This window comes from Epinephelus fuscoguttatus, linkage group LG4, assembly GCF_011397635.1.
Source record: "Epinephelus fuscoguttatus linkage group LG4, E.fuscoguttatus.final_Chr_v1".
In the NCBI taxonomy this organism is placed as follows: Eukaryota; Metazoa; Chordata; class Actinopteri; order Perciformes; family Serranidae; genus Epinephelus; species Epinephelus fuscoguttatus.
In genome coordinates this window covers 46,529,533-46,669,636 of record NC_064755.1, presented here as the reverse complement: position 1 = coordinate 46,669,636, position 140,104 = coordinate 46,529,533, and the positions used below count along the sequence as shown (strand labels likewise).

Genomic DNA, 140,104 nt, shown 5'->3' with positions numbered 1-140,104 from the left:
TGTCTCCAGGTGGAACAGTTTGAGCAGTGGAGGACTGAGGACAGAAATAAACCAGATCTCTTAATAAAGTAAAGATCTCAGAAAAGTTAAATATGACCTGATTAATAAAGTGTGATAGAACACACACACACACACACTGAAACACTGAGACTTAAATATAAAATAAACCAGTCCATAGCCATTGGTAGCTGTGTCCCCTTCTACCTATGCCAGTCCTCAATGCCTATGTGCAGTTTCACATAGATTGACCACGTCAGTGAGTAGAAAAACGTGGGACAGACAGAATGACTGACTGACAGAATGACACACTGACAGTTTCCGTGATTATGTACAGCATACCATACCATGACTTAGTCATACCAAACATTAGAAACAACACCAACATTGGTCCACAGGGGGAGCCACAGCGATCGGTCGCATTTTAGCCATTTTGAAGCATTTTTCTGTTGTTATAGCGCCACCCAGTTGCCAATTAGAGTTAAATTTCTCCAGTCACCTTGAGGCGTCCTGTTCTACATATCTACCAAGTTTAGTAAAAATCCATATGGCGGTTAGGCCTAGATAAGAAATGAGCTCTCTAGCGCCCCCATTTTGTTTGATGGGCTCAATAATGGAGGGGTCCCCTCAGATTATGTGTGCTCATATGCCTACAAAGTTGCGTGGTGATGGGTGAAACCCTTGAGATGTTCTACACCTTTATGTGATGAGCCACGCCCTCCGCAATATTCATTGCCTTATAGAAGCTCAGTTTTAGGAAGTTTTCCAACTTTTGCCAAGAGGGAACTTTAGATATTGCTCCCTAGATTATGTTCACCCAGTTTCATGCAGATCGCTCAAACTTCCTAGGAAGAGATCCATTTGAAGTGTTTTTCAAAAAATTCAAAATGGTGGAAAATCTATATAAGCGGAAGTTATGGGTTCTTGAGGCAAATGTGTTCCTCATGAGGAGAGGCATCTCTGTGCAAAGTTTCATGTCTCTACCACATACGGGGCATGAGATATGCCCATTCAAAGTTTGACATTTCAATGGGTTGCTATAGCGCCCCCCTTTGGCCAATTGATGTAATATTGCTTCATTGGCATCCTCCCATGACCCTCTACCACTGTGCCAAATTTCACATGGATTGACCAAGTCAGTGAGGAGAAAAACGTGGAACACACACGTCACTGTGGGTGTGTGGGTTGTGTCTGAGGGGGCGTGGCTTAACAGGCAGGACTTCCTGTGCTGACAGTTGAAAACAGCTCGAGCTCAGCTGAGCTTCACGAGCTTCAACACAAAGTGAGGACACATGGATGACAACACACCTGTGACTCTGAGGACTTTATTAACGTGTGTCTGTCGGTGACACGCCCACCTGCCCACCTGTCCGCGCGCTCAGCAGGTAAACTCGTTATTAATCCGTCCGGTCAGATTTGTTGACGCAGCGCGCGGAGAGCTGTGGAACAGAAAGTGACGTCAGCAGCGGAAGCCGGACCTGTTGGGTGTTTGAGTGTCCGACAGGAGATGAAGGTTCACTGAGAGAGAAGGAAGGTAATTTCATAGATACATATATAATCACATGTATGTGACATCTATGGGTAAATTACCATAATCCTCACGCATGCGCTGTTAGCTGTTGTCAGTGCTGCGTTCACTTGCACTGGTTGTTTTGTGTGTAACGTGTTTGTAATATTTGATTGTTGAATCAGTCAGATGATGTGATCAGGTTTGTTTAAACACCTGAATGTGGAGGAGTCACATATTCATGTTCTACTGAGCTCTGAGCTTTACATGTCTCAACTTTACATGTCTCAACTTTACATGTCTCCATGTTTAACAAGACGCAACTATTCATTTATCATCAGTCAGGGACTGTTCATTATTTATGAGGCCGGGGGGGGGGCGCGTATATAGCGCGCAAACGGCGTCGTCAAGCATCTTGTTATCCGGAGCGAGGACTACAGTGTTTTCTTCTGGTAAACGTAAACATGTAACATCCGCCCCGCCCCCTATCCAATCAGAAACCTTCCCTGCCCCAAACCTTGTGCAGACCTGAATAAAGACAATTAAACTGATCTCTGTGTAAACCCTCAGCTGTTTTTATTTTGGCTGCACTGGTATGTCTCCTTTCTAGTCTTCTGACCACTCATAGTCACACACAGTCACACTCTCAAGCTCCTCCTACACTGCCAGATTTTCAGCGAATGTTCGGCCGTTTTGCCGCCAAGCTGCGAGCGTTTAGACACACAGCGCCGGATTGGAGAGTTGATCTGAGGTGCCCAATTTTCCGCCTCGTAGGGTAGACATATTGGTGGAACCCTTTTAGTTTAAACAGACCGAGGCGGCCTTCTGCAACGGGAGGGGCTGTTGATGACTTGTGGGAGGGGCTGTTGATGACTTGTGGGAGGGGCTGTTGATGACTTGTGGGAGGAGCTGTTGATGACTTGTGGGAGGGGCTGTTGATGACTTGTGGGAGGAGCTGTTGATGACTTGTGGGAGGGGCTGTTGATGACTTGTGGGAGGAGCTGTTGATGACTTGTGGGAGGAGCTGTTGATGACTTGTGGGAGGGGCTGTTGATGACTTGTGGGAGGAGCTGTTGATGACTTGAGGGAGGGGCTGTTGATGACTTGTGGGAGGAGCTGTTGATGACTTGTGGGAGGGGCTGTTGATGACTTGTGGGAGGAGCTGTTGATGACTTGTGGGAGGAGCTGTTGATGACTTGTGGGAGGAGCTGTTGATGACTTGTGGGAGGGGCTGTTGATGACTTGTGGGAGGAGCTGTTGATGACTTGTGGGAGGGGCTGTTGATGACTTGTGGGAGGAGCTGTTGATGACTTGTGGGAGGAGCTGTTGATGACTTGTGGGAGGAGCTGTTGATGACTTGTGGGAGGAGCTGTTGATGACTTGTGGGAGGAGCTGTTGATGACTTGTGGGAGGAGCTTTTGATGACACGTGCGAGCCACTGGCGGTGGATAAACAGGAAACAGCTGATAGCAGGAATTAGCGAGCAGCTAGTAGCAAGAGGGAAACACAAACCTGACAGACACTGTAAAGATGAGCAACTGGGGAGACAAGGAATTGTGCGCCCTCCTTGTCCTCGCAAACGAAGAGGCCATTAACCGTCAGATGACGGGGACGGTGAAGAACGGGCCGACTTATGAGAGAATCACCGAAGGACTGACCAGCCGCGGCTTCCCTCCCACGTCACTGTTTACGTCACACGCTGAGCTACACGTTTTGTTACTTGCTCACGCCCCCCATTGCCCCGAAAAAGGCACATTCTGTATAAACAAAAGTAGGTAGGCGGCATTTTGCTGCACTCCCCGATTTTGTTTTTATACTGCCAATGCTGAAAAAAGACTGATTGGGCTTTTTTCATCTTTTCACTTTAAAACGTAGAATCTAATAAGTGATTTATGGAGCAGGGAGGGTCACACTGCAGCCCCCTCCTCTGATAGATAAAGAACAGTCTCTTAATCTGCCCTTTAATTTCTCAATAAAAAGATGAATGTGGTTTTATAATGTCCATAAACAGTGAGAAACGTCCGTCTCATCCTCTGAAGGTGAAGGTGATGCCTTCAGGGTCCTTCTATACTTCAGTCTGACGTCATAATGAAACTGTGAATCTTCATGTTTAATCAGAAGTTGTGATGTGTTTGATTTAAAACTGTTATTTTTCAAATATTTTGTCAGTCAAGTGTGTGTGTGTGTGTTTACTGTGAGGTAAAACTGTCTGAGATCTCTGCATCTTCCTCGTCTCAGATTAGGTCGATGATGGCGAGCCAGGCGTGGCTGGAGTCTTCTCTGCGGCGCTCTGCCAGTCTGGGTCGGGAGGTTCTGGAGCGAGCGTCCAGGAGGAGCGTCGACTGGACGAGCACCGGACCATCCCAGACCTCCACCACCACAGACGAGGACACACAGATCCCTGTCAAGGTGCCTGAAGGTCCTAAATGTCCTGTCTGTATGAACCCTTCCTTCAGTTAAAACCTGCTGTGTCTCACGTCTCGTGCTCTCCACAGAGGACACACTCAGAGCTGGACGACGTCTTTGGGACCATCGCAGAGTTGATGGCTCAGACGACTCAGCAGTGTAAGGTCAGTGCTTGTTGAACCTGCAGCCCGTCTGTGTTCACAGCTGCAGGAGCAGCTTTGGAGAGGTGAGTGATCGAGCCTCAGACAGTCACACTCATAAACTGACCTCAGGTCAGATTTAAAGTGTGGAATCAGTTGCTCATGGTGAAGCATGTCCATCAGGATCATGGGGTCATCAACACTCAGTGCACAGGATGCATTTAGACGTGTTGTGGTTCAGATACAGTCAGAGGTACTTTGTGTTTCTGTCCTCACGTTAGTCACTGAGGCTCTGTGTGCATCAAACTTTGAGCAGTTCCTTAAGTATAAGACCAAGATAAGGAGAAAAACTTAAATCCTTAGTAAAGGTTTTAAGGAGACCTTAAGGAGCAGACTTGAGGGTGTTTTGTGCCACTGATTTTGTTTCCAAGGAAACCTGAAGTCAGACTGTAAGGTGCTCTGTGTGAGCGGCTCCTGGACTCTAACCTGTGACTGTGTGTGATCTGCAGAGGTTTTACGAGTCTGGCCGCTGCTCTGAGCCCAGCCACGCCGAGAGGAACCATGTGACCAGGTTTCACTCCCGACCAGCTGTGAGGACGACGACAGCTGCACAGTCACACAGGAAACACGTGAAGGCTCCGCACAGCAAAGTAAGAAGAGTCTGCTGCTTCGTCTGTGATCTGTCACGTGTTGTTTTTGACTGTTGTGACATTAAAATTAGATTTATACAGTTAGGTCAGAGCGAGCGCTCTGATTGGACAGGAGTTAGTCCCTGTGTGCTGATACAGTTTAACAGCACTGAGACTTATCACTCCGCTCTACAGCTGATCTGAGCCAGTAATATGTTGATGGTTCGTTAGCTGACATTAAGGCTCGTGGTCACAAACTGATGAAACGTGACCACAAATAACATTTGAGTTAAATAATGAACGGTCAGAGAAGGACGCAGGGACGGAGAGAAGCCCGAGTACTTCACTGTAGACGTCCAGGTGTGATCACATGACATCAGAAGACGATGCAGCGTATTGATTAATCTGTTAACTCACCATCATCAGACCAGTTCCACCAGAGCTGTTTTATTTGTGCCAGGCTGTTAACATGTTGATTACGACATGTTAACATGGAGCTCTGTGGGGACGCACTCTAGTGGACGTCAGAGGAACTGCAGAGTGTGGCTTCATGTCTCAGCCTCAGAGGCTGCAGCTGCAACAGATGCAGATTTTGAGCATCAGTAACGTCCTCTGTTGGACACGAGGAGAACTTCACTCTGCTCCCACTCCTCTTGTCCTCGGCTCTGTCGGCTGCTTAAGACCTTTCCTAAATTAGCGTCTCTCTCTCATCAGGGTCGTGTGTCGTCGTCAGGTGAAGATTTCTTCATTGAGGTCTCTCCAGGGACGTACGCCGTCACCGCCAGCATGCCCGAGTTAAACCAGCAGACTCAGCTGGTCAGCGTCAGAGCGGGAGAAAGTGTCAGCCTCACCTTTGACCTCTGAGCTGTCACCTGAGCCAACAGGTGACCTCTGACCTCCAATAACAGAACTGACCAGTATTAAAGCTGTGTGTTTTTGTGCCATATTTTTACTGAGTGTTTTATTATGTAGATGTTGTATCTTTATGATGTTTGTACCTGCACCAACGCCACATCAGTTTATTAAAATAAAGTATTTATACCAGTTTCTGGAGTTTCTAGACTTCCTGTCTGCACTCTGACATCATGTGTAAACAGCGGCGTCTCCAGAGAATGGTCGCAGTCCAGCCGGCGGTCGAGGTTTGAAGCTGCTGGTTCCTAAAACATCTCTGATGTCAGCTCGTCTTCCTTTAGCAGCAGGAAGTGACTGAAACAGAGAGCTGTGATTGGGCGAGGCGCTGATCTGAGGAACGGGGAACGGGAACCTGGCGGGTTGTGGTGGTCTCCTCTGCGCCGTGCTGCCTGCGGATCAATACAGAAACTGATCAATACAGAAACTGATCACCATGATCAGAGCAGTGGTGTTGAGGTGATCATGTGACATTGACCCCAACAACTCAGGTTTAAACTCGTCTTAATCCTTAAACACAGCCCAGCTATCATCAGAGCAGCCTCACTGTGTGAATTAAATCTGATGACATCATATTTATTGATCAGCTGATTGGTGTGTGTCCCACCTGGCTGTGTGTGCTGAGGCTCTGGACCGGTTCGTCTCCAGTACCTCCAGGGAGGACGCTGCTGTTTACTCCTCAGCTTCACCGCTCTGCTCCCACCTTCACAGAGAGACGAAGAGGAGGAGGAGGAGGAGGAGGGCACCTCGGGGTCGCTCCTCCTCACATCTGTATCTTTGAGGTCCAGCTGTTTGTCTCCCTCCGTCCTCTCAGGCCCGTCCTGTCCTCCAGAGCTGGACGCACAGCTGGGTGGACAGAAACATGGCGGGAGGTTTGAGACGGAGCAGCAGGATGAAGGCTGACAGCAGGAGGAGGAGGAGGAGGAGCGGGCACAGAGCCAGCTGCTGCCCCGTCCGGAGGCCAAGGTCATGACGTGGAGCTCTCTGACGATTCTGTCATGTTGAGGGGACGAGATGGACGAGACCAGGCTGCAGGGGACCAGAGACACACAGCTGTTCCACATCAGCACCTGAACGCTCCCTAAACCATCAACTGGTGCGTCACACAGAGACAGAGACACATCAACACTTTATATTAAGAGCTAATAATTATCTAATAATAATATATTTAATTTTCTCCTTTTATCTAAAACTACTGACATTAAGTTAAATATTAAAGATAAAGAAAAACACAAACGAGGGGAAAGAGAAATATAAAGAAACTGATTTAAACTTCAGTCACAACATTAGAATGTAGATGTGCATTAAAAGTATATCATGGAACAAAATCTAATTTAAAGTTTAATAATGATGAAAAATATGAAATGCAGTTAAAGTAAGTTATGAAATATCAAAGACAAAAAAATGAGCATAAACAGAAACAGTCAGGAACAAACTGATTCAAACACATGAACATGTAAATACACGTTTTAAAAAGTGCATCACTTAATATCACAAACCAACACTATCTAACCTCCTAAACCATCTCTGCGTTGTGCGGCGGCCATCACTCTCCCCGGCCCGTATCTCCTCAGATCTGGTTCCCATGGCGACAGGACAGCATCACCAGGTACCAGACAGCGTGTGTGACGTTTGCTGAGGTTCAACATGTCGAGAGAACAAACCAGCTGCTTCTGAGAGGAGACGACCCCCAAACCAGCTCCTCCTGGATGGTCGAACTCCACGACCCAAACTCCTCCTCCTCCTCCTCCTCCTCCTCCTCCTCGGCCCTGAGTGTGGACACACAGGAAGAAGACATGTCTCTGTTACTGGGCAGCCTGAGAGGTGTCAGTTAACCTTTAACCCCGAGCACTGCTGAGGAGCAAATACTGAACCCTCAAACTGCTCCAGGGGCCCGTACGATGACCGACCCTCTGCTGTAACTGTGTGTGTGTGTGTGTGTGTGTGTGTGTGTGTGTAATAAGACACATATTTGAAAGACACATGTCAGATGCCTCATGTGGACAGACAGTCTGTGATGATGTGGACATGTTGTCTCTGCTGAGTTGACTCAGATCACTGAGATATGAGAATGAAAAATGACTTTCAGATTTCATGTCGCCTCGTTTACAGTATACATCAGTATAACCTGTTAACTTCAGGTTAACTTCAGATTAAGTTCAGGTTAACTTCAGATTAAGTTTAGGTTAACTTCAGGTTAACTTCAGATTAAGTTTAGGTTAACTTCAGATTAACTTCAGGTTAATTTCAGATTAAATTCAGGTTAACTTCAGGTTAACTTCAGATTAAGTTCAGGTTAACTTCAGGTTAACTTCAGATTAAGTTCAGGTTAAATTCAGGTTAACTTCAGATTAACTTCAGGTTAACTTCAGATTAAGTTCAGGTTAACTTCAGGTTAAGTTCCAAGTTAAGTTCAGGTTAACTTCAGATTAAGTTCAGGTTAAATTCAGATTAAATTCAAGTTAACTTCAGATTAAGTTCAGGTTAACTTCAGATTAAGTTCAGTTTAACTTCAGATTAAGTTCAGGTTAACTTCAGATAGTCTTTAAAAAGTCATTAGAGTGAATATTTGGAGTCCGATGTCTCTGAGTCACAGACACAGGAGATGTCTCACTAACACATGAATCCAGAGCTGTTCTGCAGCTTCCTGTCGTCATTTCGATCCTCAGTCAGTGAAACGTGATCAGGTGATTGACACCTGTCTGTAAATATGATCACATGTCACCATGCAGCGTCTCCTCACCTGTACTTCCTGTATCACAGTTCCTACGTAGTAGAAACCGTCCACCTCCCTCCTGGCCAGCACTCGGCATCCTGGGAAAAACTCCGGAGCGCCCAGTGTTTGACCAGACAGCATGTAAGGATTACCCAGACTGCACCTGGGTGACCACAGGAGGCCCAGAGACACGTGTACAGTACAGGTACGTCATTTCATCCGCAGCACACGACAGTAACTGTAACGTAAAATTAAAACTAAAAAACCTGTGTAACCATGGAAACCAACCTGAGCAGAGGGGACGACATGCTGTGTAGATTTAATGAGCAGAGACACCTGACTGGCTCTGATGACTCACTCTCCACGACAGGAAACACCTGGATATCAACCGTGACATAATCAGAAATAAACACAACAACAGTGACATGAACAAAACATATAGAAAGTAAATATATAATGCAAACAGAAATATATAGAGAGGGAAAAAAGAGTGTTTCAATATTAAAACCAACAGGTGTAGATTTTGGGCAGAGACCCAGGACACGTGTCCTCCTCAGTATTTTAAAAGCTTCCAATGAAACATGAACGTAATCGAAGAGTTTCACTCCGTCCAGCTGTTAGAACACGACGCAGAAATGTCTCTGGTAAAGTCGATGGTGTCTGACCTCAGAGACAGTCTGACAGGAAGTAGATGAAGCAGCTGTTCGTGGTTAAAGCGAGAAGAACTGTAACATTTACACCAAAACTTCAACCAGGAGACGCACCAAACATTCCAAAGTTTGTTGGGAGGCCCTCAGACCTCCTGCTGAATATGTGATGTTTGTGATGTTGCAAACACCTTTGTTCATGCATTTACACGTTCATGCACTCACACACAGCCTCACAAACACTTCAGCTACTCGCCACACTTCAGCCTCTGAGGGTTACAGTGATGGATGGAGCTGCAGGTCACAGTTAGAAACATTCACACCAGTTTATCACCAGTGAGTTGAGTCTCACCTTCTCCAGCACGCCACTCACACCTACAGGAATCATGTAACAGCTCCCCCTGGTGGCACGGCTCAGACACTGCAGGTAGTCTGAGGTGTGTCTGTCCAGGTGAACACCTGAGTCCTGCAGGTAGAAGACGTTAACGGGCCTCCCTGCTGACAGGACGGGCAGAGCTGCCAGGACGGCCTGCGGTTGGTCGGGGAGGTCGGTGCAGAGCAGGTGGACGCAGTGACAGGCGGAGTCAGAGAGGGCCACGCTCAGGGCCGCCAGGAGGTCTCTGCCGGGGCCACAGCTGATGGAGTGGATCCAGGACAGAGATGTGTAGACGGTGTCCGGAGCACAGGGGAGCATGTGGTGGGACCAGCTCGTCACCTGCAGAGTAAAGAGACAGAAGATCACCTGAGAGCTGTCCTCGTCCTCCGGCTGTGTGTCAGTGTCCGTCAGTCCGTCCTCACCTTCTCTGAGAAGGTCAGGATGTTGAACAGAGAGTCTCTGAGAGAAGCTTTCATCAGCAGTGTCTGAATCAGCAGCCGCTTCACTGACCCCAGAGCAGCTCTCATCTTCTCTGAGCTCTCCACCACAAACGTGACGTTACACCTCAGTTTACCCACAAACACAGGAAGCAGTGCAGCCTGACAGGCCGCCGTCCGTCTGGACGTCATCCCCACACTTTAGTCTGTATCAGAGGGGTTTGACATCATCTGAAAATCCAGAGTAACTAAAAAAAGATCAGAGATAAAAATCAGACAAGTTACTGAAAACAAAGAGACTAAAACGAAAACAAAATTCCTTGCATTTATAGTTTATTTTTTTGCACTTTTGGTTCAACCTTTTTAACGAGTTTTGTAGATGCAAAGTTTAAACGTCTGACACACCCAGTGAAACGTAAAGTGGTTCAGTTGTACTGCATATTTTACAGCACAAATAAACAGGCTCCAGGAGAGCCAGGTTCATACCTGCAGGCTGAGGCTGAGGCTGAGGCTGAAGCTGAAGCTGAGGCTGAGGCTGAGGCTGAGGCTGAAGCTGAGGCTGAAGCTGAAGGTGAGGCTGAAGCTGAGGCTGAGGCTGAGGCTGAGGCTGAGGCTGAGGCGAGGAGACAAACAGCCTTTACACTGACCCTCAAATCCTCTGAAATGTTTCGGGGCCACTCACAAATTTAATGTAGAAATGCCACAAATACCAGAAACAGTAACACTGAATCTTCCTGCTTGTTTTGTTCAAAGATCAAAATTCACTGACACATGAATCTGAATGTGACGTCTGACACACTCTAAAGAAGGATTCATGCTGTTTGTGGATAACGTTTCAAATAAATTATTTTTTTCAGCATAAAAAAAATGTTTAGTGTTTTAATCAGCTGACAACTTATTTGTGTAAATTGTTCAAAATCATATGTATTCTTGACACTTTGAGTAGAATGAAATTAAAATAAACGAGAATATTTTAAACTAAATAATTTGACCCACAGCTGGAGTGACTTTACAGATTTTACGAACAAAACGTGATGAATTTAAAAAATATGACCCTATGATACAAATAAAACTGTCATCAGTATCTGAAGAAGTGAAAATGTGCTCCACCAGCTGTAAAGTTAAAATGCATTTATACACATAAAAGCATCAGTGATAATATTCCAGTTATATGATTATATATCATAATAAAACTCTCTGAAAGAACCAACAAAGACTTTCAAACTGAACCTACAGTCAGCTGTTCAGACTTTTACTGAGTGGAGTACTATTACTTTTACCTCAGTACAGTATCAGAGTACTTCTTACTCCACAGATCAGAGAGTTTCCTCCTCTTCAGACGGATGACAACAGGAAACACATGTGTCATGTTGATGTTACAGGAAGCAGTTAGGGACATTTCTCTTTAGTCTTATAACACAGATAAATAAAGTCAGAGGGTTCATTACCTTCAGTCAGCTGCAGACGACAGCCTCGCCTCACTGTTGCTGTTGGTTTCCATGGAGACGTGTTCAGACCCACAGTCAGTCTTCTTCATGTCCACTGGAGGGACTGGAGCGTTACCAAACACTACTGTCATGTTACGGTTGTTATGGTGCCGTCAGAGGTCAGCTGATCTCTACTTCCTTTAACCTGACAGACAGGAGTGAGACCTGATCTCTGCTGAGCCTCCTCTGGTTTTACTGACAGCTTTAATCACCTCGGACATTAATGAGCTTTGTTCTGTGAAGATTAAACTTGTTGTGGAAATGATGAGAATGAGAAACTCTGACATGATTTTATTTGATACTCAGTGCTGCACTTTGTTACAGTCGCAGGATAAAACACATCACAGGTGCTGTTATCATCTCTGTGAAGGTTAAAGGCAGTGGCCTCGATGCAAAGACACGTTTCAGACTAAAAAACACTTTGACAACATTATAAAATACAGCAGAGAAACAGTCTGCAGGAGGTTGTGCTACATGTATCAGCTACAGCTCACAGGAAGTAAAAACCTTCGCTCTCCAGTGACACATAAACACCACGGTGTGTCTGACAGAATAATATTTATTAATCAGAAACACAGAGCTATAAATCACCTCTGATCAGTAATGTTCAAGCTGAACGACACGTCCGACTGCAGTGAGCTACAACATGAGGCTACATGTTACTGCTACATGAACAAGTGTCTGTGAGAGCAGCTGCTGCTGCTGCTGCTGTGTATGTGAGGTCAGAGTCTGAGTCATTACTGCTGCAAACAAACAAACAAACAAACAAACAAACAAATAGGCAGAGTGAGAATTCATCAGGTGAATCTGAAGTTCCTCAGAGAGGCGTCCAGCTGTCGGGATAAATAACTGTGCTGCTTTTGGTCACTGTGTTGTTGTTGTTGTTGCTGTTGTTGTTGTTGTTGTTGTTGTTGTTGTTGTTGGGACGCAGAGAGCTCACAGGTACCTAAAGTCAGAGGAGCTGTAGAGTAAAAAGAACAGAAGAAGAAGAGAAACAGCTGGACAGTTTACATCAGTTGAGTTGGACTATCATCTACCTAAAACAGGAAGTGCTCTGTCAGCAAACAGACCGATAAAGATCAGAGTATCTCACCTCTCAATAACAGTCTGATAAAGATCAGAGTATCTCACCTCTCATTAACAGACCGATAAAGATCAGAGTATCTCACCTCTCATTAACAGACCGATAAAGATCAGAGTATCTCACCTCTCATTAAACGACGATAAAGATCAGAGTATCTCACCTCTCAATAACAGTCTGATAAAGATCAGAGTATCTCACCTCTCAATAACAGTCTGATAAAGATCAGAGTATCTCACCTCTCATTAAACGACGATAAAGATCAGAGTATCTCACCTCTCATTAACAGACCGATAAAGATCAGAGTATCTCACCTCTCGTTAAACATCTTTTTGACAAACTGTAGTTGTTCTCTGACTGTCGTCCCAAACACCAACATATGCCTCTCCGTGTCGATCACACTCTGCAACAACAAAACAAAAGACATGTAGTCAACATGTAGGAGATGACACAGCGTTTCCTCTGGAAGCATCTTGTTCAGTTATTTACTTGTCTGGTGGTGAGAACGGTGACGTCATTTTGTCTGTTAGTTTACTAACTCTCATCCTCGTATCTGAGTTCACAATGATCTTTAACTGTTCCTGCTGTGACTGGGTGAATGATGAATGAATGAGTCTGAGCAGTGGAGGATTTACCTTCAGTGACTTTAACGTCTTGTTTCCCAGAGACATCAGAGGTTTGTTACTTTCTGCAAAGACACATGATCAATGTCTGTAAATCACCAGCATCAAACTGTCTTATCTTTAATGGTTTTAATTCTTCTTCCTCACCGACGACAGCGAAGGAGCTCGTTATTCTGAGCTGGCCCAGAGTCAGACTGAGCTCTCTGATGTGTCCGTCCATACAAAGCTTCCTCTGAAATGGGAAACCATCTGTTTCCTCTTTGTTCTCCTCCACCAGATCCTTCAAACTTTGAGACAAACACAAAATGACTCCCTGAACACATAAAGTGACCTGATGTTAATAAAACAGATGGATAACAAACGTCTCACCCTAATCTCTGCACAGTCTCTGACGACATCAGGTTCAGTCTGCAGCCCGTGTCAATCAGCAGCTTCACCTTCTGTCCCAAACACTGCACACATCAAATATTAAAATTATAAAAACACCACAGCAACACAGTTTGTGCTAAAACTCTGATCACTTCTTGGCGCTCTGACTGAAGACGTGTACAGATAAAAAACCTAAATGACTGATTACAGTCCTGATGAAGTCATAACAATGTAATCTAAATATTTGTTTTATGTACATATTCACTGAGTCACCTTGCAGGGCACATAGATGAAATCTTCCTCCTCCTCTTCCTCCTCATCCTGATGTGAATTAAACTGGGAACATGTCAGGAGCAGCGCTCCGCTGTTCGGTGTGACTCCGCACAGGTTCATCCGTCCTCGGGTCAGTTTGGCCTCCAGCAGGCGCTTCTGCAGGATGTGATGAGGCTGCTGTGACATCACAACAAATACAGTTAGAAAATGTGACCACGTGTTGGTTCATACTGAGTGATATTTTAAAATAGATTGTTTTTTTTTATTATTATTTTTCATTATGATAAATAGAAATAGTAAAAAAAAGAAATAGTCAGAGGTATAAAATAATAACATAAATAATGATGATGATGGTGATGGTGATGGTGATGAAGATAAACACAGGTGTCCTGACCCCCTGTTTGTTTAACAGTAGTATAACAGAACGCACAGTAGGCCTGTAATGATAATAATAATAATAATAATAATAATAATAATAATGATGATGATGATGATGGTGATGAAGATAAACACAGGTGTCCTGACCCCCTGTTTGTTTAACAGTAGTATAACAGAACGCACAGTAGGCCTGTAATGATAATAATAATAATAATAATAATAATAATAATGATGATGATGATGATGATGATGATGAAGATAAACACAGGTGTCCTGACCCCCTGTTTGGACGTGCCGAGCTTCTTGAGTCCGTCCAGAGGCAGCAGGTCAGCTGAGTCTTTATGGAGGAACTGGATCGCCTGTTTGAGTCTCCTCTGCTGCCTCAGAGCTGCAGGGTCCAGGACCACCGGCTCCCCCCGGGGCTCCGTCCGGTTCTCCCCCCGGGTCTCGGTCCGCAGCCCGGTCAGCATGTCGGTGAGTCGGACCTGATCCTGGAGACACGGCCGAGTCTGTACCGAGGAGTCCCCGATGATGATGATGATGATGAGTTAGTGAAGAAGAGGAGACGCCCCCGTCAGGATCAGTGCAGATAGTCAAGTCACACAGGTGACTGTACAACTTCCGGTCTAAACCTTCAAAATAAAGCTCAGATTTAAAAAAAAACAAAAAAAAAACCCTACAACATGGCAAATAAAAATGAAACTAATGTGCCCCGCTCTGTGTGAAATATGATTTAAAAAAAAAGAAGAAAAACATTTAAATCAGTCAGATCACTGCAGTCAGCACTGAGACAATACACGTTAAGATGATCATTTACATGCAAATAAATGACTATGAGAATTTTAATTTAATTGTCTCTACGCTGTTTAATTAATATACAAATCCCGTCAGCAGAAGTTTAAGAAGTAGCCTATCACATACACCTGTTATAATCCTTGTTTCTGTGGGATTATAAATTCAAACTATAAAAATAAAGTTGGCTGTTGAGATGAGAGCTTTTATTTTGACAGCATCATCCGGTCCGTGTTCGGGTCTCGTGCGTGGTCTCGTGTCAACTACGTCACTTTATTGAATCGTGACTCCGTTAGAAAAAAAAAAATGTAGTGGAAGTGTAAAAAATAACTTTAGTGTAGTTTATGATCTGGTTTATTGTAAATAACTGTAAACAACTGTAAACAGGTTTAATGACACACACACACACACACACACACACACAAGTCACCATCACACAGTGTCATTATAATTATGGACACGGATTTATTATCCCCAGGAAAAAAATCCAAATGTATAAACTGATTTCCTCTTAATGTTCTTATCATGAGCAGGTACAGCTACAGATATGCAGTGAAGGTAACACTGTGATTGGTTTGTTTCCACTCGGCTCAGTTTACGACACAATATTATTTATTTACAGAGTTATTGTTCCAGCACAAAATGACTCATTGATCTTGATGTTTTAATGCACATCCTGACTGAAGGATTGTTATTGGCACGATGATACAATAATGAGTTTCAACAGCTGATGGGAGACTTAACACTGTGGTTCTCAACCAGGGGCCCAGGGTCCCCCAGCGGTCCACGAGAAAGCTCCACGGGGTCAGTTTATTTGGCCTCACATCGAAGTCGTCAATAATCAGTGCTTGGTCAGCGACTTCCAGCGTCAGACACCGATGGGAAAAGCCGTCCTGATGATTCACAGCTGGTCGCTGTTATCATGTAACTGTTAACTTTCAGTCTGTGAAACCATTCAAACGCCAAACATTATGCTTCTTGTATTCATTATTCTACTTTTTATGTCTTTAAAACACAAAGCTCCAGATTGTAACGTATCTCAGCTCTGAAGCTTTGTTCACTTCACCTCCAGCTCTGACTGTTTTATACTGAAGCTTCTAGACTTTTCAGCTCTGCAGTCATTTCAGTTTTCACATCTTTCAGTCAGTTTATTTCATATTTCTGAGTTTCAGCAACGCTTTTAGATTCATTTCAGATTCCTGCATCCACATGCAAATTTAACACTTAAACAATTAAAGTTTATGTCATTATCAGTTTAGTTTATTCCCTCCTGTTTCTGAATACATTTTATAAAGGATGTATGTTGAAGTTTTGGATCTATAAGTTCAAGTCTAGATTTGGATGAAGATCAGTGGTGTGGTGGTGGCTGATGAGGTGGCTGATGAGGTGGATGATGAGGTGGCTGATGAGGTGGGTAGATTCTGTGTGTGAGCTTCACTGCATTGCCTATAGTCCCCATTTGTTCATGTGTAGATGCTGAGTGTATATTGTAGTGTGATGGCTTCACTGCATTGCCCACACTCCTATTTATTCATGTGTGTATATTTTGTGTAGTTTGTCCATGTGTGTGATTATTCTGTGTGTAGTTTATTCATGTGTGATGCTGTGTGTAGATGCTGTGTGTAGTTTGTCGTGTGATGGCTTCACTGCATTGCCCACACTCCCTCTGTTTTTACCCACAGCACCTTGTTTTCAACATGGAGGCTGAAAAACCTCCGCACACAAATCTGTTTATGTAGCTGAAGAACAGCTCTAACACGTCCTGAGTCACTCTGACGCGTCTCTCACACACTCTCGATTTACTGTCGTTTGACTCTGAACCTTAAATATTTATTTCTTTTAACGCCGCGGCGCATTTTCAGCCGAAAGCCCGACACAATACGAAAACCGACGCGGAATGGCGTCTGCTAGGGGCCCGGGAGTCTGAATAACAGCAAAAACGCAGTGTGGACTGACCAATCAGAGCGGGAGCTGGGATCCCTTTAACCAATCAGCGTGTCTGAATCCGGAGTAGGCGGGCGGAGGATTATTGGGTCATACATGTTCCCGGTGTGCGGAGCGTTTCCTGCACTGGTGCATGGTGGTCGAACAGGAGGAATTGTTGGAAATTTTCAGAGGTTAGTATATAAATTGGTTTTTACCCAGTATGCATTATTCCCACAGCCATGTCCTCCCGGAGCGAGGGAGCGACAGGCTGCGGCTCGGACCCAGAACAGGGACGGAAACACGGTGAAAGATGAAATAAATGAGACATCCACCGAGTCAGAACGATATGTTATCATTAATTAGCTCGTTGTTGTGTCCGAACTGCGGCGCTTCTTTTAGCAGCTCTGTAGGAGCTTCATGGAGACAGTTAGCTAACCCTGCAGCTGTCACACACTCAGCTCACACTTCATTCATTAACTTATTATCACCGTTTCATCACCAACGAGACAACCTGCCGAAATACAGTTTGATAATAAACCGGTAAAAAAGACGTGACAGCTCCGGTCTGCGTAGTTAGCAGTGCTGTTAGCATGGAGGCTAACTAGCCTTTAGTCCGCTATGACACCCGGTTTGAAAGCTGCTGTCAGAGAGCTAACAGCACCGTTAGCCTTCACAGCAGAGAGCCGCCTCATCACACTGAGACACAACGTTTCATTACACAGGGACTAATGTGGCGAGTCATTGTTGTGCTAACAGCGCAGCTAGCTAGCCTCCAGATGCTACATTCAAAATAACAAGCGCCAAAGAACAGCAGCTGACAGAAGAAATAAACTGAGGTGGAATGTAACTGAGTACTTTTACTCTGGTACTGTAACTAAGTACACAGTTAAGGTACCTGTGTTTTACCTGAGTATTTTCTATAATCATGCCACTTAACACTTAGAATATTATTTCACTGCATCTCATAGTTTAATACAGTGATTTCTACTCCTCCACATTTCTCTGACAGCTTGAGTTAATCTACAGATTAAAGGGATAGTTTTGATTTTAAAGGTGGGGTTGTACAAGGTACTACACCTGTTATTAAGAATACCTAGATTCACAAGTTGGCAGTTATCTGAAATGTACTGGGATTTCTCGATTGTGAGATCAATAAAGGTGTATCTTACCTTACCTTACCTTACTGTCTACATTTACTTATCTACAATATTTGTTTGAAGAAAGATATTTGCACGTCCACCTGTCTCAGGTGCAGGTTTGTTGTAAAATATCACCTGAGTCTCTGAACAGAAACTCCCTCAGACTGCTCAGCTTCATTAACGTTTGGTCCTGGAGCTTTGTCACGAGTTGAACACTCTTGATGAAGCTTCACAGCTTATAAGTGTCATATGAAGGGGTAAACAAGGACCTGCTTTGGAGTCAGTAGAGCTCCAGGGCCCCAAAACTCTGAGGTGTAACGTGTATGTTTATTTATTTTCAGGAGCATCACTCATTAATCAACATCACTGTAAATGTACCAGTGTCAGTGTCATTTTAAACTGTTGTCTCTCTCTATCAAACAATAATTAAACACACAACATGTAAAATTAGGGAACATTTTATTGGTTAGTCCACCAACATGTATACAGCCCCTTTCATACAAGAAATGCAGCACAAAGTGCTTTGCAGTGACGGCAGTATAAGCACTGAGTGCTTCATGTGAAAACAGACATAATGAACATAAAAGAGACTTTAAAAAATCACAGAATTATAAACTATAAATCAGAAAATCAAGTAAGATGCAACATTTTAAAAGTTGCAGCAGCATGAAGCATAAAAAGAAAAGTATATGCAACATTTAAACAGCTTATTAGTGAAGATTCAACAGTTTGAGTCTGTAGATGTTCATCTGTGTGTTTGTGTGAAAAGTTACTTCATATTGTCAGATTTTTGTCATTGAACTTTTCATGAATGTGAGTAGTTCTAGTTCACCTAAATTATTGTGAGAATATGTTCATGACTTGTCAGATAAACACTGTAAATAGTCTGTTAAACATCTACAGGAGAAAGTGAAACAACTGAATTGTTGAATCTCATCTAATAAACTGTTGAAGTGTCGCAGAGACTCTGTTAACTGTCTGAAGGTGGACTGTACAGATAAAGGGTGACCAGAATTAGAGATGCACAATATTGGGTTTTTTTGCTGATGTGCGACATGTCCATATATAATTTATTTTTTATTTTTATAAATTTAATTTATTTGACTGATTACCAACATAATATTAATTAATAGTAATTAATAAAAATAGTCATATTCATTCATTGTGTACATTAAGAAAAAAGCATGTTGGCCAATTCTGATGGCGCGTGTGTGTCTGTGTCCTCTGTGTGTTGGACACCAGTATAAGTCCTGTGTGTTGTCCTGACCAGTGGACACCAGTGTAAGTCCTGTGTGTCCTCTGTGTGTTGTCCTGACCAGTGGACACCAGTATAAGTCCTGTGTGTCCTCCGTGTGTCCCCTGCAGCAGCTGAAGCATGCTCTTGGCCCAGATCAACCGGGACTCGCAGGGAATGGCAGAGTTTCATGATGCAGACGGGCAGCCGGTCACTCTCTGTCTGACAGAGGCCGTGACTGTGGCAGGTGAGCGTCCTTCATCAAACTCATCATCGTTAAAACACAGGACCACAACGCAGGCTGATATAACTGGACAGTTTTTTTTATTTCATAGTTTTCAGATGATCACTCAGCAGATTAACACAAGTGTACAGAGTGTATTTTCAGGTGAACAGCCTCAGATTAAAGTTTCCGTTCTCCTGAATCTGATGGTTGAAGTATTGTCTCTGTTGAATAATGTTTCTAGATGGAGATCAGATGGAGAGCATGGACACAGTGAGCCTGCAGGCCGTTACTCTTGCAGATGGATCCACCGCGTACATCCAACACGACTCCAAAGCTTCATTCTCAGACGGACAGATCATGGACGGTCAGGTGATCCAGCTGGAGGACGGCTCTGCTGCCTACGTCCAACACGTGTCCATGCCCAAAGGAGGTAAAACCAAAGATCTGAAGGCAGTCAGTCATGTGTGTTTCATCTGGATGACATAATGTCGTCTCACTCCTGTGTACACACTGTAAAGATATCAGCAGACTCCAGGTAAACAGAGGTCACTGTTGTTGTTGTTGTTGTCGTAGGAGGAGACAGTTTACAGCTTGAAGACGGACAAGCAGTTCAGCTAGAAGATGGAACAACAGCCTTCATTCACACTCCCAAAGGTAAAACACGTTAACACCTATGAGCCTAATCTTCTCAGAGACTTTTAAGCTCCTGTCGTCTCTTTATTCAAATATCTCACACAGTGTCAAAGTGTCGCCTATAAAAAAAATCAAATTCAGTCAAACCAGTTATCAGATACTGAAACTAATGTATGTGTCTTCAGTTGGTTATGTTGAGTTCATTCTGCAACTCGTTTGTGACGAAGGGTTACGTATATATGTAACCTGCTTTTAAACGTCATCAGTTAAAGACACACCTTCAACAGGTAGACCTGTTGTCATGGAGACGCAGATCCCTGCTGGGCTGGGCTGTCGGCCCAAACCAAACCAAACCAAACCAAACCAAACCAGCCCATGACTGTTGAAAAGGATTATTTGTGGACTTTGGGATGAGTTTGTGAACATATCTCACACTTGACTTTGAAGACAACACACACCTGTGTTCAGCTCAGATCTGTTTGGTCTCAGACTAACGCCAGAATCCAACGTTGAACTCAACCAAGTGAAAGATGCTCAACGATTGTCTGCTCGAACTAACAAACAGACCCAGAAATGTATAAGATATTAATAACTCCTCTATAGCTCAGTCAGTTCAGGGTAAGTTTGAGCGCTCTCATGTCAGAATCTGTCCGTCCTTCCTGGACAAACAGCCATCATCGTGTTCACACTGCACCTGAGCCCAGTTTCTGTCTCTACGTGAAATTGCCCCTCTGTGTTTGTGTGCAGATACATACGACCAGAGTGGCCTGCAGGAGGTGCAGCTGGAGGACGGCAGCACCGCCTACATCCAGCACACGGTGCACATGCCCCAGTCCAACACCATCCTGGCCATCCAGGCCGACGGCACCATCGCAGACCTGCAGGCCGAGGCCGCCGCCATCGACCCCGAGACCATCAGCGTGCTGGAACAGTACACCACCAAGGTAAAATACTGCAGTGTGGAAAACTTCAGGTGTGACACAGAATCACGGTCAAAGCTGGAAACTCTGTTTTTACTTATTTCTAAGGGTAAAGTCTCGATTTACTCGTGTTCAGTTTTTAATATTTAGAGAGTTGCCAGAAAAGCACGTTGGCTCACACACTGCAAAATCTCACCTGATGAAGTAGAACATCCTGGTATTTCTGGCATACTGCTACAGACCTGTGTGTGTCCTCTCTCCTGACATCTCTCCTGGGTGTGAATGTTTATTCCTCTGATAGTATCGGCTTCAACATGAGGTGTGTTGTCTCCCGTCAGGTGGAGAATATAGAAAACCCTCTGGGGTCCTTCGGCAGAGTGGAAGCAGACAACGGCGTCCACATGCGGGTGAGAGGATCTTTTCTAAAGTATCTTCTCCATGATGTTTTTTACTCCTCCGTTCAGGTTTAACAGTGAAGTCTGTTTCCTGTTGGTCTCAGATTGTGTTACAGGGTCAAGACAACAGGCCGGGCAGAGGCTCAAACGTAGGAGAGAAGTCTTTCCGCTGTGAATATGAAGGCTGTGGAAAACTCTACACCACTGCCCACCATCTGAAGGTAAGTGTGTGTGTGGGATTGTTTAAAGACAGTGATCCTTCACATCGTCCTCCTGTGATGTTGTTAGTTTGTTTTTCAGCCTCTCTGCTTCACACTGTGGTTTGTGTGTCCTGCAGGTACACGAACGCTCCCACACTGGAGACAAACCGTACGTCTGTGACTATCCCGGCTGTGTGAAAAAGTTTGCAACAGGTAGCTGTGGAGACTTAAAGGGACAGTTTGGGTGCTTTGAAGTGGGGATGGATGACGTACTTATCCAGAGTCAGTGTGTCACAGACAGCAGGTGTCAGCTGGTGCACACCCAGTTTGCAGAAGCAGGCTGGAGTGATGTCACAGAAGCTCAGTGACGTCCTGCTGAGGACGTGGGCAGCAACAATATGTATTTTAGCCACCTAAAAAAATCAATATCAGTTTAAGTGTATGTTATATTTGTAATATTTTCACTGTTTCACCTTAAAGTCAGTCAGTGCGTTCTGACAGGGAAGTCCTTCACGGCTTCAGTTCCCCATCTGTCCTCTCGTCACAGCACTCAGGAGCTGCTGGTCTACAGCTGCCTCCATCAGTTAGTTAGTCTGTGACTTTGGTATTTTAAAGGGTTTAGTTTAGATTCTCCAAAATCACACAACAACACAAACAAACTAAGTGATGGAGACAGCAGCAGCTCCTGAGTTCACTGATGTTAAATCACTGTTTTTATCTGTGGAGTCTGGCTGAAGAGAGCGTTCTAACAGCTTTGCTTACCCGTCAGAAATCATACCTCATATGACCCCACTGCAAAAAGTCCAAACTACCTCTTCAAATTCTGTGTCACTGAGCTGTCTCATTAACTATAAAGACATTTCATATGTGTTTTAAGAAGAATTAACTGTCATGTTCATGCCAGTTTGGCCAGATTACATAACTCAGAGTAGAAAGAGATCCAGCTGACATCAGGACATTTTGGCAGATTACTTTGTTGATTGAACACCTCAGTGAAAATGCTGTAATTACAACAGTGATGTTTTTGACAAACAAAATTGAGCCCAGGTGGTACAACAGATGATTACACTGAACTGAATGTGTTTAACTGAATGTCAATGATTTGATTCTGATCTTTAGGGTACGGACTGAAGAGTCACTCACGAACACACACGGGGGAGAAGCCGTACAGATGTCAAGAGCTGAACTGCTGCAAGTCCTTCAAAACCTCCGGAGACCTTCAGAAGCACACGAGGACTCACACAGGTACACAACAAGACCAAGGACCAGTTTGACTTTGTTCTTCTATCCATCTGAGGAGGTGTGTAGATGTCTGTTATATGTCTGGCTCAGGGTTTATCTGCTGTTTGCTGGTGCAGAGAGCTGAAGTGAAAACTGCTGCCTGACCTTGAGGCTGTTTATTTTTTTAAATACAGAAATGAGTACAGCTGAAATGATGAATGATGAAACTACGAGGTCAGAGTCACTAACCGCAGGTTTCTGAAACAACACAGACTGCAGGGCAGAATTTGTCTCCAGGTTTATCAGATGAGTGTGAGGAGCTGAGTTTCCCCACAAAGCCACCAACGTGTTGGAGGAGTTTTCAGCCACATGTTCATCATAAGAAATAAAACTCTGAGCTGTTGTTTGTTTTGGAATAACTGCAGTTTTAATCTCAGTGCGATGAGAAGAAAATATTAACAGACCCAAACAATAAGGAAATATGGAGATGTAAACTGGAATGATGGTTAACTCTTAAAGGGACAGTTCAGCCCAAAAAACAAAAATACATATTTCTCCTCTAACCTGTGGTTCTGTTCATCAGTCAGATAGTTTCAGTGTGAGCTGCAGAGTGTTGGAAATATTGGCTGTAGAGACGTCTCTTCTCTCTGATGTAATGGAACGAGGTCAAACCAAGTTTGTGGTGCTCAGAGTGCCAAAAAAGTTCAGCAGCTCACCACCAAAACTATCTGGACTGATAAACAGCACTCCAGGTAAGAGGAAAGGTATTTTTGGTTTTGGATTGAACTGTTCCTTTAACCTATGACATCCCACGTCTTGTCTGCAGGAGAGAAGCCCTTTAAATGCCCGGTCGAAGGCTGCGGCAGGTCGTTTACCACCTCCAACATCCGCAAAGTTCACATCCGAACACACACTGGGGAGCGGCCGTACTACTGCTCTGAGCCAAGCTGTGGACGGTCCTTCGCCAGCGCCACCAACTATAAGAACCATATGAGGATACACACTGGTGAGTCCTTTTCCTTTACACTCCCTGTTCATACAAACTAACGAGTCATCAGACTGTAGTTTGGTGTCATTCTGCAGTTGTTGTATAAATACTCTTCGTGACTTCTAACATTTAAAATGAAATTCAAACCTGCTGCTGTTTCTCCTCCAGGAGAGAAACCGTACGTGTGCACAGTGCCTGGCTGTGAAAAGCGCTTCACAGAGTACTCCAGCCTTTACAAACACCATGTGGTTCATACGCCCTGCAAACCTTACAACTGCAACCACTGTGGGAAAACCTACAAGCAGATCTCAACGCTCGCCATGCACAAACGCACAGCGCACAACGACACAGAGCCCATCGAGGAGGAGCAGGAGGCCTACTTCGAACCCCCAACAGGTCGATGGAGACATAATAATACAGAGATAAAATCTGTCTCTGTTAGAGGTCTGTGAGATCAATAAAGTTAGATCAAACTGAATGCAGAGAACAGTTTATGGACAGAATAGAAACGGCAACAGTTTTAGTTTTTGTTTCAAAAAAACATTTTCCGGTTGCAACTCTGCGGAAGAATTTATTTCCTTTTTTGTCGTAAATGAAAATAAACTAATGATATTTAAGGTTCACACAGTTGATAGAGTGAAACAAGTCATCTGAATACTTTACTTTGTGCTGTGGGGAATAATAACAGCCAGTTTACATTGCTTTCCTACAATTTTTTATAGAACAAATGATTCAACAAGATCATAACTGTCAGATTAATCCGTTGTGAAAATAAATGTTAGAACTGATAGAAAATTAATCAGCAACAGACAAATACCAACCTGTCCCAGCTTCTCCTGTGTGACTGATGATTAAGTTTGTCATAAATGATTTCATACTGAGTATCTTTGGATTTTGGACTGATTGTCAGATAAAACTGAAGCTATTTTGAGTGGGAAATTAAAACTTTTTCCACTTTGAATTAATTTATTTCTAACAATGAAAAAAGAAATGTTCAATTCCACCGTCTGTGTCTGTGGCTGATTACAAACAGGAAGCCATAAAGAAACACTAGAATATAAATGAGTAAAGTTAAAATGAGAAGGTCTAAAAAGAGTAGCCTTGCCAAAAATGTGATAACATGCAGGAAATACAAAATGAATAACATCATCTCAAACAGTGACAAACAAAATCTTTCTGTCTCTGTTCAGATGCCATCGACGACCCAAACGTCAGCTACACGGCGGCGGTGGTCGAGGCAGAAGACTCGGGCTCAGAGCAGGTTCCTGTGGAGAGCTCAGACATGATTGGTCAGCAGCACGTTGCCTTGGTAACGCAGGAGGACGGAACACAGCAGCAGGTAACAGAACGCAATGACATCCTGTGTAAATATCCTTCTAAAGCGCCTACAGTCGTCCTCAGTGGACACAACACTGACGTCTCATCATGAGCACACTAACCTGACTCCAGACTGCAGCCCTCCTCTCACTGTGGTGGACAGTTAGTGTCTGACATGTGTCCTGGTGTTGAATTAGTAAAGGACTGGAGGCAGGATGATGATGAAGATGAAGCTAATGATGAAGATATGTAGAGGAGAAGGTGTTCACACAGAACCTGGTCGTGTTGTTCAGCAGCAGATTAAACTCTCCTCTCTGTGTTGTGTCTCACATCAGGTCAGTATCTCTGAAGCAGACTTACAAGCTATGGGTGGCACTATCACCATGGTAACCCAAGAAGGAACAACCATAACCATCCCTGCCCACGAACTGGCAACGCAAGGTGCTCACTCGGTTACCATGGTAACAACAGACGGCTCAGATGAACAGGTAAACACTGACTGAGGTTTGTGTGATGGCTCCATGCTTTTTCATACAGAGGGCCGTCGAGCTTCGTCACGTGAAGGGTTAATGCACAGCTGCTGAGTCGACTGTTGTCAGACAGTTTAATGTGTCACAGTGATGTCATCAACCTTTGACTAAGCATGTTACCAAGGAGACAAACAGCCACTCGACAACAGCCTGTTTCAGTTTGCTCATCTTTCACCTCACTGAGGTCCACAGCCGGCTCTCTGCTGCACCTCCATGACGCCACCAGGTGGTGTCACACCGACTGATTTGAGACCAAAGCTGTTGATTGACTGGTGCACCGTGTCCCTGTCTCCCTCAGGTGGCCATCATGGCGCCGGACATGGCCACATTCCAAACCGTGGAGGAGGCCGGCTACAGCCAGGAGCAGGACAGCATTCATCCTGTCACGTTACTGGCCACCTCCAACGGCACTCACATCGCTGTGCAGGTCAGTAGAGACACGCTACAGGGGGGAGGAGTCTCAGTCTGTGAGTTTGATTTGTAAGAAGAAGAAGAAGAGGAGATACACCTGCTGCGAAATGAATTATTGAAAAACAAGTTCAGCGACAGACGACAGTTGAATTTAGAGATTTCAGTTAAAGGTTTTGTTTTGGTCCGACAGAGCTCACTGCACATCTGTTCATCAGTTTAGTTTTAGCTGAAAACTCACTGACAGGAGCTTGATGTGATGTGACAGCAGTGACTCGTGTTAGTATCATGTAGGAGTTTCAGTCAGAAGGGAGTACCCCATAACGTTTCGCCATCTTGAGAATACCTCCGCCAGCGAGGGACATACAGCCCCGCCTTAGGCCAGCGCTGCGTGACTGAGAAGCTGAAGGAGAGGAGCAAGAGGCACTTCACTACGACCCCGGCACTACTGCAGCATAACACAGTCCCACTCTCTGAGCATAATGCAGGGTCACGGGAGACGAATCCTCGTCGCCAAGGAAGCACAAAAGGGAATCACACAGCAGCTACCGTAGTTGCAATATGTGTTTGAAACAGTGAGGCGATAGAGTGCGCTATCTGTTTGAATGCAGTATATGATTTCAACGTTAGATGGGAGGAGTTCCTACACACTGTGGCTTTAAGTCAGAGGCAGACAGAAGAAATCTGAAATCATGAACAGAAACTAAAACACACTTCTAGTTAGGTCAAAAAAACCACTCCTGTCATATTAATAAACACATTTTCACAAATATGTGTGTCAGGGTCTAGATAAATATATTTATATATCTATAAAGTGAGCGGTGTCCTGAAACCATCACCGTTATTTCTTTTAGAGGAAATGTTGGATCTTTTACATCTGACTCAGACGTCTGTGTTTAAGACTCTGCAGAGTAAAAATATAAAACCTTTATATTTAGAAGAAGACTGTGTTTAAACTGCTGCTTCTTCTTTGCTTGCTCTTTTCTAATGTGTGTTAATTATTCTCCCTTAAAATCATTTAACAGTTTAGCCAGAGCTCTTGGCCTTTTTGGCACCTTTTCATAAGAAACCAACTCACTGAGCAGTTTCAAAGGTTTAAATGTTCGTGAAAGGCGCCTGAATGCAGCATGACGACCTGAAGTCTCTCCAGGTGTCAGAGTGAATCGGGAGCACTGATTGGTTCTCAGTCTGTCAGTCAGCGTTTGTATTAACCTGACTGTGTTCCTTCTGTCTGCAGCTCAGCGACCAGCCGTCGTTGGAGGAAGCCATCAGAATAGCATCACGAATACAACAGGGAGAGTCCCCAGGTCTGGATGATTGATGCATTAATTATGGACAATGATTTAGCTTCAGAACATCTCGTTTGGACTTCATCATCAACAGAAATCACGAGTCTTCCTCCATCTTTACTTTTTTTTCCCACAAAAGAAGAAGTGAGCTTTTATGTGTACATAGGATTTTGATAACTGGAGCTCTGCTTTGCTATTTTATCCCTCGACCCTGAGACGGGAGGGGGGGGGGTGCTTTCTAATGTTTATGGTGCACAGTGCACAGTGCAGTGTACAGCTAATGCTATTTCTAATAAAAAAAAAACAAGTGTGTGATTAACTGACTGATGGAGTGTGAATCCCTGTTAGACACACAACATCAACACAAGTACACCACACACAGAACAGAAATGTTCTACATATGGATTCAGAATGAACTTTACTTTGCAGGATGGACGGTCTCACACAGCAGTGATCCCTCCTCATCATCACCTATGACCCACTCCCTGTGTGTGGAGGTGGATTTGTCTGAACTCATCTCAGCGTCTCACAGAAGTAAAATTAGCCATAAAAACATACAGTCAGTAAAAACATGAACCACCAGATAAAATAAAAACACGTAGTGACAGACAGGTGGGTCTGTAGGTCAGTGTCTGTTTTATGAGTCATGTTTTGTTTGTACAAACTTCATCTGTAAAGTAGTTCAACTCAGATTAATGCAGTAAAGTGCAAGTGGAGTTCAAGTATACAGTTACATGAGGTCCATGAGCCTCCCTGAGTGACTGGAGGAAGATCCTTGAGCCTCCCTGAGTGACTGGAGGAAGATCCTTGAGCCTCCCTGAGTGACTGGAGGAAGATCCTTGAGCCTCCCTTCACCATAAATGAGTTACTATATTTTTAAAATTAAAAGTTGAGGATGAAATCCTGGAGTTAAAAAAGCCTTTTCTTTCTTATCTTGTCATTAATGCTGGTCAGTTCATGTCAGCAGTTTATTTATTTTTATACAAATTTTACATGATTTATAGGATGAAATCATTTTGATGAATTATCACTATTGTCTCACATGATGTGTTCGAGAACTGTCAGATATTCGAAAATCCAACAATGATTTCTGTTTCTACAGTTTCTGGCCATGATGATGATGATGTCATCTTGGTCATTTAATAATAATAATAAAAAAAAAAACATTTCCGCTGTAGAAAAAACACAAAATACAGCTACTTTAATTTATAATTAATTTACATGTTTAATTTTTACTTATTTAACGTACTTATTATGTATTATTTATTTACTTATTCTAATTTTACAAAATACACTTTTATTTCATATTTTGTAAAACTTTAACACTCATGCCTTCTAAACTGCATGTTTTGTTTAAATTGTTGGTTTAACAACACACATTACAACCACTTTAATTTCATGTGATTATTTATTTATTTATTTTCTTATTTTATTTACTTGCTATTTATTACCTATTATTACTTATTTTAATTTTTACAAAATACACCTTAATTTTGTATTTTGTAACATTTTAATGTTTTTGCTTTCCACACTGAATGTTTTCTTTAAAATAACAGCAGTAAAAAAAGCCCTGAAAATTCCGTATAATTACTTTATGTTTTTAATTTTTACAAATATGTAATTACCTTATTTTTATTACTTATTTACTTGTTTTAATTTCACAAAATACACTTAATTTTGTATTTTATAAAAATTTTAATATTTTCTTGCTTCCAAACTGACTGTATGCAAACTGTATTTTGAAAGACAACAATGCATGTAACAGGCAGAACTTGACATGGCTACATCAATGCAGAGCCTATGCAGTAGCAATGTGGAAATAAATATAAAATAATAATAATAATAATAATAATAAATAATTCCTTTAATACTTCAGTTCAATACAATTTAATACTACAATTCAATACAATTTAATAATACAGTTCTACAATGTAAATTGCAGAATCTGTCTTGAGAGATTAGTGCAGCAGTAGGTACAGTAGGGCATCGATTTAACGTAGTGGTATAAATCCCGCATTATGCTAGGCCACCGGACTTCCTCCTTTATTCCCGTCACCCTTTCTACGGCCACTAGGGGTCACTGCCAAACAATCAACATAAATTTGGTTCATAACAATCTGCTTCTACAAACAACCTGTGGGGGTTTTATTTTGTGGGAGGACGGGCTCAGTAGTTTGGTAAAAAAAATACTTTGAGCAGGCACAAATGATGACACAACACTAGGCTGGGGTAAAGAAAATAAACTGTATGGCGTTAGTACATCGTCCAGAAGAGAGTCTGGAACAGTGCGTCTGTTAATGCCTGCTGCCTGTATACATATACTATATACTATACATATCTATATAGATATATATATATATATATCTATATCTATATATATCTATATAGATATATATAGATATAGATATATATATATATATATATATATCTATATAGATATATATATCTATATATATATACGCGTGTGTGTGTGTATATATATATATATATATATATACACATATACGATAAAAAATAATAAAAAAATAATAATAAATAATAATAATAAATAATAAAAAATATAAAAAAAGTAAAAAAAAAAAAAAACCCAAAGTACAATTACTGAATATTTTCTAATATTTGTGTAAATATTTGATGTGATTTATTTTCATCTTTTATTTGAGTTAATGAATTAAATATGTTAGTGTGTGTTGTTCTCCCGGCGGCCACAGGGGGCAACATTGAGCCCATTCCACAGCTACAAACAAACTTGGTCATCAGGCGACACTGAGGTGAGATTTACTCTCTATCTGATTTACTCTCTATCTGATTTACTCTTTATCTGATTTACTCTCTATCTGAAGCGTTTAAAACAAAATCCTTCAGTTTCACCAGAGGGAAGACTGACAGGATGAACACTAACAGGTCGGTGTGACAGATGTCAGTCTGCTGAACCGTCACAGCTCCGTTTAAGAGCAACTCACAGCTGCTTCCTTCTGCTTTTCAACAGCAGGGAGGTGAACTGATGTTATTTATATGATAAAACATGTGATTATGGACTCAGTTATGGTTTGTTTAATAACGGCGAGTTATCTGACTCAACGTGATGCAGATTATTATAATATAAACACAACTCCTGGAGCTGAACATTAAAATATTAGCGCTAGAAGATGCTAAATCTCTGTCAATGGACATGTTGCTGTTTAATCCATTTAAATTAATGTTTAGCTATAATATCATTCAGGCGGGATTAATCATCAGCCACAACATGAATCATCACCGGCCTTGTGCCTGTTTAACCACCACGTGCCACCAATATTTAAAAAGAACTGTAAAGTTAGTTAAACATCGACAGCTGGTTAAGCTAGCTTAGCTGTTAGCTAGCTTAGCTGTTAGCTAGCTTAGCTCATGCAGCTAAAGCATCTCCTGTGTGCTGTCATGCTGCTGTAATGTAACTCTACTGTTGTAACGCCCCTGTTTGAGTTACTTTATTGAAGTGTGACCATTCACAGGGAGCTTAATGTGGGTAACGTTTAACGTGACAGCTAAGAAGAAGCTAACGTGAGAAGCAGGTTAGGCTGCTGCTAGCTTTGTTATGCTAGGTTAGCTAGCTGAGCACTGTTCTGGTGTCAAGTAGTTGACATACAGCTGAGTGGCTCAGTGTAACCAAGTGTATATATTCAGATGCTGTATTTATGAATCGTCTGGACGTGCTTGTACTTGAGTATTTCTATATTATGTAACTTAATACTCCTCCTTTACATCTCAGAGGCAGATATTGTGTCTGTAACCGCACTACATTTGTCTGACAGCTTTAGTTACTTTACAGATTACAGTAGTTCATCCACTTCCTGTCCAGTGAACTCCACGTGTGTCCAGTATGTGAGAGTTAGGGCTGAAACGTCTCCTGGTCAAAGCACCAGTGCTGTTGGCAAAAGAGGATCAGCGGTACAGATTGCAACCAGCTGAAATTCCTCCCCGTTCAAATTCCTTCAGTGTTCATGGTTCAGGAGGTTTTTACAGGGAGCCAGATTATCCTCAGAGGTTTCTTCTTCTCTTAAACAAATGGATCATGTGACGTTAACAACCTGGTCTATAATAACAACCTGAATAAAGCAGTTTGATGTTACAAATCAGTGTTTCTCTGACGCTGTGTGGCATGTCAGACGGGCTGCTCAGCCACCACAGCTAGTATGTGTTCATCTTTTTCCTCTCATAACTTCAGAGCCAGACATTCAGGAGGTTTTCTCCAGGAGCTGAATTATCCGCAGAGGTCTCTTCCTCTCCAGAACAAACTGACCAAGTCATTAAAGGTGGAATAAAACAGTTTCACGTCACAACTCAGTGTTTTTCCGACACTGCTCTTCACAGATGGGTTTCTAACTACTGTGGCTGCTGTGAAAATTTAAATGGCCCAACCTGGAGCCAGTGTTTGGTTTGTTTGTTCTGGTCTGCTGTAGAGACATGCTGGTGAACATGGTGATCGAGGACCTGCTCTTGATGTAGATATACTCCCAGTAGATACAGTTAAGGATCTGAATATTTAGAATTGTCTTTTGTGTTTCGTGAGCCGAAGACAAATTTCCACCCATTATGGACAATAAAGATATATTCTGTTCTGTGTTTCCTCCACCAATGCTTGAACCTTCTGTCTTTGTTCTCCACAGTGATGTGACTCAGAGGCAAAACAACGTGTGACTCCATGGAGCAGCAGGAGGAGAAGAGATAATGCTATAAAGTAAAGGCACCTTCAAGTAAGTTAGTGCGCATCAACCTGTCTGTAACTTTGTCTTCACTGACTCAGGCTGGACTCCTCTTACTTATGCCTTTACTGGGAAGTTACGATGCAAAGCTTGATTGTGCTCTTATATTCTTGTCTATGTGCAGACTTTCACCATATTTCATGTTCTTTGACAGCATCTAAATTTGGATAAGAGCAGCGTTTATTGATCACCAGAGGGGAATTCAGGTTTTGCAGCAGCACAAGGACAGAAATAAATACAGATAAATGAGCGAGTAAAGACAGAATACATAACATAATGTCAGATGTAATATGATATAATATATAATTAAAATCTATAAATATCTTTGAAAACGTATCATTATTATTAATGAATGATAATAATAATGTGATTATTTTGTATTTTTTTCTTAATTTTTCTTCGTTTTGTAATCACTGAAAATAATACGTCGCAATTAAAACATTTGAAACAGAAAACTCGTCCCAGTGAAAACTCACTCTAACCTTTGGTCCATCAGGGCACAATGTCCTCAGGCCACAGGCTGAGGGACGTGGAGCAGCAGCACCCCCTGCTGGACGGGGAGGATGAGGCGGCGGAGAGGAGTTCCCGTAACGATGCAAAGCGACTCTGGTTCATCCAGGACTGCTGCGGCATGGTGTGTGCCTTCATCACCTGGTTCCTGGTGTTTTACGCTGACTTTGTGGTCACCTTCGTCATACTGCTGCCCTCCAGGAGCTTCTGGTACGCCGTGGTCAACGGGGTGGTCTTCAACAGCCTGGCTGTGCTGGCGTTGGCCTCCCACCTCCGCACCATGCTGACCGACCCGGTGAGGACGCTGAGAGGAGACCAGCTGAAACAAATAGTTTGGGGCTAGAGCTATCTGACAGCAAAATATTCTCAATATAGCGTCCACTCAAACTGATATTAATATTTTTTAAGTGGCTGGAAAACATTTTGCTGTTGATTCTAATCCACAGCAGTGTATAGCTGAGCTTCTGGGGTGCCACTCCCACACGCTTTGTCAAACAGGGAGTGTGCTGACTGTCATCTACTGTATATAACACACTGATGATGAGGAACTCTCTCACACAGCCCCACTTCAAAAAACCTGACCTGCCCTTCAAAGACGTTTTCCTTTTCTCCCTTCTCATCCCCTCTGTTTTCTCCCTCCACTTTTCAGGGAGCCGTTCCCAAAGGAAACGCCACTAAGAAGTACATGGACAGTCTGCAGCTAAAGCCGGGCGAGGTCATCTACAAATGTCCAAAATGCTGCAGCATCAAACCTGAGAGGGCTCATCACTGCAGGTCAGAAGGGTTCAGACTAAACATGAACGCTGTTGCTCACATGAGAGCAGAACAGGACGCTGGACCTGACAAAAATTTGCCATTAAACTAAAAGTATGAGCTAAAAGAGGCTGAAAAGCTCCGTAGAGCTGAGAAGTTGGTGGTAAATCTCTGTGCATTCAGCACAGAGGTATCAATGCATCTCCACTAACCCCCACTGAACAAAAATGAAGCCGGAATAACATCTTGTGCTGGTTATGTCATTTGGAGCCAGAGACTGCGCAGTAGCGACCTCTGCTGGTGTTGGGGAGGTGCACCAGAAGGCAAGTGAGATATTTTGGCTTCAGTTTTGTGGGGGGTTCAAAGAATCCCGACTCAGGGTCCACTCACTCGCTTTTTGTGCCTCTGCATTGGTGATGGCCGCAGCCAGAGGTGTTATGTGATATCTGATATCTCAGGAACACCTTGAGGGCGTTTGTTCAAATTTGACGTCACAGATAAACTGATTAGATTTTGGTCGTCTAAGGTCACTGTGTCCTCACGAATTCATGTGCTACTTATGACAACACATCACACAAAAGTTCAGTAGGATAAAATGATGAAGTGATGACGTGTTATATCCAAAAAGCCAAAGGTCCACTTCACTGTGACGTCTTACACCTGTGCTGACTGTATAGATCTTCTGTGCTGTCAGGTTGAAGGTGTGTGTGAAGCATCCACGTTTCAGATGCTTCTGTGCAGCAACATCCATATTTTAAGGGTCGTCTACTGTCGTGACTATATATGAGTCACAGAGTTTACCGCACATTCATTTATTTGGAGCTAGACTGTTAATTCAGAGCACTGTTGGAATAAACTGTTCAGTTATTCAGAGCACCACACACTCGTGGAGTGCAGAGTGTAATCTGGGTACAGACAGAGCAGCAGAGGGATTTTTTTTTTTTGCTTCTGTTCGTTGGTGCATACGTGGAACAAACAATCGATATATTGAGAGGAAGAAAAATAAGGTAGTACTGTAACAATCGAGCATTAATGTAGATTAGAAAAATTACAATTAAAATATGACAAAGATGCCTTTTAAAAGTGAAACTTAAGGGTTCATTAGAACGCTCTGTGTTTTGGAACAACAGTGCTCTCGTGTTAGTGTGGTCTGTTGTTTTCCAGCCTACTTCAGATGGAAGCCGTGCACCTCACAGTCCAGCGCTAGCTCGAAAAGTTTGCTTTCTCTGCTTCTCTAATCCATCAATCTGATCTCATCAGCTCTGACCACAGATTGATCAACTGATCTGATCCACTCAGCGACACAAACTCAACAAACTGCTGCTGAGGCGCTGCGTTCACAGAATTGCAAAAACTTTGGACTCAGAATGATTGTTGTTCTTCTTCATCCTCTTCTTCTTACTTCTTTTTGTCTATTCTTTCTCTTTTGGTCTCTCTTCATCCTCACCCTTCCTCTTCTTTCTTCTTCCTCTTTTCGTTCATCTTTCGTCTTCTTCTGCCGCCTCTCCTTCTTCTTCTAATTCAGTATCTGTAAGCGCTGCATCCGTAAGATGGACCACCACTGTCCCTGGGTCAACAACTGTGTCGGGGAGAAAAACCAGCGCTTCTTCGTCCTCTTCACTGTGAGTTTATTTACCGTCATGTCCACTTACTAATCTCATACTTAATTTCAGACTGACTTCCACACACAGAAATGATTTTTTTTAAATTTTGTTGTGAAGTAAAACAGAAATGGTCCTTTTGTTGCATCGATAAATGACTCCTATATTTTTCTTCTTTTTTTTTTAACGTGCAACCCGACAGTCAGTCTTCGTCTGCTGATTGAGGAACCAATGATGGTGACAAATCTGTGTGTGAATTAGACTGTGTAGCTGCTGTAGCACTTTTATCAATAGTTAGAACAGTGTTTAGAGCTCAGATGTTGCACTGGCTAAAGTAAAAATAAAATGAAAACAAGAAGAACACATTTTGTGCAGTCAAATTTCTCACTTGCTGCATTCGTACTGCTTTCTCTGCATGTTAACTTCCTGGCGCTCATGTTACACATTTGGCACCACAACAAGCTGAACCTGATGAAAGTATGTGTTGTAAAGAGGTGTGGTGCTTTGTGTCCTGTCCACAGATGTACATCGCTATAATCTCCAGTCACGCTCTGGCTCTCTGTGGATACCAGTTCGTCACCTGCATCAGAGTCCAGTGGAGAGGTGAGTCCTACACACTGCTGGAGCTGCTGATTTAAACTATATGTTCTTCTAATGTTCAGTTACCTGTCGTTTATCTCGGGCTGCAGATTCATTCACGTTGTTGTACAGAGTTTGTAGAAAATCATTTCAGCATGTGTGGTGTGATTGAATCAGGAACCTGTTGTGACAGAAGTTTTGTGTATGCAGAGTGCAGTGATTTCTCCCCTCCGGTGACGATGATGCTGATGATCTTCCTCTGCATGGAAGCCCTCCTCTTCTTCACCTTCACAGCTGTTATGTTCAGCACTCAGGTCCACTCCATCTGTAACGACGAGACGGTGAAAACATGAACTCTCTATATTCTAACACTTAGTCACTACTTCCTGTCTGTGTCAGAGTTGGGTTGATCTGTGTGTGTTTGTGTGTGTGTAAAGAGGACGTGTGTATTTTGTGTAATGAAGTATTGTCCACATAAACATGACTGTGTACTTTAGTATGATGAGGACGTCTGTGTGTAATGAGGTTGTGTATCTAGGGCTGGGTGTAGTCTAAAAATGTTTCGGCACTGGTACCTTGACCTAAGTATTAGTTCCTGAACAAAACTTTGTCCACTAAGAATTTTATAAAATCAGCTTTAACCAAGAGGAAACTACATTTCACATCAGGGAGCAAATATCCTCATTTTTACACACTTACAGCAGTTTCAAAACAAGTTTCCTGTTTCAACTCTTTAGTGTTATGTTTCAGCACCTTGGCATTTTTCCACTCAAAGCAGTTTTGGGGATGTTTTGATGTTCAAATATCATCTGGACTTAATTTTCCAGAACGACTCTGACCCCCTGACTGTCCTCTACAGCCTGCAGCGGCCTCAGGGCTCTGGTAGTTTTGGCATTTTACTGTTCACTGTGGAGGACACTGCAGGCAGCAGAGGAGTAAACCTCCTGAGAGGTGCATCCAGATCTGTAACGTTAGGCAGACGAGGGAGAAGGATGGCTGCAGTCCGTTCTCCTTCTTGCAGCTGAACATGGAGCATCCTTCTCTTCTTTTTATTTATCACATGCACTTTCAAGTGTTCCATCAAATTTCTCATGTTGCTGTGTTAACGTGCTGTTGGCATTGAGCCAGATGAAACTGAGCCACACTTTGGACAATCTTTTCCTTTCTTTGTTTTTTTACACCAAAGCAGCACACACGGTCGTCAAGCCTCTCAAAACTCAGGGTCTGACATTAACGGTTGCCCGAATGCCCGGGGCAAGTAAAAATAGCCGGCGGGCCAGCAGACCCTGCGCAGACATGCCCGATCGGGCAAGCAGCACTGACTCGGACACACACACACACACACACACACACACACACACACACACACCGGACAGCCTCTCAGTCCTTAGCCGCTAACGTTAGCTCACGTACAACACAGGTACCACACAGAAACTTTTACAAAGGGTCATAACGTGCTTCTAGTGACTGTCAAATCACCAGCGAAAGATGTTTTAAATGCGGACACGGAGAGCAGCTGCCTGCTCTCATGGGACAAAGATCCTCTGAGAAGAAAGACGGATCACTCTGCTCTGTCGCCAGGAACAAACTGGGAGGCAAAGATCCTCTCTGAGGAAGAGGGCTCACTTTGCTGCAGGGTTCACCAAAATGTTTTTTTGTTTTTTCTTTTAATAAATTGAACACACATTAAAGAACATACAAGATCCTGTAGAGAATTAATACATATAATACAATACAATAAACATTGTCAAATTAAATGAAGGAAGAGGATTTTTGTAAAGGCAAATTAAATATTGGGGATTGATGTAAAAATATACATAGAGACATTTAAATAATTATATAATTAAAGATATGTAGGCTATGTTAGGTGAATACTCCTGTCAGTGACCCTGACCACTGGCATTGGCTAAAGAACTGGAGTTGGTCCCCGGACGCTGCACTGCGGCTGCCCACTGCTCCCAGTGTATACAGTAGGATGGGTCAAATGCAGAGGTCAAATATATGTAATGTGCTGAGAAAGGACAATAAAGAATCTTCTTCTAATAATAATTTCTTAATAACTAGGAGATAACAAAAGAATAAAGAGATTTCAAAGACTTAAAAAATAAGGGACATGAATCAAAACAAGAAGAAGTGAGATATATCCCCAGTCATGCACACCCAGTTTTAATAAACTCAGTACTGTTTTTCAGCACACATATTGTTTTGTCTTCATTCAGTGTAGTTCTCACATATTGTTATTGTGCCATTGGTTTTGGCCTTGGTGCCCCAATAAATTTGTATTTATCAAAGGCCAAAGTGGCCTTGCCCTAAGAATATCTTAACTCCAGGCCTGTAATCGTGTATTTCCTCTCCTGTTTCTGTCCTCGGAGGGGCCAGTTGCAGTGTGCTGCTTTTTTATGTGCTGCTGCCTCCATTGGCTGAGCGTCTCTGCTGACGTAAGATATAAGTCATGAGCGAAAATACGCACCACACAGCCAGAAAAAGAACCTCTTAGGCAGGGCAAGTAAGAATTTAGATGGGGCAAGTAGATTTGAGAAGTACTTGCCCAGCAGACCAAGTAGGAAAAAACCTTAACGTCGGACCCTGAAACTACAGCAACACACACGAGAGTAATGTCTCCAGGTGTAATACGGTGTTCTTCCTGCATGTCTCAGTGACGTGCATCATCAGACAAACAGTTATCAGCGTTATTAGATGTGGTACATGCATGCTGCGTGCTTATTGGTTCACTGGCGCTGTTGAGATTTACTCCTTTAGGTATCAAATGACAGGCTGATGGTATCGAAGCAATTCAGACCAAGTTCAGCACCCAGTCCTGTGTGTGTGTCTGTGTGCGTAATGACGTTGTGTGTGTCTCTGTCAGTGACAAGGATGTGTGTTTGTGTTTGTGTGTCAGGAGATCGAGCGTCTGAAGAACGAGAAGCCGACCTGGGAGCGTCAGACTCGTTGGGCGGGGCTGAGGTCAGTGTTCGGAGGTCAGCCTTCGCTGCAGTGGATCAGCCCCTTCGCTGGACTCAAACTACCAACCCTGATCCACAGACGCACCTGGAGAGGCGGGGCAGAGTTCTCCGTGTGAGAAGCTGTCAGTCGAACACTGCACAGTGGTGGCGTTTCATGGTGGTGATGAACCTGCAGAGTCCACCTGGGTTTGCAGAGCTCATCTTTACCTGCAGTCTGTCACTGAGTCGGAGGAACTCCACCTACCTCTAAGGCCCGACCTCTGACCTTCCTGTCAGGTGGAGGAGCATCATCCCTACAGGAGAAACTAAAGATGTAACCCGGTCAGACTGACTGGAGGCCGACGCTGTGTGGAGAATCTTTAGGGGGGTTTCTTCCTCATTAATCAGTGGAGGAGTCTGAATGTTTTTTTAAATGTGCTCATTAAGATGCTGGATCTTCTTGGAGCAGTTACTGATTACTGGAATCTTCATTTGACCAATAATCATAGAATTTGTTTCCTCACATTTTGGGGGAACCCTTAAACTGATTTATTTTGCTTCAGTAGAAGTTGATCTGCACTGTGTGCATCAACATAATAATAATGATCCTTCCTTTCAGTTAAAATAATATCATCTATTTCGGGCCCCTGTGGAGTTTCCTCTTGTGGTTTCCTGAGATTCAACAAATGTATTACGCTTATTTCCCTCATCAAAACATTTGCAGCGCTGACTCATAAAGTATTTTAAATCCTGTATTGTTTGCACCTTTTGTTGGCATATAACTGTAACTGTGGATCAGTGGGATCGTGTAACACCACTGTAACACCACTGGCAGGTTTGTGGATCCCATCACTTGTGTTCTTGTGCGTCCTCGTGCTCGAGACAAACAGCAGGAACTGATCCATGGTGCTACGAGAGGTCTGAAACTCCACAGGAACCTTTAAGAAATCATATTATAAAGGTAAAAAGAAATCATATCAAATCGTCAATTATCTTTTTTTTCTTGGATTATTTGAAAGTCTCAATCAATGAATCAAACACTCCAAAATTCCTCCTTAAATCAAACTTCTTTTCTTTCCTTAAAAAAAGTCACTCTGAATGTTTTGTTTTTACATTTCTCAACACATTTGGCCTTCTGCAAGATTGTCTCTGGATTCTCATCCTGAAACCTCTCTTACCTTTTTGTGTTTGTTCATGTGAGTCAGCTTCACCAAACCATATTAACTGCACAACTATGTCGTCAACTGTTTGTTTCAAACACCTGAACCTTCAGATGACTGTATCAAGCCAGGTTCATTCACAAAACGTTCAAGACAAGAGTAAAAATAACTTATACCCTGAGTGTGAAGTTTTGCTGTCAGACTGTAAAAGTTGCAATGCCAAAATACTTCTGTACTACACACGATAAAAGACATAAACGCTACAAAAATCAGAACTAAAATCTGTCGTAAGACGTCCTAATAACATGGCACATCACACTGATTATTTCATTTCTATTAACCATGATGTTAGGGATGGAAATGTTGATCCATTAGTTGGTGACGTGTCCAATACTTTGGTTTAGCACCAACTACCTGCAACACTAACAACATTCAGAAAAGCTGCAGCTGTACTTTGTTTTTACTGCTGATTTGCAGACGTTAGCATGCTAACATGCTAAGGCAGTGACTGTGGTAAACATTATGCCTGTTAATCATCAGCATGTTAGCGTTTAGCACAAAGCACGCTGTGTCTAATTACAGCCTCAGAGCTGCGATCATGACTCTGGTTTTATCTTTGTAGTCTTTATTTAAACTCAGATAATTTACACTAAGTGTTTTTCACGTTGGCTGAGGTGCTCTTCATATCTGGTATTAACATGTCTCAGCTAATCAGGTCGCAAGTGTAAACGACAACTCTGACACACTGTGATCTGATCACTCAAACCAATTACCAGTGTCATATCTTTTTAATGTAAACGTACACATGCTACGTCTTAATTACTTACTTACCTAATTAATTACTAAGGGGACCTTCTATCAGAAGTGTTGTAGGCGATAACAACATCTGAAGGCAGACACATGATACACACATGATACACACAGGCGTAAACGGTGATTTGTCTCAGTTGTCTTGTCTTCTTGTTTCCAGATCACTAGAACATGTTAGTACCAGGTGTAAGCAGGCGCATAAATAACAAATATCCTCAGGAATGGATCTTTCCTGACACCTCGTACCCTCAAAGTGCCGTTTGTTTGTGACTTTCACTGTCTGGAAGATGAAAACGTAGCGGTTAAGTGTGTGCGGTGAGATTTAACCTTGTGCACTGTGTATGGAGCCTCACTGAGCTCCTGTTTGACATTCCCATAGAACGTGAAATGTTCTGTATGTTTTATGTTTTTTAACCCCTGTACAATCTGTATGAAACCACAGTCAGGACTGGACCATTTTTCTTCGCCACCTCTCAACTGGATGAACCTCACGGGATGAACAGCTGATTGCAAAGTGTGTCTCTGGTTATTTCATGCTGCCTCTTCCTCCTGCTCACTCAGGGCAGTTTTCTTTACTCATCATGCACGAAATCATCTTCCACAAACTCCTTAAGTATTTTACCTCACCAGGTGAAACCAGGTGTCTGCGGGTCCTGGACAAAGTCTGAAACTCTCTTGTTTATCAAAATGCAAACCGTAAAGTCGTTAAATGTTCCTTCTGTCTGTACAGAGTCAAATCAGTTCCATCCTGCAGACATTTATAAAGATCATGTTTGTTTTCATTTCTTAAACATGGGTATTTATTTGATTCTGAAAACCACTTCAAGTATCCTTCAATGTAAACTGAAGTCCAATGAGACTCGCAGACAAACCAGGACAAAACTGTTGAAAGAAAACAAAGGGAATCTGACTTTTCAAAGAATGTATCGGACTGCAGTGACTGTACATTTGTTTTTGAGATTTCAGAGATTTTTATATGTTGATCTGTTTCCATTTTTCAAGACATTTCGAATAAACCGAGATCCTCTCTACCTCTTTAAAGAATCTCAGTTTCTAACTGGTTTTTATTGTCTTGATTTATTTGTTTTGTTCAACACCAAGATGTGTTCAACCACTGCTGGCATGATTGTAATTACATTTACTTTTGAATATTCCTGCTCCTCTAGAGCATGAACGCTTATGATTTTGTTGACTCTGTCGCTGTTCCTCGAGCACGAAAAACCTCAGGACAAACTGAACATTTTTAGCTGCTCCACCAGCAAGACTGAAAATCACCATTGACCACATGTTCCAAAAACATAAAAAGGAAGATGCAGCAAAAATGTCCTCTCTGATGCCCCTATGGTCTGTAAAACAACGTCCCTCTAGGGTGCCCCTGGAGAGAAGATGAAGTGGCTCCTATTGTGTCTTTCTAGTGGAGAAAACGAGAGGAAGTGCCCTCTAGTAGAGAAAACAAGACAAAGTGGCCTCTATGGTGTCGTCCAGTGGCGAAAACAAGATTAAGTGCACTCTATGGTGCCCTTCTAGTGCAGAAAACAAGATGAAGTGACTTCTAGGGTGCTCTTCTAGTTGAGAAAATGAGTTGACATGCACTCTAGGGTGCCCTTTCAGTGGAGAAAACAAGATTAAGTGGCCTCTATGGTGTCCTTCTAGTGGAGAAAATTAGATTAAGGTCCCCTCAGGGTGCCCTTCCAGTGGAGAAAACAAGATGAAGTGTCCTCTGTAGTACCCTTCTAGTGGAGAAAATAAGATGACGTGCCCTTTAGGGTGCCCTTCCAGGAGAGATTCAAGATGAGATGCACTCTAGGGTGCCCTTTCAGTAGAGAAAACAAGAAGTGTCCTCTATGGTGGCCTTCTATTGGAGAAAATTAGATTCAAGTCCCTTCAGGGTGCCCTTCCAGTGGAGAGAACAAGATGAAGTGGCCTCTATGGTGGCCTTCGGGAAAGAAAATGAGAAGAAGTTACCTTCCAGTGGAGAAACAAGATGAAGTTTCCTAGTGGAGAAAACAAGTTGATGTGCCCTTAAAACTGAGAAAATGTAATGCGGTCCCATGAAGGCTGCCCTGTTCTATAAAACTTTTGTGCCTGCTGGTGCTCTACTGTGTGCTGTTAGTGCCCTTTTTATGTTATGTGTTCCACTGCTGCCCCTCAGACAGTTGGAGTCCAGCACTGGCCTCAGCTGTACTCTGTGTTTACTGCTGACTGGTAAATGTTAGCATGCTAACACAGCAAACTAAGGTGGTAAACGTATCTGCTAAACATCTGAATTGAAGCATGGCCTCAGACTCTTCGTCTTGTTTCCATGTTGTCTCCACAGTTCTGGTTCTTTGTGAAGTCCTTCGAGTGTCCAGTTGAACCTGAATCCTCCTGTTTCCATTAAGACTGAGATCATCCTGATTTTCAGCATGTGAACAGCTTCATGCTCGGATGCAGCAGGTGGGAAAATATTTCTCAACCTAAGTCTTAATTGTAACCTCTATAATCTCATATAAATGTTCCTCATCTTACTGAGACATAACCTGACCCTGTGTGGTCTTTGCTTTTATTCTCTCCTTCAGTCCTGCAGTGGGATCAGTCATTCGTCTGTGTCACAGTGACTCCATCTGTGGACTCAGCCCACTTTTCCCACTGACAGAAGCAACGTGTTGGTGCCAGTTAATCATTCCTCATCTCTCCACACAGACTCAACCTGCAGCTTTTCTTCTAGAGGAGAACTCTCCATGTTCTCAGACATGTTCTTCAAGATTGCCTTCTTATTTCTCATCCTGGTGTTTTGGGGTCCGGTTCATGGCGGGCCCCAGACAAACCTCCACCCCAACATAACAGACCAGGAGCTGTTCTGGGGCAGCGACCAGTACGACTTCTCGGTGGTGCTTCCTGCTGCAGGGCTGGAGTGTTTCTGGCACTTTGCTCATCGTGGAGAGAGATTCTACCTGCACTTCATGGTAAGAAGAGAAGCCGAGGCCTCGACACGTTTCCCTCAATTTGTCTTTCTTTTGTGTTTACCTTCTTTTAAGCTGCAGAAAATACGGTTTCAAATCTGAAGCATTTCTGTGTAAGATTAAATATCCATTCCAAAATGTTTTCCCGCTCTGAATCGATCAGACGTTCAGGCGAAACAAAACATACAGAAAATCTTTCATAGGAAATTATTTGGCAGAAAATCTTGTGTTTGTACAGAACGCAGACACAAAGCAAGAAGCTCACTGAGAAATGAAGTTTTCACACCTTTTATGTTCACTTAGACTTTTATTTTATTTACTATAGTACAGTAGTGTTTTAATATGTATTTTATACACAGTCACATATGTACATCCTAAAGTACACGTGAACATACACCGAACTCTTTCTGCTGTTACTGTCTGTGTGTCTGTCTGTGTGTCTGCAGGTCCAGTGGGTGACGGGAGTCGGCCATGATAGACACCTGTCCGTCACCGTCAACGCTCCCGGCGGTCTCATAGTGTCGAATGTTGATGATGCCAAGGGTCAGATCAACTTTGAGGCCGAGGAAACAGGTAGCTGACTGACTTTGTGAGAAAGTGCGTACTGATAGGCAGACGCACTGTTTTATAAATCTGAATATTTTTGGCGTTCGTACATTTCCTCATTTGTACGTACACAAACATTTAGTGTCATAAATGAGGCCCCAGTATCACAGACACACATCATTTCCACTGCTGGAAATACCAACTGCAAAGAACTTAGACTGGTACTCTTTGGTAACTGGTGATTGCTACCAGTAGCTGCTGACTGGGGAAAACAAAAGCACCATCGTCTTCCTGTTTTGGTTGCTCAATGGTTGCCACACTTCCTTCCAGCTGTAAATGGAGCCTTCATTTCTAGAGAAATCAGAGCTGGTGGCAGACAGAAGTGTAGAGTGAAAGCAAGGCCTATAGGGAACCAATCTAAACGCCGATGGTGTCGTTATTTTATAGCCGTTATGTTGTGTAATCAACGTTTACTTCGTAACAGTTGAAGCAGTGAAGTAAAGATGTGCAGAAAGCTGTCTCAACATTAACACATTATTAAAACCACAAATAAATGTAATTTAAATGATTGATGTAACTTAAAGGGAAGCTTTGCTGCTTTTCAACCAGGTCTGTGTCTCTGCGGTGTGGGGAGTGTGTGCAGGTGAGCAGTGTTTGGCTTCACCACGTGCCAGCAGTGCCAGGAAGCAAACGATCCCCTGGATGACGCCTCATCTCGTGTCGGTAACAAACCATTTCACGTCATCTGTTGGATGAAGGCTGGCGGATGGGCAGAGAGCTCTGGAGGCACCATTCATCTGCACACACTCCCCACACCGCAGTGCTCAGTGTCACACAGCTTTTCCTGCTTTGATTCATTCTTTATTGTACTGATAATGAAATGAGTGAGGAAGTAACTAAGTACATTTACTCAAGTACTGCACTTCAATACAGTTTTGAGCTACTTACAGTACTAGAATATTTACATGTTCTGCTGCTTTATTCTCTGACTTCACGACAGGGAAATATTGTCCTTTTCACTGCACTGCATTTATTTGATCAGTTTAGTCAGCAGTGACTTTGCAGAGTTGGGTTAATAAAGGTCAACAAATAAGTGATGATGTTTCATTAGCAGCTACAACATTTAGTGATGAACACATGAATGCATCACTAATTAATTAATAATCTTAATGACCTTCATCTCTCCACTTTGAGCTACAGGAAGGTTTCACACACCGTGTGTATGTTCTGTCTCACGTGTCGTGTGTCTGCAGGTTTCTACCAGATGTGTTTGAGCAACTTCCACAACCGCTTCGGCACCATGCAGGTCTTCCTCAGCTTCGGCGTTTACTACGACGGCTTCAAAGACCCCAGCAAGCGCAAAGAGGAAGAGAAGAAGAAGAAAGAAGAAGTCAGCAAAGACCTGAACAACACACTGAGCGTTATACAGGTACACACACACACACACACACACACACACACTAGTGTTGGAGGTGGAAGTGCTCAGATCCTGTACTGTATTTGGTGTTTGTTTGTCACATCATCAAGAATATTGTTAGTGCAACATCACCCTGACGTCATGACATTATTTTCGGGTCAGATCGCCCGGCCCTGCTACAAACAGTAATGCTCGTAGTATTTGTTGCAGGACGCGACTCACAAAGTGGAGAACTACGTCTTCCACATGTTCCGCTACTACAGCTTCGGCCGCATGAGGAAGAGTGCCGACTACTTCCTGCTCCTGTCCAACTCGCAGTACATCACCTGGTGGTCGGTGGCGCTCAGTCTCCTCATCGTCACCTCTGGGTACCTGCAGCTCCTCTTCCTCAAAAGACTCTTCATCACCAAGACCTGCGGCGAGGAGGAGAAGCCTCGCTGCTGACACACTGAAATCAAAATGTGTCTGCATGTAGGATCGCTGCATGTATGCTTTCTGGTGTTGTGTCTGTGCAGCTGAGCGTCGTCACACAGCATGAATAAACTTCACTGTGAGATGATGATGTCAGCAGTTTGTGATGTTTCCTCATGTTTTCCGTCGAATTGCGTGATGCAAATGACGCAGAGACGCACTATTCACATCTTAGCGTCAGTTGAATTTTTCAACTTGAGGGAGAAGTTGGTGTGACGCTGTGTCCCCAGAGCCTCTCAGCGCTGAGCTCTAGTTGAGATTCTCTTGACGTTACTGAGAATCAGAACAAACAATGTCGCCGTCTGTGACCACCTGGAGCTCTACACTTAACGTCAGTATCTAATAGAGACAGATCATAAAGGAGAGGGCTCGGAGAAAACTGAGCAAATCCACAGGACAACATCGTCAGTCCTTAAAATATGTGTTTGTGACTTGTGCAAACTGTTTTGTTGAGTTGCCTCTTTGCAAAATGCTGCAAGTCAATGGATCCCAACTTGGGTCCAGATTTCTGCTTTGTCACAAGTTCAAGGTCCACACAGTTTAATATAGTCAGTATCATGCTTGTGTCTGTCGTCCAGCTAGTTTGCTGTCTCTGTCCAGGAGCTATCTGTTAGTCACTCACTCACTCCACAGCAGGAAACAGCACTTCAGTATAAAAGCTTTGTGCTGGAAATTCACTGCACTTAAAAATGAAGTGTTCTTGACACGTTGGCGAGTCACTTGTGGTCCGTTCGGAACGGACCCGCGACCCACCAGTTGGGAACCACTGCTCTGTCTTTTATTGTGGGAAGTAAAATGAAAGAATGAAAACAATACTTGAGTGTTGCTGTCTTGGTTCATGGCGGTTCAAAGACACGGAGCCTCTGTTTTAGCTGTCAGTTGTTCTTTACTGCAAACCAAGTTAGCCGTTGGCTGCCTTCCCCAGTTAGTACGACCGTCACACAGCTGTTACATTTACCATTTGCAAAATACTCCCAAAAACAACCAAACACTCAGCAGCTGTAAACACACAAAGCAACACAGTGTGACAAGTTGGTTTGCATTTGGTGAGAACACACCATCACAGAGTGGATAAGATTACCCTGAAATGTAGCACAGATTACAATGCAGTATGTAATTAGTGAAGTAATCCATCAGATTACAAAAAAATACAATGTAATCTGATTACTTTTGGATCACTGGAGGCAGCCACAAACATTTGAGTTCCACAAATATTCACTTTTTTCTCTCAAAACAATGCTGGCAAAAACTGCAGGTGCACCGTGTGTGTTCCACAACATCCATATTCTGAAGGCGAAGTGATGGAGATGTTGCCAGGAATGGACGGCTGCTTTGCAGGTACCTCTGTTATTTCTGCCACAGTAATTTAGAGTGTATACCTGGGTGAACTGGGTGAACTGGGTGAATTAATGGTTTATTTCAGCCATTCCAGAGCTGGTGATTGTTGGAAGAGTGGATAAACAAAGCAAGACAGCCTCTGTGAGTTTTATTTTGTGTCTGTGGACTTTAGATGAAGTGTGTCATACGATGATAAAATGTTTATTTAAATAATAATATTTCTGGGCTGTTTCTGGTTCAACACACAGGATCTTTATTTCTAGCAAAAAGCTCTATCTCTGTGGGGATCACTTCCAGAATGTTGTCAGACACTGAGGATGATAGTCTGAGTCTGTCAGTGGCAAAACAAATACTTGTAGTGGATGAACACTGACGGTGTGAACATGTCCGGAGTGGTTACACTGCAGCCTGTTTGACTGCTGTCGGCTGCAGAGGTCTCTCTCAACACTAGACTCATTTCAAGAATGATTGTTCCCATCAGTGACTTAGACAGAAAAAAACATGGAAAAATAGTGTCCAGGTTGAAAAATACCAGTTTACCCTCTAAGTGCATCGACTGCTCTTCGATTAATGTTTCCTTTTACTTCCTGGCTCTTGAGCAACACTGCATACATCTCCCTTACAGAATGTAGTTCATTCATTGTCTGACTAGTTTTTCTGAATAGTTTTGGAGCACAGGGCCGACTGATCTGGAGCACAGCGAGCAGTTATCTACAGTGATGTTATCAAGTGTGTGTATTGTGACGTGTGTGTACCCTCAATGTACACTCAACACAACCAACAACCACCTGGGAAGAAGTAACCACTGCATTATCTCTGTTTGTGCAGGCACACTCGGTGATGTGGCTGTACTCAAATGTGTTCAACACAAATCTTAACACCTGTTCTTATGGCTCTAACTGTCGCCAAGAAAACACACACAAGATAAGATCTTACAGTGATTGGATGTAGGAACAGGACAGATATCAGTGGAACAACAATCAGCTCTGCAAAACAAGCAAACACAAAAATAGCCTTAAGTATAATGGTTGAAGATACATCGTTAAACACGATGTTTCTCCTGTGCTTATTTAATTTGTTATCATGTAGGATAAATCAAATCTACCAGCACAGAAGCTAAACAATGTACTGGGCATGTGAGGTGGACGAGGCCGCAGCAAAAACATATTTTGACCGTCATTTTTTAGTTTTTAGTTTTAGTTTAGTTTATTTCAGTCATCACACACACACACACACACACACACACACACACACACACATAGTACAGTAATTATAAACAATGAAACAACACATTCTATTTTACAGTAAATTCAAAACAATCTGGACTGCACAATTCATTTTTGTGTGAATTTAATAATGACTGAAAAGGCAGAAGCATAATGCTTATATAAGCCTGTCCTACACTGTTCAGTTTAGGCTACCTTCCAACCCTTCCAACAAAGCAAAGGATAACAATAATGTCAAATAAGATCATTCACATTTGTAACCTTCAATCATAGCTTTGTACATCGTTCTTTTAAAAACCAAAATTGAGTTGCACATCCTCAAACTAATATCGGCACTGTTCCACAGCTTAACTCAACAACAGACACGCATCTTCTTTTAATCCCTTTTTTAGCTTTTTGCACTGTAAATGCACAAACATCTCTCAAAACATATTCACACTCATGCACAGAAAAAACCTTTGTACAGAGACTGGACTTTGACTTAGCTTTAAAAATTACTTGCGTTATTTGATAATACACCAAATCATTAAATTTTAAAATATTGGAATTAATAAACAGAGGCTCAGTGTGATCATAGTAACCAGCCTTGTTAATAATACGCATGGCTCATTTTTTTAGTTGTGTTATTGAATTTATAATTGTTTTAAAAGTTGCCCCCCACAGTTCTACACAGCAAGTAATATACAAGGCCTTGTCATTTAGTATATCCCTTCATTTATATAGGATTGCTGTAGACTTTGAGATTTTACCTCTAACATAATCAATGTGTTGTTTTCATGTCAATTTATGATCAATCACAAGCCCTAGAAAATTTGTCTCAAAAACTCTTTCAGTTTGTTCATAACCAATCTTTAATTCAATCTGTCCATCTATTTCCTGTCGGTTTCCAAATACCATACATTTAGTTTTCTTCATATTAAGAGACAATTTATTAACATCAAACCAAATTTTCAGTATTCCCAGTTCCTTTTCTACAGCCAACACAACTTCCTGTAAATTCTTCCCAGAGCAAAATAAATTTGTGTCATCTGCAAAAATCATAAATTTTAACAATTCTGTAACATTACATATATCGTTAATATACAGTATGAACAGTTTTGGACCAATCACAGATCCCTGGGGTACTCCACAGGTGACCTTTCTGAATCCTGACCTAATATTATTAATTTCCACACATTTTCCAAGTAACTTTTCATCCAAGAGGAAGCTACACCTCGTATCCCGTACTTCTCCAATTTTCTCAGTAACTGGCCGTGATCTATTGTGTCAAAAGCCTTCTGTGAGTCAATACAGACACCAGTAGAGTACTCATTATTTTCTATCACTTTTGTTACTTCTTCAACCATCTGCATTACTGCATCAGTAGTACTTCTTTTCTCCCTGAATCCATATTGGTGTTCATTAGCAATTTGTATTTATTAATAAAAACATCCAATTGTTTTACAAATCATTTTTCAAGTATTTTTGGAAATTGAGGAAGAAGGGATACTGGTGTGTAATTCTCCATACAATGCTGTGATGTGATGACGACACTGTCGCACCTCATCAGACATGCCACAGATGCAGCAGAGGAGAACAGTGACGTCACCGGCAGCAGAAAACTATGAAAGTACAGCAATAGTTTCATTTTCCTCAGTCTGCACACCTGAATCAACAGGACGCTCTGCACCAACACCCACCGACAGGTAAACGTCTGTGCACCATTTAGATTAATCAGAAAAGTGCTGTTTAAATCATTTTGTGTTGTTGCTGTAGACAGTTAATTTTCCTTGTAGTATTCCTCCAGACTGATGCATTTTTGGTCCTATTTGCTGTTTGTAGGAGGAGGGGTAACAATTTTATAAACTTTCTTGACTCAAGAAAAAACTCTCTCTAATCTCTGCCGATATTTAAAAGAGCTCCAAAAAAATAAAAATAAATAAATAACATTCTAACTTTTATTAACTTTTTCATACTGTGTCAACATGATTCAGCTTTATGCAACATTTTGTTTTATATACTGTTTGAAATTTTATATTTATGTATTCCATCAGCTATAATATTTATTCATTTTATTATAGGTTTATACTTTATTTTTATTCTATTGGTTTTGTGTTTCTGCATGTTGTGTGCTGTTGGTTTTTTGATGACTATGTCAAAAAAGTGTGTGTATTTTATGATGATTTATAAATCGAGACCAAACTTGTAAGCTGGCGTTCAGACTGGAAACTGGCCTGTATTAAACCAACAAGGCTGCGTTGACGGAGGAATTTTCTTCAAGACATGAATCTGATTCAGGGAGTTGAGTTTGACAAACAGATTAATGTGTGTACAAGTTTATCAGACATAAAAACGTTGCACAGAAAGTTGATACAGTAGTAATTATTTAATTTTTCATCACAATGATCACAAGGTAGAAAGTAGAAGTAGTCCGTCAGGAATGTAATTGACTGAAATAAAAGCAGAGTCGTCTGTGACGCCAGACGAGCTGCTGAAACAGGTTCAACTTATTTGCTGATGACTCTGCATTTTTTCACACAGATCTGCTGTCGGCCTGAACACGACCTCAGTCTTGTCTGTCTGTATATGCAGCCTGCTTTTTGTTTGCCTGATGAAGACCTCATAGGTTTAACTGCGATAAAAACATTTGGGAGTTTACAAACGTCTGTGTGCGGACTGCCTCTCCTTTATCTTCAGCAGACTTTACATTTTGGTATACAGGACGATAAAATGCAGACAATGGTGAAAACAAAATGTCTCTGAGTTTGTGAAACCACATCTGTTATGATAAAAATCTCACTTGTAACCTTTGAGGAATGCGGGCAGTAATGTCTGATAATCACGTTTGGGAAGTTTTTTGTGAGATTGTAAGTAAAGCCCGTCCCTCATGTACTTCCTAGAGATCAGTTTGGATGCATCGTGACGTGCTGGTGATATAACATCAGATCTTTCTTTTAGACAGACTAGATTAACTGGACAGGGAGGATGTCTCTGTGTGAGACACTGTGAAAGATAGAATGTATTGTTGTTTTATTATCGTCATCACAGTGTCAACTTGTGATAAAACATTACAAAATGGCACTTTAAAATGTGTCGATGTTTTTATCAATGACTTTTGTGTTCACTTCAATTTGTCCAGTAAAGGAATTTTCGAAATATATTTTGTTGTAATTCAACAAGGAATTTGTTGTATTTTAGCTATTTACAGAAACCAGCAGTTTGTCAACAATGCATCTGACCACATGTCATTTTTAGACCTGCACACAGATGGGCGCACAGCTTGGTGCACGGTGTCAGACTGAGCCAGTCATGTTTAGAATCGAAGAGGAAGCCTTTATTGTCAGTGTGCAGAAAATATACAACGAGATGAGGAGTGCTACATCTAATCAGGTGCCAACGAGTCAATAAAACAAACAAGTAAAAAAAAAAGACAACATAATCATTCATAAAATTGTAAATTGTGTAAAAAAAATGGCTGTATCAAGCTGTTGTATATGTGACATAAATAGTGGACTGCACTTGAAAAGCAAAATTATTTCATATGTATAGATTTATGCATTTGTGTTTTTCCTTGTTTCATGTTGTTCGTTCATGTTTAATCTGTCTCCTGTTTTATTTTGTAGATTCTCTCCTTATGTGTCATGTCTGCTTTTACTTCCTGTCCATGTGTTTTTACCCCGCCTGCTTTCTGTCACACGTGTCTGCCATCAGTGTCGCTAGTCCTTCCCTGCTCCCAGAGTCTTCCCCTCACACCTGTTCTGTATTAGTTGATTGCTCCACCCTAGTGTCCCCCACCACACCCTTGTTCCCAGTTTCCCTCCTTTTGCCTGTGTTCACCTGCTGCAGCTGTGTCTCATTCTTGTGATTGGTTTTCTGTGTTTATAAACCTGTGTGTTTCCCTTTGTTCTATGTCAGTTCAGCTGTGTTCATCGTGGTGTTGGTGGTGTCTTGTGTTTGGATTTCTTTTCTGAGTTTATCGTATTATCCTGGTTGGTTTTCAGTTTAATTTGAGTTCTTCTTTCTTTTGAATCTTCAGTTACCTTCCTGTTTTGGATGGTTTATATCAACTTTAGTTTTTATATGACACACACTTTTAGTAATGACTTTAAAAATATAGATTCATTTGGAGCGGATTATGTGAAGGTCATATATTCTAATCCTCACTTCCTGTGGGCTACAGCAACACTAAACCCCTGAGCTTGCCTGAGAAGGACTAAATGCACAAAGCTGCTATTTTGAAATATCCCATGGAGAGAGACTCTCACTGCAGCCTGTTCTATTTTGTTGTGAAAATGTGGGCGTGCAGCCTCGTTCTGTGGACGATAAACCAGGTGCAGACTTCCATCTGTGTCACCGCTGATGAGGAAATACAGCGAGTGCTGGACGGAGCAGTGGAAACGCTAGGGTCTGGGTACCAGGTCTGAAGGGTCACCTTTGGTTCCAAAGGCTTTATTTATGACAGGAACGTTGGTTGCACTGACAGTTTTACTCTTGAGATACAAACAGGTACGACATAGAAAAGAGGCGCAAATCCCCTTTTGGCTATCGATCCTATTGAGGCCAGGAACTATCTCCAACATAAAAACATAGTTTCTATAGTATCAATATATTCTGGTTTTGATCAGCCCAACCGTAGTTGTCTGCTCCTGTGTGCTCGACCGCTGTCTCGCCATCCACTGTCCCCTGCCACTACCTCATGAGAAACTCAGCTCATGTATATGTAATCTGAACTTTGTACCACACATAAAAATCTAACATATCCGTGGCTTGCAAAAATGTACAATGCCAACGGGATTTATTTTGTACTTGATTTATCTTTGACTCATTTTATGCCTCTGTTTTTTCAGCTGCTCATGGAGCACATAGACCAAATCTTGACCTTGTCTAAAAGCATCTTCTGGACTGTTACTGAGGTGAAGTCCAATAAAAAGCGTTGTCGTCGTCTCGCCGAAAGAGTCAAAGCCCTGGAGGAGCCCGTTGTGTCCATCAGGCAAAGAGGGCCGTGCCAAATCACCCCAGCAGTGAGCAGAGCTCTGTGGAAACTCTGCATGACTCTGAGCACAGCCCAGGAGCTGGTCAGGAAATGCACCAAGAACAATTTCCTGAATGCACTGAAGTGCAAAGGCAAGTTCAACAGTGTCAACGAAAGTCTCATCGACACCTTCCAGGTCCTGTCCAGAGCTCTGCATGTTGACCAGGGCAGCGTGATGCGCAGGGTGTTTCAGGAGGAGGATGATGATGACTCAGATGATGGACTGATGCTCTTTGGCTCCATGGCCCCCATGCCCTACTCTAGACCCATGGCCCCTGCCCGTTATCCTGCTGCAGCGGCCCCTTCACCTTTTTTTGCTGCCCAAATGCCTCAACCCGTCACCCTCGTTCATGCAGCAGTGATGGGGGTGGAAGATGATACCGTGTTTTATGCAGAGGGTGTTTTTCTTGCACAGTGATTTGGGAAGGTACTGTTGGAGTTTCATTGTCTCTTATTGTCGTATTTACTCAGTAACCAATTAAAGCAACTTCAAAGAATATTTTTTAACTAAACTGAACTCTATATGACCGGCATAAGCAAACTAGACCATCAGCAAGAAGACTGGTTATTTCTACAGTTATTTTTAGTCTGTCCCCGTCAGATTCCCGCCAAATCACACCAAACGATTTGCAGCACGCAGACCAGAAGAGCCTGGTTACATTTCCCAGGCAGTGAGTCATACATTAGCAGTTTAAAGAAAGCAGACCATTTTTCTTTAGGGAATTCTGACGTTATATTTTGTGGTTATGGCTGATGTTGAGACGGGATCAGCAAAGAGAAACACAAAAGAAATGACTAAAGCGTGGGCGAAAACACGAGACAACCTTGGTGATTCTAAACAAGACTTAAAAAAAAGAGAGGCTCAGACATGGAGTTGCATATTTGAGGGTTTACTCACGAGAAAGCCAAAGAATTAGTACAACATGACAATTTATAGTGTCTGACATCCAAGTAATAAAAGCTGATACACCTACAGCTTTCCACTACGCATTAAAAGGCGTCTCCTGTTACTTAAACTACCGTTTCCTGTTATTCAGGCAACCAATAACCAAATTTGGTCACGTCAGGGCTTATAAGTTTATGTCAGGTCACGTACGCTATGATTCTAAACTGATCCTGAATTGATCCTCTTCCTCCTAAACACGTACGCACAAGAAGTCCTCCAACCCATTCAACCACATGCAGTTGTTTGTTCCAACTTCTCAAACGATTTACAGATGCATTTTTAAACATGTTAACTTTGTGAAATGGTCGCAGCTGCACCACAACCGCTTGGTTAGGTTTAGAAAAAAGATTATAGATTTGTCGAAAAGAAGTTAGTATTTGTTACTAATGTAGCTTAACATGACATATCTCACATACTAGGTTAGGACATGAGCAGCAGTTAAGTCTGTGTTCATTTCATCCCCCCCTCCATCCCAACTTAAACAGACTTTGTTGCTTTTTAATCTACGTTGCCTGACTTCCTCCTTTGCTCTCGCTGTAATGATTACAGCCACTAGAGGTCACTGCCCAACGATAAATGTAAATTTGGGTAATAGTTGCTGCTTGTAAAAACAACCTATGTGAACATAATTTCGAGGGAGACGGTCTCGATTTGTAATGTGTCTATTTAATTTATGAAATACTTTGTGAGATGGGGTTTGACCAAGCGGCAGTCTCTGGGTTTGGAAAAAGAAGCCAGCGCTTAAGTGACAAAAACTGTAGTTCCTCTAACAGCCACTTGACGCTGACTCCAAGAGCGAGTCGATCTCCACAGACCCTCATGTTAAAATGTCCAACTTTACAGCAGAAATAAACATGTTTACAGCCTGGTACAGAGATCAGTTTTGGTCTCTGTAGCTAATTTAAACATTCATGACAACTGTCATTTTTATATAACTTACCTGTTTACGTTTTATTAAGGCTCCAGTTACACATAATTAAGGGCAGGCTGCATTGAGTGACAGGCTGTCTGTGAGGCGTCACCACAGTCTATGAGTGGGATTCACCGCTTGCTCCTCCACAGCGCCAGCGTCTCGCCCATATATGGTCACTTCTGGCTCCAAAACACCAAAATGCTGAATTCAAGGCCTCAAAACCAGAGTGCACAAACCAGTGGGTGACATCAAGGTAGCTAGATCCATTATTTTTACAGTCTATGGGTTTAACATCAATACATGAGTTTATGTTACATGTAGCAAATCATGTAACACACATGACTCTGTTTCACCATCGTCATGTTACAGTTATTAACCTCACATCACCACAGATAGATGCATGACTTCATCACTGTGCATCCTGCAAACAGCTGTGTTTATAAAAAGAAAAGACAAATGCAGCCAGATCGAGATCTGTACGACACAGGCGGTGGTTGCCGTGGAAACATTACTGCTGTTGTCCACAGGGGGCGCCAAATTCAACACAAAATGAAAGTTCCTTGTAGTTGCTTTAAGAGACTTTCAGAGTAACACTGACCTTTATCAGTGTATAAGGAGCAATAAAAGATAAAACTTACTCCTAAAAAGGATTTTAAATCACAACTAATTCACAAAGTCATTATTTAATTACTCGTGTGTGGCTTGAAACTCTCCTCTTTCTATCGTCTATGGTAACACACCTTCATGATTGTGTACATCACATTCATGTGCTGTTGGTTAAATTATAACCGCCGTAAAGTTTACCTTTTAGTTTGAACTGTAAAACAACAGACTGTCTTTGTGTCTACCTAAGGAGCAATTTATTATAACTGTGTCCTGAATACACAGTGTAAACAATGGATAAGTCTGGTATTATATATTTTTCTTATTGTCAATAAATCCCATGAAAAGACCAAAACCAGCAATGTGTCAGTCCGTCTCTCAACATGTTCTAACTTCCTGTCTGTGGCTGTCAGCTCATTGGTTCCTTCTGAAGATGTAAATCTTTAGAAACACAAATATACTGATGTGTAGTTTCATTAAAAAGCGAGTCACTGTAGTTGTAACAACTGTTCCAAGAATAGGAGAAGAAAGTACCTTTGATAGGGATTATTTCCAGCTGCGGCTTATTGAATATTAAAAGAATACTTCACTCACAACATGACTATTGGATATCACTTGTTCACCATGTCAATCAATCAATTTTATTTATAAAGCCCAATATCACAAATCACAGTTTGCCTCACAGGGCTTTACAGCATACGACATCCCTCTGTCCTTATGACCCTCACAGCTGATCAGGAAAAACTCCCCAAAAAACCCTTTAACGGGGAAAAAAATGGTAGAAAGCTCAGGAAGAGCAACTGAGGAGGGATCCCTCTTCCAGGACGGACAGACGTGCAATAGATGACGTACAGATGTTTTATTGAACTCATAAAGAAAACTTAATTATTTCTCGCATGCCTCCACAGTGAACAGAGAATCCAAAGACTTATTTAATTAAGTAAACAGGGACTACATTTAACAACAGCAAACTATATCAAAACATACGTTTACAAACTCTCACACAGCTAATGCAGGACAATCCAAGTCTTATACATATGTATATATACATATATATATGTTTTCTTTAGTGCATAATCACCTGAAAACAAGAATTGCCTTGATTTTGTTACCTTAAAATGAGCAGTTTATATCTACTTAGGGAGTGGGTTCTCGTCCACCAAGATCGGTATATTGCACTGCCATGTTCCTACAGTAGCCCAGAATAGACAAATCAAACACTGGCTCTAGATAGAGACATTTGTGTTTTCACGTAGGCCACCGTAGTTAGACGCCCTTCTGCTACAAGCAGTGTCATAAAAACACTGATTTTTAAATGTGACATTTTCAACATCCCGGTTCATAAAAGAAAAAGGTGAGCTAACATTAGCACGTGGTAGGCTGACATTAGCACGTGGTAGACTGACATTAGCACGTGGTAGGCTGATATTAGCACGTGGTAGGCTGATATTAGCACGTGGTAGGCTGACATTAGCACGTGGTAGGCTGATATTAGCACGTGGTAGGCTGATATTAGCACGAGGTAGGCTGACATTAGCACGTGGTAGGCTGATATTAGCACGTGGTAGGCTGATATTAGCACGAGGTAGGCTGACATTAGCACGTGGTAGGCTAACATTAGCACGAGGTAGGCTGACATTAGCATGTGGTAGGCTAACATTAGCACGAGGTAGACTGATATTAGCACGTGGTAGGCTGATATTAGCACGAGGTAGGCTGATATTAGCATGTGGTAGGCTAACATTAGCACGAGGTAGGCTGACATTAGCACGTGGTAGGCTAACATTAGCACGAGGTAGGCTGATATTAGCACGTGGTAGGCTAACATTAGCACGAGGTAGGCTGACATTAGCACATGGTAGGCTGATATTAGCACGAGGTAGGCTGACATTAGCACGTGGTAGGCTAACATTAGCACGTGGTAGGCTGATATTAGCACGAGGTAGGCTGACATTAGCACGTGGTAGGCTAACATTAGCACGAGGTAGGCTGACATTAGCACGTGGTAGGCTGACATTAGCACGTGGTAGGCTAACTTTAGCATGAGGTAGGCTGACATTAGCATGTGGTAGGCTAACATTAGCACGTGGTAGGCTGATATTAGCACGAGGTAGGCTGACATTAGCACGTGGTAGGCTAACATTAGCACGAGGTAGGCTGACATTAGCACGTGGTAGGCTGACATTAGCACGTGGTAGGCTAACTTTAGCATGAGGTAGGCTGACATTAGCATGTGGTAGGCTGACATTAGCACGTGGTAGGCTGACATTAGCACATGGTAGGCTGACATTAGCACGTGGTAGGCTGACATTAGCACATGGTAGGCTGATATTAGCACGAGGTAGGCTGACATTAGCACGTGGTAGGCTGACATTAGCACGTGGTAGGCTGACATTAGCACGTGGTAGGCTGATATTAGCATGAGGTAGGCTGACATTAGCACGTGGTAGGCTGATATTAGCACGTGGTAGGCTGACATTAGCACATGGTAGGCTGACATTAGCACGTGGTAGGCTGATATTAGCACGTGGTAGGCTGACATTAGCACGTGGTAGGCTGACATTAGCACGAGGTAGGCTGACATTAGCACGTGGTAGGCTGATATTAGCACGAGGTAGGCTGACATTAGCACGTGGTAGGCTGATATTAGCACGAGGTAGGCTGACATTAGCACGTGGTAGGCTGATATTAGCACGAGGTAGGCTGACATTAGCACGTGGTAGGCTAACATTAGCACGAGGTAGGCTGATATTAGCACGAGGTAGGCTGACATTAGCACGTGGTAGGCTAACATTAGCACGAGGTAGGCTGACATTAGCACGTGGTAGGCTGACATTAGCACGTGGTAGGCTAACTTTAGCATGAGGTAGGCTGACATTAGCATGTGGTAGGCTGACATTAGCACGTGGTAGGCTGACATTAGCACATGGTAGGCTGACATTAGCACGTGGTAGGCTGACATTAGCACATGGTAGGCTGATATTAGCACGAGGTAGGCTGACATTAGCACGTGGTAGGCTGACATTAGCACATGGTAGGCTGACATTAGCACGTGGTAGGCTGACATTAGCACATGGTAGGCTGATATTAGCATGAGGTAGGCTGACATTAGCACGTGGTAGGCTGATATTAGCACGTGGTAGGCTGACATTAGCACATGGTAGGCTGACATTAGCACGTGGTAGGCTGATATTAGCACGAGGTAGGCTGACATTAGCACATGGTAGGCTGACATTAGCACGTGGTAGGCTGACATTAGCACGTGGTAGGCTGACGGCCCACCTGCAACGTGCCAAACAAACACTGGAGACACACTAATTTTTACCAGTTTAAATCAGCAGGTCTGTTTATTTTAGAGAGGAAGAGACCTCTGTGGATATTTCGGCTCGCAGGTAAAACCTCCTGAACAATGAACACTGAAGGAGAAGTTTCAGCTGGTTGCAATCTTTAATTCTCACCGCTAGAGGCCAATATGTCCCCTAAATCATACACAGTGGACCTTTAAGTGAAAGAAGTGTTTTTGTTAGATAAGAGACACATTCAGTAGATGGAGGCTGCCAGATTAACAACCAGTGTTACTAATTTTGGCCACAAGATGGCAGTATCAAATCCCCCTAAATCTTAAACACTGAACCTTTAAAGAGGCACATTAATTTAATGTAAATGTGAGTTTTCCACTGGTGTCTCTTGCTCCGTCACCAGGTATGTACAGCAAGACTCTTTAAAACTACATAAACTTTAAAGGAACAGTTCACCTTTTTGGGAACCTCACTGTTTTGATGTATAACCACTCTCTGTAAAACTGCAAATTATGTTTTTTCCACTTCTCTACGCTAAGCTAACTGGCTTCATATTTACCACACAAATATAAGGGCGGTATCAGTCTCCTGAGCTAATTCTCTGCCAGGAAGCTAAGTCTATTCCTTTAAAGTGAACACAGGTAAGGTAAAACAGGTTGGATGCAGCTTCTGTGATGTTTATGGTAAAGTTTCATGAAACCTGAAACACAAACGGTGCATGGTAGTGATTCATTGATACGTTATCACAGCGTTGTGACTGAGACTTTGTAGATGTGGTTAATAATTCTTTTCCAGCTGATATCAAAGAATCAACAGAAGGACGCAGCGAGTTCCTTCATGTCCTCGTCCACAGTGAGCTGCAGTCATGTTGCTGACCACTCTGCTCGTCCTGTTGAGCTCTCAGTGCGTCTGGACCAGAAAGTCTGAACCTGTCCTGGATGAGGCGGATGCAGGTTTCTTCAGGGGGTCGGACAGGTATGACTTCGCTGTGGAGGTGCCTGCCGCAGGGATGGAGTGTTTCTGGCACTTTGCCCATCAGAGTGGAAGCTTCTACCTGACGTACATGGTGAGAGTTGATCACTGAACACCTGGATTGGGTTTCATCATGTCTGCAGAGATACATGTGTTTGTAAGCTGATGTGTGTTATGAGCTGAACGCACAGTGAGGTCTGTGTGCCTCTTGTTCTCAGGCTTATCACACTGACTTTCAAGGTGATCCAGTTTGACTTCTGAACATGTGATCATTGTCCGTGTCAGCACAGCATTAGTGTGCGTAAAAGCTTTCCCATAGCCTGTGTGGAAACACAGATATGTGCGTACAGTATATAGTTTATGGTTATTAGATATGAGAGACTTGGGTCCTCTTCTTTGTTCTGGATTTTTCTCCTCTTCAAAGCTATACGTCTATCAGCACTTCTTTCCAGTCCTCAAACACAAACGTGCAAAAATGCAGCTTCATGACTGAAAGATTTCAAATTGAACGTCTACGCTAGGGCTCAGAAACCTTGCAGATCATTTGGCTGAAGCTGCTCTTGCTTTGTACTGATTCTAACAGTGAAACAAAGAGCGACCCTGCTGCACAGGAACCAGTGAAGGGAAGCAGGGACACTTTGCTCAGATTCAACCAGCTGTGTGGCATCACAGTGTGTGCAGATGCAGAGGTCAAACACCGCTCATCTGCACACACTGTGATGCCACACAGCTGGTTCAGGATCAGCAAAGTTTCCCTTTATATTCATTGTCTTGTGTGGCGATCAGCAGTGATGTGGTGGTTCACTTTCACACTGTCATCTGTAGCCTATAGTTCGGCTTTAGCTTCTAACTATCTTTGTCTTTTTAACCTGTTGTTGCTGCTGAGTCAGTTTGACATCCTGGATACATCCTTCTGTCTGCTTCTCTCTGACATCACTGCTTCCTTTTTACAAAAATGTGATTCTTCAGGGAGTGCAGTTAGTGACGGTGTCGGCTCCATGCTTACTCAAACTTTTTGGACCATCACAAAGGGGCGGGGCTTAGTGAAAGGTCAATTTGCACACAGTAGCTTAAGTAATGCCACACTAGCAATAAGTATGCAAGCGTTAAATGCCATCTCATCTGCATGCCAAATGACCTCCTTTGCAGCCATTCTTATCGCAGCCACACACAAAGTCTTCTTTTATTTTGACACCTCTTTTCCTCACTTACCTCACTCCATTTACCTTTAACTGAGAGCATTATTTGCCCTTATTAAGATGAACATTTGTTTAATTTTACTCAAGTTATTATTGTGTGTTTGTTTTCTCATTCAAATCGCATGCGTGTTTTCTCCCCCACTTTATGTTTAACTGCAGTTTCTTGAGTTTTGGAAAGTAAACCTTCATGTGCAAAAGGAGAGTTTTATGGCTGATGCATTTGACTGTTGCCCACAAAAACAGACTTCTCTTTCTCAACCTCCTCCTTAATACAAAGACCTGCTCTACTCTGCCTCTGACTGGCTACTAATTGCCTTCCAGTAAAAACAGGAACATTGCTGAAGTGGGCTCAGCAGCCAATAGCAGGCTCACTAGCTAAGAACGCTGAAGTAAATCTTTGGGTATTTCAGCTCTCATGGACAAAGCAGTGGCGTTTTATGTGTCAGACGGGCCGTTCTTTGTGTACTTCGTAGTTTCTGGACAACAGTGGAGCTTTATGGCTGAGAAAGAAACTATATCAGGCTGGAGATACACACAGTAGCTGATGTGGTTTGTTGACTTGTTTAATTGATGAACACAGGTACAGTGGGTAACGGGGATGGCGAACAATCATCGGTTGTTTGTGACAGTCCACTCACCGCAGGGCGCTCTCATGGCTTCAAAGAACGATGCCGTCGGTCAGATGAACTTCCAAACTGAGGTGACAGGTGAGATCATCACAAACACGCATTATATATCAAAGAGTTATATCTATCTATATTGTCTCTGAGGTAACTGCAGTGTCCTCCCTACAGGTTTTTACCGGATGTGTCTTGGGAACCGTAACAACCAGTTCGGAGGCATCAGGGTCTTTGTGAACTTTGGTGTCATCTACGAAGGTTTCGAGGAGTCAAAGACCGAGATGGAGGAGGAAGTGAAAGTCCTCAACAACACGTTGGCTGGTATCGAGGTATTTACGTCAATTCAATTCCATTCATGTTGTATCTGGACGTGGAAAGTCCATGTCTAAACGTTGATATGTGACGAGGCCGGAGTGGGAATGTGTTACCCTCCCACCCATCCATGTGGACTTTCTCGCTCTTCATAATACCTTACGTGCTCTCAGTGTCAATATTGCTGTTATATAGCTGAAAGCCTGATGCATCTTATAAAGATGCTTCACAGTCCGAGGGGCTTGACAACACGTCAGTACTTGACAACCTGGGGATGAGAACAGGCTGATAGTACTGGAGAAAAATCTGAATAAACACTAATTAAATAATTTATCTTACCCTCTTTTCCAGATTTTGGGACAAAGTTAGCAAACTTAAAATTAAACAGTCAATCCAATGTTTTGCTAATCTGAACACAAGAATATTTCAGGGTTTAGTCGAGCCATTTAATAGGACATTAACTCTTTGGGCTCTAGTTTGGCAGACCGGGCACAGCAGAGGTGTAGCGCACCTGCGCTTTGCCAACTGGGTGTGGCCAGGTGGATTTTGGCACACCATGCGCCTGGCGCAGCTACTCCTCTTTCCCACCTCTGTCCCTCCTACCTGCGCAAGTCAGAAAGAGGGAGGAGAGAAGGCGTGGAGTGGGTTTAACACACATCACACCAATCAAATGAGCCCCTCTCCTCGCCCTTAAATGCGCCGCACAAAGGCGTAATGAGAGTTTACTCAGTTCGCCATGGCAGAAGAGAGCAGCAGCGTCAGACGGCCAAACTTCTCCCAGGAGGAAACTGATGTTTTGGTCCGGGAGGTCTGCTCGCAGTGTCCGAATATATGGAACTGCAAGCAGACCTCCACGGGCTGATGATGCAAAGGTAGCCTGGGAGGAGGTCACCACAGTTGTAAATCAATGTTGCATTTCTCTCGTGCGCGTGCGCTCTCTCTTTCTCTCTCGCAGTCTCACTCTGTTTCTTTTCTTTTGACTTTTCTAAGATGGCAGATGCTGAATATATACTCCCTATCTGATGCTGTGGCTGTTTGTGGTTGGCTGAGAGGGATGTGAACTCATTAGTTTGCAGCTGTGTTAATCAAATCAGGTTGGGTTTCCATTACGCGTGCCAAACGGTGCCAATCCCCTTTGATCTGACATCAGATGTGACGGGACAGTCGATATAGAGATACATTTATGTGCTGATTGCAGATAGTTGCATTGAATAGTGGTTTTGTGGGTATTTATTGCATCATTAATGTGCCTATATTCTGGAAACCTGCCTGTGAGGTTTTGGTGACGTGTGCACACTGTCCGCCGGTCAGCCAAACTTCGGCTTACACCGGCTGCGCTCCACCTGCGCTGACAGTAGACCTGGTTTCAGCTGGCGAGCTTTTAGTGCACCTTCGGCGAAGCCTTTTGGCACGAAACTGTCACTGCGCCAAGCTGGATCTGTCGACAGCTCCCCCTGCTGCGCCGCCACACCCATCTCAGCGCACCTCAGTCTGCCAAACTACCAAACTGAGCCCACCTCGGGTTGCGCTGCTCGAAACTAGCTCTGCGCGGGGTTCGCCACCCTGCGCCACCCTGCGCCGCGCCGGGAAACTAGAGGCCATTGACTCATTTCACCCAAATCACACAGCTCACACACTTCCTCCTCTGAATCAACAGACCTCAGTGACCAGACAGAGTGGTGACTCTAAAGTTCTTTGGCTTTTAGATAAACCAGAGGTAACATCTGATTCAGGGCCAAACGTCTGTGTGATATGCGCATATGTCCTTAATTTTGGCTTTGAGTGAATATGTTCAACACATTTCTTTTTTTAAGATTTCAATAATGAGTTACCATTAGAGCACAAACTGTCCCTGTGGATGTACAGCATAGCCACCTTCTCACAAATTACTTAAAGCATTTTGCCCATGAAGAACTGTGTTTATATTCATTATAATGTTTTGGAGTTTGACCAACTACAGGTACTTCCACATGTGACTGTGCTTAGCCTGTAGTTTACTATGATGTGAAACTATAAACTGTACCATGTCTGGTTTAGGGCAGTGTGCAGAAGCTCCAGAATCAGATCTTCCACATGTGGCGTCATTACAACTTTGCCCGCATGAGGAAAGGGAAGGATCACTACCTCCTCCAGTCCAACTTCAACTACGTCACCTGGTGGTCAGCCACCCAAAGCCTCGTCATCGTCCTGGCGGGATACATGCAGCTCCACGTCCTCAAAAGACTCTTCCACACGGACTCCAGCAGGCCGCGATGCTGACAGAAGAACTTCCACACCACTTCCAGGAGGCTGCTTTCACCAGCTGCCATGACCTCTACTGTCTCACATCAGAGTTTCACATTGGAAAAGATAAAAGATAGTGCGCACTTTCTGAAGCTAGAGAATACAAACAACTTTCCGAAAGACATTTGTTTCCTAAATGTTCTTTTGTGGCCTTAAATTTGTTCATGTAGCCACCAAGACGTCTCACAACTTATTGTCTCCAGTTCTAGGTCATATCTCTCAGATACGTCAGACGGCTCTTTTACAAAATGTCTTATGATGCCACTCATGAAATAAAATGCTCTACATTTATCTGTTGATATCCAAAATTTGGCTGTCAAAAACAGCTGCAGAGCATCGACTGATCTCAGAAATACATGGTATGACTTCTTAACATCAGGGCTCATTTATACTTCCTTCACTTACAAAAATAGATGTGTCCATCTCAAACGTTGTGAACATCACTGCCCTCATACTTCATGCGTCCTTTAAGATGGCATCGATACAGCCAACAGATGGCACTACAGGACAGAGTCAAAAGCATCACACAACAACAAACAAGGTGATGGTGGAGGAGGTCGTAATAACAAATCTGTTGATGGAGGCAGCGTTGTAGACAGCAGTGATTTGGCCATTAAATACACCGTGACATGTAAATACAGAATTACTTTGCTTTTGTTACCGATTCGTTCAGTTATGCCATTTTTAAAACATCTTTGTCGTCTCCTTCAGTCACACCTCGCTTGAACTACACTACACTGCATCCACGATCTCCAGTGGTACTGCTGCATCTCCTCCGTATCTGTAAGCTTTCAGAAAATGTTCCCATGTGGACAAAATGGACGAGGAGTACGTACAGTAGGTTTCATCCATGTCGTCTACTTTTGTAATGCTGAGCAAAAATGAGCCCTTAGGCTACACTCTACAAAATAACCCGTGGTTTAACTTTAAACAATTGTGGTAACAAACTGCATGCATCTCTTTAAGTAGTTCTAACTCTGCCCTCACTGAGTCAATCCCATGAATCTTTTATAATCCGACAAACTCGATTATATTAGTACAACCAACATGATTTGCTTTGACCTCAAAAAATTTAATTAAGTTGAACCAACTTAATATTCTTCCAAAAGTTGTGGTGATATTTACAGGTTAAATTATTTTATTTGAGATATTGTAAATTATTTATTTTAATTTCTCCTAAATAGAAAACGTTAAATATGCGCTACATAGTGCTCTGAACTCCTCCAGTTGAAAAACTTCAACTCAGAGCAGAAGAAATGCTCCACGTCATCTCCATTGTCCAATCAGATGATTTGAGAGGCGGGGCTTCTGTGGTGGTCATGACAACAAGTTTACAGCTGGTAACCAATGGAGGAGAAACTGGTGGTAGTGGTTGCTGGATACCCAGAGCTATACGGCCTGATGATAGACAGCAGGTTGTCAAACTGCCCCTGAGTCATCCTAAAATCTGCCTGTAAACGTCCATGATGGAGGAGAAGCTCCTGGACCAACTGGTGGTACTCCCCATGATCCAGCCTCTTTTTTAGGGTCTCATGTACCCACACAGATCTCTGTTTATCTGCTGACAGCCTCTCACCCTCAACCAGAGCTACAGACAGCACCCTCTGCCTCAACAGCTGAGTAAGTAATTACTGGGGGGAAAACAGTACATTGGTTACACAGAAAGGTTAGGGTCAGGAGGCGATGGCGTGGCTGCCTGACAGCGTTTCATTTACTAGTGGCGTCCAATTTAAAGGGAAAAAAAGGGCCTGCAAAACACCTCCTGTGTGATCGCAGCCTTACACTGTATTAGCAACGGAGCAGGGCTGTCGTACTCGAGCCTGTGCTGTACTTGGTTCCCTGTTTGCACCACTGGAGACCTGATTTTTACCATGGCACAGCCGGCTAGCCGTGGGCTACTCTTGACTAGAGCTGACAAGTTGCGCTCAGTCACTCGGCCACTCGGTAAGTATTGTTGTTTGTATGTAGTTGTAAGACAACCAGTGTTGTCTTTTCCAGAGTGCACCTGAATGTAGAAACCTGTAATGGACCTCAGTGATTAGTTTGATGTTAGATCACAATTTTAGCTTTGAAAGACACTATCGCCAATTTTGGTCTTGAATAGGACTCGACTTGCTCTGGAGTCTGTCTTGACTTGGTCTCGACTGGACCTCGTTTTGGACTTGACTTGGACCCGGTTAAGGTGGTCTTGACTACAGCCCTGCAACCTCCAGCAGCCTGTTGGAATACACTAAGAACCCTGAATATATGAATGGACGCAGGTTAAAAAGCTTTGATGTGAAAGTCTCAGTAAGTTTGTGTGAATGACGTTGTTGTTTTCCTGATAGGAAACCTCGCAGTCTAATTTTCCTGTACTGGATGCCAGAGCTTTTGATGCCAGCAGGCTCTTGCTGTTCCATCCTCAAATTGGACAAACAGGTTTAACTAACAAATGCTTGTGTTCATTTCCTGACAGACAAGACGAGATTTTTTCCTGTAAGTGCTCACATTACTGATGGATGCCAGAGCTCTTGATCACTGATGTGTTTGATGCCAGGGGGCTCTTTCCGTTGCAGCCTTGAAGTGGACGAACAGGTTTGTTGTGATGGCGTCTGTGGCGCGTTGTGGGCACAGCGTCAATGATGTCATGAATGTTTCAGGGGAAAACCCGAGAGGAAAAAGAAAGTTAAAGTGATACCTTGATACAAATGCATATTCAGTTTCTTTAATTTACACGCCTTAACTAAAACTTTGCAGCTTTATGAGATCTGACATAATCACTGCTGTCATATGAAAACTTTTTAATTTTCATGGGCTTTAAAATCTGCTCAGTTTTTAGTTTTGTGCCAAATAATACATTTATCAGATAATCCAGTTGGTTTGTGACTGAATCACTGTGACGTCACTCTAACAACAACCGTCACTTCTGAGTAGACGGTAATTTATTTAAACTGAAGACATATGTAAAATCGGCAAACATTTTTATTTATTTATTTTTGTTGTTGTCATTTTTAGCTATAACATGTTAAAGATATATAGATTAACAAATGGTAAAACTAGGCAGCACTGATTCATATAAATCAAGATTACGTTACTGTATTGCCTATTTCTTTGACCCTCCTGCTCATATGTCCGTTACCATGGACCATATATTTATGATTATTTTATTCAGTTAAACAGGGCGGCACGGTGGTGTGGTGGTTAGCACTCTCGCCTCACAGCAAGAGGGTTGCCGGTTCGATGCCGGGCGTGGGAGCCCTTCTGTGCGGAGTTTGCATGTTCTCCCCGTGTCAGTGTGGGTTTCCTCCAGGTGCTCTGACATGTTCTCCCTGTGTCAGCGTGGGTTTCCTCCAGGTGCTCTGACATGTTCTCCCTGTGTCAGTGTGGGTTTCCTCCAGGTGCTCCGACATGTTCTCCCTGTGTCAGCGTGGGTTTCCTCCAGGTGCTCCGACATGTTCTCCCCGTGTCAGCGTGGGTTTCCTCCAGGTGCTCTAACATGTTCTCCCTGTGTCAGCGTGGGTTTCCTCCAGGTGCTCTGACATGTTCTCCCTGTGTCAGCGTGGGTTTCCTCCAGGTGCTCCAGCTTCCTCCCACAGTCCAAAGACATGCAGGTTAATTGGAGACTCTAAATTGTCCGTAGGTGTGAATGTGAGTGTGAATGGTTGTCTGTCTCTATGTGTCAGCCCTGTGATAGTCTGGTGACCTGTCCAGGGTGAACCCTGCCTCTCACCCAGTGTCAGCTGGGATAGGCTCCAGCCCCCCCGCGACCCTCAAGAGGATGAATCGGTTAGAAGATGAATGAATGAATGAATGAATGAATTCAGTTAAACAGTTAATATTCCTGTTATTAGCAATCAGCTGGTCAACCGTCAAATCAATGTGCTGTCATCCATCATTGCGGCTTCTGACAGTCGATGTGAGGTATCATCCGCTGAGCAGAGGATTGTGGGTCAGAATAGTCAGAAACGCATGCTGGCTTGCAAACCGAAACATCAGACTGGATGTAGTACTGTATATTTATGACATAGTGCATTGGACATGCTATGTATTGGGACATACTAAATCTTTTCCTGACATCGTATATAGTATGGTTGGATGGGTTTTGGACCACACAGTAAAAAACTGAGATTAAATGGTAAAACTCAGATTGCCGAATATTTCCCACCTCAAATGTTTTCAGAAACATGTTTTAGCTTCCTGTTTAACTGTGAGAGATCATTTCTTGCCAGCATGCCACCATTGGTTCAAATGGACACGTTTGCATGACCTCACCCCCAGCAGAAGCATTCACTGGTCCGTTGTGGCGCAGTGCATTCTGGTAGTTGTAGGTTGTCTCCCTCTTGAGCAAAGGTATCCTTTTCCTCTGTCTTCTCTGGTTCTGTAGCACCACTTTCAAAAGTATTTGCATTGACATCCTAGCGTGGTGAAACACCCCGTTAAGAGGGGATCTTTAATGGCCAGTATGAAGAGGAAGAATGAATTTCTCTTTAGATCTCTACCTGACTCTTGTTTAAAGACAAGATAAAGAATTTATCCTTTAATCCCTCAGTTCATCTGGAAATATAAAAAATACTCGTATTTGCAGATACATAACACACGTAATGGACTGTTTTTCAGACACCTATGCACACATTGCATTCAGGCAGACTGAAACTACATCTTCAGAAAATGTGTAAAAAATAATCACTTCTAGATATTAGAGGTTTTTGTGCCGACCACGGGCGGATTCTAAGGCAATAGATCCGTGGCACAGACATGATGGAGGGCCGCACCAGCTCTCTGACACAGAAGCAAGACACACAGACTTTATAGTTGTTTAGCATCTTTTGTAATTGTGGCACTCTCTGTGGTTTTGTGTGTGTGTGTGTGTGTGTGTGTGTGTGTGTGTGTCTGGGGTTGTTTTGCCCTTTTTAAGTCATCGTAGTTGCTTTCCATCTCTTCGTGGTCATTTTCAAACTCTTTGTTGTCATTTCGAGTGTTTGTAGTTGCCTAGCCTTTCCTTTTTGAGTCACACTGTAGTTGCTTTCCCGTTCTTTGTAGTCCCTCTGAGCCTCTTTGTCGTAGCTTTCTGTCTTCGTGGTCAATTTGTGTCTCTTTGTAGTTTTTTAACGTTTCTTTTTGGTCATTTTGAATCTCTTCCTGGTTGGTACGTGTTAATTTGAGTGACAGGTGAAAGCCACGGGAGCCCCTGACACTTTGGACCCTTAGGCTTGTGCCAGATAGGCCCGTTCAGTAATCCATCAATAGCGCCAAATACACAACGGACAGGTGAACATTTCAGTGTGTCAACACAAAAGTATTTAGGCTTTAATCAGCACAAAAGTACAGGAAAAGACATGATGGTAATAAAAAAGTGTGACTGAAGATGCAAACATTTTTTAAGCTCTTCCTGAAGAGTTTGTGAAGAAGACATAATTCGCTCACTTGAAACTCGCTCTTTCAAAAAACCAACGTGTGCAGAAAGTATCAACCCAGTTTCTGACACCTTCAGAATTTTATCTCAGGTTATCTTTGGTCACAAGACGTTGACAGCAGCTGTCCTTGAACCTGTCTCACAGTGCGACGTAAGTACCACCGTTTAGGTGCCACGACCAAAGATACGTTTCTCCCACAATGGTTGTCTTTCGTCTGGGACAGCCCAAAATCGCACATGTATACTGGCCATAAGACTAGAGACTTGAATTATACTTTGTCTCAAATGACTTGAAAACGGTTTAAATTAATTCTCAAGCAGTTTGGTTGTCTTCATGCGGAAACATTACCAGGCTCTACTGAGATTTGCTTTCACAGATAAGTTTCTTCACAAATCAAATGTGTCTCTTCAGCTCCAGTTCACCTGACTTCATCTTTACTAATTCACTTTAGCTCAGCTCAGTTACATGAGTAGCTTGCAGCTTTGTTTGTTTCAGTTTAGTAGTCTGGATGACTTTATTTCACTGTGGCACCGTTCCATTGCAGTCCAAGCTAACCACCTCTCTGTCTCCACAGCTAATCATGGATACCGTGGAACCAGTCTTGTCTCTGTGCTCGACCATCGACCAGATGGCTGAGAATGTGAAGGCCAACAAGGAGCACTGCCAACGAATTGCCTAGAGGGTCAGAGCACTGGAAGAACTGGTTGTCACTTAGGTTAAGTCTGAAGGAAACCAGGCACAGCTCATCGCCTGCCCAGTACCATCCCAACAGTGAAACATGGTGGTGACAGCATCAAGCTGTGGGGCTGTTTATCAGCAGCAGGGACTGGGAGACCAGACGGGATTGAGGGAAAGCTGAATGGACTAAAGTACAGACAGATCCTCAATGAAAATCTGTTCCACAGCACTCAGGACCTCAGACAAGGCCCAAGGTTCACCTTCCAGCATGACGATGACCCTCAGCACACAGCCAAGACAACACAGGAGTGGCTTAGGGACAACTCTGTGAATGTTCTGGAGCGGCCCAGCCAAAGCCCTGACTTGAACCTTATCGAACATCTCTGGAGAGACCTGAACATGGCTGTCCACCAATGGTCCCCATCCAACCTGACTGGGCTTGAGACGATCTGCGAAGAAGAATGTCAGAAAATCCCCCAATCCAGGTGTGTGGAGCTTGTTGCGTCATACCCAAAAAGGCTCGAGGCTGTAATTGCTGCCAAAGGTGCTTCAACTAAGTGCTGAGTAAAGGGTCTGAATACTTATGCCAATGTGACATTTCAGTTTTCCCCTTTTAATAAATTAGCAAAAATTTCTAAAATTGTATTTTCACTTTGTCACTGAGGGTGACTGTAAATAAGATACAGACCTATTTCTCAACGTCTAGTTTCACCTAGTCTTGCTCACCAGACCTTTCTCAAGAAAAGAAAGGTCTGGCTGGGCCGACTCTCACTTTGAGATTGGAGAAAAAAACGCCTCGGCTGCTTGTATTTCTTCCAACCAATCACAATCGTTCTGGGTGGTGCCACAGCAACAGTGCGCTTGCAAAAATATCGCCAGGGGGAAACAGGTTTTGGTGTAACACGCCCACAAAAATATCGCCTACAGGACGCGAACCATGGCAGAAAAATGGCTACATCCCCACAAGATCAAACACCGCAAAAGTTAGTCAAGGACGTGTTGAAAACTGCAACCGGAGGTGGTAGGGCGGGACTTCAGCGGGTGGCTCGTTCCGCCCAATGAGAGCGGCCTCATGCCTACGACCGAATCACAGCCGTGACGATATCACAGTACAACATCACTCCCTCTCGTGTGATATTGCTTAAATATGCCAATCAAGGGCACTTTTTGATACTTAAAGAACTCCCACTGCACTAGCCAGCACCTGGGCGTCAGCCACAACAGTGACGTGTAATGCACAAAACTAGCAAGTCTGAAGGTCTCAGTGTTTAGGTTACATTGCAACCTGTTCACCCATGGCCAGTAAAAACAACTGAAACAAAACAAACATGTAAACAACAACAGTACTTAAGTAGGATTTTAAATTCAAGACTCTTACTCATATTAATGTATTTTTACATTGTTGAATAAGTAGTGTTACGTAACAAAGGGTTCTGACTTACTTACTTATGTGTGCCATAGCACGCCAGCAGCAGAGCGCGTCTGTTGTAATCAGCTGAAACTACTGAAACCACACTGACCACAGAAGCGGCACACACCTGTGCAGGCGCTGGCTGCTCAATGCTATTTTTACACGGCACGCCATTTTTCTTTCTCCACGCGGCTCTGCGGCCCTCCAACAGGAAAAACTACACAGAACTGTGTAATTGAATTAAATCTGTTTTAATGATTCAAATAAAAACCTTATTGTACCAGAGGCAATGAGAAGCAGCAGAGCAACCTTGTGTTTCCTCATTCCACATTCAAATGATAAATTAAATCACTGCATCTTGTTGTTAAAATGATCCAGTTAATTAATTTAGTACCAGTTAATACCACCCACCCTTTCAAACGCTGCATAACCACTCAGTGTCTGTGACTGGTGCCAGCAGGTGTCAGCTCTGACAGCTTTAAACAGAAAGGCCAGGTTTGTTATGGTTTCTGGGAGTGGGTTGGCACATCATTGCAGATGACATGAATGTTTCAGGTGAAACTCAAATGCACTCTAATATTCTGACGCACCACTTGTCAAGATGTCTCAGGTAAATAATCTTTTAAGGGTTTTGATCATTTCTAACTGAAGTCCTTCTGAAACTTTGCTCCTTCATGAGATCTCATATTATCACTGCTGTCAAGTGAGAAGCTTTGTGACAATTCATATATTTGTTCGATAATTAAGTTGTTTTTAAATGGTTTGTTTTGCTAAAGAATCTGTCGTAAATCATAAAGGAACTCAAGATGTATGGAAGCGTGAAGAAAATTTTCCTAATAGGACAAATAAACTAATCTAATCTAATCTAATCTAACATTTAAAAGATATGACTTTGGATAGGAAACTGTTTTTGCTTGCTGTAATCACTCCTCCTCTCATTAAGAGATTGACTTCTAATGCCATATCAATGTAATCTAAAGGCAACACAGAATCCAGTCGTAATTATATGCACAAATATGTTATAAAGTTTATCTTCAGCTAATATTTAGCTTTTCCCTCAAAGTTGCAGCCTTTTCTATAACCAGATTCACTCACTGTTTCCTGTCTGAACTGCACACAAAGACAGAATTTGGTACTAAAAAAACTGTAACTTTGAATGATATCCTCATGACTTGTCTAATTAAGACTGCTGGAGCCTCACATTAACTTCTTATAACGGCCAGTGTGAACAGGAGGAATAATTACAGCAGGCAAAACCTGTTTAGATGTTTGTATAGACGACTGACTGGATAAAATGTGAACCCCCTTGATTCCTAGTTTATCTAAAACATGAAAAGTGCTCACCTTTGGAGATGTGTGGATTTAAGTAGAGATAACTGTGATACATGCTGTGGGCCCTTTTCTCTTACTGAAACCTGCACATATTATATACAGGTAGAATGATTTTGCACCTACAAGAAATGTGTTTAAAAACTCAGCTATGAGACAGGTTTTACAGGCAGATGCTGGTGGTTGTTGTGCCAACACACACATGATGGACACACAAGTTGTACAACAGTATGTAGGACAGGACGTGCTGGTGAGAAGGGGGCTAACTGATGAAACGCCCTTCATGGCGAGTTTGTAAAATCAGTGAACAAAACACCAGTTGAGGTCATTAATATGAGAATAAGGTTTATTTCCAAATAGGTTTTTATTCACAAGGAACAGACATAAACATATTGCGGAACTAATTTAAGGCACCAATTAACCTGCATGTCTTCAATGTAGGAGGAGGGCTGGAGCATTCATTTTCTAACCCACGCTGACACAGGGAGAACATGTCAGAGCACCTGGAGGAAACCCACGCTGACACAGGGAGAACATGTAAGAGCACCTGGAGGTGCCCAGCTTCCTGACACAGGAAAGACATGTCAGGTTAATTGATAACCTAAATTGTCCGTAGGTGAGAATGTGAGTGTGAATGGTTGCACCTGTGTCAGCCCTGTGATAGTCTGGGAGAACTGTCCAGGGCACCTGGAACCCACACTGACACAGGAGAACATGTAGCAGCTGGAGAAACCCACACTGACACAGGAGAACATGTTAAAGCACCTGGACTAAAAGACCCACACTGACAACAGGTGGAGAACATGTCAGAGCACCTGGAGAATCACACTGTTGTTCTGTAACTGCTGTCAGAGCACCTGGAGAAAACCCACACTGACACGGGGAGAACATGTCAGAGCACCTGGAGGAAACCCACACTGACACAGGAAGAACATGTCAGAGCACCTGGAGGAAACCCATACTGACACAGGGAGAACATGTCGGAGCACCTGGAGGAAACCCATACTGACACAGGGAGAACATAATGTCAGCAATAAGGAAACCGCTCTATCTGTTTGCACAGGAGAACATGTCAGAGCACCTGGAAATACGCTGACACAGGTAGAACATAACACCTGTGGCCACGCTGACACAGGAGAACATAAAAAGTCAAACCAAAGAGGCAGATTTGGGATCGAACGACAGTGCTAACCACCACACCACCATGCCACCCTGTAGATAGAACAGTTACAATGAAAATACAGTGATACTAAGCCTGGAAAGCGGCATGGTGCAGTGGTTAGCATTGTCGCATCACATCAGGAGTGTTCCTGTTCACCAGACTTATTTAATTTTCAGTTCACTTCAGTTCACTTTGTGCAGTTCACAAGTTAGTTTAACTTCATCTTTACTGTGGCACTTTTCTATTTCAATCTAAGCTAACTTCCTCTCCTACAGTCCAAGACATGCAGGCAATTGATAACTCTAAATTGTCCGTAGGTGTGAATGTGAGTGTGAATGGTTGTCTGTCTCTATGTGTCAGCCCTGTGATAGTCTGGTGACCTGTCCAGGGTGAACCCTGCCTCTCACCCAGTGTCAGCTGGGATAGGCTCCACCCTCCACACCCGCTTTAAAGACTGGACTAAAAGACAGGACTTTCAACAGGTGGACAAAAAGTCAGAGACTCCTGATGAATCATGATGTTGTTCTGTAACTGCTGGAGAAGGAAATAAGCCGGTGTTTGTTGCACAACAGTTCAGAATATCAACTTAAAAGGCCAGTGTTCAAAACATGCTGTTTAAAGGTTGGCACTAATGACCACTTGATTCTGTCAGGTAGTTAATTGCTTTGAACAACTGCACAAGCGATGCTTCAGGAAGGAACAGGGTGAGAATAATGAACCGCTCTATCTGTTTGGGATGGAAAAACATAGAATGCGAAAAACTGTGGTTAAATTTGCAAAAATAAAATAACATACCTGTGGCACTGTGAAGGCAAAATAAAAAAGTCAAACCAAAGAGGCAGATTTGGTAAAACAGAGGATAAGTCAGCCTAAATAGCTCAGCCTGCACAGGTCCAAGACGTCAGGTTAGATGGCTCCACCCACCTCTAACAGACAGTCAGAGGCTGTCATTCACTTCAGCTCCTGTTCACCAGACTTATTTAATTTTCAGTTCACTTCAGTTCACTTTGTGCAGTTCACAAGTTAGTTTAACTTCATCTTTACTGTGGCACTTTTCTATTTCAATCTAAGCTAACTTCCTCTGTCTCTACAGAAAAACCAAGATCCACTGGGCAATGTCACAAACATCTTGTCCCTGGTGGATTTTACCTTGTCCCTGTGTTTTAAAGTCTACAACATGGCTCAGAATGTGAAGACCAACAGGGAGTGCTAAATTAAATTAGAGAGTCAGAGCACTGGACTGGTTCTCATCATGTCTGGTGGGGTCTTGTCATGATCTCTGGTGTTGTGGAGAACCCTCTGAGGGAACTCTGCACCACTCTGGCCTCTGCCAAGGGGCTGATGATGAAATACTCAAAAAGAAATTCTTTTCAGAAATTCCTGAAGTCCAGCAGCCACGAAGACGAGTTCCACATGCTGAATGAAAGACTCACTAATGACCACTTGATTCTGTCAGGTGCTCTGCAGATCGAGCACGGGAACATGCTGCACCAAGCGATGGAAACTTTTTCAGGAAGGAGACAGGGTGAGGAGTATTACAGTGGTCAGCCTCGTGGTGTCCCTGTTGGCACCCTGCCCCCCAGTCCAATGTATGGCTTCACAATCCCTATGTCTCACCCTAGCAATATCCACCCGCTGCCAATGTCCAACCCCATGCCCCATGGACCTCCCCCCAGCATCCAACCTCCCTCGCCTGTTCACTATACCATGCCACCCAGTCCTGTATCCGGAACCATTCCTCCTGGTCCTTTCTCCACCACCACTGTCCCCATGCCTGCCCCATGCTATGGTGTCCCCCATTCATATCCACACCCCAGCTCCCAAGTCTGTCCTAGTGTGCACCATGGCCCCCATGCTCCTCACCAGACCTATGGCCCCAATGACTTTTTCACCATAAACTAACTATCTGTTGTAAAAAGTTAGGTGGTCAGTGACTCTTATCCCACAAAATGAGGGAGAAATGCTATAGAAAGACATGGAAAGACCTCTGGGAAGACCAAAATATATGCATGTTATTATTATTTGCACTTTTTACTGCACTATGTATTGTACAGTACTTCTCAGACTAAATGTAACAGTTTGTTAAAGATTAAATTACAATTAAATCAAATCAATGGCTCCCAACATTTTTGTCTGGTGGGGGTCCCTTGTCATGTTCCAGATGTTTATAAGCTGTTAGCATTTTCACTAAATAGACATTTCCCCTCTAAACCTGCCCACGTGGTTCCAAAATAAATCTTTAAAACGAGAGGTATCAACAGCGTTTGCCATGGTACATAAGCTAGTATCATGGGTCATATTTGGGAACCACTAGACTAAACTAGCCAACTGTACAATGTTTGATGCAGTATTAACAATATGATTTGATATTTATAAAAGAAATATGCCACTCAAGGGCATTTTTTTCTGCAGAGACAGTACTTTTAATTTTGATACTTTAGGAGCCAATAACAATGATGTGACATACACAGAAATGATTCACCAACATCATGAAAGACTTTTGGAAAATAAATTACAATCACATTAAATATAACGTTACTGTTCGTAATAATACTACTTTATTTGGACCATTAGCTCCATGATACTAACTTGCTTGACATTAACAAATTACTTTGTTATAGCTCGCTGACTACCGTTAGCTTAGGAATTAGCTAATTGGCCACCACTGCCTTAACTTTTGGCTAACAGGAAAGAATCATTTTGCTTTGTACCATTGTTGTTGGCTGAATCAACAGTTTGTCATAATACATAATTTAGTATCATGAATAACATTTAGTGAGCATGTTAGTGAGCAGCAAGGTAATGTTAGCCAGCTAGCTGTAAATTAGCTACGTTGGAAAGATCTGGTATTGTTTGTTTGTAATTTTAGCTGATGAATTTGCAAACCAGCTTTGGGAGTCTGGAAGAATTAGCTGACGTAATCCACTCAAGACTGTATTTTCCTACGTTACCTAGATGGCACTTCCTCTGTGTAAGCTAACGTTACCTAATATTAGCCACCTAAGAACCACAATATCAAAACATTTTACATGTCAGGCAACATCAACCACCAACAACCACCGTCTTTCACCCAGGAGGCCGCTCTTCACTTCCCATAAGATTGTTAACCTAAACCCGGATATTTTTTCTTAAACCCATCTGTGTGCATGTGTTGGGTAAACGTAACCACGTGCTTCTGCTGTTAAAGGAAAAAACAACAATTGCGGTGTTGTACCAATGTAGTATTTTTTGAAATAGACTCTACTGTACATTTCCTGTGAAAGTTTAAGTGTGTTTTGAAAACAGACAATGCATGTAACAGACTTAAGTCGACCCAGCGTCCCAGAACGTCAACAACCAACACACCCAGGGTACCTTGGACAGGATAGGCAGGTTTGTTGTTTTGTGTTTGTTTGAATGGGTTGGCACAGCATCATAGATGTTTCAGGTAAATGTACTTTCATTTTCGCTAACTTGCACACATGGACAAACGCACACTTAAGGAGATGACTGAGGTAAATAATCTTTTAAGGTTTTTAATAATTTCTAACTGAACTTTTAAAACGTTGCTCTGTTATGACATGTTATATTATCACCACTGTCAAGTGAGTCATCAGTAGGCTATCAGCTTTTCAGCTAGCTTTGTGTAAATAAATACATTTGTCAGATAAACCACCTTGTTCCAAACTGGTTTATTTTGCTGATGAATCCATCTTAAATCATAAAGGAACATTCAAAGGATTTGGGTTTTGGGATAAGAAACTGGTTTTGTTTGTTGTAATCCTTCCTCCTTCTGCCATCAACCTCTAATACCATGTCAATGTAAATGATGGGGGACAAAATCCACGTCCTCGTTCTATGCACAAATATGTTAAAGTTTATCTGACACTAATCCTACCACATCCCAAAGTTTCCTTGTTAAGATGTTTTGGTAACAAAAAGACTGTAATTTTAGAATATAAAGGAATGACTACAGCAGGCAAAACCTGTTTCAGTGTTGATCTAGCCCCCTGAGTCAAATGTAACACTGTGCATTAAGTCTAAATTAGCCTATCAACATCATTAATAGGTCTAAATGAGCATTCAGAAATATGTTTAAGTATTTTTATAATGTCGTATTGCTACGCTGACTTCAGTAGAACAGTTCTCGGTACTTCGTAAAGACTAGCTGTTGAACATAGCGGAGCATTTATCAGCTGTGGCGACAGATATTTTCCTCAGTTAAAAACAGCTCAACGAGACAGAATACTGGACTTTCATCAGGTGACACAAACACAAAGAGTCCTAATGAATCATCGTGCTGTTCCATAACTGCTGGAGCAGAAAATATGCAAATGTTTGTTGTTCATCAGTTCAACATATTAATTAAGTAGGTTGGTGATCAAAACCTGTTTTGGATGGCCTGTAGCAGCCCAAAAAATCTGGTATTGCAGGTTTAGGTTAATTACTTAGAGCAACCACAACAGCAGCTTCCATGTTGATGAATATGTCTGCCTGAGTAATGGAGTGGAACAAGATGTCTGTATCTGGCTGTTTGGGATAAAAAAACAAAGACTGCAAGACCTGTTTCCACAGAGCAGTATGGTACAGTTCAGTATATATTCCAATTCCACTGTGAAAAGTTGTGGATGGTCCCAACAGAAGCGTTCCTTAGCGTCCCCATGTTTGGTCCCCCCTCTGTTGGGGTACCTAGCACACAGATCTGGTCCTAAAAGGTGGAGCTAGAAACCCTGCAGTCTGATTGGTCAGTAGAGGACGCTCACTCTGGTTTTATGTAACCTCTGTTCATACATCAGTAAACTACAACTATAAAATGAAAGAGAACAAAATAACTTCATTCACTGGGCCGACTGCCGGCAACTTTTAAGGTGGAACGTTAACTTGTAATGTTACTCGATGCATGAGTTGATGACGTGAATCCATCAGCACACCTTAAATTTCACTGTGACAACTTTGACCATCACTTTAGTTTTTATATGACACACACTTTTAGTAATGACTTTAAAAATATAGATTCATTTGGAGCGGATTATGTGAAGGTCATATATTCTAATCCTCACTTCCTGTGGGCTACAGCAACACTAAACCCCTGAGCTTGCCTGAGAAGGACTAAATGCACAAAGCTGCTATTTTGAAATATCCCATGGAGAGAGACTCTCACTGCAGCCTGTTGTATTTTGTTGTGAAAATGTGGGCGTGCAGCCTCGTTCTGTGGACGATAAACCAGGTGCAGACTTCCATCTGTGTCACCGCTGATGAGGAAATACAGCGAGTGCTGGACGGAGCAGTGAGTGACAACAACCCCGCCCACATTTAAGAGGACTGTCTGAACACACCGAGGGTCTAGGTACCATGTCTGAAGGCTGACTGCTGGTTCCAGAGGTGCTGGACTGAAAGGGTTTGGTGGAAATGGGGCTTAAAAATTTTCAGTGTCACAACTAAATATTTAGCTGATTTTGACAATGTGAAAAAGTCAGCAAGATTTCAGAGCAACACCTCTCCTTTAGTGAGACTTGGTTACACACATTGAAAAACAATCTGGATCGACCAAAGGTGGAAAAAAAAAAAAATCTCTGTAGGGTCTTTCCTGTAATGTTGTCAGACACTTGTACTAACAATCTGAGCCTGTCCGTGGCAAAAACAAGTATTGTCAGTGGGCTTAAATTGACGATGCACGATTGTCCCCAGGTATTTACATTGTAGCCTTTTTCAATACTGGAACAATTTCAGAGATTGTCTCCATTTGTTACTTGGGCACAAAAACATGGAAAAATAGAGACCAGGTTAAAAAATACCAAAGTTTCCTTTGAGTTCAGCTAACTGTGGCACCATTTCATGTCAATCTAAGCCAACTGCTTCTCTGTCTTCACAGGTGTTGGATCCGTTAGGTAACATTGTGTCACTTGTGGATTTTACCTTGTCGTTGTGTTTTAAAATCTACAAGCTGGCTCAGAATGTGAAGGCCAACAAGGAACGCTGCCAGCAAGTCGCCCAGAGAGTCAAAGCACTGGAGGAACTGGTTCTTGCCATCAAAAAAAGAGGGCCAAGACGAATCTCTGCCACTGTGGAGAACTCTCTGAGGGAACTCTGCACCACTCTGACCTCTGCCAAGACGCTGATGAAGAAATACTCTCAAAGTAACGCTTTTATGAGCTTCGTGAAGTCCAGCAGCCATGAAGACAAGTTCTACATGGTGGACAAAAGTCTCACTGATACCTTCCAGGTCCTGTCTGGGGCTCTACTGATTGAGCAGGGCGACATGCTGCACAAGGTGTATACAACTGTTAAAGCAAGTAGAAAGACTAGAAGACCCATAATCCCTACACCTGTGTCCAGCTCCACAGCCGCCATGACGATGAACAGCCCCACAACTGCTATGCCTTTACCCAGCACCATGCCCACCATGACGATGAACAGCCCCACAACTGCTATGCCTTTACCCAGCACCATGCCCACCATGGCAGTGTACGGCCCCACACCTGCTACACCATACCCCAGCACCATGCCCACCATGACGATGAACAGCCCCACACCTGCTACACCATACCCCAGCACCATGCCCACCATGACGATGAACAGCCCCACAACTGCTATGCCTTTACCCAGCACCATGCCCACCATGGCAGTGTACGGCCCCACACCTGCTACACCATACCCCAGCACCATGCCCACCATGACGGTGTACAGCCCCACAACTCCCATGCCTGTCTGCAGCATCATATCTACCTCTAGATCCTCAATTTCTCTACCTGGACCCATGGCCTCCATTCCTTTCTCCACCAACATGGCCTCCAATCCTGCCATTAACATCATGGGCCCAATGACTTTTTCACCCCAAAATGCAACTGTTGTAACAACATATGGTTACGGCTCTTTTTTCTCTTAAAACAAGGGAAACATGCTGTAAGAAGTCAAAATATTTCTGTGGTACGTGAGGACAAAGATCTCTCTCCATGAGCTGCATGCTTGCACCTCTCACTACATCTGTCCGTAGTGCAGGGCCGCGCACAGACATTTTGGGGGGCAGGAAAGGGCACCCCCTTCATAATTATTTCTAAAAAGTTACCTATAGTAGCACATCATATATTTACTATTTATTTATTTTAATGCCCATATACTCCAGAACATTCTCACTGTGACCTCGTCACATATCAGCGTTTGGTCATGAACACGTCCACATGCGATGTGCAAGGTACCCTGGGTGTGTTGGATGTTGATGTTCTGGGACGCCGTGTCAACTTCAGTCTGTTACATGCATTGTCTTCTTTCAAAATACACTTCTGTTTTCACAGGAAATTTAATGTTTACATACAGTCTCTTTCAAAATAAATCCACTACATTGGTACAACACCACAAATGTATTTTTTCCCCCTTCAACAACAAAAACACGTGTTTGGATTTAGGAAGAACAGGGTTTAGCCTTAGAATCTCTCGAGAGAAAGTCTGTGTTTACTGGACTCGTCCACCAATTCTCCCACCTGCCCCAGTCAGACTTTCGCCGCCTTAACTTTCGTCCTTGTCTCCCCGTGTTTCCCCCTGATGCTGCTGGGCACCATTAAACTATAACGTCAATCAGCCATGTATCATGCCAACGTTAAAGGAAACTTTCTTTAATTGGTTTCTGACACCTCAAGTCACTGGCAAGCGCCGGATTTTGACAACTTCAGTCAGTCAGTCAGATCCAAACTAGCCGAGGCGCTCTGCACACGCTCCACAGTTTTCTCCCCGGGAACTACTAACACTAACCACTGATGACATGGTGAAATCTACATCAAGAGGTGTGCATTTTTAGACGAACGAGGAGACATAGATTCATGCTGTGTCAGCTGAAAGAGATAAATATTTTAAAATACATGGATGGGAGTTAAACACAGAATGGTGACCTGTTCAAAACAGTGGCGGAACAGCTGGATGACACTGGTTTGTTTGGTCTGTGACATCATAGGTCATCTGTAAAAAGGTCCAGTACTGACAAGCTGAAAGGGGGCATATCACCACCTACTGTAGTGGAGCCTGACATACTTTGGGCAATAAATCGATTCCCGTCCCGTGCTTGTAATCTGGGACAAGGACAGTGGTCCAGTTAAATGGCCTAGTCGAACCATTACCATAACATGTAAACGTGGTGAATGACAATCAATGCTGAGGCGTAGGGCAAACGCTGGCTGTCAGACGACAATACAGAATTCCCACTGAAACTGGATGTCATGTAAGTTAATATTGTCAGTTCAACAAGTCATAGGTGGTGACTCGTGAACTGTGTAGAGAACAAGAACTTCTGCTTAGAATGTGACACAGAACTTTCGCTCTGTCAAAGGAGCAACCTCAAAATCTGAGCTTGGAGATTTATTTTTATCCTCAAGAGCACATCTGTAATGAAATACATAATGATCTGTAAGAACTAATTATGGCCATATTCTCTTTTTATGGTCTTTTAGAGATTAATTACAGCAGGATATCTTTATGTTTGACAAGCACACTGATCAGAAGACACTCAATCATTTTGTATAATTAAAACTTATTTCTTCAGACTCATAGCACCCTCTTGTGGTGTTCAGGCTGAACAACACATGTTATTATTGACTGTGGACACACGCAGTACATCATACTCTATGTTAGGTCACTTTTAAATTTTATTTGGTGCCAGGTGATGAAATTAAGCATTATTAGTTAAACTGATCAAATCAAACTTTTGCTTTGACTAAGTTCAAATGTGAAAAGTTAAAGGTTCAGTTTGTAGGATTTAGAGAGATGTATTGACAGAAATTGAATATAATGTAATAAGCCTGTTTTCTGTAGTGCATAATCACCTGAAAATAAAAATTGTTGTGTTTTTGTTACCTTAGAATTAGTCGTCTGTATCTATATAGGGAACAGGTACTTGTCTATGGAGATCGCCATGTTGCACCACCATGTTAGGTGTGGGGAAAAAATTAACACAGCATCTTCTCGCAATATTTTGCCTTGGCAATACTTAATTGTTACACAGATGCTGAGTATTGATTTTTTTTTAATTATATACATTACTAACATTACAAATACACATCAAACTTTTGGTGGCCTACTTGAATAACTACACTACACACCATCTGCTGCTGGTGTTGCTGCAAAGAAAAAAAAAAGATTGAGGTGAGATGTACAGATTGAAAACTTTATTTTTCTAGATAAAACAGATGCTGACAAAGTTTCCCTTCGGGGACAAAATTTACAGTTGAACAAAAGGTCATAAATCACAATATATGTTATTGCAATACTCAGCGTATCGCAGCACTTCTAAAGTCACGATAATATTGTGTCATCTACAGTAGCCCAGAATGGACAAACCAAACACTGGCTCCAGCTGTATTCATTTTCACGTTTTTGCGTTGGCCACCGCAGTCAGAAGCCCATCGTCTGCAAAGAGCAGCGTGGGAGAAACACTGATTTGTAACGTGAGACTGCTTTATTCAGTGTTTCACCTTGTAGCAGACCACCTAAAAACAGCAGGCTGCTCCTTTTCTTCTGAGCAGAGGAGGAGTGGGTGTGACAGCAGGGGAGTGGTTGTAATGGTGAAGGAGGGGTGTGGTCAAGCAGAGGAGCTGAAGTTTTTGAACCAAACAAATCATTTTTCTGAGTCCAAGTTATTCACCTTTTGATTGATCTTCACAAGCTCCTTGAGGTGAGTTCTCCTTTCATGGAGGAACTTGAAGATCCTAACATTGCAATCATGAAATTAATATTTTATTGTGATTATTGTTGTAGTGGAGCGGAGGATTCGGGAGCTGAGAAACCGCTGACTTGTTGCTCTGCAGCTCCGGAAAACGTCAAGAGCAGGTTTGATCAATTCATTTGCCTTTTTTTGCTCTTATGATGTTTGTCCACGGAAATACTAAGTGTACAAGAGAATCTTGGATGTGCTGAGTGATATGGTGGCTTACTGGAACATTCATGCTGATAAAAGGCTCTCCTCACACCTGTCTGCTCTCACCAACCTCACCGTCAACCAATAATCCGGCCCTCTCATACAACATCTCCATTCCCCTCTCCAACCCATAAATTTATCCCTCATTACTGAGCCTGGATTTCCCCTCTCTCAACTCCTCAGAGACTGACTGAAACCCTCCCCTTACTCACACACACACACACACACACACACACACCCCCAGAGACACTCATTCTCATAATGGACAGTGGAAAAAAAGGAGTCACATTGAGACTCTCTGGGACTTTTATGTTTTCGTTTTCAATATATGTTCCTGTTTCTAAGAAAGTGACTTTGGTTTGTGTAAAGTGTGAAAGAAATATTGAAATAATGACTTGTTTGAAACTGCATTTCGACCTTTTGACCTGATTATTTGTGTCCTGTACCGTGGGGCAGCTGAGGCCTGAGCGGCTCCCTGAGTATTTATTGACAGGCTTAAGTGCTTGTCTGGCGCCCAATGTATTTAATTAACTATAATCAATAACTCCTAAATAAGAAAGTTCTCTTAGGCCTTAAGTTACGCTGCAACCTGTTTATATCACCTGCTCTGTTTGTTCTGGAGAGGAAGAGACCTCTGCCAATAATTCAGTTCCTTGTAAAAACCTCCTGAACAATGAAAACTGAAGGAAAGCAGCTTTAAAACCGATCTTCTGTCTGGTCTGCACCTGAAGCCACGTGAATAAAACTTGTGTAGTGTGTAGATTCAGGACTAAAACTGTTGTACACACGGACACAGAAATACACATAGACAGTCTTTCAGACAGATGTGCATAAGTGTGTTTTATTCGGTTTGCATGTTTGCTCCACATTCCAGAGCAGTGGTGTAAAGGAAGCTACGACAGGCCCCAGTGCACACTATTATTGTGGGCCCATGCTATCATACATGTATTGTCAACGACATCAACGTACATATTACCCAGCACTCATCACTGCATGTCTGACAAAAATATTAAAGACAGTAAGAGATTAATCGTTTAATTGAATAGTTTTATAGTATATTTATAGATTTTATAGCTTATATAGAAAAGCATATAATTTTCTTTTAGATCGCTGCTGACTATTCAAAAAAGAAAAAAGAAAACCATGACGTCGATGTGTGTTTGTCTTTTTGAGGACATATATAGCAAACGGCACATTTTGAAAATAATGATATTCTTTTTTTTTATCCTTGAACACGGGTATATTTCCAAGGTGGCAATCTGAATCACTTGCAAGGGCCCGACCTCTCTACGGGCCCCTCCACCTCAGGGGCCCCACTACAACTGCACTGCATGCAATGTCTATATTTACACCCCTGCTTGGAAGTGCCAGTTTGCCTCCTGCACCAAAACATCAGGAACCAACACTGTCACCAAATCCTGAAGGAAAAATTCTCAATATTACATAAAGGAATTAATAGTTGGCATGATTATTAGAGTCTGAAACATGATGTTGAGACTTATTTCCAGAATCTAATCTTCATGAGTGTCTGTGACTGATCAGAAAGATCTAAGTGCTGCTCCACCCACATGGACTATGCTCCTCTTTATTGCAGAACACAGTAGTATGCCCGACATTCATACGCTAATTTTGACTCCACTCGTTGCAGCTTCCTCTCCTGCTCTGCCAGCTTCCTCTCCTGCTCTGCCAGCATCTTCCTCTGCTCCTGCAACATGTTCTCCTGCTCGTCCAGCCTCTTCCCCTGGTGGACATGCAGAGCCGCAGACAAAGTCACAAAGGCATCAGTGAGACTTTTGTTCAGGTTGTCAAACTCTAATTTGTAGTCGTTGGATTTCACTGCCTGAGTCAGCTTGAATGACCCTGTGAATTTCCTGATCAACTCAGCAGCTGATAAAATAACCTCGTTGAGTTTCCCCAGAGCCTTGATGACGTCATCAGAGAGTTCTTCCTGCTCCTTCTTTAGGATGAAAAGCATCAGTTTCTCCAGGGCTCTGAGTCTCTGCTCAACGTGGGGGCACTGCTGATTATTTTTCTTCACCCTGTCCAACAGGTTGTAGAGGCCCCTTAAGGGCTGAAGGATCTCCATGATCAGCTGGAGACAGAGAGGTGGTTAGCATGGGACAAATGGACTGACATTAGTTAGACATTATGAAATTGTTGAGGAAAGTTACAGTGATTGTAACACAGCTGAGTGTGATCGGCACAACATGAGCTGAGCTGATGGAAGGTAACCTGGACTGCAGCTCAGTCGCCAGAAGAAAATGTTGGCACTGTACATTTCTGCAAACCATGAGTACCTTACATTTGTTGTGATGAATTTCATACATAACGATATGATGTAGTATATACTATATACGCTCTTATATAGGGGAGGCTGTGGATCAGAGGTAAAGCGAGTCATCCACCAATCGGATGATCAGCAGTTCGATCCCCAGCTCCTCCAGTCCGCGTGTTGAGGCATCCTTAGGCAAGATACCGAACCCCAAATTGTGAAGGCTGTTCTGCAGTGTGTGAGTGCAAGTGAATGGTTACTGAGTAGCAGGTGGCACCTTGTATGGTAGCCTCGGTCACCAGTGTGTGAATGGGCAAATGTGACATGTAGTGTGGTCAGAAGACTTGGCAAGCGCTATACAAGTGCAGCCCATTTATATAAGCTGCCTTGTGTGTCACCTACGTGAGATGCTAACCCAGCAGTAGACCACTGATCTGGAACAACAACCAACAAAACAGACTGTTTTGTGGCGACCCGCGGCTGTTTTCCCACCGGGGATAGTGCCAGCAGAGATTGTGCCTCTAAAATCAGGTATTTTAAGCCAAAGCATGATCTTGTCCCAACTGTAACCGAGTGTTTTTGTGCCAAAACCTAACTACATGTTAACCACAGCATTGCTGAAACATATCGGCGAAAAGAAACTCGGCAGCACAGTGGTGTAGAGGTTAGCATTGTTGCCTCACTGCAAGAGGGTTCCTGGTTCGAACCCTGGGGTTGGGGGAGCCTTTATGTTCTCCCCGTGTCAGCGTGGGTTTCCTCCAGGTGCTCCAGCTTCCTCCCACAGTCCAAAGACATGCAGGTTAATTGGTGACTCTAAATTGTCCGTAGGTGTGAATGTGAGTGTGAATGGTTGTCTGTCTCTATGTGTCAGCCCTGTGATAGTCTGGTGACCTGTCCAGGGTGAACCCTGCCTCTCACCCAGTGTCAGCTGGGATAGGCTCCTGTTGTTATAGCGCCACCCAGTTGCCAATTAGAGTTAAATTTCTCCAGTCACCTTGAGGCGTCCTGTTCTACATATCTACCAAGTTTAGTAAAAATCCATATGGCGGTTAGGCCTAGATAAGAAATGAGCTCTCTAGCGCCCCCATTTTGTTTGATGGGGTCAATAATGGAGGGGTCCCCTCAGATTATGTGTGGTCATATGCCTACAAAGTTGCGTGGTGATGGGTGAAACCCTTGAGATGTTCTACACCTTTATGTGATGAGCCACGCCCTCCGCAATATTCATTGCCTTATAGAAGCTCAGTTTTAGGAAGTTTTCCAACTTTTGCCAAGAGGGAACTTTAGATATTGCTCCCTAGATTATGTTCACCCAGTTTCATGCAGATCGCTCAAACTTCCTAGGAAGAGATCCATTTGAAGTGTTTTTCAACAAATTCAAAATGGTGGAAAATCTATATAAGTGGAAGTTATGGGTTCTTGAGGCAAATGTGTTCCTCATGAGGAGAGGCATCTCTGTGCAAAGTTTCATGTCTCTACGACATACGGGGCATGAGATATGCCCATTCAAAGTTTGACATTTCAATGGGTTGCTATAGCGCCCCCCTTTGGCCAATTGATGTAATATTGCTTCATTGGCATCCTCCCATGACCCTCTACCACTGTGCCAAATTTCACATGGATTGACCAAGTCAGTGAGGAGAAAAACGTGGAACACACACTCACACACACAGTTTATAGAGTCATTCTATAGTAAGATATCTCCGTCTGGCGTCCAAAGACTTCTGTTAAATCCTATCAGCACAAATCATCTGTTCGTCTGTTCACTCATATTCTGTATCAAATAATATCTTTACTTTATTCTTCTGTCTCTCCTGATTGAAATGCACTTCTAAGCTTTTTATCTGTGGTCACGTATTGTCATTTTCCAACATCTAATGCATGTCTAACTGTACACAAGCTTTAAACTGGCCACAACTCACCCCTGCACAAAAATGATTGTACTGGTACCATCCACAACTTCTCACAGTGGACACAGAGAAAAAAAACACGTTCTTGTGTACCAAACTGAACCGCATGGTGAAAATGTGGTTGAAGCCAACAGGTAGTGGTATCAACACTGAGTCTCCTTCTCACTAACTGTTTCTAACAGGACCTTAAATGTATTAATATATAGAGAGGAAAAGATCACTTACTGTAAGGTAGATGCTGATGCAGGGTGTCTCAATGCAGGTGGGTGGATGAATGAATATGAAACTAAGATTTTGTTTTTTTAATACTTAGCTGATAAGATATCATTGGTCCCTCCTCTGATGAGACTCATCAGGGTCAGAGTCCTGCACAGAGCGCACTGCAGAGCTCTTTACCTTCACAGGTTCCTAGAACAGTGACCTGTAGTTACACAGTGCACCACTGAACTTTACTGATTACTGGATGTTTAAAGGTTAATAAACAACATTCATTTAACTCAGTAAAGCTAGGTATATATATTTTTATCAGGTTTTATGAGTGCATCTAGCCGGCCCCGCCCTCAATAGACTTTAACCGTCTTGTTGCCCTGATTGTGAACAAACATCTGAATAATGTCATGTTATAAAGACTTACTATGGCTCCATATGCAGTTTATTTAAATCAACGTTTCGGCCACATGGCCTTCTTCAAGATTTGCACTGATCACAGACAAAGGAAGGCTATAGGTCAACTGGACCATAAAGGAAACCACTTTATAATACGTTTTTATTCTAATAACAGACTGCACAGTTTTTTCCTGTGACGTGTCGCTTTAGCCTCAGACTTTTAGCATGATATGATGTATGTAGCCTCCAGCTGCAGTTTGCAGCTTTATTTTAAAATGAAAAGGCCCATGCCTTTGTGTGTGAAGTGAGTTGCAATAAACTTGCTTCACTTTAAGTTTGTAGCCACAGAGATTCCTGCACCACCTCAGTACATCCATCCATCCATTTTCATCAGCTTATCTGGGGTCGGGTCGCGGGGGCAGCAGGCCGAGCAAAGCACCCCAGACGTCATTCTACCCAGTAACACTTTCCAGCTCCTCCTGGGAGACCTGAGGTGTTCCCAGACCAGATGAGACATGTAATCCTTCAGGTGTGTTCTGGGTCTGCCCCGGGGCCTCCTACCAGGAGGGCGTGCCCACAACACCTCTTTTCTTTCCTTTCAGATTCTAAAGCCGAACCCTGTTCTTTTTGTTGTTGAAGGGAAAAAAAGTAAATTCCTGGTGATGTACTGACGTAGTGCTTTAAGTTTGAAAGGGACTGTATGGAAACGTTAAATTTCCTGTGAAAATGGAAGTGTATCTTGAAAGAACAGAACTTGACACAGACCAAAACGTTGATATGTGACGAGATCGCAGTGAGAATGTGTTGATCCTTGCAGGGTCATGATGCACGGTTTACGGACTCTTGTTCACTTCAGTTGTTTCTAATCTTTAAATTTGCCCAGCACTGTGAACAGATGAATTGCCTGTGGTTTGTCTTGTTACAAGTATTACATCATCTGGGCGGGTGCGAACATAAAACCAGCTGGCCTGACAGATCATCAATACAACAGTTACTCGGGAAGCCCCCACATCTTATCTGCTCTGCAGCTCCGGCCCTCTGCAGTGAGTTATGCCTCTGCTTCAAGGATAAGAAACATATATCCCGGGTGTGTCAGAGCACAGGAGCATGATTAACGCTCATAGGAGGGAAGTACTGGAATGACTTCTTCAGAGAGGAACAGGAAGTAGGGGGAGGAGCCGAGCTCTGCACAGGCCACTTTCATTTTGACCCAGCACTCATTCACACCACACAACTGAGACGGATATCTTCCATTGACTCCCACTAACAGGTAAATAACCTTTATATTTTGACTGTTTTGACAGTGAGCTCCTCTGCTGACAGCTCTGTGTGTGTTCTCTTGTTGTTGTGTCTGTGAGCAGCTTCATGTACAGATCAGAGGTCTTTTGTCTACTTCAGCACAACACAGCTGTACAACAGATGTTACTGTAATGTTGGTTTGCAGTTTTGCTGAAGAGAAATGTTTAAAACATTGACCCAGCCCTGATCTGTCACTGGGTGACTGATAAAACTGACACAAAGACAAAGGCAGGTTATTTCCCCTCAGGGCAACAGATAGCCGTAAATACCTCCCTCATGCTCTCACTTGTCTGAGTTTAAGGTGGAATTCAGCTTCTTGTATGCATGCATGAACGCACAGAGTGCAAGAGGAAAGAAGAAGTTACCCACATGACAACTACAGTAAAACAAATCTTCTGTATTTAAGACTAAGCCAGTGGTTTTCAAACCTTTTGTGCCCAGCCTAAATCTCAAGGCACACCTGTATTTAAATCTGTGCACAACAGCTCCTTTAACATGTGCTATCACTCTTATCACCACATGAGACAATCAAAATATTCGCGTCCCATAAGATTCTAAAGCCAAACCCTGTTCTTTTGTGTTTGTTTATTTTGAAAGAGACTGTATGCAAACTGTACATTTCCTGTGAAAGAAGTGTGTTTTGAAATCAGACAATGCATGTAACAGGCTGAAGTTGACACGGCGTCCCAGAACGTCAACAACCAACACACCCAGGTGCTTCGTATCTGGGCGTGGAGAGTCCATGAGCAAACGTCAATATATGACGAGTTCAGAGTGAGAATTTGTTGTGTCTGTCAGAGTTAGATCAGATAAAGGATTCATCATTGATATATTGTCTGAGCCTAATTTTTATACAAACAATATTCCTAAATATTCCATAAACCTGTGTGTTAATGACAAAAAGAGTGAAAAAAAAGAATTTCCCCGCAGGGGGATTAATGAAGTATATAAAATTAAAAATTAAATTAAAATTCATACTGGTTTAAATAAGCTATTTGATTGTATTTCTCGATCTTTGCTGAACTACAGTTTTGTGTAAAGGAATTAAAGGCCTGTCCCAAATACAGGCCTGATGATTTCAGTGGTTTAAGCAACAGCTGTTTGATGTTTTTACAGCAATATAAAATAGATATCAGAGGGAATCGTGATATTTTCAGTAAAAAGACTTAAAGTTACAGTGTGTAATTTACGTGGTTGTTTATTAGCAAATATCAACTATTGCTTTCATAAATATATATTTGCTAAAGTGTAATGCAATTCACATACAAATGGAAGCTTTCTCATAGGCTTAGAAAGAGTTCTCTATATATACACAGGCAGGGCGCGGTCTGCCCTCTTGCATCGTCATATTTGAATACAGTGGCTGAAAGGGATATACGCGCTTCGCCTTTCACGTTTACCTAGAACTTGCCGTCACTGGAGACAGAAGGTGAAGCTCAATCCGGGGCGCTTCTGCGTGAACCTGCTTTGTACTTTTATGATTCTGTCGCACTTTAAATGGAGGACCACACACATGTTTTGCCCTGTGAGAGGGAAACCACGCCACCGAGTAAAAGAAAAAGATCAGATAAGCGAGGACGGGACAGAACGCGAGTGAATATCGGCGTTGCTTATTCCAGGTGGAAAGAACTCGTGAAGGAGAAGGATTTCACAAGGGATGTGGAGGCTGCCTGCTTTCTGCTAGACAGGTAATTCAATCTGATGTTTTAAAATCATTTTGCCTTCATGTTTGCAACTACTTTCCCCTCTCGTCTAAGTTCCAGTGACGGCTATGTTTACGTGCTAACGTTATCCCAGAGCTACAGCTAAATGGTTAGCCTAGCCTACAGTTTAATCTGTTGATTCCTCTCGTGCTGCTGCGAAGGCTGCCACCCTCTCCTCCTCCTCCTCTCCCCTCTTCCCTCTAGCCAAGACACTATCGTTACCCCCTCGCCCCCTTCCTCTCCCTGGTCTTCCTCCTCTCCCTGTGTCCTGTGGAAGAACACTCTGGAGACGCATATATTATAATCGTACCAGCCTATATTTGCCGCACTGTGCAGTGACTATCACATAAAACGTGTTATTTTAGCGTTACTGTGCTAATGTTTGCTCGTGTTACCAAAACAATTAGGAATAAAACACTCCTAACATAACGTTATATCTCACAGATAACTATATCTTACTGGTCAGCTATAACATATCGTAACATGGTTTAGATTCCTAAATAAATATTCACCTGGTCGCTAGATACTCCTGAAAAACTCGAAAAACTCTGCTTGTCTGTGCAAGGCTTTTTGTCCTACGAGGCCACCGTCACTTACCCGACGGGAGAGGTGAGCGAGTGAGCCCTGCAATCTAGAATTTGACCGCTGATGTCACTGTTACTCACCATTTTTACACACTGAGGCTTTAAGAAGCCGTTTTTCATGTGAAAGGTTATTTTAAAGATTGTTTCATAAATGTATATGACTGAATTTGGGCTCATTCAAATATAGTGTAATGAAGGGTTTAATTAGGCCACTATAAAACAGTTTGGCTATTTTTTTATTATGAACATTTCTTTGTTTCCCTGCACAAATGGGGGACTAAATATCAACTAAACAAAATAGACACCAACAACAACAAGAGATTGGTATCAGCTATAGGCCACATTTTTATTTTATAGTCGTAGTCATATTTATTAACTCTTCAGCACAATTGTGGTATGGAGTACAAACAAGACAAAAAACAAAACAAAGCAAACGGCAAACAAAATGAAAAAACATTGAAAAAACATTATTCAAGAAAGCACCCAGTTTACATATTGTTCTTGAATTATCAGTCTGCAATAAAGCTATACATTTGAACATACATGGGCAGTTTAAAGAATATTTAGGCAAGTACTTGTTTCTGTTCTCAGAGATGGTTAAATTTTTACATTCAAACTAAACGTGATATTCATCTGGCCATCGTTACACAAATTACAAAACCTTTCATTCACTGAACGTTACCGATGGCCTGACTGTACTTCTTGATTTCACAGAGTAAATATTTTTCAAACTTAAAATCCTCTTTAAATTCACAATGTAAATCACATGAGGACATGCTCTGGAGTTCATAATGTCACTTCTGCACAAACTGATCCTTTAACCTCTGCTCAACTGCCATCTTCAAACATTTGATGTTATCACATCTGTGGTCTGACCAAACATAAGAAAAACCGCATTCATCTGATATTGGTGTTTTGATATCAACACATAAAGGGTATCTTCCAAGTTCGCCATAAACCATATTATTACAAGTTGACATTTTAACTTTCAAAATATACTTGAGGAATTGCCTAGGTCGCTTCATCCTAACATGTGTAAATGTAGGAAGTTTGATTTACCAATAGATATTAGACTAGAGCTTTTTGACAGGCTGGTGATGCCAGTTATGCTGTATGCCTGCGAGGTATGGGGTTTGAGAAGGGAGACATTTTACAGAAATTACACTTGAATAGACATACGTCATGTTTGTATTCATTGTATTGATTGATGGACAGCACATCTGGATCTGGTTTTGGCAGAGACCCAAAGTCTGGATGCTAATGGATGACGTGTATAGGGATGCCACAGATCAGTTACCAAGGGGGCCCCGGGCAATTACATAGGAGTGCCCTGAGAAAAACATTACCTAGGTTAGAGGGATGTATGATGGTTTCAGACGTGGGTTTTGGCCAACTATAAAGTGTCGATATTTATGTGACAGACTGAGAGAACTGTACCTTCTCTGCAGCGCTGCTATTAAACCGTCACTTGAAGATCAACTTGTCGTCTATTGTGCATCTTTTACTATTTTGTCTCTGAACCAGAAGTTCTTTCCTATCAACACAGTAAAGGAAACAGAGCTCTTGAAGCCCGTTTATAGAAATCCTCGATAGCAGATTTGAAAGACCCGTTGTAGTTGAAAAGACTTCCTAGATATTTAAAACCATGTACAATTTCTAGCTCCTCAGCATTACAGAGGAACTGATACATTTCAGCATCAACTTCACGGTGGCCAAATATTGTAAGTTTAGTTTTATTATAGTGAGTTTCCATTTCTGACAGAAGTGGCACATTTGATCAATTCCTTTTTGCAGTCCTTCTTTTGTTGTAGCCATGGTGATAGTGTCGTCCGCGTACATAAGTACCATGACTTTAACGTAACTATCTATCATGGCATCGCTACATCGTGCCGGCTCACATCCATTTACAATTAAGTATTCCTCAAGATCATTTATAAAGACGGCAAATAGTATTCGCCCTGTCTGACAACAAACTCAGATTTTTCTCTTTTAACAAAAACACAGGATTTGATATGATCATACATATTCACAATAATATTAAACAATCTGCCATTAATACCTTATTTCTGTAGTTTAAACCAAAGTGCATCTCTCCATACCATATCAAATGCTTTGCTGTTGTCAATAGAGACAAAAATATAGTCAGCTGTGGAGTACCCATTTTCCTTCAGGATATTATTATTTTCACAAAACGTGCACAACCTTGCATTAAGTATAGTAAAAAGCTTGCCAAAACAACTCAAAAGCGTAACACCTCGGTAGTTGTAGTATCAACATCAGCCCAGAATTTCACAATCCTTGCATTCCTAGAATACAGGCACCAAGTGCTTCTTCCTTTTTCAGTCTGAAGCCATTTGAAGAGGCAGAATCCTCCTTTAGTCGTCACAGAGCTGATCAGAGTATGAAGTGTTTTACAAGAGGGTTTCTTTTGAGGCAGTCTAACTGTTCAGAGTATTCATTTTTATTCCAACTTCAACATCAGTGGTGTTGTTGGGACACAGATTTGTTCCTCACTGAGGTCTTGTAGCTGTTGTCTTGTTGAGAGGTAAAACTTAGTCTCTTGAGATTTTTTCCCCTCTCCATGTGCCGAGGAAGGAAGTTAAGTGCCAGAAATCTCTACTCAGCCATTTGCTTCAGTGTCCGAGAACAGAAAGCCTCCCACTGCCTAATGACCACCAAACGACCTGGAACACTCAGTCTGTCAGATCCTCCTCTCTGTTTCTGTTCTGTTAAATCCACTCTGACAAGTTTCACTTCTGTTGTAGAGAGAATTTTCTTTGAAATAAGCACTTTTACTCAAGTACAAATCGAGGTACTTGAACTTTGCTTTACTTTTCATGCTGCTTTATACTTCGAGTAGGCTACAGCTTTTTCCCCAGAGCCATGGACACACTCCAAAGACTGTAAACTGAGACTGTCAAGTTTAGTTCATTCAAAACACACACACATTAAACACACACTAAACACACATTAAACGCACATTAAACACATTAAACTCACATTAAACTAACAATAAACTCACATTAAACTCACATTAAACACACATTAAACACAGAAACACACATTAACCGCACATTAAACACACTAAACACACACTAAACACACATTAAACACAGAAACACACATTAACCGCACATTAAACACACACTAAACACACATTAAACTAACATTAAACTCACATTAAACACACATTAAACACAGAAACACACATTAACCACACATTAAACACACTAAACACACACTAAACACACATTAAACACACGTTAAACACACGTTAAACACACACTAAACACACTAAACACACACTAAACACACGTTAAACACACACTAAACACACATTAAACTCACATTAAACACACATTAAACTCACATTAAACTCACATTAAACACACATTAAACTCACATTAAACACACATTAAACTCACATTAAACACACATTAAACTCACATTAAACTCACATTAAACACACATTAAACTCACATTAAACACACATTAAACTCACATTAAACTCACATTAAACACACATTAAACTCACATTAAACACACATTAAACTCACATTAAACTCACATTAAACACACATTAAACTCACATTAAACTCACATTAAACTCACATTAAACACACATTAAACTCACATTAAACACACATTAAACTCACATTAAACTCACATTAAACACACATTAAACTCACATTAAACACACATTAAACTCACATTAAACACACATTAAACACACACAAACACACTTGTCTTTATCTGGACACATTTTTCTCTACTCATAAAAAAACAGGGACAGCAGCAACATGTAACAAAGGTAACGGCACATAATTTTGCTCCATTACAACTCACAACATTCATTGACAAAACAACTGTCTTATACTGAACCCGTTTTCCAAACAAATACAACATGCTAACATTATCAGCACACGCCTATGGCATTTAACGTTGTATAGATTAGCCTAGCGACAAGCGGAGATTTCCCCTGCTCATATTTTCCCCATTAAAGGGTTTTTTGGGGAGTTTTTCCTGATCAGCTGTGAGGGTCATAAGGACAGAGGGATGTCGTATGCTGTAAAGCCCTGTGAGGCAAATTGTGATTTGTGATATTGGGCTGTATAAATAAAACTGATTGATTTGAAGCCAGGATAATTTAATTTTTTTTTTAATTTTTAATTTTATATACTTTATTAATCCCTGAGGGGAAATTCAATTTTTCACTCTGTTGTCAATTACACACAGGTCTGAAAGACACACATGCACAAACAGGACCTATACATGCACTAAGTGGAGAGATGTCAGAGTGGGCTGCCTGGATAAACAGGAAACAGCTGATAGCAGGAATTAGCGAGCAGCTAGTAGCAAGAGGGAAACACAAACCTGACAGACACTGTAAAGATGAGCAACTGGGGAGACAAGGAATTGCGCGCCCTCCTTGTCCTCGCAAACAAAGAGGCCATTAACCGTCAGATGACGGGGACGGTGAAGGACGGGCCGACTTACGAGAGAATCACCGAAGGACTGACCAGCCGCGGCTTCCCTCCCACGTCACTGTTTACGTCACACGCTGAGCTACACGTTTTGTTACTTGCTCACGCCCCCCATTGCCCCGAAAAAGGCACATTCTGTATAAACAAAAGTAGGTAGGCGGCATTTTGCTGCACTCCCCGATTTTGTTTTTATACTGCCAATGCTGAAAAAACACTGATTGGGCTTTCCTGCAAATTTGCACAACTCCTGTTTGAAAGGGCTGAACAATGTGAGGTGTCACGTTGGGCTCTGGATCATTGTGACCAACATGTCTCACTATTTTCACAATAAATCAGCAGATTAATCCTTAACGATCAAAATGAGCGTCACTTCAACCAACTACAACAACATCATCCTGATTTTACATTCAAGTCAGAATCATAATAATGTAACAGTCACAGTTTGATACTTTAAATACTTTAACTACGTTTTTCTGATTATACTTCCATACTTTCACTTGTAACAGAGTATTTTTACAGTGTGGTGTTAGTACTTTTACATAAGGATCTGAATACTTCTCCACCACTGATGGACTGTGACTGATATGATTGGCTTCAGGGGAGACGCTCCCGTGGGAAATCTTCTCTGCACATAACTTCACATAACATCAGCTCAGTTCACCTCAGAGCTGATAAGGTGTCAGCCCAGATCAATACGCAGCCAGGTGCTGATAATTACAGAGAACCTGTGACATATTTAACATTTTTCTATTTAACAAATAATATCAGTGAAAACTTCTCACAGTCACGGGCGGCACGGTGGTGTGGTGGTTAGCACTCTCGCCTCACAGCAAGAGGGTTGCCGGTTCGATCCCGGGCGTGGGAGCCCTTCTGTGCGGAGTTTGCATGTTCTCCCCGTGTCAGCGTGGGTTCTCTCCGGGCACTCCGGCTTCCTCCCACAGTCCAAAGTCATGCAGGTTAATTGATAACTCTAAATTGTCCGTAGGTGTGAATGTGAGTGTGAATGGTTGTCTGTCTCTATGTGTCAGCCCTGTGATAGTCTGGTGACCTGTCCAGGGTGAACCCTGCCTCTCGCCCAATGTAGCTGGGATAGGCTCCACCCCCCCGCGACCCTCAAGAGGATGAAGCGGTTAGAAGATGAATGAATGAATGAACTTCTCACAGTCAGGTCTGCAGATATTCTTTCTAGAAGAACCATTTGGTCTGTGCTGTAGAACAAAATAGACGCACAGAATCCAGAATCACACGCTGTCAGGGATAAATCATGGACAAACAGGTGGTCACCAGTGGTTAAGAGAAGTGACAGCAGACGGAACAAAAGATGATCCGTAACACTTAGTGCTGCATTTAGGGAGGCACACCCTCCGCCCTGATGGAGGCAACTGACACTCCACATGGAGAGGATGTTGAGAGTCTGAGACAATCGACCGAGCTTTAGAGGCGACCCTCTCTTCATACAGATGCTGTACGTTATTTTAAGTAACACCAGTGATCTTACAGCACAACTTGACCACTCTTCCCAACTTGTTCTTGTTTTTAAGGCTCAGATTTCCAAACCAACAGACAATGTTGAAAAAACGAACAGACTTAATAAACGCAGAAAAGAATAATTTCACGATTGTCCTATTTACGTCAAACTGTAAGAGGTCCAGCGTGTCCTGTACGGAGAATTAAAGTTCAGATTTGACAATGTGTTCAAATGTTTTCATGACGAGGGCTGGGATCAACAGATCTAAGCTCTGATTTCTCTTTATTTTGGTTTTACTTTCTCTGTTTATTGTGTTTGTATAGTTCCTTTGTTTCCAGCCTACTGACTGAATTAAAAGTCACTGAATATTTTCACAACACTCTCTTTGGATTAATAATTGCTACACTAAGCAGCAGCTGAGCATCAACGAGACTTCAAATAAGAGAGACTTTGACAAAGACTTGCACAAAGCTGCTGAACTGGGACGTTCTAACAGTTTATAGTGTCAGACAAACGAGCAGTATCAGTTCACAAATATGTGTCAGACCTGCAAGCTTTCCCATACACACACAGTCACACACATTCATCATTCAAGCTGCTGCTTCCAACTCTGCTTCTCCTTATACACCCGACTTTGGTCAAAGTCAAGTCAGAAGGTCATCTGCACTCCATATCCCCCCTCTGGAGGGCATCAGACCCCCACTTTGGGGCGAACTGTACAGTTTATCAGTTGATCACAGCATGGATTTTTCTATGGTGTTTCTTAAGGTCTAGATGTCTTAATGTGGTATTTTAGATCTTTGACCATTTTAACATTTCAGATTCAATGCAATCCAAATCTGTGTTACAAATGGTATTAAACCGAAAGATGCTGCAACAACGTATGAGACATCATACAGCACAAGAATAGCCTTCATATACGGTGCCCTCCAAAAGTATTGGAACAGTGAGTCCAATTCGTTTACTTTTGTTGTAGACTGAAAACATTTGGGTTTGACATCAAAAGATGAATATGAGACAAGAGATCAACATTTCAGCTTTTATTTCCAGGTATTTACATCTGGATCTGATACACAATTTAGAAGATAGCACCTTTTGTTTGAACCCACCCATTTTTCATGAGAGCAAAAGTATTGGAACATGTCACTGACAGGTGTGTTTTGTTGCCCAGGTGATCTGATACACAACTTAGAAGATAGCATTATTTGTAATGGAACACACAATTTTTAGGTGAGCAAAAGTATTGGAACATATAAACTTAAAATAGATTAAAGTGAATGAGACTTAATATTTAGTTGCAAATCCTTTGCTTTCAATAACTGCATCAAGCCTGTGACCCACTGACATCACCAAACTTTTGCATTCTTCTTTTGTGATGCTCTTCCAGGCTTTCACCGCAGCCTCTTTCAGTTGTTGTTTGTTTTGGGGGGTTACTCCCTTCAGTCTCCTCTTCAGCAGGTAAAATGCATGCTCTATTGCAGGGGTCTCAAACTCAAATGAGCTGGGGGCCACTGCTGGCATTGTCATCTCAGTGGGGGGTCACTTCAGTGTTTGAGACGAGTATCAAAAAAATAAAAAACTCACAAATATTTCTGAAAACGGAGTTTCTTTTCAAATACTGTATTGCAAAACTATTAAATTCACAGTAAGTGCAAATGTTTTTGGCCTCATTCTTAAATAACTTATGAAAGCATTTCATGAACTGACAGCACTTCTGTTCATATTGTCTTCATATTAAATAACAACACAAAAATAACTCTAACTTTGTATGCACATTTTAACAGTTAGTGCAATTTTTTAGCTTGAATAACCTATTTTAACATTTCACTCAACAGAAACTTTGCTTCTGAGTCCACTTGTGCTTTATTTCTTGCCAGATACCTGGCAGCGCTTCTGTCCACATAGCTGAGCTGTATTTACTCTGATGGATGTTGCAGTTGAAACTCTGAGTACAGCTTCAAGATGAGCATCTGTAAGCCTTGTCCTGTACTTGCTTTTGTTAAAGTTCATTGTAGAGAACAGTTTCTCGCACATATACAGTACAGGCCAAAAGTTTGGACACACCTTCTCATTCAATGCGTTTTCTTTATTTTCATGACTATTTACATTGTAGATTCTCACTGAAGGCATCAAAACTATGAATGAACACATGTGGAGTTATGTACTTAACGAAAAAAGGTGAAATAACTGAAAACATGTTTTATATTCTAGTTTCTTCAAAATAGCCACCCTTTGCTCTGATTACTGCTTTGCACACTCTTGGCATTCTCTCCATGAGCTTCAAGAGGTAGTCACCTGAAATGGTTTTCCAACAGTCTTGAAGGAGTTCCCAGAGGTGTTTAGCACTTGTTGGCCCCTTTGCCTTCACTCTGCGGTCCAGCTCACCCCAAACCATCTCCATTGGGTTCAGGTCCGGTGACTGTGGAGGCCAGGTCATCTGCCGCAGCACTCCATCACTCTCCTTCTTGGTCAAATAGCCCTTACACAGCCTGGAGGTGTGTTTGGGGTCATTGTCCTGTTGAAAAATAAATGATCGTCCAACTAAACGCAAACCGGATGGGATGGCATGTCGCTGCAGGATGCTGTGGTAGCCATGCTGGTTCAGTGTGCCTTCAATTTTGAATAAATCCCCAACAGTGTCACCAGCAAAACACCCCACACCATCACACCTCCTCCTCCATGCTTCACAGTGGGAACCAGGCATGTGGAATCCATCCGTTCACCTTTTCTGCGTCTCACAAAGACACGGCGGTTGGAACCAAAGATCTCAAATTTGGACTCATCAGACCAAAGCACAGATTTCCACTGGTCTAATGTCCATTCCTTGTGTTTCTTGGCCCAAACAAATCTCTTCTGCTTGTTGCCTCTCCTTAGCAGTGGTTTCCTAGCAGCTATTTGACCATGAAGGCCTGATTCGCAGTCTCCTCTTAACAGTTGTTCTAGAGATGGGTCTGCTAGAACTCTGTGTGGCATTCATCTGGTCTCTGATCTGAGCTGCTGTTAACTTGCGATTTCTGAGGCTGGTGACTCGGATGAACTTATCCTCAGAAGCAGAGGTGACTCTTGGTCTTCCTTTCCTGGGTCGGTCCTCATGTGTGCCAGTTTCGTTGTAGCGCTTGATGGTTTTTGCGACTCCACTTGGGGACACATTTAAAGTTTTTGCAATTTTCCGGACTGACTGACCTTCATTTCTTAAAGTAATGATGGCCACTGGTTTTTCTTTAGTTAGCTGATTGGTTCTTGCCATAATATGAATTTTAACAGTTGTCCAATAGGGCTGTCGGCTGTGTATTAACCTGACTTCTGCACAACACAACTGATGGTCCCAACCCCATTGATAAAGCAAGAAATTCCACTAATTAACCCTGATAAGGCACACCTGTGAAGTGGAAACCATTTCAGGTGACTACCTCTTGAAGCTCATGGAGAGAATGCCAAGAGTGTGCAAAGCAGTAATCAGAGCAAAGGGTGGCTATTTTGAAGAAACTAGAATATAAAACATGTTTTCAGTTATTTCACCTTTTTTTGTTAAGTACATAACTCCACATGTGTTCATTCATAGTTTTGATGCCTTCAGTGAGAATCTACAATGTAAATAGTCATGAAAATAAAGAAAACGCATTGAATGAGAAGGTGTGTCCAATCTTTTGGCCTGTACTGTATGTGCTCCTCAAACTTGTCATCCACACCCCTGATGAAAATTGCAAGCTGAGCATTGTCAGTTGCATCAGTGCTCTCATCAAGCGCCACAGAGAATGCAGTGAAACGTTTTGCTTTCTCCCGTAACTGTTCATAGATATTATTAGAAAGTCCATCAATCCGCTCTGCCACAGTGTTTGCCGACAGCGAAATGTTGTTAAACAGGCTTTTCTTTTCGGGACACAGAATATCAGCAACTCGTAGCATGCAGTCCTTCAGAAACGGCCCCTCAGTAAATGGCTTTCCCGCCTTGGCGATTAATTCACTGACCACATAACTTGCCTGGACTGCAGCATCGCTGTCCTTTGCAGCTTTGGTGAAAAGTTCTTGCTGGGATAACAGTCCTCTTTGTAGCTGCTCAGCTCGCCTGTTCCTGTCATCTCCGCTGTATTTCTCATACTGCTCTCCGTGTTTAGTCGTGTAATGTCGCTTGAGATTATATTCCTTAAGAACGGCAAGTTTCTCTTTACATATTAGGCAGATGGCGTTTCCACCGAACTCAACAAAAAAATACTGTAATGTCCATCTTTCTTGGAATTGTCTGTGTTCGTCATCCACTTTTCTCTTAGGTTTGGAGAGCGACATCTTAGCTTCTTCTTCTCCTCTATTTACCTTTTCTTCTTCTGCGCTTCTTTTTCATGTCGTCAGCACTTCCCATGAAATAATTTTGGATTTACTTATTTATTTATTTATTTATTTATTATTAGGTTTTTTTATTTAATTTTTCTTGTAATTGTGGAAAACAAATAAATAAAAATAAACTTGAAGGGCCAAATTGCATGTACTTTTTATATCAAGGTGCGGGCCGGAAGTGGCCCCCGGGCCGGGAGTTTGAGACCCCTGCTCTATTGGGTTTAAGTCTGGAGACTGACTTGGCCAGTCTAAAACCTTCCACTTCTTGCCCCTGATGAACTCCTTTGTTGTTTTGGCAGTGTGTTTTGGGTTGTTATCTTGCTGCATGATGAAGGATCTCCCAATCAGTTTGGTTGCATCTTTCTTTAAATTAGCAGACAAAATGTTTCTGTAGACTTCTGAGTTCATTTTGCTGCTGCCATCATGTGTTACATCATCAATGAAGATGAAAGAGCCCGTCCCAGAAGAAGCCATGCAAGCCCACGCCATGACATTACCTCCACCGTGTTTCACAGATGAGCTTGTATGTTTGGGATCATGAGCAGATCCTTTCTTTCTCCAAACTTTCGCCTTTCCGTCACTTTGGAAAAAGTTAATCTTTGTCTCCATCAGTCCATAAAACTTTTCCCAGAATTTTTGAGGCTCATCTCTGAACCTTCTGGCAAATTCCAGCCTGGCCTTCCTATTCTTCTTGCTAATGAGTGGTTTGCATCTTCTGGTGTAGCCTCTGTACTTTTGTTCATGAAGTCTTCTGAACAGTAGATTGTGATACCTTCACTCCTGCCCTCTGGAGGTTGTTGCTGATGTCACTAACAGTTGTTTTAGGGTCTTTCTTTACAGCTCTCACAATGTTTCTGTCATCAACTGCTGATGTTTTCCTTGGTCTACCTGTTCAACGTCTGTTGCTTAGTACACCAGTGGTTTCTTTCTTCTTCAGGACATTCCAAATGGTTGTACTGGCTATGGCCAATGTTTGTGCAATGGCTCTGATTGATTGTCCATCTTCTCTCAGATTCACAATTGCTTCTTTTTCACCCATAGACAGCTCTCTGGTTTTCATGTTGGTTCCACCTCTAAATGCAGTCTGCACAGGCAAAATCTATCGTACCCAATCTGAAACTGAGCTCAGACATTCAGTGCTATTTATTGTTTGAATAATCAGTGTAACTGGGAGACACCTGGGCAACAAAACACACCTGTCAGTGACATGTTCCAATACTTTTGCTCTCATGAAAAATGGGTGGGTTCAAACAAAAGGTGCTATCTTCTAAGTTGTGTATCAGATCCAGATGTAAATACCTGGAAATAAAAGATGAAATGTTGATCTCTTGTCCCATATTCATCTTTTGATGTCAAACCCAAATATTTTCAGTCTACAACAAAAATAAAGGAATTGGCCTCACTGTTCCAATACTTTTGGAGGGCACTGTATGCGTCCGTCATAATGTTCTAAGCCCCTGTACACTCTAAACCAGTGGTTTCCAACTGGTGCAGCCACGGGGTCCAGATTTCTCCTGAGTCTTTATTTTAAGGTCCACACACTTTAATACATTCAGCATCATACTTGCATTTAGCCGTGTTGTCAAGCTAGTTTTTTGTCTCTGTCACGCAGCTGTTTGTAGTCAGTCATTCTACAGCAGGAAACAGCACTTCACAATAATAAAAAATAAAATTTGTTTTTTTTTTTTACAAAACAAACTTGACATGTTTGTGAGTCACTATCAGTCCATTAAGAACGGACCCGCGACCCACTTTTCGACAGCAACCCACTAGTTGGGAACGACCACAACGTTTTAATAGAACCTAACCACAACTCAATGTTTAGTACAGATTTATGACTAGATAAACTTGACTCACAGAGCTGAGCTGCATCTCTAATTAATCTTCATGTCCCCAGCTTTCAGATGATGTAAACCACTTCTCTGTGGCATCTATTGTTGTCTCCCCCAAAAAGATAAAAATGGGTCTGTGTGGGTCTCAGAGGGTTAAAGCATCAGAAATAATATTCTAATATGATAGAAATAATAATGTAACTCTCTGAAAGGGACCATTCTGCCCAACAAGTGCTGTTACTTGAAGGCTTTGACTTGTGATATAAGTACATTTTCCATCGCTGCCCTTAAGTCAGACTTCCTCAGCTCAGTTTGGTTCCAGTTACCTAAATCAACTAACATTTGCTTAAACTTGAATTCATTTGCCTTCAGCTCTGATTTATTCCTTTTTCATTCTCTGCAGTTGGTCATGGACGTCATAGAGCCCATCTTATCCATCGCCTCAGAGATCTACGGACTTGTTGAGAAAGTAAAGGCCAATAAGAAGCGCTGCCACCGTGTTTGCGACCGGGTCAATGCTCTGGTGGACCTGGTGAAGTCCATCAAACAGATGGGACAGGGACAAATCTCTGCTGACGTGGAGAGACCCCTCAAGGAACTCTCCGTCACTCTGAAATTAGCACAGGACCTCATCGAGACGTACACTAAGGCCACCTGGGTGAGGCGCGTTCTGGACTCTGGCAACCACGAAGACGAGTTCAAGACCGTGAACAGACGCCTCAATGATGCCTTCCAGGTCCTGTCTGGGGCTCTGCAGGTGGAGCAGGGGAACATGCTGCGCAAGGTGTTTGAACTGAGCTCCAAAGAGGATGAGGTGGACGGGAAGGAGGATGACGCAGAGCTGCAGAAATGTGAGCGAATGTGCCGTGGACTTTGTGGAATATGTTGAGTGAAGATGATAGGAAGGAAGCAACTCAGTCGATATACATGAGATTAAATTTAAAATGTTTCAGTTTTAAACTGTAAATTTTTTATGTTCAGAGGAATTAACATCAGGAGCATCAAATAAATCATATGCACATTCTCTTCAGATGATTAAAACTGTGGTGTAGCTTAAGATAAGGGTTAAAAAATACTGTGCACTAAGAAGGTAGCACTTACATCCATTACATTTTCACCTTGAAGGACAGACGTTGGTTGACATGAGGTGTCCAGGTTGGTTTGATGTAAAGGTTCAGTGTGTAGGATTTAGGGGGTATACTGACAGAAATGGAATAATGGAAATAATAATCATTGTGTTTTCGTTACCTTAAAATGAGCTGTTTATATCTACATAATCAGCAGGTCCTCGTCCACAGGAACAACGCTCCACAACGCTTTTTTTGTTTCTACAAGTGAGGATTTAAATATATACAGTTCACATAATCCAATCAAAATTAATATATTTAAACGCTTGAAGATCCACTCATTACTAAAAGTGTGTGTCATATAAAAACTAAAGTGATGGTCAAAGTTGTCACAGTGAAATTTAAGGTGTGCTGATGGATTCACGTCATCAACTCATGCATTGAGTAACATTACAAGTTAACGTTCCACCTTAAAAGTTGCCGGCAGTCGGCCCAGTGAATGAAGTTATTGTTTCTCAGACTCCAGCTGCTGTGAGAGGCAGCAAAACATCCTTTCATTTTATAGTTACAGTTTACTAATAAAACTCTCCACAGTATGAACAGTGGTTACATGAGCCTCAAAACCAGACACAACTCAGCCCTGAGCAGAGTGAGCGTCCTCTACTGACCAATCAGACTGCAGTGTTCACAGCTCCACCTTTTAGTACCAGATCTGTGTGCTAGGTACCCCAACAGAGGGGGGACCAAACATGGGGACGCTAAGGAACGCTTCTGTTGGGACCATCCACAACTTTACACTGTGGGAACGGAAACTACTGAACTGAACCGAACTGAACTGAACTGTGGAAACGGGGCTTTATACAGGTATCACTTCTGAAGCCATCAACTTCCACTCAGTTTGTCAGCAGGAAAGCAAACACAATTGAGTTCAAGGAACCTTGTAGTCCCTCAAGGTCCTCACTGAAACGTTCTCACGACAAAAGCAGTCATGTAATTTTAGTCTGACTGAACCAAAGACTAAGGTGAAGATATGAAGTGCTCAGTAAAATGCCGTCCCTGTGTAAGGTTGGACTGGACTCAGTGTCTGTCTGTCTGTCTGGTTTTGTTTCATCAGTGTTTGTTTGTTCCTCAGTGCTCAAGGAGTTCCAGAAGGAGCAGCAGGAGAAAATGGAGGCCATGATCAAAGAATTCGAGTCCGTCAGAAACAATGTGGAAAAGATTGTGGCGATCTGTGAGTACACCAAAACACCTCAGCATAAGCCAGTGTGACTGTGTGAGACACTGATGTGTTGCTGCTGGTCTCAGACACAAGAATGGCACTGACATTATATGGGATAAAACAAGATGATGAGATAAGTCTAAAGAAACTCAGACCGTCCAGTCGCTCACAGTGTGTTTCTCTTGTTTCTCCTGAGTGCAGCTGGTTCAGCTTCTTAAAGGTGTAGTTTAGATTTTTGTAGGGGGGGGTGTACGGGGTCATTTACATAGAAAGTGTATTACTTACTGTAGATGTCAGTCGGCACGCCCCCAGTTTGGAGAAGCAGGCCGGAGTCTGACATGGAAGCAACACGCTGCTGTGGACGGGGGCAGCAACAAATTGTATTTTAGCCACCTAAAAAAAATCAATATAAGTTTAAGTGTACACCACATTGAGAGTGTGTTCACTGCTTCACCTTTCCATCAGACAGTGATTTTCTGACAGGGAACTGGAGCCATTATACCCTTTCTTCAAAGCCAGATGATGTAATATAAACCCATTCTCTAGTGGTACAGCACATTTGAAAATATCTTGTAGGGCTTTGTGTATCCCTCTGCAGCAGTCTTTAATAACAGGGCAGTCCCAAAAGACACAGTAGTGCTGTGCATTTTGGTTTCTCCAGCAAACAGAGGAGTTTCTAACTGTGAGGGTGTAATAAAGTGCAAACTTATCCAGACAAATCCTAATTCATGCTTGTCTGACTAGGCTGGAACTAGTCTGACAAACTGGTGTGGAAACCCAGGAATTTAACCTCTGAAGAGGTCTCCACAAGGCCAGTGATGTCATTGGTGTGTTAGTGCTCCAATGGTGTGTCAACAGCAGTCGTTCTAGTCGTTAGAGTCACATGAGGCCATTTGTGAACGACCATTGTTTTTAGAGGTTAAGCTGTTAAATCTCCTGGGCAAGGATGAAAGGACAGCATTATAGGTGGAGGACACCACCTATCCCCCACGACCCAACAACCACCTTTGCAGCCGGAGTTTCAATGACCGTTGTTGACACACCTTGGAGCACTAACGCACCAATGACATCAGTGGCCTTGTGAAGACCTCCTCAGAGGTTAAATACCTGGGATTCCACACCAGTTTGTGGACCAGTTCCAACCTAGTCAGACAAGCATGATTCAATTGCCTTGAGCATGTTATATTTCTTGGAAAGCCCGCACACTGACTTGCACTTACACAGTAATGGTTTTTAATTAAACTTTCATTAAAAACCATTGTTGTGTATGTGCAAGTCAGTGTGCGGCAATCCTTCTTTCCATGTTAAGGACTTTCTGCTGTGCCAAGACACCTGATGACAGAAGCTGATTATCCTGGTGTGCAAAAGCCTCGTCAATACAAGTTTATATTTCTTAAGTGGTCTTTCTGTCTGAGCTCGAGAGAGATAGTACTGGCCTGATACACATCAGGTGACACAAACACAAAAAACATCTTTGGCTAACGAGTTCAACATAATGGCTCAGGAGGTGATGATGTGTCAGTGTTGTGTTCACTACTTGTTTCTGCTGCCCCCAAGTGACTAAAACATTTTGACAAGTTACAAGACTGTTATTGCACCTAATGTAATCAAACCAAACATGACCTGTGACCATGTGTTTTCACAGTGAATAAGCCCAGAGCCACTGATGAAGACATCCGAATGATCAAACCACACGAGCTGAACTACGGAGAATCCAAAAAACCCTTCATGACAACAGAAACCTCAGAGGTCTACAAAGGACAGTTCAAGAAATTCCCGGTGGCCATTAAGAGATACATTGACCCTTTGAACACCAACCCAGGGTCTGCACCACATCTGAATTATAACACAGAAACCTTTTTGACTGGAGATATATTGGCTTAAATGGAATATGATATTATAAACATGTTGTGTGTAGTGTATAATCACCTGGATATGAGAATTGTGGTGTTTTCATTACTTTAGAATGAGCTGTTTATATCTACACAGGGAGCGGATCCTCATCTACGGAGACCGGCATGTTACAGCAACATGTTTCTACAGTAGCCCAGAGCAGACAACCCAAACACTGACATTCGTGTTTTTGCATCGGCCGTCATAGTTAGCAGCCCCTCCGTGACATAAGAGTTACAAAAACACAGATTTTGTTTTTTTTTTTTAAATGCAAAACTGCTCTATTAAGTGTTTTTCTAGTTTAAATCACCTGGTCCATTTGTTCTGGAGAGAAAGAGACCTCTGTGCATAATTAAGCTTCTGATAAAATGATCCCAAACGTCTGGATCTGAAGTTATCAGAGGGAAAAGATGAGCACACATTAGGTGTCTGACGCTGAAATCACTGACAAAGCAGCAGTTCTTAACAACTTTGAAATGAGAACAGGCTGGGCAGACAAAATAAACATTCAGCAGGAAAAAAGGAAGAAACCAGATGAAGCCTCCCTCCTTTATTATGAGGCAGACTGGCCAGATGGCATTTGTATTATGACACGTGGATGTGCTCATACCGCGGTCCGACAGCATCTGTTGCGGTGGTATGATACGCCGCTGGACGGCATCAGGTTGAAACACCGCTGGTAATATGAGGGGCTGGAAAGTCCCTGTAGGGCAGGCGAGAGGGATGGTGGATGGGTGCAACAAACCCCAGACTTTGACCTGAGAGCCTGGTGTTCACTTCCTGTTTGAATGCAGAACCAAACCTTACCATGTGGTTTTGTTGACGTAGCGGCATCCTGGGACATCAACATTAGACGCAGGAGGATGCCTAACACCTAATATGTAGACGTGAAAGGCTACTGGCAAAGCGGTGACATGTGACGACTTGGGATGAGACCATATTGGTCCGTCTTGTTGGTCTAAGGCTAGAGGCTGTTGCTGCTTCATCAGCAGCATCAAAATTGTTATCAACCTTGTACTACATGCCCTGTTTACACTTGAAGGTCCAGTGTGTAGGATTAAAGGGGGAATATTGGCAGAAATTAAATATAACATTCATGACTATGTTTCATTAGCTTATAAGTACCTGATTGATCATGTTTTTTTAGAATGAGCAGTTTATATCTACATACGGAGCAGGTCCTAGGAGTCCGCCATGTTGTTTTTACAGAAGCCCAGAATGGACAAACTGAACACTGGCTCTAGTCGGGGCCATTTGCATTTTCACATCAGCCACTGTAGTTCTCCCACAAACTAAGCCCATGGGAGAAGTTTAAGTTCTGCAACCTCCCTGCTGGAGGCCACTGTGACCTGCACACTGTACCTTTCAGGCACCAGTACACTCCATCAGAACTGCTCGCTGAACGGTCAAATATCTTCTAAACCCCCTCCACAGCTTTCTGCCGTTGGATCAGTGGGACTGTCGGTCATCTTGTGCTTGAGAAGAGCTAGCTTGTGCGACTTGTTGTCCGACCATATTGGAAAGTGAAAGCCGTGTTAGAAGGCGGGGTGAAAAACCAGCTGACGTGAAAATCTGAGCTCAACCTTTGTATCAACACGAAGCCCTGTGTGTCAGTTTGTATAAGTGTGTGAGATTCTGTCATTCTTAAATATTCATTGCCAACAGAAACACTGTCTCCACATGCAGGGAGGTGCGAAAAATTTTTGAAAAGGAGGTTAAAACCATGAAGCGCTATGAGTCACACAACATCCTGCGAATGTTTGGCATCTGTGTTCAGAACGAAAACGGTGAGAGAACTGCAGAATGTAGACGACAAAACATCAAGCACATTGTACCTTCAAAATGATAGTGATGTGACGTGTCCTTGTGTCTTCCCGTAGGACCCCACCCTGAGTTCCTCCTCATCATGGAGTACTGTGAGAAAGGAAGTCTGCGTCAGGTTCTGGACAAGTCTGGTAGCAACCTGTCCTGGATCACAAAAGTTCGCATGTGTCGGGACGCAGCACGAGGACTCTACGCGTCAGTCTCCTACAGTCACATATTATACGTTTGTTTCATTTAAATAATGGAGGACACAGTGTTGTTATGTGCATGCAGCAGTGGCAGAAGTTCTCAGATTTTAACCTGTGTAAAAGTAGCAGTACAACAGTGTAAAAATACAAGTAAAAAAAAAAAGTTACAAGCAAAAGTTTATCCAACTCTAAATCTTATGTAGCCACCACGTCCGTGATGAATTATTAGACGGCAGTGTTCTTGATCACTCATCATCGCAAGCAGCAGGGAGGGTGGAGCCAAAGGTGAGAAATATTGAAAAAGAAACACAGGAAGATAAAAAAACAACAACTAGCGAGGCAGGCAGTCCAAAAATCATCCGAGGCTCTCTGATTGAAGTTAAAAATCCTTTATAAATACATAGACTTGCAGACTGGTTCCTGCCGACTTCAGTTGTACGTAGTGTGACATATTTATTGTCATCACATAAAGTCTGCGAGGGTATACATGGTATTTCTATCTTGTTATCTGCAGGGACAGATGAGTAGGTACTGTTCACCAACTTATATGACATACATATGAATATACATATGAATGAAATTCTGTCTGTTTTATTTATTGTTTATGATGTTGTGTCTTAGATTGCACCAGGCTGAAGAAAAATCTAAGGTTCATGGATGCATCACCAGCAGCAAGTTCCTGGTAACCGAAGGCGACGAAGTCAAGGTACTGAGACCAGTGCATGCTGGAACTGCTGACGGGATTTAAGGTGTTGGTGTGTGTTTTTGTGTGTGTGATGAATGATGTCTCTGTGTTGTCATTTTCAGCTGGGAGGTTTTGAACTGGCAAAAACTGAGACATCACTGAGGAAGCCGAAGAAGACCAAAGAGAAGGACAGGACCCTGAGTTACACGTCTCCTGAAATGCTCAAAGACATCAACCTCGGCTACAGCAAAGAGAGCGAGATTTACAGGTCAGATACCAACCAGGAGTTCCTCTGTTCAGCTGCTCACAACCTGCACTGTATGGTGTCCCATTATGTGGGCCTACTTTATATGAAGTCACCATTTATTAAAGGTTTACAATGATTGGTTCCAGTATAACAGTGATATCACAAAGTCCTGCAGGTATGTTCAGGTGTTAAACTGAGATTTAAAGGATGTGATACACCAAGCCGACGATCAGCTGTTGGTCAAAGTTGGGCCTTTTTTGAATGTCTGCCGCCCTCTTCGGCGTGGTGTGTCCTGCACTGTTGCCCCTGTCAGCTTTTTTTGGCCGATTCAACTTGTTGAATCAACGTCTGAGACAGTGGAGCCCGTCATTGAATGAAATCACTCTGACTGGGAGTTCAGCTCAGTGCACGAGAAGAGAAACAGAAGTGAGGAAAGTAAACAAACAGCTGAAGTGGAGAGGGAATGAGACCAAAACTAACCAACATCTGGTGGCACTTTAAATTACTGCAACAACATTTCAGCTGGCACATGAACAGACACAGTGACTGAAAAAATAACAGTAATAATAATGAAAATAGGACAAGAATAACCCCATGACATCACACACGTTGTGAAAGACGACCAGCGATGATTGGTCATGGATTAACGTGTAGTCTGTCATGTCTGTCAGCCAAATCATGGCAAAATTTTATGTCTCCACGAACGCAGCAAAAACGCAAAATTATCTTACTTTATGGAGCAAGTTTGTTTTGGTCTGACTCCCTCTAGACTTTAGCTCTTTGTTTACTTTCCTCACTTCTGTTTCTCTTCTGGTGTACTGAGCTGAACTGCCAAGCGGAGTGATTTCAGTTACCAACGAGCATAGCCATCTCCAACATCAATTCAACATGCTGAATCAGAGATAAAAATGCAGATTAACACCAACAAGGGCGTGGGACACACCATAGCAACAAGGGCCATGGATGCTCACTGATGGCCCAAATTTGACCGATGGCCGAACGTCGGCTTTGAGTGTCAGAGCCTTTAGTGAGCTCAAAGAAAGTTTCCTCCTTCAGCAGATGAATGTGAAAACCGACTCGGTAACGCCTGCCAAGAAAAACACAATTCTGAGTGGAGGTAAGAAGTCATCATTCAACTTTGAAATGTTGTCTTTCAGCTTTGGAATCGTCCTGTGGGAAGTTGCAACCAGTAGGAGACCTTTTGAAGGTGTGTACCTGCCGAACAAAACGATCAATATCCAACGCCACACTTCCTGTTTTTAGCATCGAGGACTCGCCTCCTTTAGCTCTGACAGCCATCTGTGAAAAACAGGAACCCTTGGTTGCTCACCATGGCTGAGTGCATGAAAAATCTTAATGCCAAGTAGCCTGTGTTTTTTGTTGGTTTGTGTACCCACCCTTGTGTGTCGACTCAGTGTGTAACGTGCCCATACAACAGCACACCAGAATTGTCCATTTAAAGGGATCTGAGCCAAAGCATTTGATAACGTTTCCCAGTTGACCATAGATGGCTTCCTTAATAAAACATCATCATTGACCCCAGAGCAACGCAACTCTTCTAAAAGGTCAAACACCTCGTGGCCAACAGTGTTAAGTGAGGTTTATACTTCTGCACTGAACTGACGCTGCACCTTCGGGTAAGGCTCTGCATAGATGCGTACAAAGCCTACACCACTGCAGACCTCCTGTTTATTTTTGTAAAGTGAAAACCATTTCTCTCAGAGGAAACACAGCTTTTATTTACTTTTATTTAACACATAAGAAACAATAAATTGTCAAGACAATAAAGCCACCACAAAAATATTTTAAGTCTTGTTTGTGATTTATCCTGGCTTCATATGAGTGGATGAAAATCTGCTCGCCATTAGCCTAATTTGAGGAATGTAAAATGTTATTGGCTTATGCTAATAAAATTAGCATGTTATATACATGTGGGGAAAACATGTCTAGTATAGGACAGATCCATCCTCTCATCCAAATACAGTCATATCTGGCCCCCCAAAAAAGATGGTGATGACCGGACTGTGAGGCTTCAAAATAGACATCCACAAACTGATGGGTTACGTCACTGTGGCTACATCCACTTTTTTTATGCAGTCTATTTTGTCCACCATGTTGGCTTGGCTTGTTAGCATGCTAACATTTGCTAATTAACAGTGGGCACAAAGTACAGTGGAGGTGGAAATGTCATTAATACTGCAGGTTTTTGGTCATAAGCTATAATACCGGACAAATTAAAGTTAACCTGATGATGATGGCAGTGGATGAAATGTCAGAGGATCACCAAAGTTATTAAAATTCATCCTCTGGGGAACATGAATGTCACGACCAACAGACCGACATTGCCATTGATTGAGTCATGCTGATAGCATCTAGAGCAGGGGTTCCCACCTAGTCCCGTCACAGGGTCCAGATCTCTACTTAGTCATTAGTGTAAGGTCCACACAGTTTAATATATTCAGCGTCATACTTGCGTTTGGCCATGTTGTGGATTTTCTCCTTTCCTTCCGTTCTCATTTTCTCCTGGTAACTGGATGTTTTGTTCTTAATGTGGTCCGCCTTTTCTTCCAGGTTTGGAAAACCAAGACATTTATCAGAAAGTAGGCAAAGAGAAATACCAGGAGCCGCTCCCCGAATGTCCTAATGGTCTACAACTTGTGATCGACTCCTGTCGGGACTATGATAGCTTCCAGAGACCTTCTGCTGGAGGTAACTTACAATCACCGCCATCACCGCCCACTGATACCTTTCAGTATACAGTACAGGCCAAAAGTTTGGACACACCTTCTCATTCAATGCGTTTTCTTTATTTTCATGACTATTTACATTGTAGATTCTCACTGAAGGCATCAAAACTATGAATGAACACATGTGGAGTTATGTACTTAACAAAAAAAGGTGAAATAACTGAAAACATGTTTTATATTCTAGTTTCTTCAAAATAGCCACCCTTTGCTCTGATTACTGCTTTGCACACTCTTGGCATTCTCTCCATGAGCTTCAAGAGGTAGTCACCTGAAATGGTTTTCCAACAGTCTTGAAGGAGTTCCCAGAGGTGTTTAGCACTTGTTGGCCCCTTTGCCTTCACTCTGCGGTCCAGCTCACCCCAAACCATCTCCATTGGGTTCAGGTCCGGTGACTGTGGAGGCCAGGTCATCTGCCGCAGCACTCCATCACTCTCCTTCTTGGTCAAATAGCCCTTACACAGCCTGGAGGTGTGTTTGGGGTCATTGTCTGTTGAAAAATACATGATGGTCCAACTAAACGCAAACCGGATGGGATGGCATGTCGCTGCAGGATGCTGTGGTAGCCATGCTGGTTCAGTGTGCCTTCAGTTTTGAATAAATCCCCAACAGTGTCACCAGCAAAACACCCCCACACCATCACACCTCCTCCTCCATGCTTCACAGTGGGAACCAGGCATGTGGAATCCATCCGTTCACCTTTTCTGCGTCTCACAAAGACACGGCGGTTGGAACCAAAGATCTCAAATTTGGACTCATCAGACCAAAGCACAGATTTCCACTGGTCTAATGTCCATTCCTTGTGTTTCTTGGCCCAAACAAATCTCTACTGCTTGTTGCCTCTCCTTAGCAGTGGTTTCCTAGCAGCTATTTGACCATGAAGGCCTGATTCGCGCAGTCTCCTCTTAACAGTTGTTCTAGAGATGGGTCTGCTGCTAGAACTCTGTGTGGCATTCATCTGGTCTCTGATCTGAGCTGCTGTTAACTTGCGATTTCTGAGGCTGGTGACTCGGATGAACTTATCCTCAGAAGCAGAGGTGACTCTTGGTCTTCCTTTCCTGGGTCGGTCCTCATGTGTGCCAGTTTCGTTGTAGCGCTTGATGGTTTTTGCGACTCCACTTGGGGACACATTTAAAGTTTTTGCAATTTTCCGGACTGACTGACCTTCATTTCTTAAAGTAATGATGGCCACTGGTTTTTCTTTAGTTAGCTGATTGGTTCTTGCCATAATATGAATTTTAACAGTTGTCCAATAGGGCTGTCGGCTGTGTATTAACCTGACTTCTGCACAACACAACTGATGGTCCCAACCCCATTGATAAAGCAAGAAATTCCACTAATTAACCCTGATAAGGCACACCTGTGAAGTGGAAACCATTTCAGGTGACTACCTCTTGAAGCTCATGGAGAGAATGCCAAGAGTGTGCAAAGCAGTAATCAGAGCAAAGGGTGGCTATTTTGAAGAAACTAGAATATAAAACATGTTTTCAGTTATTTCACCTTTTTTGTTAAGTACATAACTCCACATGTGTTCATTCATAGTTTTGATGCCTTCAGTGAGAATCTACAATGTAAATAGTCATGAAAATAAAGAAAACGCATTGAATGAGAAGGTGTGTCCAAACTTTTGGCCTGTACTGTATATTTAGATGCTGGATCTGCCAGACTGACTTATAAATGAGTGAGCCAACACATTTCAGTGATGAAACTCTTTGTGTAGACAGTTGATGTTTTGGGGGAATGAAAAATGTGATTTTTGTCATAGCAAAATAGGAAAAGTTCATTCTTAAAGACTGTTTATGATGTCAGGAAGCATCCAGTCTAATGTTAGCTCTGACGTCAGTTTGTTAGCTGGAGGTGCAGCTGCCTCTCCCCCACAGGGCTGTAGGCTCCACAGGAGTGTTAAAATGTGTTTGTCTTGTTGTGTTATTGGGAGCCAGAATAGAAGGAGTCATGGCTCAAAACCAGCCGCCACTGCCCGTCAACAAAAACAAAGACAACTATGGTTAAATGTGATAAGACCAAAGGACTGGACGGAGGCCATCATCAAAAATGCTCACATGTGCAGCGCACACTTCATATCAGGTTAGGGAAAAAGTATTTCCTGTTGTAGGGATGAATAAGGTTATGTGTATTAAGGGTTATCATGTCCACCTCATCAGAAACTGGGGAGGGATTAAGAGGAAGATTGGATTTCTCTGCAACGCTAACTTTTTAGCACATTAGCTAACGTTAGCTTCCATAGCAAAACAAACAAGTGTGGTCCTCCTTTGTAAGATTGGCTTCCTGTGACATCATCCATCCACTGAGTGAGAGCATACGGGTCGGCCAGTCTGGTCCCGTTGGTCAGTGTTTACTTATTCAAGTAACACTGGCGGTCCCGGAGAGTGAGTGACCTGACATGGTGCGTTGGTAAATTCAGTCTGACGCTCTACACTAAAATGAGAGCCCTGTTGGTGGAAGAAACGCAGCGTTATATTTCTACATGAATGAACCAACGGTTAAGTTAATCACACATTCACTCCGCTCGGCGCTCTGCTGCTCCGTCTCCACAGACAGAGTGTCCAGAGTGCGCTCTGCCACTCTGAGAGTGCGCTGCTCTGGATAACCCAACGCTACATTCAGACAGCGCTCCCAATTTATCAACGCTCCAGTTTGTGTCAGAGTGCGCTCCCACACTCACAATGAGTGTTTCTGAACGCACCACTCACATCATCTTCCTCCATCGTCTAAAACAAGACAACACAACTTGTTAGCTAGCGCTAGCTAACGTCTGTGGAGAACTGTTTTGCCTCCAGCTAAGCCCCGCCCACCCAAAAACATCATACTGTTTCGTAAGAGTAAAAGGGTCTATACTCTATTCCTCACACTATTATTTAACCATAATAGATACCAATCAATCAGTTTTTTCAATATTTGTCAAATTGTGAAAAAGATCATTTTGATCTAACATCTCTAAGAATAATGATAATAATAACACTGCTGCTGTCTGTCCTCTACAGTGCTGGTGGATCAACTACAAAGTGTGCTGGCAGAGTTGGAGAAGTGCTGAAACTCTTCATCCCTCTTCCTCTCCGTCAGCAGCACTCAAGGTTTCTGGTTGCAGACATCCTCAGGAGAAGAAATACTATTGTTGAATCATGACAGTAGCCTGTAACATGCTGAAAACTTCTATATAATCCATTTACAAAGTTTACAAGGCACTGAAAGCAATATGTTTTTATTTTAGTTTAGGGTGATTCTGGGATCAAGCTGTTTAAATCAGGGAATGAAAAAAATCAACCTTCTTATGTGTCTGTGTAGAATTTTGTGGTGTTTTTTGAGCAGCAGTGTAACTGTAATTTTTTTTTTGTTAAACGTACAATATGTATCTTTGTGCTGCTCGGGGTCTCTCACTCACAACAGCCCATGCACATCGACCACACCACTGTGAGCATTTATACTTGTGCGGTGGTGTGTCTGTGTCATTCTGCAGTTACACCTCCAAAACACTAGTTGGTGGGGAATTTCTTTGAAATGCGGTGAAGTTTAGTTGATTCAAACACACATTAAACACACAGTAAACACATATTAAACACACAGTAAACATGGCTTAACGGCAACAATTTCAAACACAAGTACACAACTCAGCTTCACTATAACTCGCAGCATTCACAGACAAACACTTGTCTTTATCTGGACACATTTTCCCCACAAATACAACATGCTAACGTTATTAGCACAAGCCTATGGTATTTTACATTGTATATATTAGCCTAGCAGCTAGTGAACTTTTACTCTACTTATATGAAACCAGGGACAACAGCAACATTTAACAAATGTTACGTTATAAAATGTGGGTCCATTACAACTCACAAGGTTCACTGACAAAATAACTGTCTTATACTAAACACGTTTTCCAAGCAAATACAACATGCTAACGTTATTAGCACAAGCCTATGGTATTTTACATTGTATATATTAGCCTAGCAGCTAGTGAACTTTTACTCTACTTATATGAAACCAGGGACAACAGCAACATTTAACAAATGTAACGTTATAAAATGTGGGTCCATTACAACTCACAAGGTTCACTGACAAAACAACTGTCTTATACTAAACACGTTTTCCAAGCAAATACAACATGCTAACGTTATTAGCACCAGCCTATGGCATTTTACGTTGTATAAATAAGCCTAGCAGCTAGCAGAGATTTCCTCTGCTCATATGAAGCCAGGATAAATCACACATAAGACTTAAAATGCTGTTTTGTGGAGGCTTTACTGTCTTCACAATTTATTTATTTTTATCTGTGGAATAAAAGAAAATCAAAGTTTAATTTCCGCTGAGGGAAATGGTTTCAGCTTACAGAGACAGACAGGAGGTCTGCGTCACAGAGACATGTAATTTCATTTCTTGGGAGGTGCATGTCAGGCTACGCTGTAGGTGCGTCGTCGATTCACGAAGGGAACAGGTCAAATGTAACGAGATGAGGAGGGGGGCTGTTAAAAAGGCCTCTATATTTAGTAGTCTTTGCTATGTAGTTACTTTGTTGTGGCCTCAAGTAACATTTCAAAATAACTGTAGTAATAGTGTTAGTAAAAATTAGTAACAGATGAACATTTTGATGTTTTTCCTCCCCATTTGTGGCACCCCCTATGGATGACGGTGCCCATAGCATTCGCCTATACTGCCTATACCACGGGCGGCACTGCGGTCACCACTGTCTTTGTGTCTAGTTCTTTGGTCTCATTTATAAACATTGTGTACCCACAAAACGAGGCCTGAAAGAGGTGCACGCCACTCCCCACCCAGAAGTTGTGATATAAAAACAGACTTGATGGGAGAAACTTTGACTCATGCTTACCAACATTTTGGAGGGGGAAATCGGCGACACAGATGACGAGGTGGAAGCCTGACTGTGGAAATTATCAAACATTTTTTGGCGCGCACGATTTTTGGCTTTTGTCTGTACGTACATTTTTAGTATGGATCCTACGCATTGTTTATAAATGAGACCCCTGGCAACATCCAGGAGCATCTGATAGGTCGACAGCGCTCTCACTAGGGTGTGAAGACACAATAGTTCTGCTCCATAAGGAGGCGCCAAATCAATCCTAAACCAGACAGGAGGGAGGCCAGTGACCAAAAACCATGGACCATTACATTTCTCTGGGTTTGAACATTGCTGGAAACATTTGGGATAGTATGAGCACATAACTCAACAACATTTATAACATAGGTGTAGTCGTTTTTAAAATGTTTTAATGTGTAAAAGTTTATATCTTTAAATGATTGCATGTCAGCAAACCTCCTGTTAGAGGTGTTCTGGGCATGGGTGGAGGGATTACATATCTCATCTGGCCTGGAAACGCCTTTGGGTCCTCCAGGAGGAGCTGGAAAGTGTCGCTGGGCAGAGGGATAGGTGGTTGAAAATGGAATGGGAACCAAAAAATTGCATGTTGAGGAGCCAGAGCTCCTGCTGGGGAATTAGTTATACCTGTCACACACCTGTTGTTATTTCAGCCTTTATATTTACTGAATTAAAGAGGTGTTTTATAGAACATAAGAGGTGAAGTTAAAGTGTTGAAATATGCCTAATAAAAACCAATAACACATTTACTTGTCCTCCTTTAACTCTTTTCAATGCACCCTGTAAATCTCAATGTTAATAATGTCATCCAACTGAACTATAGCTTTTTCTGTTTGTTTGGTTTTTTTTTATTTAATTTTCATGTTTTCGTGTTTTCATGTTTTCTTTTTGCAGTTCCAGTGGTACATCAGCTCAGTTTTGTTCTTCTTTGAAAGAGAATTAGTTTCCATTTGGAGATGGAGGTCAAGACAGGAACGTACAATGAACAGCGGGATCCTCTGTGTTTCTGAATTAAGAGATGTATCAATAGAAAAAAGAAAATGAACAACATATTGTTGAGATGTTTGACTCATATACTGTCAGACAGTACTGTACCCAAGGACAGTGTCGGGGCCATGGTTCTTTAAACTCACTTAAAGCTTTCAATTTTCTGCCACTTAATGCTTTTTACTGCGCTACATTTATTCAGCAGCTTTAGTTGCATTGCAGATTCTGATCAACAATCCAAAATTTAATCAGCAAATAAATTATGATGAACTATTACAGATTGAGATAAGACTTTATTGCTCTCTGGAGGGAAATTCCCAAGCTCCCCGACTGTGTGTCAGTTCAACCTTTACTGCTAAACTCAGCAGTTTATCAAATAGAAAAAACATTTTTATTATCTTCACTTTGTTTCCACCGCTGCTGCTCAGCTGTTCACCGACTACCGTGTTGAGTAGGTGTGTGTGTGTGTGTGTGTGTGTGTGTGTGCAGAGTAAGTCAGCCCTGACGCAGAGCAGATGAGAGGCTGCAGGATGATAATGAATTACACCAAAATGTGTAAAAGTACTGATAAAAGAACCGATACTGTCAGATCTTATCAATATTATGGTCTTCGATAATTTAGCCCCACGGCTAATTTAGTACCGGGTTTCGGCACAGAATCAGAATCAGAATAGGAAATACTTTATTGATCCCCGAGGGGAAATTATTTGTGTTACAGGTGCTCCTTGCAAGAGAGGAAAGATACGTGAAAATATAAGAAATTTAACAAGAGTATTTACAAATATATAGTTAAAATAAACAGTATAAAAAGCAAGCACAAATACCTAACTTAATAAAGCAAAAAAGTAGGAAAACTAAGAAAACAAGCAGGAGTGACTGCAACAGGCTGCACGCGCGGGCGCATGTGCACTACCCATCCCTGTTTATGATGCTGTTAAATGTATCAACGTATATATGAGTATAATAATATCCTCCTGAGACCCTGCGTCCTCATATGAGGACATCACATTTTGGGTTAACTTGATCTTATTCTTCATGCTACTTATTAACTTAGACCTGTTGTCCTCGTTCATGGACACTTTTTTGTGCCATCTAGTGGTAGAGAGACCACAATACACTAATCCATGTAAAAACAAGATGGCTGCCAAAATGTGACCAAATTAAGCAACAGTAACAAGATAAGACACTGATAATACTTGTTTGAGGACATTGGGACTTTATTAAAAAAAATTTAAAAAATTTGCTTTTAAAAACCAGGACCGTATGGGTTTAAAAATAGTGCAAAAAGAACTTGATCAAAAGTTGAGGGATGCCAGGAGGAAACACAAGGACATCATAGAACAGAACTTCACCTCAATGAATTCGAAAAAGTTATGGGACTCTATGAAAGCAGCAGCCAATATGACTACGAAGAGGAGGTGTCTTATCACAGATGATGAACTCAAAAAAGCAAACGAGCTTAATGACTTTTTCATGAGGTTTGACACACATGATTTCTCCTTGGAATGTGATCAAATGCTTCAGTCTATCAACCTCACTGACTCTTGTCCCAGGCTGATAGTTGATCCTTCTAAAATCCAATCACTCTTTAGGGGGGTTTGCAAAAAGAAATCTTCAGGCCCAGACAGTATGTCTGCTTTTCTCTTCAAAACCTGTGCGGAAGAGCTTACTCCGGTCTGGTGCCCTATTTTTGAGCAGTCCATTGACCAACATACTGTCCCTGCCCTTTGGAAAAGATCAACTATCATCCCTGTTCCAAAGAAATCTTGTCCATCTGATAATAATGACTTCAGGCCAGTGGCTTTAACATCAGTAGTCTGAAATCTGAGATAAGTTCTGCTCTAGATCCTTTCCAGTTTGCTCACAGACATGGACGAGGCACAGATGATGCTATTAATGGCATCACTCACCTAACCCCTAAACCCAAAGGCCCATGCCCGTCTTTTGTTTATTGATTTTAGTTCTGCTTTTAATACCCTACAGCCTCACCTGCTGATCAAGAAACTCTGGCAGATGACTGTTAACCCTTTTATCATCAAATGGTTTTATTCTTTTTTAACTAACAGATCCCAGCTTGTCAGAGTCAACAACACTCTCTCAGAGCCAAGGGTGATTAGCACTGGGACACCTCAAGGTTGCGTTAGTTCACCTGTCCTCTTCACTATTTACACAAATGACTGTATCAGCAGCTGTCCTGGGAATTATGTTTTTAAATTCTCTGATGGTACTGCAATTCTCAGCCTGCTGTACAAAGACTCAGACCCCTCATCATATTTTGAGGAGGTTCAGTCTTTTGTTCAGTGGTGCGATGATCACCACCTCATTACTAATGTCAAGAAAACAGAAGAGATGTTGATTGACCCCAAGTCAGTAGGTGTTAACTCCCCACTACTAATCCATGATCAAACACTAAACCAGGTCAGTTCTTATAGATATCTGGGCGTTTAACTGGGAGAATCAAGTTGACATGCTGTGTTCTTGCCTTCAGCAAAGGCTACATTTTTTACGTAGACTCAGGGTCTTTGGGGTGGACCAGAAGCTTATGTTTTTGTTTTATCAGGCTGTGCTAGAGAGCATCATCAGGTTTGGCATGTCAGCGTGGTACGGAAATCTCTCTGTTCACTCTAAATCTAAACTTAACCGTCTGGTCCAGACTGTAATGAAGGTCATAGGGAGGACTGAAAACTCCTCCTTGCAGTCCATCTATGAAGAGTCTGTCCTCAGACTGGCACAGAGAGCCGTATCCGATCCCGCTCACATCCTCAACTCAGAATATGTACTGTTACCATCTGGCAAATGATACAGAGCCCCCATCTGCAAGCTTAACAGATTTAAATATTCATTTGTCCCTACCTCTATTAGAATATTAAATAAGGTAACAGTTTGAGATGTGCAATATATGTTGATGCTGTGGTCCATCCCCTTACTGTACTTGTATGGGCACATGTGGGAATGTGTTATATGTGTATTTATTGTTGTGCATACGTGCAATTTTTGTTTATCTGTGTGTTTGTTGCGCAAATGTGCAACTTTGTAACTTACCTTTCTTCTCCTTCTGTAATTTTAACTATGGCGGCAGCTTGTCTCAGCTCATGGAGTCCAAGACAAATTTGCCTTCGGGGACAATAAAGTATCTATCTATCTAATGTCCGTGTGAGGACATTGGGACTCGTTGTAGCTAGGAGACATTCAAAATGCAGACCAAACAAAAGGAGGACATAATTATGATCACTGACAAAATCTGCAAAGGTCGCGCCAGAATTTCTTGGTGTGGTGTGAGAGCAACATTTTCTGCGTCAGTGTGACTCATCTTCTCAACATACGATCTTGGGCGGTGACGTCACGGCAGGATGGGGCGGGCAGAGCGGGCTGGCGCCGGGAGATTCGAGCCCTCGCCGCGGTGCTGACTCTGTTCACACTCCTGGAAGTCACCCCGTAAAACCCAACTCAACCAGACCCTTTTTGATTTGTGTCTTTACCGCGGAGCCATGTTGTTACCGAGTGTGGTGTGTCAGAGCGGGATCAGCAGCCGTTAAACCTTCACTGTCACACAGGTAGGAGTCTGCCTCTCACCGCGCTACTGCTGCTGCTGCTGCTGCTACAAGCCGTTAGCTAACTGAGCTAGCCGCGCTAACAAACCAACCAAGCTGTCTCATTATCTTTACAGTAACAACACCCTAGTTAATATCACCTGTAGCTGTTTATGCACTGACTTTAATAGAAGCGTAGTTTAAGGGATTAAAGGCATGTCGGCAGCCTCACAACGGGCCAGATGCTAGCTAAAGTTAGCTTAAGCGTCCGTAGTTACCAGGGGACTAGAATGGATAATCCAATTATTAATATTATTTTCTGTGTTTTTCTATAACGTTGCTAATGTGGAAACGTTGTACATCGAAAACCACAATCACAGCCGTATAAACTGAAAACAAAGAGCTTCTGTTAGCTGTGTTATTGCTCGGAGGCCTAGACGACCCCGGTCTCTAGTTTGGAGCTAAGCCGGCGAACGCAGCACCTGCCCCCGGTGACCGCAGCGGAAGGTATTCGCCGCCACAGACAACAGATAGGTCATTAAACTGAAAGGGGATTTGTTGGACAGTTGACAGACAGAGACACAGATACTTGGCGGGGCGTGTTGTCACCGCTAACTACTGTGCACTGTGGCAATCAACGTTAGCTGGCTAATAAATTAGCACAACATGCAGGTTGTGTAAGTTTTGAATTTGTGCAGCGAGGTGGAGCCAGAGTTTAACTCCACTGTTCAGGTATCCACAGGGAAGGTGCGTGTTCGTTAAATATTTGGTGATTAATTATTTCTGTTTGTGCAGTGGTGAAAGATTTTTTTTTTACTTACTAGCAGTAAACAGCACCATGAAGGACTGGATGTCAAACAACTACTTACAATGAGCGCGTTGACATGCACACTAATAAACCGATCATTATCTGATTTCTGGAGTTACCTGATTATTCAAGTGGTCATGTAGACAGCATGATCCGATAGGCTTTATCAGATAAAAGCCATTATCTGATTATGAGAAATCAGATAAAAACACATCTAGCTTTGTCCCCAATAGTCAGATTACTCGGTGCATGTTTACCCTTTAATCTGGTTTCTTTCGGGTTTTGCTGTTTTACACTCCACTACAGTTTAGAGGGAAATATTGTACTTTCTACTCCACTACGTTAATCTGACAGCTTTTGTTTCCTTTCAGATAAAGATTTGACATAAAATAATCTATTTTGATATTCTCAGTGTTTAAATTGTCACTTTTATTTATCTTACTTATATGTTATGCACTTTGTGTGACAAGTTTATATACAGTACACTTGTATATTGCTCTTTGCAGTACTTTTACTCCGAATCTACCCAAAGTATGTAAAATTGGCTCCTCATTGATAAACTACACATTAGAATGCTCTCACATGTATTTGTTAATGATAAAAACAAACAGTACTGTAAGAATCTAAGCTGTCAGCATGATGAGTGCTTTGTTCTGCAAATATATGACTTGCGTACTTTTTGAGGTTTTTCAAGGATATGAGTACCTGCTGTAACAGAAAGTTTGAGTTTTATGTCATGTACTTGGGAGAAATCCAACTGAAGGACTGAATCATGTAAACCAGGTTTTTCTGATTATCAGATTATTGAAGTGCACGTAAACGCATCAAATCGGATTATTACCATTACCTGATTATTCCCAGTTATCTGATTATTGTGCACATGTAACCGTGCTCAATTAAACACAGACAAGAAGGAGGGTCTCATAACTGCTCCAGATAGTATAGCTTCAAAGGTTGAGTCCCTTCTGTCAGCTATACGGTCAGATATCAGGAATCCTGGTGTTATTTTTGATCAGGCCATGCATTTGATCATCATGTCAAATCACAGACCCGTACTTGTTTCATTCAGCTAAGAAATATTGCAAAGCTCAGATCTGTGGTGTCGAGACCTGAGCTAGAGATGATTATTCATGCTTTTGTGTCCTCCCAACTGGACTTGAATCTTCTCTGAATCGTTTTCAGTTAATCCAGAACACTTCTAACCAGGTTCAACAGGTCAACCCACGTCACTCCCACTGTAGTTTCTTTACACTGGCTTCACATCGAGCACAGGATTCACTTCAGGTTTGTACATATAGAGTGCTCCAAAGCAGTTCCACGTTAAAAAGTCTGAGTTTTTCCGATGCTGCTCGTCATGACGGGGCTGCTGACTGTGGTAGCCGAAGTGAAAACGTGAACGGCCCTATCTAGAGCCAGTGTTTGCTTTGTCCGTTCTGGGCTACTGTAGAAACATGGTGGTGCAACGTGATGGTTTCTGTGGATGAGGACCTGATCCTTATGTAGATACAAACAGCTCATTCTAAGGTAACAAAAACACAGTGGTTCTTATTTTCAGATGATTATACACTAAAGAAAACAGACTTCTGCCAATATATCCCCCTAAATCCTACACAGTGGACCTTTAACAGTCTAACCTGTGTTGTTTCCCACTGTGCTGCTGTGCAGATGGAGGCCATGGAGGTAGACTCTCCTGTGGAAATGCAGGGAGGAGGCAGCAGACAGCCAGAGGTTGCTGCTGCTGCTGCGGACGCCAACGCACCGTACGTCATCTCAGACTCTGGCAGCAGCACTGAGGTGGACGAGGACGACGACGATGACAATGAAGGAGGGCAGACGGCAGCTCGTGCACCTCCCAGACTCCCTGCCACCTGGGCGTTCAGTCAGAGAGCGGTGAGCGTCTCTGCAGCTACACCTTCAGCAGCTCAGGGGGCGCCCATACGGAGGAGACTCAGGTACCCCAAACTAAAGCACAGAGACGGCTTGGTTCATACCTTTTTAAATATATTTTGTTAAAAAGGTCAGTGTCTCTTTGAGATATCAAACCTGTGTGTCCTCTACAGGCAGGGCCTCAGGGTGCACTACCCCAGCCAGACTGCAGCGCCCTCCAGAGGCTTTCCAGACTTCCTGCTCCGAGTGCCGGCAGCAAGCGTGGCTGAGCCGGAGTCTGGCAGCACCACAGAGGTCAGCGAGTCTGAAGAGGAGGAGGAAGAGGGGGGTGAAGAAGACACGCCTGCTGCCGCGGAGCCTGCTGACCCGGTGCCGCCTTCTAGTCCTCGCCTCAATGCCTCTGTCCATCATGCACAACCACAGGAAGTTGGCCCAACCGGTAAATCTAAACTAGTTTTTGTCGTTGATGTGTCTTTGACCGGGTTTCACAAACCAGTGCGAAGTCTGTGTTGTGTTCTGAGAGTCCAGTTTGATTTCTTTATATTGCATCTTTTCTCAGACTCCAGTTCAGCTGCAGATGGTGAGAGGACGGACGCTCAGAATCAGAATGTCCAGGTAACTGTCAGACCTTATCCGTCGCTCTTCTTTCTGCTACCAGTTACAGTTATTCTGTTCTGAATGTACACACAGAGAACAGATTTGGCAGTTTATAAGTGATGAGCAGGGACTCTTCAGAGTTGGAGCTAATAATGCTAATAAAGGTCTGCTGCTGATCAGTATATTTCTCTGAGTTAACTGTCATGTAGCTTATTTTCCATTGTCTCATGTTAGTTTAAAGAACCTGCTGCTTGATGAGCCTTCAAACTCAATTTCTTGTTTGTATTTAATCTCCTCAATTGTACCTGTAGGAACACACCTGAACACCACCTTGGGTGTTTCTAACATTTTAGTCCCTCATTTTAAATCTGTAGTTTGATGTTTTCGTGTCAGTGTTGAGCTTGAAACTCTTGTTGTGACCACCTCTAGCCTGTCCCTGCGGCCTCGGCTTCTGTCCAGTCATTGCCTGCTGAAGAGGGTGAAGGCGACACCTGCACCATCTGCTTTGAGGCGTGGACAACAGCCGGCGAGCACAGACTGTCCGCTCTGCGCTGCGGACACCTCTTCGGCTTCACCTGCATCCAGCGCTGGCTGAAAGCACAGGGCCCGGCCGCTAAATGTCCACAGGTCAGTGACCTTACTGTGTTTAACAGGAAGTCTTTTTTTTTTTCTTTCTTAACCTTCACTGGTGTCTTATCCTGCATCTCACATCTGGACTCTGACGCCAAAGACATGTTTCTGTTGTTTGTCTCTAGTGCAACAAGAAAGCCAAACGCTCAGATATCGTTCTGCTGTACGCTCCAAAGCTGCGAGCGCTCGACAACTCGGAGCAGGAGAGCTTAAAGAAGTGAGTGATGCTTTCTCTGCTTAACCGGCGCCAACACACCAGATCTGTGGGGTCCAAATAAGCTTATGAGATGTTTATTTCAGACAAAACTTTTTACACTGTCAAAAGATATTCCACCCAAAACTGACAATTTTAGTGTGAAACACACAGCTCCTGGAGGAATGAAAGGTGGTTGGCAAAGGTTGTGTCAGTTATTTCAATGCTGAAGTTATGTTGTTAAAAACTCTGTGTAGCTGCTTAAAGTGTTTTTTGCAGCATTTAATAGCATTGATTCATCTGTTATCGCCCTCTTCTGGTGTAAACATGAAGTACAGGATGTAAGTAGATTTGTGTCATTCATGTGCTGCTTTAAATTTGTTAGCAAGATTTATTGAAACTCAGTGTTCCTAGAATATATTTCTGATGCACATTTCTGTCTTCTACAATACCATCACAACCTGTCCGTTGCCCTGTTAGTAGTGTAATAAGTGGATTAATATAAAACTGTGTGTGTGTGTGTGTGTGTGTGTGTGTGTGTGTGTGTGTGTGTGCGCGTAGGTCTCTGGAGCAGGAGCAGTCTCTGAGGAGGAAAGCTGAACTGGAATCAGCTCAGTACAAACTTAAACTGCAGGTTGTCACCAACAAATATGGACAAGCACAACAAGAGCTGCAGGTATCACTGAAAATTTAACTTTTAGGTTTGATTATTCTTGTTCCTGGTTGGACTTAGCTTTTTATTCAAGACTAAACAAAACACTGGCACATTCTGGACTCCAGTTTTGAGAACTAGATGCTGTTCACATGATTTTCCTTTATAGTCACAAAAATATCAGATGAATCTCTTGACATCTTCCTCCTCTCTGTCTGTGTAGGAGCTGAGGGCGCTGATGGCCCAAGCTGGCAGAAACTCAGCTCCCTCCTCCTCCTCCTCGTCCTCCTCCTTAGCATCCTCCTCGCTCCTCCTCGGTCTGTCTCAGAGGGCGGACGGCTCCAGGGCAGCACAGTACAGCTTCTCCAAGGCGGTGCTGGTGTCTCAGGCCGGAGGCTCCAGGGTTTTATCGTACTGTGAACCTCTGAGCTGCCTGCTGGCCTCGCAGCCCTCCCCTCACTCCACACTGGTGCCCGGTGAGATGTAACTTCCTTCTTCCTTATGACTCATTATCTTTATGTTTTTAAACAGGTAACCAATCAAAAGAGATGTGAGTTCATCGTTGCTGAGCACATTGATGCTGTCTGATAGATTCTCCTTTTGGAGACTCTTTACTGCCACCCTCAGGCCAAGACGTCTGCTCTGATTTCCTCTCACTGGTTACCTTCCTTCCTCCTCCTCCTCCTCCTCCTCCTCCTCCTCCTCCAGGTTGTGGGGTGAAGAAGGTGAGTGTGGTCAACATGAAGGCGAGTCAGTACGTCCCCATCCACAGCAAACAGATCCGGGGTCTGTCCTTCAACAGGCAGAACGACAGTCTGCTGCTGTCTGCTGCTCTGGACAACACCATCAAACTGACCAGGTACACACACACACACACACACACACACACACACACACACACACACACACACACACACACTTCACGTGTCTCAATCAGAATCACAGAGATGATGAAAATGAATGATTATTATCACATGGTCAGTGGACTGACTGTGTGTGTGTGTGTCTGTGTCTGTGTGTGTGTGTGTGTGTGTTGCAGTCTGCTGACCAACACAGTGGTTCAGACCTATAACGCAGGTAAACCCGTGTGGAGCTGCTGCTGGTGTTTGGACAACAGCAATTACGTTTACGCAGGTCTGATCAACGGCTCTGTGCTCGTCTACGACACCAGAGACACCAGCACACACGTCCAAGAGCTGCAGCCGCTACGCTCCAGGTATGCACAAGGACACACACACATTTATGCTAAAATATGAGGCTGGTGTATCAGATTGATTTACTCTGAAGATCATTTTGAAAAAGTGAAGTGGTGGGTTAGTGAGGATGGAGGGTCAAGAAGACTTGTAGTTTTCGCTGGTTTAGTGTGGCTGTTGTCTAAGGGGACTCATTGGGGCGACTACAAGGACATTACTGTTAAACACACACAAAAAAAAGTTTTTAAACTTGTTGAACTCTTGATGTTTTCAGGTGTCCAGTGGCGTCTCTGTGTTACGTCCCACGGGCGGCGTCCAGCTCATTCCCCTGTGGCGGGCTGATCGCTGGCTCCCTGGAGGGCGGATGTTTTTGGGAACAGGTCAACGAGACCACATACAGACCACATGTCCTGCCGCTGGAGACCGCCGGCTGCACCGACATCCAGGTGGAGACAGAAAGCCGACACTGTCTGGTTACCTACAGGCCAGGTGAGACTGCTAACTGAAACCTTCAAAGAATACCAGGCAGTGCTGACAGCAAACACAGCTGGCTTAATATGTGAACGTCATCAGAAGAAAAATAATAAAAGTAATAACGTGAATAGCAATATCAATAATAATAGTAGTAGTAGTAGTAATAATGATTATAAATAACATTTAATATCAGAGTTTACAGGAAGGAAAAACCAAATAGAATATAGAAAACGTACACGTTGCCTGTGAGTATCATACATGACATCATATTAGCCCAAATACAAAGAAGTTCTGAAAAAGGCTTACAAAGAAAATCCATGTTCAGAGGCAATTTAAAAGAGGAAAAGCTGAACTTAAAGAAGGTCAGAAACAAAGTTTTCAGGAACGATTTAAAGGTTCAGATTTAGTGGCATCTAGTGGTGAGGACTGCTCATTGCAACCAGCTGGAACTTCTCCTGGTCAGAATTCCTTCAGTGTTCATTGTTCAGGAGCTGAATTTTCCACACAGGTCTCTTCCCCTCCAGAACAAACAGACCAGCTGATTTTAAACCGGTAAAAACACTGAATAATCAGTTTCATGTAACAAATCAGTGTTTCTCCGACGCTGTTTGGCTCGTCAGAGACGGTATGTTAGCCTAGCACCTGCTAATGTGTGCTCACCTTTTTTCTCCGATAACTTGAGATCCAGACGTTCAGGAGGTTTTTACTGAGTCAGATGATCCACACAGGTCTCTCTCTCTCACCAAAACAAACAGACCAGCTGATTTAAACTGGTAAAAGCAGTTTCATGTCATAAATCAGTGTTTTTTCTGATGCCGCCAGTGTTTGGTTTGTCTGTTCTGGGCTACTGTAGAAACATGTTGGTGCAACATGTTGAGGAGGACCCTCCCTCCGTGTGTAGATATAAACTGTTCATTCTAAGGTAACAAAAACAAAACAATTCATATTTCCAGCTGATTACACACTAAAGAAAACATATGTATTATATTATGTTCCATTTCAGCCAGTATGTCCTCCTGAATCTGACGCACTGCTTCAAGCGTTAAGAGAAGATGCTGTTTTTGCAAGTCAGAGTTTCTCATGAATGGTCACAGTTGTTGTTCAGATGATAATCTGATTACATTTTCGGATATTTGATATTTTGATGATGAGGAAATGTTTGTCAGTGTTTTCCTGTTCTGGATTAATATTACTGCTGCGTTAATGTGTGTGTTGAGCTGCAATCTGCAGTCCTCACCATTAAATCCTCACATTGTTCCTTTAAGTACAGCACCACCTAGTTTTTGTTGCTCGTCCTGAACGTCCGCACAGAATTAGATTTGTGTAACAGGCCAGAACAGCCAGACGTGAAGTGTTGACAGCAGCAGTTTGATAAAGGACTCAGTCTGCTCAGTTTCCTGTATGAAGTGTCCCATGTCTCCTGCAGGACGCTCCAACCCGTCTCTGCGCTGCGTCCTGATGTCTCTGAACAGGACGCCTCAGCAGGACTCCTCTCAGCTGCCCAGCTGCTCCTGCTCGCCGGTGCAGACGTTCAGTGCCGGCTCGTCCTGCAAACTGCTCACCAAGAATGCCGTCTTCAAGAGTCCAGACGGTGGCGGGACGCTGGTCTGCGCCGGGGACGAGGCCTCCAACTCCACTATGGTCAGTCTTCTTAGTCTCAACATTAAGTTTTATTTTATCAGTCTGAAGAGTGCATAATTGGCCTATTTCTACTTAAATTAAAGTGATTATATCTTATTTTTATTGTTAGGTACATTTTCTTTTTTCTCATCTTCTTAACTATAAGAGCCTTTTATAGTTTAGTTAATTTACCTTTTAGTTTTTTGTCTTAGAGAGCATAAACTAAATCAAATCAATTTAATTTAAAAAGCCTGAAGCAGCCTTGTGTTTATTAAAGCAATATCTCATGAGAGGGAGTGACGTTGGACTGTATATCTTCACGGCTGTGATTCGGTCACAGAAGACAGTCACAGCCGTGACGATATACAGTCCAGCGTCACTCCCTCCAGTGTGATATTGCTGTTATACAACAGGTCAACAACAGCTTAAACAGCAATGCTGAGTAAGGAAATGTCAACAAAAGGTGATGAAATAAATTATTTAAGTATGTTATGTAGCTCCGTGAAATAAAAAAAACCCAAACAGTTCCCCGGTCTGTTGCCAGGCAACGCAGCACACACGCCAGGAACTCACAAGCTATTTTGTGTTTACATTGATCTGCAGCTGTGTAACTTCGTCCAGTTCAAACCTGGATGTTGGCACGGCCGATTCAAACACACCTGGAGGTCTGCACACAAGAGTCCTGGCTTTCCTTTTCCTCGTCCTCTCCTGACGACCAATCAGAATTTAATTCAAATGTAATTTTGGGGAAAATATCCATCTTCTTGGTGTAACGCTATAGTGAGCATAAAGTTTCCCAACAACTTTGTTGGCATTAAATAGTTACGTTTCTTTTGAGATCAAAGTTTCCTCATTACTTCAAATATTCAGTGTAATTATTTTAATTATTTGGAGTAGGGATGCACCGAATATATTCGGTAACCAAATATTTTCGGCCGAATATTGCAAAAAACACACATTCAGTATTTGGTGGAATAAGTTAAAAGCAAGGCCGAATAATGGCAGCGTGTTTTGATAATGCAATCAAACAGCGTGCTGTGACGCGCGGAGTAAAATGTCGGCAGTGTGGCGATCCGTCCGTCACCGCACTCGCATTTGCGACTAAGAATAGTTTTGAGCAGCAAAATAGGCTTAAATCATTCAGCACGCTGTGCGAGCAGCCTACAGATTTCAACCAGCAGCAGAAACGAAAGGCGAATCCCACCGATTGTGGGTTGAACGGGGGTCACAGACACAGACAGTAATGCATTCCTGTCAAATACGGCGGCCATAGTGCTTCGCAGCGCAAGATAAGGCTTACCGGTGACGGAGAAGTCCGGCACCAATAGTTTCCTCTTCTTGGCATCATGACTGCCCAGAAGTACCTGAACAGCCGAGCTGTGGCGGCACACAGGTATGTGACGTGTCAGAGGAGAAACGAGCCGTTCACATTTCTCTCTTTGTGGCAGGTAACGGTCCACAAACCTCACCGCACTGAAGGGACTGTTCTTTACTTGTCAGGGGAGGAGGGTGGCTGGTTGATTCTTATTTTATTTATTTATTTTATTTTGATCCCCCCTATGTTAATCACTTATTGATGCTGTTTTTGAAGTATGAATAAGTCAATAAGTAATTTATTCCATTGAAATATCATTGATGTATTATAGAAAAGTGATTTATCTTTTTATAAATGACAAAAGGCACATCTGCCTCATTTCTGCTGTGATATCATGATACTACTCAGAACCATGGTATTTTCACTGGTATCGTACAGTGGGTCCCAATTTTGGTGCTGTGACAACACTAATCTGGAGGAGGTTCATCTGCAAAAACTAATGAACAACTAAACAACAGCATTTGGTACTCGGTATTCGGCCAAGCGTTTAATAATATTCGGCTTCGGCTTCGGCCACAAATTTTCGTTTCGGTGCATCCCTAATTTGGAGGATTATTTAAAACATGTTGTTTTAATTCTTTTTATATTTTATTTCCTTTTTTTCTGTTTAATTAATGAGTTAATTTGATATAATTTTTAAAAGCTCAAAGCTATTTTGTTTAAATTTCTGTTGTTTTTCTTTGTAACAGGAACGAACCAACAGTTTCTGAATAATCTCTCTCATCATCCTCTTCCTCCCCTTCTGTCTCATCTTCCTCTTTCCTTCTTTACATTTTCCTCCTCCCTCCTCTTTCTCCCTCTCCTCCTCCTCTCTCTCCTCCTTTTTCCTTATCCTCCTCCATCTCCTCCCTCTATTCCCCTCCTCCCCCCTCTCCTCCACCTTGCTCTCTTCCTCCTGCTCCTCCTCCCTCTCCTTCCTCCATTCCCCTATCTTCCTCGCCCTCCTTTCTCTCTTCCTCCTGATCCTTTTCTTTCTCCTCCCTCCTCCCTCTTATCCTTCTTCTCCTTACTCTCTCCACTCCCCCTTCCTCTCTTCTTCCTGCTCCTCCTCCCTTCCCCCTCTTGTCTTCTTTCTCCTCTATCTCCTTCCTCACCCCTCTTATCTTCCTCCATCTCCACCCTCTCTTCTTTCCCTCCTTCTCCTCCTACCTGTCTTCCGTCCTCTTCTTTTCCTCCTCCTCTTCCTCCCTCATCTTCCTCCTCTTCCTTCCTCTCCTTTTTCTCCTCCTTCACCCTCTCCTTCCTCACATCCTCCTCCTCACATCCTCCTCCTCAGGTGTGGGATGCAGGCAGCGGCTCTCTGCTCCAGAAGCTCCCGGCCGACCTCCCGGTGTTGGACATCAGCCCGTTCTCGGTGAACGGCGAGCACTTCCTGGCCTCGCTCACGGAGAAGATGCTGAAGCTCTACAGGTGGGAGTGAACGAGCAGGAAATAAAACCCGTGTGGTCTCCGAGCTCGAGGAGCGGACGCCGTCTGAGAGGAACTGAAACCAAATGCTGCTCAACTTTTATCTGTTTAGACACGCAAAAAAACTGATTTCTGGGAGCGATCGCCCCGAGGAAGCATTTCACCCTCATGGGTTTTTACTTTTCTATACCCAGACGCCCACGTTACTGCTCGTCCAGTGACCTTTGACCTGCACAGAGCCAAATACTGAGTCAGGTGTGTGATGACTGGACGGACTGAGCAACGTTGCTCCCAGACACAGTGATCAGATTGTGTTTACACGAGTCAAAGGTCAGATTATAACGTGCTCAGATCTTCTCGGCTGCTAAAGACGTTGAGGTGTTGAAAGCTCCTTCACGTCACTAGAAGGTGTCGTTAAAGGACCAACATGCCAGTGTGATGTAGCTCTTCAACTACAAATCATGCACACTTTATTTTTATGACCTTTTTCAGGCTGTTTTTTTGTGTGTGTGTTTTTTCTACATTTTTGTATCATATGAAAATCAGTTAACAGACTTGAGATACTTGTTTGAGTCGTCAAATCCAACACAAGTCTACTGCTAGTTAACGCAGGCTGCAACTAACCATTGGTTTCAATATAGATTCATCAACAGATTATTTTCTAGAGTAATTATTTGGTCTATAAAATATCTGAAAGTAGTGAAAACTGTCCGTCCCAGTGTCTCGGAGTCCACGGTGACGTCCTTCAGGCTCGTTTTGTCGAATCAAACCCCCAAAATATTCAGTTTAATCTGATATAAAACACAGAAATCACAGAATTTAAACATTTCTCATGATAATCTCTTCAATGATTAGTCCATGATCAAAACAGTTGCAGATTATTTTTTCTTGTTTTTCTGTTTCTGTTTTATTGTTCACCCTTAAAGAATGTGAAAATGTGGTGACGTTGCCCAACATGACAGCTTTAAATTGCTTGCAACTATCCAAAACCTGTAGAGAAAGTTTGTGATTTTTTTTTTTTTTTTTTACACGAAAAATAACTTAAATGATGAACTGATGAATCTAATCCAGTGTCCAGTATCATCACCCAGTTTTTATCTCAGCACAGATGTTTTCATGTCAGTTTTTATATCAGTGAGAAGACATGGCAAAGATGTGTTTGAGGTCATTTAGAAACAGTGACTCCATTAAATAGTTTGTCCACCAGAGAGCAGTGACGCTGTAATTATCTTATATCTTTAGTGCAGTACTTTAAAGGAATACTTCACCCACAAAGTGACCATTTTTATTTCAGTTAGTCGTGCCATGTTGCCTTGGATTGATTAAGAAAACTTCCCTCACATGCTTCCACAGTGAACGAAGAATCCAAACATGGCAGACGTTGTTAATTTGAAGTAAACAGACCACGTTTAACAACAGTAAAACCCAAACATTTAAAGTCTCACACAACTAGTGCAGGATAATTCAAGTCTCATCTATTCAGTAGTCAGGGGTGATGGGACTGAACTGAAAATGAAACTTATCTATGCTCTCTTTAAAGCCAGACCTCATTTACAAAACACAGTAATTTTACCTCGCTGAACACAGGAGCTGCTGGTCTACCGCTGCCTTCATCAGTTAGTTTGTTGGTGTTATTGTGTGACTTTGGTGAATCTGAACGAACCCTTTAAAACACCAAAGTCACACAATAAGACAGACAAACTAACTGATGGAGGCAGAGGTGGACCAGCAGCTCCCGTGTTCAGTGAAGTAAAATTGCTCGTTTTGTTAATGGAGTCTGGCTTTAAAGAGAGCATTGATAAGTTTCACTTCTTTTCCAGTTTCCTGTCAGGCAGGACTGTTTGTGAAGTGTGGAGCACACGACTGGATAAATGAGATTTGGATTATACTGCTCAAGTTGTGTGAGAGTTTATGAACTGATGTTTTATGTGGTTCCCTGTGACTTAAATTAATCATCGGTGTACACTGTTTTTGGATTCTTCGTTCAAGGCAACACAAGATGAAGAACTGATATGTAAATTAAGTATTCCTTTAATAACCAAGTTTAAGGGATCATTATTGGAGATCTTTGGAGGTATCAGTTTGGAAACATCAGTTTGGGTTCGGCTCAAAATGCTAACATTCGCTGTGATGGATTAGACGACTCAAATAAGTCGTAGAAGTCAACTGATTAATTCTCAAACTGTACATGAATGTCTGGAAAAGTACAAACAAACATCAAAGTGTCGTAGCGATGGTATTTGGACGAGTGATTTATAGTGAAAGAGCTAAATCATGCTGTCCTACAGGAACTGCAGATTAAAGGACCATTACAACATGTTTAACTCCAGCTGCTGCATGTTATACCTCACTACTAATCATTCTCTGTGTCACATCCTCTCTTTTAGATTGATTTCCCTCCTTCTCAGCAGCCACTTCATTCTTACGAAATCTAAACCAGGAGAGACTTGAATGACTGTGATCGACGACAGCTTACAGCAGTGTTTGATTTTAGTGGTTGGCGAAGGTTATCTCGTGTCGTGAGGAGGGAGATGGTTTGAGACCAGGTGCCAAACAGAGTTTTTTAAATGCAGACAGAACAGCAGTGATTTAACAACGTTAATTTTTGGCCCCAAAGTCTGTTTTCCTGTCACTGCAGTGCCTCTCTGCAGCTACACAGCTGAAGTGTCGGAGGATCCTTGAATGCACCACGAACAAAAGGTTAGAAAATGATCTGTTTACACACAAACATGAAGTGACTGTTACTGCTACTGAGTTACTGTTCACTGTCAGCAAGTTTCACACACTGAAATGAACTGAAGTCAACGGCTGTCTGAAATCAATGTAAAACTGATGGTGTGATTTGGAAAAGGCTCAGCAGAGATGATTTGTAGTTAAAAATCTACTGTTGGATAATTGCGTCCAGGCCAGTTAAAGACGTCAGACATTCAGCTGAACAGTGACGATACAGCAAGAAGCTGCCCCCAAATTATTCTCTCCACGTTTTTGCCCCGTTCCTCATTTTCAACAAGTTGGATTTTTTTTTTTTTTTTGGACCCGAAACATTAAGTGCCAAAGGACTCAGCTCTTTGTTGTAAATTTTTCTTTCCTTGTTTTCTTTGTAAAGGAAGTTGTATATATGTATATTTGCTACCAACTGTTTGTGTACGACTTTAAAGTTAATAAAAAAAACTACGTTATTTTTAATTAAAGTCATCAGAGTGGACTGTTTGACGTATTTCATGTTAAAGTTCAAGTTTATAGAAAGTAATGGGTAATGAAAATCTTACCAGTGACAATGATGCTAATTTACAAGTGTGTAGTTTTTTTAAAAAACAACTGATAAAACAAATATAATGAAAATCTAAAACGGAATAGTGAAGTTTAAATATTTGGATAAAATATAACAACATATAAAGTAAGATAAATGTGTGTGTATGGACAATGAGATGTGTATTTTACATATGCAGAGAGATGCATCATTTCATATTAGATCATGTATATGAATAGTTGAGAGTGAACTAACCCTTTAGTTAAAACCAAACAAGCTCCAAACTGTCAAAAGTAAAAGGGTCTCAGTGTGAAGAATAAACCAATGTTTTAGCTTCTCAACATGTTAATGTAAAGTAAATATTCTAACAGTGATATTGGTGCTACAACTCAACTTTTAGCAAGTGTGGCCGGACCGTGGCAAGGCCCAGCTTGATTTAGAGTTTAGAAGATTCTATTTAATTTCTGCTTCAACCCAACCAAAAACCCACTCGTACTTCAAACTGATACAGACAACAGTAAATGATGAGCAGAGACAAGGAATTCGCCCAAGATTACAAAGTGTATTAAACAAATTAACAAGACAAGAAAAAGGTATATGTTAAAACACTAATCCTATTAAACGTTAGTATCACAAAAAGGTAAGAGCTTTATAAAAATGCAAGTCAATACTCCTCAAAAACAGCAAATTACATTAAAACAATGAAATGCTAAAAGGGTGCGACATTTCCTTCTGATATGACTGAAGCTGAATGCTGAGGTCAAGTCAGTGTACCGGCCACCAGATAGCCACAGCACCTATAAAACAAACAAAAATAAACATTGTGATTTTTCAAAGCATGAAACAAAAACAAAATTGTCGGCAGATATACGCGACAAAGCTGTGGACTGTAAAAATAATGGACATAGCAAGCGTGACGTCATTTGTTTGTGGACTGCCGGTTCATTCTGGCCGACGCCATCTTGGATTTCTCTAACCAGACATGCAAAATTTTGCATGAGAGGGTGGAGCTCTGGAGTGAGGAGTGTATCTGACCGATAACCATCCTAACTTCTAACCCTTCTACATTACGTTTGGACTGCCGGTTAGCAGTTAGATAGTGAGATAAGGAGCTAAGCTAACAAGCCGCAGAAACAATGTTACATGTTAATTAGCGCTAACATTTAAATAAAATGATAAGAATGTCACTTACCAAAAAACTTGAGCACTGGTGTCTTGGACGGTCAGTTGGTACAATTATCTGCACAGCAAGCTTTATTATTTGTCTGGTAAAATAAATCTCCGACAGGCTCCGGCAAGCCGGCTCCGACGCCGAAGTAAAGTTTAGTGGCCTGATGTGAGGCCTAGTGACAGCCTGTCAGTCAAAGTGACCACACCCTTAATTAATGCAGAACTGTAAGACTTAATAACATTTAAATGGGATCGTTATAAAACAATTCAGCCCTGTACAGTTGTCATTAATGATGCTCTGATTTAGAGCCAGCCTCAAGTGGCCAGTCGATGAACTGCAGTTTTTGGCACTTCACATTGGCTTCACTTATCAGCCCCGGAGGCTGCCGCTTGGACAGAACAAACAAATACAAAATAAAACAGACTTACCACCTCACGGCTGTGCGCCTTCGCCAACCGGTCAGGTTGCAGTTACAGTTTACATCCATGATGGACACTAAAGATTAGTGTGATCAGTTCAGTATCTGACCACGTCTCTCCTTCTGTTTTTAAGTTATGACATTGAATAATGGCCAGAAAAGTGATTTTGCAGAACGTTATGATGTCACAGTGGAGTTGACCTTTGACCTTTTTGGATATCAAATGTCATCACTTCATGGTTTTATCCTGTTTGATATTTACGTGAAGTTTTGTCATAATTAGTGTATGAATTCATATGAGTTCTGGCTCCAAACATGTTTATTGTGTTCACAGTGACCTCTGACCTTTGACCACCAAATTCTAATCAGTTCATTGTTGAGTCCATCTGGACGTTTGTGCCAAATTAAAAAAAAAAAAAAAAAAAAATTCCCTCAAGGCGTTCTTGAGATGTCACGTTCACA

At 42.5% G+C, this 140,104-nt stretch overlaps 11 protein-coding genes across 21 annotated transcripts; 8 read left to right on the top strand and 3 right to left on the bottom strand.

Annotated features, from left to right (window-relative positions):
- The first annotated feature begins 1,143 nt into the window (after positions 1-1,143).
- On the top strand, positions 1,144-5,693 carry akip1 (A kinase (PRKA) interacting protein 1). Of its 2 annotated transcripts, none has more exons than XM_049574852.1 (5): positions 1,144-1,531; positions 3,748-3,913; positions 4,000-4,074; positions 4,560-4,700; positions 5,394-5,693. In XM_049574852.1, exons 2-5 carry the CDS (start codon positions 3,752-3,754, stop codon positions 5,541-5,543), a joined length of 528 nt encoding a protein of 175 aa, XP_049430809.1. In that variant the 5' UTR covers positions 1,144-1,531; positions 3,748-3,751; the 3' UTR covers positions 5,544-5,693. The 2 variants fall into 2 exon arrangements, with proteins under 2 accessions (XP_049430809.1, XP_049430808.1); XM_049574851.1 differs by having other exon boundaries at positions 1,150-1,531; positions 3,743-3,913; positions 5,394-5,690.
- Positions 5,694-5,718: 25 nt separating this feature from the next.
- On the bottom strand, positions 5,719-11,458 carry lg4h11orf16 (linkage group 4 C11orf16 homolog). 2 transcript variants are annotated; one of them, XM_049574839.1, is made up of 9 exons: positions 11,213-11,458; positions 10,251-10,422; positions 9,750-10,012; positions 9,304-9,666; positions 8,593-8,681; positions 8,332-8,467; positions 7,102-7,357; positions 6,196-6,681; positions 5,719-5,980 (listed from the first exon to the last, which is right to left on the bottom strand). In XM_049574839.1, exons 3-9 carry the CDS (start codon positions 9,954-9,956, stop codon positions 5,763-5,765), a joined length of 1,755 nt encoding a protein of 584 aa, XP_049430796.1. In that variant the 5' UTR covers positions 9,957-10,012; positions 10,251-10,422; positions 11,213-11,458; the 3' UTR covers positions 5,719-5,762. The 2 variants fall into 2 exon arrangements, with proteins under 2 accessions (XP_049430796.1, XP_049430795.1); XM_049574838.1 differs by having other exon boundaries at positions 10,251-10,377.
- Positions 11,459-11,516: 58 nt separating this feature from the next.
- On the bottom strand, positions 11,517-14,567 carry LOC125887783 (nuclear receptor-interacting protein 3-like). Of its 3 annotated transcripts, none has more exons than XM_049574846.1 (7): positions 14,254-14,567; positions 13,598-13,774; positions 13,325-13,407; positions 13,103-13,242; positions 12,968-13,020; positions 12,647-12,735; positions 11,517-12,212 (listed from the first exon to the last, which is right to left on the bottom strand). In XM_049574846.1, exons 1-7 carry the CDS (start codon positions 14,443-14,445, stop codon positions 12,188-12,190), a joined length of 759 nt encoding a protein of 252 aa, XP_049430803.1. In that variant the 5' UTR covers positions 14,446-14,567; the 3' UTR covers positions 11,517-12,187. The 3 variants fall into 3 exon arrangements, with proteins under 3 accessions (XP_049430803.1, XP_049430804.1, XP_049430805.1); XM_049574847.1 differs by having other exon boundaries at positions 13,598-13,771; XM_049574848.1 differs by lacking the exon at positions 11,517-12,212 and adding an exon at positions 12,401-12,533 and having other exon boundaries at positions 12,609-12,735.
- A 2,064-nt stretch (positions 14,568-16,631) lies between these two features.
- znf143b (zinc finger protein 143b) lies at positions 16,632-27,790 on the top strand. 2 transcript variants are annotated; one of them, XM_049574835.1, is made up of 15 exons: positions 16,632-16,884; positions 19,198-19,313; positions 19,534-19,722; positions 19,866-19,946; positions 20,673-20,869; positions 21,184-21,252; positions 21,345-21,461; positions 21,578-21,653; positions 22,560-22,685; positions 23,488-23,667; positions 23,818-24,093; positions 24,840-24,988; positions 25,302-25,454; positions 25,795-25,923; positions 27,142-27,790. In XM_049574835.1, the coding sequence occupies exons 2-15, from the start codon at positions 19,208-19,210 to the stop codon at positions 27,223-27,225; spliced, it is 1,932 nt and encodes a 643-aa protein (XP_049430792.1). In that variant the 5' UTR covers positions 16,632-16,884; positions 19,198-19,207; the 3' UTR covers positions 27,226-27,790. The 2 variants fall into 2 exon arrangements, with proteins under 2 accessions (XP_049430792.1, XP_049430793.1); XM_049574836.1 differs by having other exon boundaries at positions 16,641-16,884; positions 23,818-24,045; positions 27,142-27,788.
- Positions 27,791-29,905: 2,115 nt separating this feature from the next.
- LOC125887780 (palmitoyltransferase ZDHHC7-like) lies at positions 29,906-41,334 on the top strand. 2 transcript variants are annotated; one of them, XM_049574842.1, is made up of 8 exons: positions 29,906-29,964; positions 31,840-31,926; positions 32,432-32,740; positions 33,095-33,219; positions 34,724-34,820; positions 35,321-35,402; positions 35,589-35,719; positions 38,278-41,334. In XM_049574842.1, the coding sequence occupies exons 3-8, from the start codon at positions 32,438-32,440 to the stop codon at positions 38,455-38,457; spliced, it is 918 nt and encodes a 305-aa protein (XP_049430799.1). In that variant the 5' UTR covers positions 29,906-29,964; positions 31,840-31,926; positions 32,432-32,437; the 3' UTR covers positions 38,458-41,334. The 2 variants fall into 2 exon arrangements, with proteins under 2 accessions (XP_049430799.1, XP_049430800.1); XM_049574843.1 differs by lacking the exon at positions 29,906-29,964 and adding an exon at positions 29,975-30,097.
- Positions 41,335-42,300: 966 nt separating this feature from the next.
- tmed6 (transmembrane p24 trafficking protein 6) lies at positions 42,301-45,762 on the top strand. Of its 2 annotated transcripts, none has more exons than XM_049574845.1 (5): positions 42,301-42,726; positions 42,973-43,235; positions 43,679-43,805; positions 45,032-45,207; positions 45,406-45,762. In XM_049574845.1, the coding sequence occupies exons 2-5, from the start codon at positions 43,011-43,013 to the stop codon at positions 45,637-45,639; spliced, it is 762 nt and encodes a 253-aa protein (XP_049430802.1). In that variant the 5' UTR covers positions 42,301-42,726; positions 42,973-43,010; the 3' UTR covers positions 45,640-45,762. The 2 variants fall into 2 exon arrangements, with proteins under 2 accessions (XP_049430802.1, XP_049430801.1); XM_049574844.1 differs by having other exon boundaries at positions 42,849-43,235.
- A 13,625-nt stretch (positions 45,763-59,387) lies between these two features.
- Positions 59,388-75,572, top strand: LOC125887784 (transmembrane emp24 domain-containing protein 6-like). Of its 2 annotated transcripts, none has more exons than XM_049574849.1 (5): positions 59,388-59,405; positions 59,798-60,068; positions 61,754-61,880; positions 61,968-62,122; positions 64,143-65,099. In XM_049574849.1, the coding sequence occupies exons 2-5, from the start codon at positions 59,868-59,870 to the stop codon at positions 64,362-64,364; spliced, it is 705 nt and encodes a 234-aa protein (XP_049430806.1). In that variant the 5' UTR covers positions 59,388-59,405; positions 59,798-59,867; the 3' UTR covers positions 64,365-65,099. The 2 variants fall into 2 exon arrangements, 1 of the variants encoding a protein (XP_049430806.1); XR_007449203.1 differs by lacking the exons at positions 59,388-59,405; positions 64,143-65,099 and adding exons at positions 70,356-70,944; positions 75,455-75,572 and having other exon boundaries at positions 59,715-60,068.
- Positions 75,573-77,257: 1,685 nt separating this feature from the next.
- Positions 77,258-82,132, top strand: LOC125887779 (mucin-2-like). The gene is made up of 2 exons (XM_049574841.1): positions 77,258-77,855; positions 80,213-82,132. The coding sequence occupies exons 1-2, from the start codon at positions 77,823-77,825 to the stop codon at positions 81,224-81,226; spliced, it is 1,047 nt and encodes a 348-aa protein (XP_049430798.1). The 5' UTR covers positions 77,258-77,822; the 3' UTR covers positions 81,227-82,132.
- Positions 82,133-85,129: 2,997 nt separating this feature from the next.
- On the bottom strand, positions 85,130-88,751 carry LOC125887787 (golgin subfamily A member 6-like protein 22). The gene is made up of 2 exons (XM_049574853.1): positions 88,649-88,751; positions 85,130-86,333 (listed from the first exon to the last, which is right to left on the bottom strand). Exon 2 carries the CDS (start codon positions 86,325-86,327, stop codon positions 85,827-85,829), a length of 501 nt encoding a protein of 166 aa, XP_049430810.1. The 5' UTR covers positions 86,328-86,333; positions 88,649-88,751; the 3' UTR covers positions 85,130-85,826.
- Positions 88,752-90,074: 1,323 nt separating this feature from the next.
- Positions 90,075-120,189, top strand: LOC125887778 (mixed lineage kinase domain-like protein). Its single transcript, XM_049574840.1, has 11 exons — positions 90,075-90,299; positions 105,135-105,582; positions 106,931-107,029; positions 108,663-108,840; positions 110,597-110,697; positions 110,791-110,929; positions 111,544-111,628; positions 111,730-111,875; positions 113,012-113,061; positions 114,426-114,563; positions 117,601-120,189. Exons 2-11 carry the CDS (start codon positions 105,141-105,143, stop codon positions 117,648-117,650), a joined length of 1,428 nt encoding a protein of 475 aa, XP_049430797.1. The 5' UTR covers positions 90,075-90,299; positions 105,135-105,140; the 3' UTR covers positions 117,651-120,189.
- A 3,612-nt stretch (positions 120,190-123,801) lies between these two features.
- rfwd3 (ring finger and WD repeat domain 3) lies at positions 123,802-137,994 on the top strand. Of its 3 annotated transcripts, none has more exons than XR_007449207.1 (14): positions 123,802-123,991; positions 126,441-126,727; positions 126,836-127,101; positions 127,222-127,277; positions 127,689-127,886; positions 128,015-128,106; positions 128,644-128,758; positions 128,958-129,210; positions 129,443-129,593; positions 129,774-129,950; positions 130,202-130,416; positions 131,828-132,042; positions 134,673-135,058; positions 137,191-137,994. XR_007449207.1 is itself a non-coding variant. In XM_049574981.1 (13 exons), exons 2-13 carry the CDS (start codon positions 126,441-126,443, stop codon positions 134,814-134,816), a joined length of 2,169 nt encoding a protein of 722 aa, XP_049430938.1. In that variant the 5' UTR covers positions 123,802-123,991; the 3' UTR covers positions 134,817-136,494. The 3 variants fall into 3 exon arrangements, 1 of the variants encoding a protein (XP_049430938.1); XR_007449208.1 differs by having other exon boundaries at positions 134,673-135,133; XM_049574981.1 differs by lacking the exon at positions 137,191-137,994 and having other exon boundaries at positions 134,673-136,494.
- The last annotated feature ends 2,110 nt before the right edge of the window (positions 137,995-140,104 follow it).

What these genes read in the sequence shown, in the direction of transcription:
- akip1 (XM_049574852.1), top strand. Translation starts at nt 3,752, where the DNA reads ATGATGGCGAGCCAGGCGTGGCTGGAGTCTTCTCTGCGGCGCTCTGCC. An exon ending in ACACACAGATCCCTGTCAAG is followed by an intron (nt 3,914 to 3,999) that starts GTGCCTGAAGGT and finishes TGCTCTCCACAG; the next exon opens with AGGACACACTCAGAGCTGGA. An exon ending in TGAAGGCTCCGCACAGCAAA is followed by an intron (nt 4,701 to 5,393) that starts GTAAGAAGAGTC and finishes CTCTCTCATCAG; the next exon opens with GGTCGTGTGTCGTCGTCAGG.
- lg4h11orf16 (XM_049574839.1), bottom strand. Translation starts at nt 9,956, where the DNA reads ATGACGTCCAGACGGACGGCGGCCTGTCAGGCTGCACTGCTTCCTGTG. An exon ending in TGAGTGGCGTGCTGGAGAAG is followed by an intron (nt 8,682 to 9,303) that starts GTGAGACTCAAC and finishes GTTGATATCCAG; the next exon opens with GTGTTTCCTGTCGTGGAGAG. An exon ending in ATGTCGTCCCCTCTGCTCAG is followed by an intron (nt 8,468 to 8,592) that starts GTTGGTTTCCAT and finishes GTGGTCACCCAG; the next exon opens with GTGCAGTCTGGGTAATCCTT.
- LOC125887783 (XM_049574846.1), bottom strand. Translation starts at nt 14,445, where the DNA reads ATGCTGACCGGGCTGCGGACCGAGACCCGGGGGGAGAACCGGACGGAG. An exon ending in TCGGCACGTCCAAACAGGGG is followed by an intron (nt 13,775 to 14,253) that starts GTCAGGACACCT and finishes GTGATGTCACAG; the next exon opens with CAGCCTCATCACATCCTGCA. An exon ending in AAAAAGATGTTTAACGAGAG is followed by an intron (nt 12,213 to 12,646) that starts GTGAGATACTCT and finishes TTTACTCTACAG; the next exon opens with CTCCTCTGACTTTAGGTACC.
- znf143b (XM_049574835.1), top strand. Translation starts at nt 19,208, where the DNA reads ATGCTCTTGGCCCAGATCAACCGGGACTCGCAGGGAATGGCAGAGTTT. An exon ending in AGAGGCCGTGACTGTGGCAG is followed by an intron (nt 19,314 to 19,533) that starts GTGAGCGTCCTT and finishes TAATGTTTCTAG; the next exon opens with ATGGAGATCAGATGGAGAGC. An exon ending in CCATATGAGGATACACACTG is followed by an intron (nt 23,668 to 23,817) that starts GTGAGTCCTTTT and finishes TTTCTCCTCCAG; the next exon opens with GAGAGAAACCGTACGTGTGC.
- LOC125887780 (XM_049574842.1), top strand. Translation starts at nt 32,438, where the DNA reads ATGTCCTCAGGCCACAGGCTGAGGGACGTGGAGCAGCAGCACCCCCTG. An exon ending in GCACCATGCTGACCGACCCG is followed by an intron (nt 32,741 to 33,094) that starts GTGAGGACGCTG and finishes TCCACTTTTCAG; the next exon opens with GGAGCCGTTCCCAAAGGAAA. An exon ending in CCATCTGTAACGACGAGACG is followed by an intron (nt 35,720 to 38,277) that starts GTGAAAACATGA and finishes TTTGTGTGTCAG; the next exon opens with GAGATCGAGCGTCTGAAGAA.
- tmed6 (XM_049574845.1), top strand. Translation starts at nt 43,011, where the DNA reads ATGTTCTCAGACATGTTCTTCAAGATTGCCTTCTTATTTCTCATCCTG. An exon ending in CTTTGAGGCCGAGGAAACAG is followed by an intron (nt 43,806 to 45,031) that starts GTAGCTGACTGA and finishes GTGTGTCTGCAG; the next exon opens with GTTTCTACCAGATGTGTTTG. An exon ending in ACACACTGAGCGTTATACAG is followed by an intron (nt 45,208 to 45,405) that starts GTACACACACAC and finishes TATTTGTTGCAG; the next exon opens with GACGCGACTCACAAAGTGGA.
- LOC125887784 (XM_049574849.1), top strand. Translation starts at nt 59,868, where the DNA reads ATGTTGCTGACCACTCTGCTCGTCCTGTTGAGCTCTCAGTGCGTCTGG. An exon ending in CTTCCAAACTGAGGTGACAG is followed by an intron (nt 61,881 to 61,967) that starts GTGAGATCATCA and finishes TCCTCCCTACAG; the next exon opens with GTTTTTACCGGATGTGTCTT. An exon ending in ACACGTTGGCTGGTATCGAG is followed by an intron (nt 62,123 to 64,142) that starts GTATTTACGTCA and finishes TGTCTGGTTTAG; the next exon opens with GGCAGTGTGCAGAAGCTCCA.
- LOC125887779 (XM_049574841.1), top strand. Translation starts at nt 77,823, where the DNA reads ATGGACAAACGCACACTTAAGGAGATGACTGAG. An exon ending in CACTTAAGGAGATGACTGAG is followed by an intron (nt 77,856 to 80,212) that starts GTAAATAATCTT and finishes CTGTCTTCACAG; the next exon opens with GTGTTGGATCCGTTAGGTAA.
- LOC125887787 (XM_049574853.1), bottom strand. Translation starts at nt 86,327, where the DNA reads ATGGAGATCCTTCAGCCCTTAAGGGGCCTCTACAACCTGTTGGACAGG.
- LOC125887778 (XM_049574840.1), top strand. Translation starts at nt 105,141, where the DNA reads ATGGACGTCATAGAGCCCATCTTATCCATCGCCTCAGAGATCTACGGA. An exon ending in AAAGAGAGCGAGATTTACAG is followed by an intron (nt 111,876 to 113,011) that starts GTCAGATACCAA and finishes GTTGTCTTTCAG; the next exon opens with CTTTGGAATCGTCCTGTGGG. An exon ending in CCAGAGACCTTCTGCTGGAG is followed by an intron (nt 114,564 to 117,600) that starts GTAACTTACAAT and finishes TGTCCTCTACAG; the next exon opens with TGCTGGTGGATCAACTACAA.
- rfwd3 (XM_049574981.1), top strand. Translation starts at nt 126,441, where the DNA reads ATGGAGGCCATGGAGGTAGACTCTCCTGTGGAAATGCAGGGAGGAGGC. An exon ending in TCACTCCACACTGGTGCCCG is followed by an intron (nt 129,211 to 129,442) that starts GTGAGATGTAAC and finishes CTCCTCCTCCAG; the next exon opens with GTTGTGGGGTGAAGAAGGTG. An exon ending in TCTGGTTACCTACAGGCCAG is followed by an intron (nt 130,417 to 131,827) that starts GTGAGACTGCTA and finishes TGTCTCCTGCAG; the next exon opens with GACGCTCCAACCCGTCTCTG.